The following is a 142,854-nucleotide window of genomic DNA, read 5'->3' as shown; positions in this document are numbered from 1 at the left end:
ATATACAATAAACTAGTGTTTTTCCTACCTTGTAGCTGTCATAATATGGCAATGTTATGCTTTGCATTGTTAATGACAATGTATTACTGATCTAGCACGTGACAAAATGTTTAACATCAAATTTGATTGTTAAAATTGAATTAGGTTCCCTAATATACAGTAATGAAGTATTTTTCCAATCTTGGAGCTGGCACAGTATGGGCATGTTATGCTTTGCCATGTTAATAACAATGGATTATTGATCTACTAGTGGTACACATAAAAAAAATACAAATCTACCAGCTATTTTTACAGGTGTATTTATTACATAGGGGTCAAAATTCACTGTAATATAAACTTTAAAAAATGTGGGGATAGACAAAGAAAATGTTGTTAAACACTATTTATAATCTCTCTTTAATGAAATAGAAAAAAAAACATCAAGCTCATTAGATCTTGCCGTGAAGCTGTGTGTGTCTGTATGTACTGTGTTCTTCTGTCATGACTGTAAACACATCTTGCTTAAACAATTTAACATTTGCTCAACAGCACCACTGTTATGCTACTGCAGCCTCTCTCTACCTGTGATATCAGTTATTTTTTATAAGGCGCGAAAATGAAATAAACGATTAGGTATCATTTTCATTCTGGAAGATTGAATATGTGTGCTTTAAACTGTTTGCTTGGAATGATTTGAAGCTATCGTCTCTATCTGTGCATGAGCGTGCATCCGACTCGGCGTGACAATTGCATGGATCCTGGTTGCAGTTTGAGCTATTGTGTTCTCCTATTAAAAAATGTGGAAACTAGGAGTGCTCCTGAGTCGTATGGACCCCCCCCCCCCCCCCCCCCGGTTACTGCGACACAATGTACAGGAAATTATTTTATGCGGAATATATACAGTGCCTTGCGAAAGTATTCGGCCCCCTTGAACTTTGCGACCTTTTGCCACATTTCAGGCTTCAAACATAAAGATATAAAACTATATTTTTTTGTGAAGAATCAACAACAAGTGGGACACAATCATGAAGTGGAACGACATTTATTGGATATTTCAAACTTTTTGAACAAATCAAAAACTGAAAAATTGGGCGTGCAAAATTATTCAGCCCCCTTAAGTTAATACTTTGTAGCGCCACCTTTTGCTGCGATTACAGCTGTAAGTCGCTTGGGGTATGTCTCTATCAGTTTTGCACATCGAGAGACTACATTTTTTCCCATTCCTCCTTGCAAAACAGCTCGAGCTCAGTGAGGTTGGATGGAGAGCATTTGTGAACAGCAGTTTTCAGTTCTTTCCACAGATTCTCGATTGGATTCAGGTCTGGACTTTGACTTGGCCATTCTAACACCTGGATATGTTTATTTTTTAACCATTCCATTGTAGATTTTGCTTTATGTTTTGGATCATTGTCTTGTTGGAAGACAAATCTCCGTCCCAGTCTCAGGTCTTTTGCAGACTCCATCAGGTTTTCTTCCAGAATGGTCCTGTATTTGGCTCCATCCATCTTCCCATCAATTTTAACCATCTTCCCTGTCCCTGCTGAAGAAAAGCAGGCCCAAACCATGATGCTGCCACCACCATGTTTGACAGTGGGGATGGTGTGTTCAGGGTGATGAGCTGTGTTGCTTTTACGCCAAACATAACGTTTTGCATTGTTGCCAAAAAGTAACATTTTGGTTTCATCTGACCAGAGCACCTTCTTCCACATGTTTGGTGTGTCTCCCAGGTGGCTTGTGGCAAACTTTAAACAACACTTTTTATGGATATCTTTAAGAAATGGCTTTCTTCTTGCCACTCTTCCATAAAGGCCAGATTTGTGCAATATACGACTGATTGTTGTCCTATGGACAGAGTCTCCCACCTCAGCTGTAGATCTCTGCAGTTCATCCAGAGTGATCATGGGCCTCTTGGCTGCATCTCTGATCAGTCTTCTCCTTGTATGAGCTGAAAGTTTAGAGGGACGGCCAGATCTTGGTAGATTTGCAGTGGTCTGATACTCCTTCCATTTCAATATTATCGCTTGCACAGTGCTCCTTGGGATGTTTAAAGCTTGGGAAATCTTTTTGTATCCAAATCCGGCTTTAAACTTCTTCACAACAGTATCTCGGACCTGCCTGGTGTGTTCCTTGTTCTTCATGATGCTCTCTGCGCTTTTAACGGACCTCTGAGACTATCACAGTGCAGGTGCATTTATACGGAGACTTGATTACACACAGGTGGATTGTATTTATCATCATTAGTCATTTAGGTCAACATTGGATCATTCAGAGATCCTCACTGAACTTCTGGAGAGAGTTTGCTGCACTGAAAGTAAAGGGGCTGAATAATTTTGCACGCCCAATTTTTCAGTTTTTGATTTGTTAAAAAAGTTTCAAATATCCAATAAAGGTCGTTCCACTTCATGATTGTGTCCCACTTGTTGTTGATTCTTCACAAAAAAATACAGTTTTATATCTTTATGTTTGAAGCCTGAAATGTGGCAAAAGGTCGCAAAGTTCAAGGGGGCCGAATACTTTCGCAAGGTACTGTATGTGTCAATTATGAAAGTACAAGTGCTCCTGAGTAGAATGGACCCCTTCTTTTAATGTGACACAATGCATAGGAAAATGTGTATTGTGCAGTATGTACAGTGCATTCAGAAAGTATTCAGACCCCTTCCCCTTTTCCACATTTTGTTACGTTACAGCCTTTTACTAAAATGTATTAAAAAATGTTTTATCTACACACAGTACCCCATAATGACAGAGCGAAAACAGGTTTTTTGAAATGTTTGCAAATTAAATAAAAAATAAAAATAAAACATACCTTATTTAAAATAGTATTCAGACCCATTGCTATGAGACTCGAAATTGAGCTCAGGTGCATCCTGAGACCATTGACCATCCTTGAGATGTTTTTTACAACTTGATTGGAGTCCACCTGTAGTAAATTCAATTGATTGGACATGATTTGGAAAGGTGCACGTCTGTCTATATAAGGTACCACAGTTGACAGTACATGTCAGAGCAAAAACCAAGCTATGAGGACAAAGGAATTGTCCGTTGAGCTCCGAGACAGGATTGTGTCGAGGCACAGATCTGCGGAAGGGTACCAACAAATGTCTGCAGCATTGAAGGTCCCCAAGAACATAGTGGCCTCCATCATTCTTAATTGGTCCGGTCTGATGAAACCAAGATGGAACACTTTGGACTGAATGCCAAGTGTCACGTCTGGAGGAACCCTGCACCATCCCTACGGTGAAGCATGGTGGTGGCATCATCATGCTGTGGGAGTGTTTTTCAGCGGCAGGGACTGGGAGACTAGTAAGGATTGAGGGAAAGATGAACGGAGCAAAGGACAGAGAGATCCTGCTCCAGAGTGTTCAGGACCTCAAATACAATCAAATGTATTTGTCACATACACATGGTTAGCAGATGTTAATGCGAGTATAGCGAAATGCTTGTGCTTCTAGTTCCGACAATGCAGTAATAACCAACTAGTAATCTAACTTAACAATTCCAAAACTACTACCTTATACACACAAGTGTAAAGGGATAAAGAATATGTACATAAAGATATGAATGAGTGATGGTACAGAACGGCATAGGCAAGATGCAGTAGATGGTATCGAGTACAGTATATACATATGAGATGAGTAATGTAGGGTATGTAAACAAAGTGGCATAGTTAAAGTGGCTAGTGATACATGTATTACATAAAGATGCAGTAGATGATATAGAGTACAGTATATACATATACATATGAGATGAGTAATGTAGGGTATGTAAACATTATATTAAGTAGCATTGTTTAAAGTGGCTAGTGATATATTTTACATCAATTTCCATGATTAAAGTGGCTGGAGTTGAGTCAGTGTGTTGGCAGCAGCTACTCAATGTTAGTGGTGGCTGTTTAACAGTCTGATGGCCTTGAGATAGAAACTGTTTTTCAGTCTCTTGGTCCCTGCTTTGATGCACCTGTACTGACCTCGCCTTCTGGATGATAGCGGGGTGAACAGGCAGTGGCTCGGGTGGTTGTTGTCCTTGATGATCTTTATGGCCTTCCTGTGACATCGGGTGGTGTAGGTGTCCTGGAGGGCAGGTAGTTTGCCCCCGGTGATGCGTTGTGCAGACCTCACTACCCTCTGGAGAGCCTTACGGTTGTGGGCGGAGCAGCTGCCGTACCAGGCGGTGATACAGCCCGACAGGATGCTCTCGATTGTGCATCTGTAGATGTTTGTGAGTGCTTTTGATGACAAGCTGAATTTCTTCAGCCTCCTGAGGTTGAAGAGGCGCTGCTGCGCCTTCTTCTGACGCTGTCTGTGTTTTGGTGGAACAATTCAGTTTGTCCGTGATGTGGATAGGGGGTGCTCCCTCTGCTGTTTCCTGAAGTCCACAATCATCTCCTTTGTCTTGTTGACGCTGAGTGTGAGGTTTTTCACCACACTCCGAGGGCCCTCACCTCCTCCCTGTAGGCCGTCTGGTCGTTGTTGGTAATCAAGCCTACCACTGTAGTGTCGTCCGCAAACTTGACGATTGAGTTGGAGGCGTGCGTGGCCACGCAGTCGTGGGTGAACAGGGAGTACAGGACAGGGCTCAGAACGCACCCTTGTGGGGCCCCAGTGTTGAGGATCAGCGGGATGGAGATGTTGTTACCTACCCTCACCACCCGGGGGCGGCCCGTCAGGAAGTTCAGTGCCCAGTTGCACAGGGTGGGGTCGAGACCCAGGGTCAGACTGGGGCGAAGGTTCACCTTCCAACAGGACAATCAACCTAAGCACACAGCCAAGACCATGCTAAAGTGGCTTCGAGACAAGTCTCTGAATGTCCTTGAGCGGCCCAGCAAGAGCCCGGACTTGAACACGATCAAACATCTCTGGAGAGACTGTGAAATAGCTATGCAGCAACGCTCATCATCCAACATGACAGAGCTTGAGAGGATCTGCAGAAAAGAATGGGAGAAACTCCCCAAATAGAGGTGTGTCAAGCTTGTTGCATCATACCCATGAAGACTCGAGGCTGTAATCTCTGCCAACGGTGCTTCATCAAAGTACTGAGTAAAGGGTCTGACTACTTAGACAGGTGTGTGCCTTTCCAAATCATGCCCAATCAATTGAATTTAATGGGTGGACTCCAATCAAGTTGTAGAAACATCTTAAGGATGATCGGTGGAAACAGGATGCACCTGAGCTCAAATTCAAGTCTCAAAGCAAAGGGTCTGACTGGTTACAGTTGAAGTCGGAAGTTTACATCCTCCTTAGCCAAATACATTTAAACTCAGTTTTTCACCATTTCTGTCATTTAATCCTAGTATAAATTCCCTGTCTTAAGTCAGTTAGGATCACCACTTTATTTTAAGAATGTGAAATGTCAGAATAATAGTAGAGAGAAGTATTTATTTCAGTTTGGATTTCTTTCATCACATTCCCAGTAGGTCAGAAGTTGACATACACTCAATTAGTATTTGGTAGCATTGCCTTTAAATTGTTTAACTTGGGTCAAATGTTTTACGTAGCCTTCCACAAGCTTCCCACAATAAGTTGGTGGAATTTTGGCCCATTCCTCCTGACTCACACATGCTTTTTCAGTTCTGCCCACACATTTTCTATAGGATTGAGGTCAGGGCTTTGTGATGGTCACTCCAATACCTTGACTTTGTTGTCCTCAAGCCATTTTGCCACAACTTAGGAAGTATATTTGTGGTCCTTGTGGAAGACCCATTTGCGACCAAGCTTTAACTTCCTGGTGTCTGTCTCGAGATGTTGCTTCAATATATCCACATAATTATCCATCCTCATGACGCCATCTATTTTGTGAAGTGCACCAGTCCCTCCTGCAGCAAAGCATCCCCACAATATGATGCTGCTTCACGGTTGGGATGGTGTCCTTCGGCTTGCAAGCCTCCCCCTTTTTCCTCCAAACATAACAATGGTCGTTATGGCCAAACAGTTCAATTTTTGTCAAATCAGTGGGGCAGTGTTATGGGATTTTTATTAATAATGACTAAATGATGTATACATTTAATGTAGAATTATAACTAACAATTTTACCCTGTCTTTCTAGTAGTGTTAAATAATGTTTGTTCATTAGGAAGGGGTTATGTAGCATAGATCTAGGAAGAAAGGAATGTTTGTGGGTGTAGAAAGAGAATGAAGACGAGCATTAACCTATGTTTGAACTGACCTGGCTGTAACTCTGGGGAGATAAAATAGGACAGGGAGAGCCCCTCCAGAGCTCCAGTATCTGGGTGAGCCTGGAACTGTCAGCTGAGTGGTTATAAACTGTGGTGAGACTCGTGAGAAAATCCCTATGTTGGTGTATATGTATGTGCGTAGGTTAGGATGGTATAAAAGAGATGAGAATCTGTTTTTCAACACATTGCTTCAAGGCAGAATGTTTTGTTTTGTTTTATTGTGTTAAGACACTTAATGGTCAGTCTTTTACAGATCAGTTTATTAAAATATTGCCAATTCATGGAATTATTTAAAATACACTTCAGTATGACGGATGCATATTTTGCATATATTTACACATAAAATGACACTTAAAATCAGAATGATACAAGATATATATAAAAAAAAAAGCCCCTGTAAAAGTCTGACTATAAGACCTAAGAACTTGTGTGTGGAGTAATGGGAATGTACGTCCTTTTGAAGACTGAGAAAAAAGAATTTGCGCACAGGGAACATGTCATTTTGAGAAAATGGCCGATAAAGACGCTAATGCAATTAGAATGTACTTTCCAAAAATATGACAATTTGTCACATTAATTAAACTCTTATTCATATATCACTTCTAAACTGAAAAGTAAACATCAAATATACATTTTACAAATATATTAGCACGTTTAATACATTTGTTTCAAGCAATAGAGCATTTGCTTTGAATACTCGTCTGTTGGGCAAATATGCAGTTTTAGGGCAAATTCTCATATCGCTTTGCTCAATTTGTCACATACAAGGATTCTGTATGGCTGTTGAAATGTGCAGAACATGAATCAGCTATGCCTGCCCCATATGTAAGGCCCTCTTTGAGTTATTGCTGGTGACGCTTTACTTTTTTGACTGTGTCATGGGACCTACGCCTACTCATGGCACACTCCATTGAAGCAGCATCAGCTCTCACAACTCCTCTCTGATTGCTCCAGTGTCACCAAAGTGCTTTCAAGTCACAATTTGTTCATCAACTTTGTTATAGCAGTGGCTCCCTCATTGAACGTGGGTTTTGTCGTACTGGCTGTTCCGTCAATGCGGCTTTTGCCCACGAAGACAGTTTTGGGGCATCGCGACCATATTTACAGAGTTCAGACATTCATTTGCATTCTGGGTTCCTCCGTGCTACATTATTTTGAGGACGTTATCATTTGACATCATATGATATACAGGTGCCATTTTCTGCGCAACATCTCTATTAAAAATGTATGGCCTCCAAGTTTTTTTTTGTCAGGGTCGATCTTCACCATTTTCTATGGCTCGCTGGTACCAGCACCAATGCACACACCTATCCCGTAGTTGGAAGTGAATCATCTCTTGTTCCAAGTGCCATCGAAGGATACATTAATGTCTATGATGGCATCCTCATTCAGAAACTTTGCTGTGTCCTATATCTGCGTATGCTCTTCTAATTATCTTTGTAGCACTCTCCATTGACTAGTAGCCCTCTGTGAATCTCTGCAACTAAAGTAGGGGGAAAAGTACTTATTATGTCTGTCGACATTACAGACAGAACTGCAGGACTAAATATTAGCATATCAGCATGTATTTACTTTATGTTAAGCTAATTTCTCACCAATCACATTAGGCTACAGCCCTATGACACTGTAGGCCTATGTGACAGTCTCGTTGGATAGTTATGTCTTCCTATTACTCTGTTTTCTTAACTTTGAATACATTTGTTGGAGCAAGGAAATAAATATTATGTATACACAGCAAGTCACCTGACAATAATGGCCTACTCTCCCTTTTTATTTACCTGTCATGTCTCTGATATGAACTGAGAAGCAAGGAAGCAAGGAAGGACTTTGCTTATTTTCTTTGGAGCTGCATAACCAAGTCCAAGTTCGTGGGCTAGAAGAACCATCCTCATATTTATATCAAATGCCACATCTCCCGTGGAGCACTCCTGCAGCCTGTCAAGAAATGACTCATCTTTGCGTTAGTAAGAATACAGTAGAAAATAATACAATACAATTACTTTATTCCATCTACGTCAACCTCAGTACGGTAAATATTCAACTGTCCATGTTCTAGACTAGGTTTAGGCTATTGTCTCTCTAAAAACAGGTATTTACAAAGTTAACAAAGGGTTTTAAGGAGAGGTATGTGATTAATTAACCTCTTGCCCCAAGACATTTCACATGATAATTATATTATGTCAGCTAAAAAATGGTTCTCAGATATCCCCTTTTGTACATCTCAAGCCACAATGCTACAATTTATTCCCATTGTGGACACTCTTATGTCTGATAAGGTTACTCAAGAAGGCAAAGCTCTTGTAACACAATTTACACTTGAAGGGCCTCTCCTTGGTGTGAACAGTCTGGTGCCTCTTCACATAGTTCGCCTCAGTGAAACGCTTCCCACATGTGGGACATGCATGCGGCTTGTCTGCGTCCGACCTAACGCTTGGCCTCCCACGTTGTGAGCCAATGACACCGGAGGTAAAAGCAGGAGCCACCACCCTCAGTTGGTTAGTCTTTGAGCTCCTTCCTTGACCTCTAGCCATTGTATGGGTGTTGTTGGGATTGTGTTCTGTGTTATGGGCTAGGTACCTCTTGTGGTGAATGCCCATCCTGACCATGTCTGTATTGGTGTGGTAAACCTGAGGTAGCCGAGGAAGGCTAGACCCAGGTCTTCTATGATGAGATCCTGAAGGGGAAGAGAGACTTCCTATTAGACTACCACCAGAGGGGTCTCCCACCACTCTCTGTGAAGGCTGAAGCCCAGGGTGACCTGCTCTGTTCATCATGGATACTGTGATGTTTGTATCATAGGAACAGGAGTGTCTATCTCTGTCTCTATCAGCTCCAGGCCCTGCTTCATCCCTGCACTGAGACTGTGAAGAGAAGGGTCTGGGCTGCAGACTGGATCCCTGACTGGAGCCTCTGTCTCTCTGATGACCACCAGGACTGAGGTTGTTCAGTCCACCTGTCCACTGGTTGTGTTCTGTGGGGTGGAGTCTCTGTCCCTCATGGTTCGGTCCTAGTTCCAAATCGGGAAGGAAGCGCGATGGTTCCTGATCCAGGGTTCTGATCCAGGGCCAGGGTTTGTGACCAGCCGCCTCAAAGTTCCAGTCTCTCCCGCCAGCAACACCTGATATCAGCAGGTCCTCATGGACTGCAGACTGTAAAAACTAATTGCACAGAAGAGCATAAAGGTTTATATAAGAAACTCCTTGCTGTACACACAGAAGCATGATATTATAAAATGTTAACCAGTCAAGCCCATCTCTAACATTGTGATTCAAGTACGTAACAATATGGAGCCATTGGATTTTATGATAAAAAAATGTCAATTTGTGTTGATTCAAGAATTAAGTATAATGTTTTGGTTCGACTGAGTTAAGGGAAACTCAGTCCCTGCAATGATGCAAAAATAACCAAGTCAGTCAGCACAGAGTTGAATATGTATTTAATTTCAACAAAATAGTCATACACTAACATAACTTTGAAGTACAGTACTTTTATTGCACAAAACAATGTGACAAGTAGAATAACTTCTCACTATGGTAACACTTGACCTTTTATTGTAAATCTGGTACCCTCACTTTGATAAAATACATTTTAGAATACTTTGGAAAAGGTTCAACGTTACATTGCACACATCTTCATCACTTCATGTTAAGTAAACATTAATTAAGACACTATCCTTACCTCACTATAAAAGCTAAAGCAGGGATGGGCAACTCCAGTCCTCGAGGGCCTGATTGGTGTCACACTTTTTCTCCATCCCTAGCAAAGACAGCTGATTAATCAAATTGCATTCTAAAATTAAGATCATGATTAGGTGATTATTGGAGTTAGCTGTGTTAGCTGGGGCAAAACTGTGACACCAAACAGGTCCTCGAGGACTGTAATTGCCCACCCCTGAGCTAAAGGGACATAGTTGTCACTTTTCATCAGTGAAGCATTTTTACAGACAGCATAACACCAACCATATAATATATTCTGCCTCATCATACTTATTCTTTCCTCAGTTCACCTCATCTAGTTCCCCACTACATCCGAAACCAACAGAATTAACTACAAAGACTAAGGTAGCTCCTCTCTGAGAACCTCTTCCTGCAGTGCATACAGGCGCATCTTCAGTTGGTGCTGGTGGGAGAAGCTCTTCTCACTGTAGGGTTTCTGTAGGGTTTCTCACCTGTGTGGTGCCTGTTCAGCTTGGACGAGTGAGAGAAACTTGCTTGGAACAGATGGCAACCAAACAGATTTTCCCCCGTGTGTATCCTCTGGTGGATCTACACCTGTTTGGGGAAACTGAAGGCTTTCCCACAGAACAAACACAGGAAGTGCTTATTATGGCCACTGGATCTACTGATAGCGTTACTACTACTGTCACTTGTCAATAGGCTTGTGTAGCCATTTAGTGTTGAGGCACTGGCATTGTCTGAGGTCTGGTTTAACATTAGGAAAGTGTGAGGAGGATGAAGGTCAGGGAGTGTCTGTGTTGTCGCAGGGTCCATGTTCCAGTTGATAGATCCTATATAAAGGCAGGCTGAAGGCGGCACCTGTTAGGGCAGTGGTAACCAACTGGTCGATCGGCAAACATTTCTGTAAAAACCCAATGATAAAGCTTTGCGTTCCTATTTATTTGTATTCGTCTCGCGCTGTTGGTGGTAGGTGCAACTGATTCAGCTGTGTTCCCACTGTACCTTAAGACACATGAAATGGGTCAACTCTGCTATCCCGGCAGGCCCGGAGAGCAAATCCAGAGCACTATAGGCCTACCTCCAGCCAATCAGACGGCTCAGATTACTGTGTCTACAGTAACGTAGCAAGCTTAAAAGAAAGCTACAGCCAAGTTGATACTGTGAGATTTCAAAACGTTTAAAACCATGACTAGAGAAAGACTGTCAACGAATACAGCAAAGAGCTGCTGTTTATATGAGTGAGTTCATGTTTAAGTTCTTACTCAGAACTGTCAACACTTTGTATTCAACACTTTTATAAGCCATAAAATGCACATTCGTCCTACTTCCACTGGCACTACAACCAGCACTGTAGTTGTAATGAATGAGTAGGAAAGTGTGGTAGGCTTGCGTTGTTGTTGTTATTGCGTTGTTGTTGTTTTTTTATTTTTTATATCGAAGAATATTTAACCTTCTCTGCTCATAGGAGTAACAACATGTGCATGAGGCAGACATAATGGGGTACGACTCCAGACCTTTTTAGTCAGTGACAGCAGCGGAAAGAGTGAGTGGCAGGACACTGGGAGGCAGAGCCCATCTGCTGCTCTCTCCCTCAGCTGAGACTGACCATCAGATGCAGGCACCATCAGCCCAGTAAAATAATTTAAATGTATGCTCACTCAGCTGTGCCTCACAAGTAATACAACAACTGATCTATTACCGGTGTGATCATATAGCCTATCTCAAATGTTGAAATATAATTTTTTACAAATTGTCCAAACAATGTATTGGCAGGGAAAGTCAAGCAATGCCAATATGCGGTGATAATGTATTGGGCCTATAGCCTACTTCACAAACCTCATTGCTACTGTACCGTTTTTAATAGGTTCATGTTGCATAAGCTTGCATTTTGACTCAGAAAGTGATCTTTACTCAGAAAAGGTTAGTGATCACTGTGTTAGGGGGTTAACCTGAGGCGCCATCAGTCTCTCTGAATCACAACTATAGGAGCAGCGCCTGTTCTCTCCCGCCGCATACGGACACCTCCCTGTCCTGGATGGAATCTACGCCTTGTCCTGGTCTCAGCCAGTCTGTTGTCATGGAGACTAAGTTCGGATGTTGTTTTGTGATCAACTGTCTGTTTCTGGTTAACAGTGTTGTTCCCCAGCCCAGAGTTGAGGACGCTGTTCCATCCACTGACCTCCACTATATCGCCGCTGGTCCTGTCTTGCTCAGTGATGTTGTCCCCTGGGTCCTTGGCTGCACCGGTCTGGGAATCCAAGATGACTGCCCAGTCTCCTCTGTTAGCCTCCAGCCACCCACCTACAAGAAGAGGTCAGAAATTAGACTAAAAACATGGCAGAGAAAACTCTACATATGGAGTTTTTTTTGTCAATTACCTGGTCAAGTTCATACATTATGTGTATGTAAACATAAGTTGTGTTGATTTCATTTAATGAATGAAGAAAATTCAGACAAGAAAATTGTCAGGCGCATCAGTTTTCCCATTGAAGATCTATTACTGTATGGAGGCTATATGTATTTCTCTCTTAACTTGCTCCCCCATCTTAGGTCCACTCAGCAGATCAATGCTCTCTGGTCCGTCTTCTATTGTCTCCACTTTGACCAGCAGCAGATGAGGCTTCCCATCCTCCATGTCTACTGACTGTAAGAGATACAGAGTGAGAGGATGTTGGATCAAGACATCTGATATCAGCACCCTGCTATGGAGCATCTTCTGATTGGGCAATGAAGGATTGCTATGAGTACTATGTAACATGTAAGTTAATTTGCTACTGGTTAGATAACTCAAAGACATTGTCCCACACTTTTGACAAAATATATCAAGACCTGGGCCCGTATCCACAAAGTCTAAGGATCAGGTCCCCACCTAATATCATTCAGACAGTAGTTCAGTGGGCTCACCTCAGTGAGACTGTGTGTGGTCCTGTGTTGCGCAGCTGGGTCCTCTGTGGGTTCAGGAGGAGGTGTAGGCTGGTTGTCCTCCATGACCATGGTCCCCTCAGGGTTCCCCAGACCCTCCTCACACCCCTCCTCCTGGAAGAGACAGGTGATACAGATTACACAGACATACACTCCCTCAGGTACGTACACACAAACATGGATAATAACACACTTGGGAGTGTTTACCCATCCCCACTACGTTTGAGTCCTATACTGTAGTCACAGAATGACTTCATTGTTATTAAACCCATCATGGTTGATGTAAATATGATGATGTGGGTAAATATAAGTCAGCTATGTCATCATCAGACAAACCTGACTAAACTATTTTGACATGTACAGTAGGTGTTTGTTAGTGTGTGGATATGTGTAAGTATATTTATTATATTTAAGTCTATATTGATTATAAAGCGCTTCCTTAATGAAAGTCTAAGAATGAAAAGTCCAATTTTATGTTTATTAAACATGAACAAGTGTCAAATACACCATATGAATACCACATAAAAATCTGCATGAACTTTTTTTATTAAAAGTGTCTTGGGAAAAAATGTATTGAGGATGGAAGTAATGAAACATGCATTTGCGGACATCATATATCCTACACAGTACAAACACAATATGTAACAGACTTTTTAGGCGTATATATATATATATATATATATATATCACACAATGTCTGGATGCAATATTCTACCCAGGAATATTAAACACTGAAATCGGTTACTCTCGTTATTCCAAATGCATCTGCGGATCTTTTCTGTTGACAACAATCAAAATGAATCTTTGTCTTTAATGCAGGGTTTGATCTAAATGTCAGAAGATATGGAGTGGAGTGGTTTTTCTGCTGGTGTATCCTGAGGTAGCTCCTTTCCGAGAACCTCTTCCTGCAGTGCGTACAGGAAAATGGCCTCCTCATGTGTGGACCTTCAGGTGCCTTTTCAGGTCACCTGCCTGGGCGAAGCGCATTGGACACTGGGTACAGCTGTAGGGTTTCTCCCCTGTGTGCACCCTCTGGTGCCGCTTCAGGTCACCAGCCTGGGCGAAGCACATGTGACACTGGGTACAGCTGAAGGGTTTCACCCCTGTGTGGACCCTCTGGTGCCTCTTCAGGTTGCCCGCATGGGCAAAGCGCATGTGACACTGGATACAGGTGAAGGGTTTCACCCCTGTGTGGACCCTCTGATGGATCTCCACCTTCTGGGAACAGCTGAAACCTTTGTTACAGAACATGCAGAGAAACCGCTTCTCTTTACCACCCGTTGTTGTTGCCCCTTCCCGCTCCTTGGCCTTTTGATCATTTGAGTTCGATACCTGTTCGAAAAGGATGCTGCCTTGTGAATTGGAAGGTGCCATCCACATGGTCACTCGGTGTAAAGGGGAGTGGGTTGCGACATTTAGATTGGTCTCTAAACTTTCCCTGTAGTCTAAGAAGTCACTTGTGTTGCCCTGCGAGTGTCCTTTTCCTAAGTGAGTCTCGTCTGCATTCCATGTCAGAGGAGCGTCATCCTCCACTTTCACAGTCACCTCATCTACGACCAGACCCTCCCCTTTCTTATCTAGGAACCCTTCAGAGTTTACACTACTACTGTACTGGTTCCAGTCCCCTCTCATTGGATTAGTCTGTGTATCTAATCCCACAGGCAAGTCACCAGACATCATCTGTGTCCCTGTAGCATATGAACAGGACGGATCATTGTGAGTCTGTAACGAGTCCTGATGGGACAAAACCGTCCTCGAGCTACCGTAAAGTATATACTCTGTGCAGGGAGCAGGGGGACAGCCCAGTCGCCCCAGGCCCGTTAAAGTCTTTGTGTCTGACTTGAGGACGGCGTTCGGCGTTCCACTGACCTCCGTGCCGCTTCGTTGGGTCCTGGGCTGCACTGGGGCAGTGGTGGGTTCATCCGTGGCTACAGGGGGCTCTCTAGCCGCACCAGTCTGGATGTCTCTGCTATGCTGTGGGTCCTCCTCTCCTTCAGACCTCTCCTGCTTGACCCCAGGACCTGCAGCCTCTGCATCTGCAGACTGACATAAGAAGAGAGGAGGTTATTACCGATACATGAGTTGAGTTGGATAACAATGTCGTAGGGAAGATAACAATGCCTCTATGGCAGATTAATTAGGATGTACATGTAAGCAAGTGAATAGCCACGTTTGATTTACAAATAACACCATTTTTATGCAACACTATTACACTAACCTCTATCATGATAATGTGCTGGATCGAGGTTCCATTCCCCTCATCAACAGTGATTGGTTGGTCATCTCTCCATGTATTGTGTCCCACAGGCTTCACAAAGCTCCTGTGGCCTCCAGTGAGATGTCCTTCACCTGAGAGCGTTTGGGGGAAAGAGGTGGTTAGGTTAACTACTGTCAATGTTCAACGGTATATTGTACATTATTGACAATGTCTAGAAATGGCAAGGACATAAGGTAATTTATCTTGATATACAGGGCGGTAGGTAGCCTAGCGGTTAGAGCGTTGGGCCAGTAACCAGATGGTTGCTGGTTTGAATACCCAAGCCAACAGGGTTTTTACTATCTATGTATTATGTTCCATGTATTACATTGTTTTCATTGATTAAATCATAGGCAATGCTGTAAATTAATAATCAGGTTAGAATATATTGTTTCTTTGCTAAATAATCTGCGGAATTATTGCATACTATCCAAAAACGGACCAAGACCCAATTCTGGGTAATACCTATGAACACATGTGCAGCTGAGAACGGGGCGACAACCCATGCCTTCTGTAAAATGTAACGTTACCTCTTGACATTCCTCTGTATTTGTCGAGGATCTTGACACTACTGGGTCGAATGGCGAGGACGCGCTCCCGTGACACCTTCAGTTCCAGTAGCTGTAGTCTCCTCCGCAATGACCTGTTTTCTTTCTGGCTTTGAGTTATTTCCAAACGAAACACTGCATAGTCGTCGTCTACGAGTTTACAGATCTCTGCCACGGCTGCATTCGCTAACACCTCCATGATGGAGGCTATTTGAGTTTGAAAAACCATACAGTTAGCCATTGTTAGCAGCTAGCTAGCGTTACCTAGATAACACCTATCAACCAAGTCCTGTCTCCAAAGCGAATTAAAGACTACATGTCGTAAGTATGTGATGCTGTGCAGTTAAATTATTCCTATTTTGTATTCCAGGGTGTTAATAATGAATAAAATCTAAATAACAACAAAAACGCTAACGTGGAAAATGTTCTTAGTGTTCACTTCCGTTTACACTCTTCTTCGTGTGGCTTTCCCGGCAGACTAGACGCTTAGTTGCGTATTGCTGTCTTTCACAGGTCGTAGTGTGAAATGTAAAGTAAATTGGGGGGATTTAATTGCACCCCCATCTTACCCTACATACACGCCACTATTCCCAACAAACCCACCACCTCTTCCCACTATTTTGGCCCTAAAAGTTATCTGCTACTACTACCAAATCAATCTTCTGGAATTTCTGTTCCATCTGTGCAATGCAATTTTAGACAATGGGATGATTCTGTTCAACATGAATGGAGATCAGGGCTTTATTGTGGGAATTTAGGTCATCAAAGTATTATTACATTTCACTTGTTTTTCTTACAATGTACTCATATATACATTTTATTATTGTATCGGGTATTTTTTTAAATATATTTTGTGTTAAAATAAAGCAAATGTTATGTCTTTTTTTGCATAAATAAACATTGTTCTTGAATATATTAATACATTAACATAAAAGGGAGGAACAAGGCTGCAACCACCAATCACTTGCTCCGTCTACCCAACCTGTACTCACCTAGACTGTCTAGACTGACTCAATAATTACTGTTGTTGTCATGTTCTCTTGCATAATTCAACGAGCGAGTTAAAAATCAACATGCTTAGCTCTAGATTACACCTATCAAACATACATTACATTGCGAGATCAGACGTAATATCACTATGCAGAAAAATGTATCCATGCTTTTGTTACTTCTAGGTTAGACTACTTGCAATGCTCTACTTTCCGGCTACCCGGATAAAGCACTAAATAAACTTCAGTAAGTGTTAAATACGGCTGCTAGAATCCTGACTAGAACCAAAAAAATGTATCATATTACTCCAGTGCTAGCCTCCCTACACTGGCTTTACTGCTAACCTACAAAGCATTACATGGGCTTGCTCCTACCTATCTCTCTGATTTGGTCCTGCCGTACATACCTACACGTACGCTACGGTCACAAGACGCAGGCCTGCCAATTGTCCCTAGAATTTCTAAGCAAACAGCTGGAGCCAGGGCTTTCTCCTATAGAGCTACATTTTTATGGAATGGTCTGCCTACCCATGTGAGAGACGCAAACTCGGTCTCAACCTTTAAGTCTTTACTGAAGACTCATCTCTTCAGTGGGTCATATGATTGAGTGTAGTCTGGCCCAGGAGTGTGAAGGTGAACAGAAAGGAGCCTGAGTAGGCCCCATCACCAGCAGCAGGACCCAGAAATGATTCATGTGAAGAAAGTGGATTTTGTGGATGGGAGTAAATGGCACTGCACAAGTTGAAAAGAAGTCAAGAAAGATAGACTTCACTTCTGCAACGGAACACTTTCTGGGATGAAAATATTTGACGAGGCTCTACATGGAGTACTGTCTCATGCAGTCCCACCCTCTCAGGCCCCAGAGACTGAACATGGTATTTTGTTTTTCATGACTGAAGGAAATGTGAATGTAGTTTTGTAAATGTTTTGTAAAATGTTATTTTCCCATCCCCATAATGGAATTCACATTTATTTTATGATTTTTTTCCCCCCACCCCCGTCCAGTTGGTGGCGGCAGTACACACCATTTGCGTGTAGTTCGCCATAAAACCTCACAGAAGAAGAAGTTAACGGAAGTAAGCGTTGACCAAGATCAATTTTCACGTTAGTGTTTTTGTTAGATTCATTAACACAATGGAACTCAAACTATGACTAATTTAACTGCACACCATCACATATTTGCCCCAGGTAGTCTTTAATTTGCGTTGGAGACAAGACTTGGTTGATAGATGTTAGGTAACGCTAGCTAGTAGCTGTTAACAATGGATAACGGTATGGTTTTTCACACTCAAATAGCCTCCATCGTGGAGGTGCTAGCGAATGCAGCCGTGGCAGAGATCTGTAAACTCGTAGACGACGACTATGCAGTGTTTCGTTTGGAAATTTCCCAAAGCCAGAAAGAAAACAGGGGATTGCGGAAGAAACTACAGCAACTGGAACTGAAGGTGGCACGGGAGCGCGCAGAGAGGACAACGCGAGAGCGGGTCCTCGCCAGTCGTCCCAGTAGTGTCAAGATCCTCGACCGATACAGAGGAATGGCAAGAGGTACATTTAGCAGAAGGTCGAGCTGCGCGGCCTTTCTCCCCACTGCACTTGTGTAACTTTAGATGTGTTAACCAGAATTGGGTCTTGGTCAGTTTTTGGATAGTATGCAATAATTCCTCTGATTACTTAACTATCTTGCACAAACACACCATATCATATTCTAACCAGGTTCTTGATTTACTGCATTTCCTATTATTTATGCATTGAAAACAATATGATGCCTAGAACATCATCAATTGATCTATAAATAGTATATCAAGAAGTTATGCAAAGTGTTAAGTTACATCCTTGCCAATTCTAGACCGTGTCAATAGGTTATAATATACCGTTGAGCATTGACAGTAACTAACCTAACCACTTATTTAATTAAGCAATAAGCCCAAGGGGATGTGGTATATGGCCAATATACCATGGTGCTTGGGCTGTTCTTATGGACAATGCAACACGGAGTGTCTGGATACAGCCCGTAGCCGTGGTATATTGGCCATATACCACAAACCCCTAGAGGTGCCTTATTGCAATTATAAACTGGTTACAAATGTAATTATAGAAGTAAAAGTAAATGTTTTGCCATACCTGTGGTATACAGTCTGACATGGCTGTCAGCCAATCAGCATTCAGGGCTCGAACCACCCAGCTTATAACCCCTAATAATTCTCTAAGGTGAAGGACATCTCACTGGAGGCCACAGGAACTTTGTGAAGCCAGCGGGACACAATACATGGAGAGATGACCAACCAATCACTGTTGACGAGGGAAGTGGAACCTCAACCCAGCACGTTATCATGATAGAGGTTAGTGTAATAGTGTTGCATTAAAAATTAGTTACTTTGTGAATAAAATGTGGTCTGTTTATTTCAGAAAGGCTCCCCTCAGCTATTCACTAGTTTCCATTTACATCGTAATTTAACTGCCATTGGGGAGTTTGTTAGACTTCCCTATGACATTGTTATCCAATTCAACTCATGTACCAGTAATAACTTCCTTTCTTCTTGTCAGTCTGCAGAGGCAGCAGGTCCTGCGGTCAAGCTGGAGAGGTCTGAAGGAGAAGAGGATCCATGGCACAGTAGAAACATCCAGACTGGAACGGCTGGCGTGCACCCTGTAGCCACAGTGCAGCCCAGGACCCAACACAGCATCACGGAGGTCAGTGGAACGCCGGAGGTTAGTGGAACGCAGAACGTCTTCCTCAAGTCAGAAACAGATATCGAGACTTTAACGGTGCTGGACCAACTGGGCTGTCCTCCTGCTCCCCACTCAGAGCATTTACTTTATGGTAACACGAGCCCGAGGACAGTTTTGTCTCATCAGGACCCAAGTGACTCGTTACAGACTGGCAATGATCCATCCTGTTCATACTCTACAGGGACAGAGATGATACCTGGTGACATGCCTGTGGGCTTAGATACACAGACTAATCCAATGAGAGGGAACTGGAACCCGTACAGTAGTAGTGTATATTCTGAAGGGTGCCTAGATAAGAAAGGGGAGGGTCTGGTCGTAGATGAGGTAAAAGTGGAGGGCGACACTCCTCTGACATGGAATGCAGATGAGACTCAGTTAGAAGGACACTCGCAGGGCAACACTAGTGACTTCTTAAACAACAGGGAGAGCTTAGAGACAAATCTAAATGTCGCAACCAACTCCCCTTTACATGCGTTCAGGGATCGCGACCCAGTGTCTAAGTCGATGGCACCTTCCGATTCACACGGCCGCATTCTTTTCGATCAGGTATTGAACTCAAACAACAGGGCTCAGGCTCAGGCAGGGGGAGCCACATCAGGCAATAGTAAAGAGAAACGGTTCCTCTGCATGTTCTGTAACAAAGGCTTCAGCTGCCTCCAGAAGGTGGAGGTCCACCAGAGGATCCACACTGGGGTGAAACCCTTCAGCTGTACCCAGTGTCACATGTGCTTCAGCCAAGCTGGCACCCTGAAGAGGCATCATAGGGTCCACACAGGGGAGAAACCATTCAGCTGTACCCAGTGTCACATGCGCTTCGCCCAGGCTGGTGACCTGAAGAGGCACCAGAGGGTCCACACGGGAGAGAGGCCCTTCGCCTGTATGCACTGCAGGATGAGGTTCTCAGAGAGGAGTTGCCTCAGGACACACCAGCAGAAAAACCATTCCACTGTATAACATAGAAAGTAAAAATTCCACCCAACCGCTTCTGACTTTTAGATCAAACCCTACATTAAAGACAAAGATGTATTGTCATTGTCAGCAGAAAAGATCCACAGATGAATTTGGACTAATGAGAGTAACATATTTCAGTGTTCAATATTACTGGGTAGAATATTGCATCCAGACATTGTGTGATATATAAGCCTAAAGTCTGATACATATTGTATTTGTACTGTGTAGGCTATATGATTTTCACAAATGCCTTTTTCATTGCTTCCATTCAACAACTTATTTTTTTCCCCCCAAGACACTTGAATGAATACAGTTGTTTTTGTTGATGTGTATGTGTATGTGTGGTTTTCATATGATATATTTAACACTTGTTTATGTTTAATAAACACAAAATGTGACTTTTCATTCTAAGACTTTCATTGAGACTCTCTTTAGTATACATCACATCTGATCTCACCCTATTCTGCATACATACAACAGTGCTTTATAACCAATATACACTTACTAAATATACCCACACACTAACAATCACCTACTGTACACGTCATTATAGTTTAGTCAGGTTTGTCTGATGACTTTTGACTTATCATAGCTGACTTGTTTTTACCCACATTATCATATTTATGTCCACCATGATGGGTTTAACAACAATGAAGTCATTATATAACTACAGTATAGGACTCAAAAATAGTGGGGATGGGTAAACACTCCATGTTGAAAGTGTGTTTATTATCTGTGTGTATGTACCTGAGGGAGTGTATGTCTGTGTGATCTGCATCACGTCTCTCTTCCAGGAGGAGGAGGGTCCAGAGGTGCTGCGTATGAAGGAGGAGGGGTGTGAGGAGGGTCTGTGGAACCCTGAGGGGAACATGGTCATGGGGGACAACCAAACTACACCTCCTCCTGACCCCACAGAGGAACTAGCTGAGCAGCACAGGGCCACATACCGTCTCACTGAGGTGAGCCCACTGTGAACTACAGTCTGTATGGTATTAGGTCAGGACCCATATCCACAAAATGTGTCAGAGTAGATTTGCAGATCTAGGAGCAGTTTTGCCTTTTCTATTTGGAAAAATCCTTGATTATCACTTGTACTCTGAGACTAGGTGCCCAGGTCTTGATTATTTTTGTTTTAAGTGTGGGACGATGCCTTTGAATTATTCGTTGATTTTATTACTTGACACTCTTAAAGTTACATGCTAGCTGTACCTGAAGACTTCCAGTCTTTGCGCTAAGCTGGCTCGCGAAATTGCCTCTAACTTCTTGCATACTGGATGCAGAGACGTAAAAATGGTATCCACAGGTTAATCTGACTGAAGAAGTAGATAGTTGCCAAAATCACAAACTATCCCTTTAAAGAGTGTCAAGTAATCAAATCAACTAACACGTTTGCATAGTATTAATAGCAATCCCTCATTGTCCAATCAGAAGATGCTCCATAGCACAGTGCTCATATCAGATTTATTGATCTAACATCCTCTCACTCTGTATCTCTTACAGTCAGTAAACATGGAGGATGGGATGCCTGATCTTCTGCTAGTCAAAGAGGAGACAATAGAAGACGGACCAGAGAGCATTGATCTGCTGAGTGGACTAAAGATGGGGGAGCAAGGTAAGGGAGAAATACATATAGCCCACATACTGTAATAGATCTTCAATGGGAATACTAATGTGCCTGGCTATTAATTTTCTATTAAACTCATATGAAACAATATGAGTACTTTATTTATTAAACAATATCAATTCAATTTGTATAAAATACAAAACTGAAATGTGTACACCAAGTGTACAAATCATTAGGAACACCTGCTCTATCCATGATATAGATTGACCATGTGAAAATTAGGATCCCTTATTGATGTCACCTGTTATATCCACTTTAATCCTTGTAGATAAAGGGAGGAGACAGGTTAAAGAAGGGTTCTTTAAGCCTTGAGACAATTGAGACATGAATTGTGTATGTGTGCCATTCAGAGGGTGGGTAAGACCAAATTTTTAAGTGCCTTTGAACAGGTTATGGTAGTAGGTGCCAGGTGCACCGGTTTGAGTGTGTCAAGAACTGCAACGCTGCTGGGTTTTTCATGCTCAACGGTTTCCTGAGCGTATCAAGAATGGTCCACCACTCACAGGACATCCAGCCAACTTGACACAACATTGGCGTCAACATGGGCCAGCATCCCTGTGGAACACTTTCGACACCTTGTAGAGTCCATGCCTCAACAAATTGTGGCTGTTCTGAAAGGAAATGGGGGTGTCACTCAATATTAGGAAGATATTCCTAATGTTTTGTACACTCGGTGTATCTTAACATAAGTCAGACATCACCAGGAAAATACACAAAAAATCCATGTCTAAAAATCTATCCATGCGTCATGTTTGTTAAGTCTTGACAGTAACATTTTCCTGTAGATGGTTGGCTGGAAGCGAACAGAGGAGACTGGGAGGCCATCTTGGATTCCCAGACAGGTGCAGCCAATGGCCCAGGGGACAACATAACCGAGCAGGCCAGGACCAGAGGCGACATAGTGGAGGTCAGTGGATGGGACAGTGTAATCAACTCTGGGCCGGGGAACAACACTGTTTACCACAACCAGAAACAGACAATCGAACAGAAATCAACATCCGAACTTACTCTCCATGATAACAGACTGGCTGAGACCAGGGCGAGGCGTAGACAAGGAAGGAAGTGTCCGTATGCAGCGGGTGAGAACAGACACAGACTCGGCTAGCGATGCTCCATCCTGCTCCTATAATTGTGTTTCAGACAGAGTGATGGCGCATGAGGTTGACCCCCTAACAGGTGCTGCCTTCAGCCTGCCTTCTGTAGGATCTATCAACTGGAACATGGACCCTGTGACAACACAGACACTCCCTGGCCTTCGACCTCCTCACACTCTCCTAATGTTTAACCAGACCTCAGAAAATGCCAGTGCATCAACACTAAATGGTTAGACAAGCCCATTGACAAATGACAGTAATACAGATGGAATAAGTAAAGGTGGTGGCGCTTACCGTTTTCATTCTGTGGGAAAGCCTTCAGTTTCCCCAAACAGGTAGAGATCCACCAGAGGATGCACAAAGGGGAGAAATCGTTCAGCTGCCACCTGTGCCAGGCTAGTTTCTCAGACTCAACCAACCTGAAGAGGGTCCACCCAGGGGAGAAATCCTACACCTTCCCCAGATTCCCCACCTGAAGATCTACACAGGAGAGGGGCCATTTGCCTGTGTTCTCAGAGAGGAGCTACCTCAGGATACACTAGCAGAAAATGCACACGGCCCATGTATAGTGAAATGTAATGTAGTGCTAGTTATACTGAACAAAAATATAAATGCATCATGCAACAATTGGGTGAGTTAAAGTTTATATAAGGAAATCAGTCAATTGAAATGAATTCATCAGGCCCTAATCTATGGATTTCACATGACTGGGCAGGGGTGCAGCCATGGGTGGGCCTGGGAGGGCATAGGCCTCCCCACCTGGGAGCCAATGCTAATCCTCTGGGGTGCCAGGCCCAGCCAATCAGAAGGAGTTTATCCTCACAAAAGGGCTTTATTACAGACAGTAATACTCCGTTTCATCAGCTGTCCGGGTGGCTCGTCTCAGACGATCCCGCAGGTGGAGAAGCTGGATGTGGAGGGCTGGCGTGGTTACACGTGGTCTGGTTGAGGCCAGTTGGATACAGCCAAATTCTCTAAAACGACATTGGAAGCAGCTTATGGTAGAGAAATTAACATTAAGTTCTCTGGCAACATCTCTGGTGGACATTCCTGCAGTCAGCATGCCAATTGTATCTTCCCTCAAAACGTGAGATATCTGTGGCTTTGTGTTGTGAGACAAAACTGCACATTTTAGAGTGGCCTTTTATTGTCCCCAGCAAAAGGTGTACCTGTGTAATGATCATGCTGTTTAATCAGCTTCTTGAAATGCCACACCTGTCAGATGGATGGATTATGTTGGCAAAGCAGGAATGCTCACTAACAGGGATGTAAACAAATTTGTGCACAACATTTGAGAGAAATAAGCTTTTTGTGCATATGGAACATTTCTGGGATCTTTTATTTCAGCTCATGAAACATGGGACCAACACTTTACATGTGTGTTTATATTTTTGTTCAGTATAGTTTGTTGGTAGTTAATTATTTTGGTTTTTGATATCGTAGGGAACTTGTTGAGGTAACATGAGGAAAGAATTAGTGTGATAAGGTGATGGTTGTTGTGATGGTGTCTGTAAAAATGCTTCACTGATGAAGTGACAACTAATTCTCTTTAGGTTGATGGTGTTTCATAGTGAGATAAAGATAGTGCCTTATTTCATGTTTACTTGACATGAAGTAGTGAAGATGTGTGTAGTGTTGAACCTTTTCCAAAGTATTCTAATAAATTATTTATGTAGTAGTGAAGATGTGTCAAAGTCCCGTGTGAGAGTGCATGACAGTTTTGCTCAAATTAAAGACTAAATTGACTGTGTGTGACTGATTTGTAAAAAATAAATAATTTACCCCCTAAAAAATAAAAATTTACCCCCTAAACTGTGACTGAGTTTCCCTCATCTCAGTCGAACCAAAACATCATACAGTGCATTCAGAAAGTATTTACTTTTTCCACATTTTAAGTTAAAGCCTTATTCTAAAATGAATGAAGTAGTTTTTTCCCCTTATCAATCTACACACAATACCCCATAATGACAAAGCGAGAACAGGTTTAGTCATTTTTGCACATTTATAAAAAAAAATGTTCAAAACAGAATTACCTTATTTACATAAGTATTCAGACCATTTGCTGTTAGACTTGAAATCGAGGTCAGGTGCATCCTGTTTCCATTGATCATCCTTGATGTTTCTACAACTTCCACCTGTGGTAAATTCAATTGATTGGACATGATTTGGAAAGGCACACACCTGTCTATATAAGGTCCCACAATTGACAGTGCATGTCAGCGCAAGATTCAAGCTATGAGGTCGAAGGAATTGTCCGTAGAGCTCCGAGACAGAATTGTGTCAAGGCACAGATCTGGGGAAGGGTACCAAAAAATATCTGCAGCATTGAAGGTAACCAAGAACACAGTGGCCTCAATAATTTTTAAATGGAAGGCGTTTGGAACCACCAAGACTTCCTAGAGCTGGCCACCCGGCCAAATTGAGCAATCAGGGGAGAAGAGCCGTGGTCAGGGAGGTGACCAAGAACCCAATGGTCTTCCAGAAGGACAGCCATCTCTGCAGCACTCCACCAATCAGGCCGTTATGGTAGTGGCCAGACAGAAGCCAGACCTCAGTAAAAGGCACATGACAGCCCGCTTGGAGTTTGCCAAAAGGCACCTAAAGGACTCTCAGACCACGAGAAACAAGATTCTCTGGTCTGATGAAACCAGATTGAACTCTTTGGCCTGAATGCCAAGTGTCACGTCTGGAGGAAATCTGGCACCATCCCTACGGCGAAGCATGGTGGTGGCAGCATCATGCTGTGGGGATGTTTTTCAGTGGCAGGGAGTGGGAGACTAGTCAGGATCGAGGGAAAGATGAATGGAGCAAAGTACAGAGAGATCCTTGATGAAAACCTGCTCCAGAGTGCCCAGGACCTCAGACTGGGGCGAAGGTTCACCTTCCAACAGGACAACGATCCTAAGCACACAGCCAAGACCATGCAGGAGTCGCTTCGGGACAAGTCTCAATGTCGTTGAGTGGCCTAGCCAGAGCCCGTATTTGAACCTGATCTAACATCTTTGGAGAGACCTGTAAATAGCTGTGCAGGGACGCTCCCCATCCAATATGACAGAGCGTGAGAGGATCTGCAGAGAACAATGGGAGAAACTCTCCAAATACAGGTGTGACAAGTTTGTAGCATCATACCCAAGAAGACTCAAGGCTGTAATTGCTGCCAAAGGTGCTTCAACAAAGTACTAGTCTGAATGCTTATGTAAATGTGATATTTCAGTTATGTTTTTTATTTAAAAAATAAAACAAATGTTTTTGCTGTGTCTTTATGGGGTACTGTGTGTAGATTGCTGTGGAAGAAAAAAAAACGTAATCAATTTTAGAATAAGGCTGTAACGTAACTGTGTAAAAAATTAAGGGGTCTGAATACTTTCCAGATTCACTGTATGGTGCATTTTATTTTTTATAATTTCCAATGGCTCCATATTGTTAGGTACTTGAATCACAGTGTTATAGTTTGGCTTGACTGTGGTTAATATTTTATAATATAGTGTCATGTTTCTGTGTGTACAGCAAAGAGTTTCTTATATAAACCTTTGTACAGAAAAGTATCATCTTTATTTGCAGTCTGCAGTCCACGAAGTCCTGCTGATATCCGGTGTTGCTGGCGGGAGAGACTGGACTTCTGAAGCTGCTGATCACAAATCCTGGTCCCGGACTGGACCCTGGGCTAGGAGCCGTTTCTCTTCCTTCCCAAGTCGGAACCAGGTCCCAATCGTCAGGGACAGAGACTCCACAACAACCACTACACAGAACACAACCAGTGGACAGGTGGACTGAACAACCTCAGTCCTGGTGGTCATCAGAGAGACAGAGGCTCCAGTCAGGGATCCAGTCTGCTGCCCAGACCCTTCTCTTTACAGTCTCAGTGCAGGGCCTGGAGCTGATAGACATAGACCCTCCTGTTCCTATGATACAAACACCACAGTATCCATGATGAACAGAGCAGGTCACCCTGGGCTTCAGCCTTCACAGAGAGTAGTGGGAAACCCCCCTGGTGGGAGTCTAATAGGAAGTCTGTCTTCTCCTTCAGGATCCCGCCTAATGCCTGGTGACTGGGTTCATAGAAAGCCTGGACCTGGGTCTAGCCTTCCTCAGTTACCTCATGGTTACTCCACAAACAGACAGACAGAGTCAGGATGGGCGTTCGTCACAAGAGGTACCTAGCCTATAACACAGCACACAATCCCAACAACACCCAAACAATGACTAGAGGTCAAGGAGGGAGCTCAAAACTAACCACCAGTGGGCGGTGGCTCCTGTTTCTACCTCTGGTGCCACTGGGTCAGAGCGTGTGAGACCGAGCATTAGAACGGACGCCGACATGCCGTACGCCTGCCCCACCTGTGAGAAGCGATTCGCTCATGCAAACCATGTGAAGAGGCACCAGGCCGTTCCCACCAAGGAGAGGCCCTTCAAGTGCAAATTATGTTACAAGAGATTCTCCTTCCTGACTAACCTGATCAGACATAGGAGTGTCCACAACGGGGAGAAATCGTAGCAGTGTGGCATGTTAAGTGTCTTAGGGTAAGAGGGTAATTAACCACATACCTCTCATTAACCCTTTGTTAACTTGCTATTTGAAATTGGATTGTGAATACCTATTTTTATGAGAGTTGCTAACACACTTTTCTTTCTAAACGAGTGTGCTCTCAGCTTTAAAGACAGTGATAACACATAATTTGATGTGTAATGTTATATGCAGTATCTTATTTCAAAGAACAGCGCGAGTACGTTTTTCATTGAAAAGTGACCATGAACAATTTCCACATTAGCGTTGTTATTTATGAACACCCTGGAACTCAAAATATGACTAATTTAACTGCACAGCATCACATACTTACCCCAGTTAGCGTTTAATGCGTTCCGGTAACTCAGAGCTCACCAGGTCACCCACCTCTCGTGCATATTTTTTGTTCCGGCACCTCCCGATTTACAAAGTAATCACTGATTACGTGATTAAATAACCATAGTTATTCTACAACATTGCCTGATTTTTTGCATCTTGTTTTTGTTATATTGTAAGGCCTAAATGAAATGTACAAAACATGTTTGTATGTAATAATTCTTGAAAACACTTATGGCCATTTAAAAATTAAAAATAAACTCCAATGGCTCCATATTGTTAGGTACATGGATCACAGTGTTAGAGATGGGCTTGACTGTGATTAACATTTTATAATATTACGTAATGTTTCTGTGTGTACAGCAAAACGTTTTTTCGGGTAGCCTAGCGGTTAAGAGAGTTGGGCCAGTAACCGAAAGATCGGTGGTTTGAATACCCGAGCTGACTAGGTGGGAAAAACCTGTTGATGTGCCCATGAGCAAGACACTTAACCCTAGTCGCTTCTGTATCAAAGCGTCTGCTAAATTACTAAAGCGCAAATGTAATAAACCTTTATACTTTTCTGCACAATCTTTGTTTGCAGTCTGCAGTCCATGAAGAGCTGCTGATATCCAGTGTTACTGGTGGGAGAGAGTGGACCTCTGAGATGGCTGGTCACACAGACTTTCCCCGGATCACGAACATGGATCAGAAGCCATCACTCTTCCTTCCAGAGTCAGAACCAGGACCGAGCCACACAGAACACATCTGGCGGCATCAACATCTCAGGTGCCACCTACCACTGATGTTCCCTTGAGCAAGGAACTTAACCCCCTAAACTGCTCATTGGATGGTGCACTGCGGCTGCTCTCTGCTCCAGCCTCTACAACTTAATGTGTTTGTGTGTGTGTGTGTGTGTGTGTATATCAGGTGTTGGATAAAAGCAGAAGACAAATTTCCATCACACAATCCCAATAACAATGGCTAGAGTTCAATGAGGGAGCTCTAAGACTGGCTCCAGCTTCTATCACCTCACAACCTGGGAGGCAAATTATTGGGATTGACGTCGACAAGCCGTGCACGTGGGAATCCTTCACTGAGGCGAAGTATGTGAAAAGGCGTTCACACCAAGGAAAGGCCCTTCAAGTGCAAACTATGTTAAGAGCTTCTTCCTGACTATCCTTATCAGACTGTGTCCAAAACGGGGAGAAATCGTAGCAGTGTGACTTGAGATATACACAGTGGATATCTGGGAACCTTATTATAGTTATCATGTGAAGTGTATTGGGGGCAAGAGTTCTTTTGTATTTCTAAGTCCCTCAGTTGTGCATCGGAGGGGTATACTATGATTGAAGCTAGATCAATTCAAGGTTTTCTAAAGCTAGCCTGCTTCAGTTAGCTTCACACTTCAGCTCAGGCTTCATCCATACTATGACAGTTGATATTGCTCGTCCGCCTGCGGCTGACTCTAGCAGACTTGCAACTGCGCGTGCATGTCGTACATTTTCATGTGTGCCTAAATCAGTTATCTTGCAAATTCAACAGGCCACGGTGCGAAATAGGCTTGTTGATGTGCCGTCTTTATTTTATTACTTAATCGTTCATTTAAAAAACATGTATATTTCACCTTTATTGAGCCAGTTGAGAACAAGTTCTCATTTACAACTGCGACCTTTTCACTTCTATCAATACAAATAATTGTATTAAATCAAACACAAGTTTTACTGTGCGTGAAGTTTCAAATACATTGTCATTACTATATGTGTAATATGATTGGTATTATAACATAACATTTTTTTATTAATAAAATATTTAATCTGTCATATTCCTCAAATGAAGGGGATGTGACGCAATCTTTGTGAGAGGTAGGAAATAAAAGTGAATTGGTGCTCAACTCGCAGCTCATTCATCACAAATGGAGTTAGCCCTGAGTTAGCCTGCCCGGGAACAGGTTAATTCTGAAGGAGTCGTTGCATAGAAATGTACATGGCTTAAAGGTGAGCCACTTTCGTTGTACCTGTTATCCCGAATGGAACTCAAGAGTTGACCAGTTACCTCGCTAACTCCTCAAACCATCTAGTATAGGGCTCAAGGTACGCTTACGTTCTCACATGATACACAGACCTGTTGTTTGGTGTGTTGGCATGGCCAAAACACTGTAATTGAAGTGTAACACAACATTTCTCCGAATTTGGTTTCGCTTATGTTCTATTCATAAGAAATATGTCCCCCTCTTTTTATAACAACCTTTAAACAGTGGTACCTGTTCCTTTACTACGGTGATACAATCTGTTAAATGGTGCTGTCCGTTTGATATGTTTACTTTTATTTGCTTGTTTATTTTTTAAAATTAAAATCGGTCTTCGTTTCTTTGGCTTCCTTGAAACCTATAGGTTTCTTTCCTTGCCACCGATGGGATAGAGCGAGACATTATTTTAGATAATTTACGGTATTTTTTCTTAACAAGGCTGAGCTTCCAAGAAAATGAACATGAATGGTCATTGCTATCTAGAATCTTTGGAACGTCCCTTCCCCATTGAAGTTGAAAATTAAAATGGGTAAGGGAAGGGTGACCGACGTCCCAAGGATTCCAGATAGCAACGACAAATCATGACTCGTTGGTTTGATGTAGCATTACCCGTTTCCTTTTCCTTTAGCCACACCCTATGAGCTATGACGCCAAAAACGTCCTTTCTCTTCAGTGTAAACGGAAGTTAGCAATGACAATTGACCATTTCTACGTTAGCTTTTTCTATTGCTGTTATTTATACGTTTATTAACACGATGTAACTCTAAATATGACTAATTAACTTAACAGCATCACATACGAATTGGAGACGGGACTTGGTTGATAGATGTTATCTAGGTATAGTTAGCTAACAATGGCTAACTGTATGGTTTTTCACAATCAAATAGCCTCCATCATGGAGGTGCTAGCGAATTCAGCCGTGGCAGAGATCTGTAAACTCGTAGACGACGACTATGCAGTGTTTCGTTTGGAAATGACTCAAAGCCAGAAAGACAACAGGGGATTGCGGAGGAAACTACAACTACTGGAATTGAAGGTGGCACGGGAGCGCGCAGAGAGAACTTTGCGACAGCACGTCGTCGCCAGTCGTACCAATAGTGTCAAGATCCTGGACAGATACAGAGGAATGGCAAGAGGTACATTTAGCAGAAGGCAGAGACTGCGGGGCCTGTCGCCCCGTTCCCGTTGCGCATGTGTTCAGATGTGTTATCCAGAGTTGAGTCTTGGTCAGTTTTTTAGATAGAATACAATACTTTACCTCATTAATTAGGTGTTATATTTATTTGACCTTTATTTTACCAGGCAGGTAAATTAAGAACCAATTATTCTTGCACAAAGACACAATATTCTAACCAGATTCTTGATTTACTGAATGTCCTATTATCATAGTCAATAAAAAAAGAATGTGATGCATGGAACATCAATCAATCAATCAATAAATAGTATATCAAGAAGTTGTGATACATTTTACTTTGCCAATTGTAGACAGTGTCAAGAGTGTACAATATAGTGTTGAGCATTGAAAGTACCTGACTTTACCACCCCTTTTGCCCCCAATCACTCTCTTAGATGGAGGACATCTCACTGGAGGCCACAGGAGCTTTGTGAAGCCAGCGGGACACAACGTGTGGAGAGATGACCAACCCATAGCTATAGATGAGAGGAGTGGAACCTCAACCCAGCATGTTATCGTGATAGAGGTTAGTGTCATAGTGTAACATAAATTACAGTATGTGAAATGTGACACGTTTATTTCAGAAAGGCTCCCCCAGCTATTAATTTGCTTACATGTACATCCTTATTGATCTGCCATAGGGGAGCTTGTGAGAATTCTCTACAATATTGTTATCCAATTCAACTCAAGTACCGGTAATAACCTCCTCTCTGCTTATCAGTCTGCAAATGCAGATGCTGTAGGTCCTGGGGTCAAGCAGGAGAGGAATGAAGGAGAGGAGGACCCACAGCACAGCAGAGACATCCAGTCTGGAGCAGCGGCTGGAGTGGCCCACCCTGTAGTCACGGAGGACCTTGCCGCTTACGCTGCGCCCCAGGCCAGGACCGGACGCAGCATCACGGAGGTCAGTGGAATGCTGAACGACGTCCTCAAGTCAGAGACTTTAACTGTAACACAGAGGCTCTTACACACAGGATCTGACCACAGATCAGACCCAGAGAGACTGGGGTTGGGGCCACTGGCTCCCGGCTCAGAGTACTTACCAGTATTTCACCAGAGCCAGAGGACAGTTAATTCCCATGGAGATGGTGATGCGTTCTACACTGGCATTGATGATCTGTCTTGTTCTTACGCTACAGAGATGGACCCTGGCCACATATCCTTGGGTTTAGAGACACAGACTGATCTGTTTAGAGGGGACTGGAACCGGTACAGTAGTAGTGTATACTCTGAAGGGTGCCTAGATAAGAAAGGGGAGGTTATAGTGGTAGATGAGGTGACTGTGAAAGTGGAGGGCGATACTCCTCCTACATGGAATGAAGATAGTCACCTAGGAGATGGACAGTCACATGGCAGAGATTTCTTAGATTGCAGGGGAAGCTTAGAGACAAATCTAAATGTCGACACTCACTCCCCTTTACACGTGTTCAGGGATCGTGACCCAGTGTCCACGTCATTGGGACCTTTCGATTCACATGGCTCCGTCCTTTTCGATCAGGTATTGAACTCAAAAGACCAAAGTGCCAAGACGCAGGGAGGGGGAGCCACATCGGGCAAAAATAAAGACAAACCGTTCCTCTGCATGTTCTGTAACAAAGGCTTCAGCTGCTCCCAGAAGGTGGAGATCCATCAGAGGATCCACACAGGGGTGAAACCCTTCAGCTGTACCCAGTGTCACATGCGCTTCGCCCAGGCTTGCAACCTGAAGAGGCACCAGAGGGTCCACACAGGGGAGAAACCCTACAGCTGCCCCCAGTGTGAGAAGAGGTTTTCCCGCCAGCACCAGCTGAAGATGCACCTGAAGGCCCACACGGAAGAAAGGTCATTCACCTGTACGCACTGCGGAAAGAGGTTCTCGGAGAGCTGCTACCTCAGGACGCACCAGCAGAAAAACCATTCCACTCTGTAACGTAGAAAGTAACCATTCCACTTGATAGTTTCTGACATTTTTGATCAAACCCTGCATTAAAGACAAATGGGAATTGTTTTCAACAGAAAATACCCATAGATTAATGAAACCCATTACACAACAATGCACAACAATGCCTCTTATTCTCTGGCTATATGCAAAAATCTATACGTCTCCGAATGGGTCCAATAATTGATAATGCAGTTAAAGTGTGGAGACAGGCCAACAGACATCTCATGATCTCATTCCCTTTTCAGAGCCATTCTCCATTATGGACAATAACCTAAACTTATCGGGCTCAAAACCCTTTGTTTTTCATCAATTGTCTAGTAGAAATATTTTCATCCTCAGTGACATCTTTGACAATTCAGGTCTTCATACTTTTCAAGACTTCAAAGAATCATATAATCTCCCAGGGACTCCCCCCCCCCCCCCCCCCCCCTTATGCTCCACTTGGCTTTCAAAGAATACGGAGTATCCTGGGATTCCCTTATTGCCACCCATCCCCTAGTTTAGACTCTTTTGAATACTCCCAAATCTGTTGGCCTGGTCTCCACTTTCTACTCCAAACTTATCTTGAACGACAAGTGTTCACCTGCGGTCACTTCCATCTGGAACAGAGAACTAATAGGTTTTGGAGAACAGTTGAACTGGAAGGTGATATGGAACAATGTTTTCTCATAAAACATCTCAACAGTTGATTAATTTAAAATGTATTCACAAATGTTTTTCTACACCATATCGCCACTTCCAGATAAAACTCTCTGGCGATAATCTTTGTAAACGGTTGCCCTCTTGGATCAGTCGGGATCTATATACATATGTTTTGGGAATGCCCAGTGAATCTGTGCTTGAAATTCACTGTTCGACTGAGAGACCTTACAGATAATTGTATGTGTGGGGTACAGAGATGGGGTAGTCATTCAAAAATCATGTGAAACACCTTTATTGCACACAGAGTGAGTCCATGCAACTTATTATGTGACTTGTTAAGCCCATTTGTACTCCTGAAGTTATTTAGGATTGCCATAACAAAATACTTATTGACCCAAGACATTTCAGCGTTTCATGTTTAATTAAGTTGTAAAAATGTCAAATAACATAATTCCATTTTGACATTATTGGGTATTGTGTGTAGGCCAGTGAAACAAAATCTAAATTTAATACATTTTAAATTCAGGCTGTAACAACAAAATGTGTAATAAGTCAAGGGGTGTGAATACTTTCTGAAGGCTCTGTAATAGTCGACGGAGGTTATCCGAGGATAAACGATTTTTAACAAACCCACTTCTATCATTAAATGAAGTTCTGTCTTGACTTTGGAAATAGTAATCGCTACCTGGTCTGAAAATAGTTTGTGTTGAGAACGCTCTAATGCAGTTAACATTTCCAATTCGGATGTTTTTTTTCTTCATTGTGATTTATTCAAGCCAGATGCAAATGCAGCTGCATCAAAGGTTTTCTTTAAAAAATGATGTCCATTCCATAGAATCGGTGGTCAGAATCAGTGAATTTGTTTTGATCATTATTAATTAATTTGGTTCCATTTCAAATTGATCACAGAATGTAGGATAACCAGATGGAATTCAGTTATATCTGACAATATACTGTTCAGGCAATCAAAAAAACGTTAGATCTTATGAATTTGGAGCATATGCATTAATATTTTTTGGGGGGGAGTGTACACATTAATAAATTGTTTCTTTCCATTATGGATACATTTATGGAAAGTGATTCTGCCTTCTTAAGTCTGCGTCTTTACCCAAGATGGTGATTTTGAGTTTGTGTTATTATGATTACACCTTTAGATTTGTTTGGGGCTGATGAAAAAGCAGACAAGTTGGTACAAATGGTTCTGCATTCTATGTGAGTCCTTATAGAGCAGGTGTGTTTATGGGAGCGTTGCTATATCAATATGGTTTCTTGCTAGAATATCAAGACGACGAGACCGTTTGATAGGAAAATGTATCGGTTTCAAATTCCATGAGAGAATAGCTAGGGTTGACATTTGTTTTTCAGAAAGGAATGTTTTATTGATGATAAAATGGTTCTTTAGTGTTGATAAGCCCTTGGATGTGTAACAAAAAAGCAGGATCCACAGGGACCCCCCCCCCCCCCCCCCCCCCCCTGGAATAAAGACGAATAGCAGCAAACGCGTGTGGGTGTGCCCGCAGCATATAGCAAGCAGCACGTTCGATTTAAATAGTTTAATCCATTCTCCATTTCATACATTTATTCACAGGTAAATAGTCATATGCTCTAAACCGCCCTGGTGACAAACAAACATTGCTGCCCTGTTTCCAATCGTCCACATGGCTAGGGGAATCTATTCAAGTAAAGGCATTTCGAAAAGGTAAAAAAAATAAAGATGTATTTTTAGCTAGCCAGCTACAGTGTGGGCTAACTGAAATGAGCTGCTAACGTAGCTAGCTATCTACCTAGCCAACTTTACATACTGTATATGCAAATAGTCCAGGTGGCCATTTGATGAATTGTTCAGCAGTCTTATGGCTTGAGGGTAGAAGCTGTTAAGGAGCCTTTTGGACCTAGACTTGGCGCTCCTGTACCGCTTGCAGAGAGAACAGTCTATGACTTGGATAACTGGAGTATTTGACAATTTTTTTGGGCCTTCCTCTGACACCGCCTGGTATATATGTCCTGGATGGCAGGAAGCTTGGCCCAGTGTTGTACGCACTTCCCTCTGTAGTACCTTACGGTCTGATGCTGAGCAGTTGCCATACCAGGCGGTGATGCAACCGGTCAGGGTGCTCTTGATGGTGCAGCTGTAGAACCTTTTGAGGATCTGGGGACCCATGCCAAATCTTTTTAGTCTCCTGAGGGGGAAAAGGTGTTGTCGTGCCCTCTTCACAACTTTCTTGGTGTGTTTAGACCATGAAAGTTTGTAGAGGATCAGTGTGGCAGATATGTTGTTGCCTACCCTTACCATCCGACTGACAGCCAGGAGCCAATATTATTATCCCTTACGACATGCATTTGTCAGCTAAATTGCACTTTCATTCTGTGCCACTCAACTCCCATTTATAATGAGTCTCATTTGTAATAAGAGGGATATAGCTGGATATTGGCCTATGTATTGTTGATGTGTTGCTATAGTCGTGGATGGATCAGTGATAGAGATACAACATGCGCAATGTCAAAGTGGACAACATTAATGAAAAATAAAACACTAATATTAGGGATGTCCCGATATGACATTTTGGGCCCATATCCAATATTTTCCGTGCCCAAAAAAACAATACCTATAACCAATATTTTTTAAGCATTCTAGTACAATTAAATAGTTAACACACACATGGACCCAGCGGTCTAAGGCACTGCATCTCAGTGCAAGAGGTGTCTCTACAGTCCCTGGTTCGAATCCAGGCTGTATCACATCCGGCCATGATTGGGAGTCCCATAGGGCGGCGCATAATTGGCCCAGTGTCTTCCAGGTTTAGCCGGGTTAGGCCGTCATTGTACATAAGAATTTGTTCTTAACTGAATTGCCTAGTTAAGCAAAGGATACACACACACACAACACCACTCTGACCAAAAAGTTATTTTGTTGGTATTTACATTAGAGGTCGACCGATTAATCGAAATGGCCCATTAATTAGGGCCGATTTCAAGTTTTCATAACGATCGGAAATCGGTATTTTTGGATGCCGATTTTAGCCAATTATTTTTGTATTTAATTTTTTTAAATAAAAATATATATATTTTAACACCTTTTATTTAACTAGGCAAGTCGGTTAAGAACACATTCTTATTTTCAGTGACGGCCTAGGAACGGTGGGTTAACTGCCTTGTTCAGGGGCAGAACGACAGATTTTTACCTTGTCAGCTCGGGGATTCAATCTTGCAACCTTACAGTTAACTAGTCCAACGCTCTAACCACCTGCCTCATGAGGAGCCTGCCTGTTACACGAATGCAGTAAGAAGCCAAGGTAAGTTGCTAGCTAGCATTAAACTTATCTTATAAAAAAACAATAAATCATTCATAATCACTAGTTATAACTACACATGGTTGATGATATTACTAGTTTATCTAGCGTGTCCTGCGTTGCATATAATCGATGCGGTGCGCATTTGTGAAAAAGGACTGTCGTTGCTCCAACGTGTACCTAACCATAAACATCAATGCCTTTCTTAAAATCAATACACAGAAGTGTATTTTTTTTAAACCTGCATATTTAGCTAAAATAAATCCAGGTTAGCAGGCAATATTAACCAGGTGAAATTGTGTCACTTCTCTTGCGTTCATTGCACACAGAGTCAGGGTATATGCAACAGTTTGGGCCGCCTGGCTCTTTGCGAACTAATTTGCCAGAATTTTACGTAATTATGACATAACATTGAAAGTTGTGCAATGTAACAGGAATATTTAGACTTACGGATGCCACCCATTAGATAAATTACGGAACAGTTCTGTATTTGACTGAAAAAATAAAGGTTTTGTTTTCGAGATGATAGTTTCGTGATTCGACCATATTAATGACCTAAGGCTCGTATTTCTGTGTATTATGTTATAATTAAGTCTATGATTCGAGAGAGCAGTCTGACTGAGCGATGGTAGGCACCAGCAGGCTTGTAAGCATTCATTCAAACAGTACTTTTGTGCGTTCTGTCAGCAGCTCTCCGCAATGCTTGAGCTGTTTATGACTTCAAGCCTATCAACCCCCGAGATTAGGCTGGTGTAACCGATGTGAAATGGCTAGCTAGTTAGCGGGGTGCGCACTAATAGCGTTTCAAACGTCACTCGCTCTGAGACTTGGAGTAGCTGTTCCCCTTGCTCTGCATGGGTAATGCTGCTTCGAGGGTGGCTGTTGTCGATGTGTTCCTGGTCCGAGCCCAGGTAGGAGTGAGGAGAGGGATGGAAGCAATACTGTTACACTGGCAATACTAAAGTGCCTATAAGAACATCCAATAGTCAAAGGTATATGAAATACAAATCGTATAGAGAGAAATAGTCCTATAATAACTACAACCTAAAACTTCTTACATGGGAATATATATCTTCACCAATTTTGGGTGAAGACTCATGTTAAAAGGATCCACCGAGCAAGGAACTTAAATGTTAGCTTTCTTACATGGCACATATTGCACTTTTACTTTCTTCTCCGACACTTTGTTTTTGCATTATTTAAACCAAATTGAACATGTTTTATAATTTATTTGAGGCTAAATTGATTTTATTGGTGTATTATATTAAGTTAAAATAAGTGTTCATTCAGTATTGTTGTAATTGTCATTATTACAAATAAATAAAAGAAATCGGACGATTAATCGGTATCGGTCAACCACATTTTGACAGATTGGACCCTATAGGAACTACTGATGCATCATGGGTGAATAAACTTTATTTTAAAACTGATTGGAGATTTTACAGGAACTTGAAACATTTTTACAGTAATGAGAAATGTGTTTTTCCGTGATAAATATAATGGTTTTATGTCGACTTCAAATAATATATAATTTTTATGATTTAGGGTGAATTCATAATAAGTGGGACACTTTTTGCATTTCCATCTTCTGTAACCTCTTTCGACATCTATCCAACATATTAGCCCAACACATGATACATTTCTGAAATCCTCAATATGTTTTCTAATCACACAAAAATGACAAATGTTGATATCATATTCACAGGAGGCATGACACACCCATTTGTGTACACTGAGCCAAAACCATATTTTCAGTTTGCATTTGGTAAGCTAGGACAGCAGGTTAGATAAACTGGGATAGTTGTAATTGTACCCCAATGACAATTCATTTCAATTTTGTGTGAATAGGAAACATCTTGAGGATTTCAGAAATCTATCGAAAGAGGTGACAGAAGCCTGAGCCAAAACCGGGTATGAAAAAAAGTCACTGAGACCCTTAATCTATTTCCCCAGAGTCAGATGAACACGTGGATGCCATTTTTATGTCTCTGTCCAGTATGAAGGAAGTTGAAAGTACTTTCACAAGCCAACTAGCATTAGTGCAACGACTGGAAGTCTATGGGTATCTGCTAGCATGCTAGAAGATACCTGACTTGACCAAAGGGATCTGCTCAAACGTGCACATTAGTTTTGATTTTCACTTGTCAGAACAAGAAATATTCTTCAGGATTAACCCTTTAAAGCCCAATGTTATATATCTGTAACATTGTCTTTAAACACCTGGTTACGCGTCTGTACATGATTAATACATAAAAGGAAACCACTATCTTCAAGAAGACATCCCCATAAACACCTTTGGCACCCGCTGGTGGCCAATCGTTGTAATTACACTATCAGAGATTTGCGCTAAAAATCGCAATTCCTCCTCCGAATGGTCTCGGACATTGTCAAAAAGTTGAGTTTCTGAAATTCAATGCATGCAAAATGCTTATACAATGTCCAGAGACGGCTGAGTACATTTTCTAAGAATAATGTTAATTTTTAGGTAAGTTAAGCCACTTGAAAGTGTGTTACCTATGTGTAACATCGGGGTTTAAGTGATGCAAACCAAACCCCACAGAAATATGTTATTTGGGGTCTCCTTGAGCATTCCTATCACTCTTCGATTTTTTATTTTTTGCAAGGAAACTGGATCTGGGTACTGAAATGTTAAACTGTCGCAGTTTATATGATGCCCCATGTTTTTTTTCAAGTAACATTGAATAAAATGACTTAATTTGAACGCATTTCGGTAAGAATTTTGGGTGAAAATGTACAACATTCTGGTTAAAATGTAGACACAGTGCCATAAACTAGGCATCTTAGACTTCAGAATGACAGTTGATTTTTGCAGATGCATCATGGTTTTGTAACACAATTTGCTACCATGATTAAAACTGGGCTGCGTTCAGTATTTTTGATGGATAATTGCTGTACTGAATGACCAATTGAAAACGTGGAGGGGGTGATGTTGTGGTTTGGTGAACACTGTCAGCATGGCCACTGCCCTTTAAATACAGTACCTCGCTTATTGCTTTAAGGCACACCTTGTCACACCCACCAAACCGGAGCAAACGTATCTCAAAGTCTGTTCAAGAACGTTTTGGGGAAACGTGTTGTTCAGTACAAACCCTTCCGCAACGTAGCAAACGTGCAGCAAACTGAACGCTCCTCTGGTTTCATGAGCATCACCAGCGCAACCCCTTTTAATTTAGCCACAACCTTTGAACTATGACGCCAATCATCCATGTAAACGGAAGTAAACGACCAAGAACAATTTTCACGTTAGCGTTTTTATTTAGACGTTTATTAACACCATGGATCTAAGATTATGACTAATTTAACTGCACAGCATCACATATTTACCCCACGTAGTATTTAATTCGCGTTGGATACCAGTCTTGGTTGATATACGTTATCTAGGTAATGCTAGTTAGCTGCTAACGTTAGCTACAATGGCTAACTCTAACTGTATGGTTTTTCACACTCAAATAGCCTCCATCATGGAGGTGCTAGCGAATGCAGCCGTGGCAGAAATCTGTAAACTCGTAGACGACGACTATGCAGTGTTTCGATTGGAAATCGCTCAAAGCCAGAAAGAAAACAGGGGATTGCGGAGGAAACTACAACTACTGGAACTGAAGGTAGCACGGGAGCGCGTCGTTGCTAGTCGTCCCAGTAGTGTCAAGATCCTCGACCGATACAGAGGAATGGCAAGAGGTACATTTTGCAGTAGGCCCGAGGTGCGCGGCCTGCCGCGGTTCATAGATGGCTCAGTGCCTCTCGCCCCATTCCCCTCTGCACATGTGTGACTGTAGATGTGTTTACCACATATGGACTTGGTCAGTTTTTAGGATAGTATGCAATAATTTCTTGCACAAAGACACAATATCATATTCTAACTAGATTCATGTTTAATGCATTTCATATGATTTAATCATTTAATACAATGAGGCATGATATATGAAGTTATGCGAAGTGTTACTTTACATCCTTGCCAATTCTAGATGTGTCAATAGTGTACAATATATAGTTGAGCATTGACAGTCCCTAACCTAAACACTTCTCCCCCCCCCCCCCCCCCCCCCCCCCCCCAATTTACTCTCGCAGGTGAAGGACATTTCACTGGAGGCCACAGGAGCTTTGTGAAGCCAGCGGGACACAATACACGGGGAGATAACCAACCAATCACTGATGAGGGGAGTGGAACCACAACCCAGCATGTTATCGTGATAGAGGTTAGTATAATAGTATTTAGATCAAAATTACATCAAATGTACATCCAATGTAGCCTCTTTATTTCACAATGGCTCCCCTCAGCTATTCATGAACATCTTTATTTATATGCCATGGGAGCTTGTGAGACTTCCTGACAACATTGTTATCCAATTAAACTCCTGTACCAGTAATAACCTCTTCTCTTCTTGTGTCAGTCTACAGATGCAGAGGCTGCAGGTCCTGGGGTTAAGCAGGAGAGGTCTGAAGGAGAGGATGATCTACGGCACAGCAGAGACATCCAGACTGGAGAGGCGGCTGTAGCCATGGAGGACACTGCCCCAGCGCAGCCCAGGACCCGGCGCAGTATCACGGAGGTCAGTGGAACGCGGAATGCCATCCTCAAGTCACAGACTGACACCAAGACATTAACTGTAACACACAGACACACAGGATCTGACCACAGATCAGACCCAGAGAGGCATATGTGCTTTGCTCCTGCTCCCGGCTCAGAGTACTTACCAGTATTTCACCAGAGACAGGGGGCGGTTAATTCTTCTTGTGTGGATGGTGATGGTGACGCGTTAGACACTGAAGGTGATGATCCACCTTGTTCTTACACTATAGAGATGGACCCTGGCAACATGTCCTTTGGTTTAGACACACAGACTGACCTGTCTAGAGGGGACTGGAACCAGTACAGTAGTAGTGTGTACCCTGAAGGGTGCCTAGATGAGAAAGGGGAGGTTATAATGATGAGGTGACTGAAAGTGGAGGGTGATGCTCCTCCTGCATGGAATGCAGATAGTCACCTAGGAGACAGACAGTCACAGGGCACAGATTTCTTAGATTACAAGGGAAGCTTAGAGACAAATCTAAATGTCACTACCCTCTTCCCTTTATACACGCTCAGGGATCACGACCCAGTGTCCACGTCGATGGGGACTTCCGATTCACACGGCCGCGTCCTTTTCGATCAGGTATTGAACTCAAACGACATGGCTAGAGCTCAGTCTCAGGGAGGGGTTAGCCACATCAGGCAATAGTAAAGAGAAAAAGTTCCTCTGCATGTTCTGTAAGAAAGGCTTCAGCTGCCCCAAAAAGGTGGAGATTCACCAGAGGGTTCACACAGGGGTGAAACCCTTTATCTGTACCCAGTGGCATATGTGCTTTGCCCAGGCTGGCGACATGAAAAAGCACCAGAGGGTACACACAGGGGAGAAACCCCACAGCTGTACACAGTGTGAGAAGAGGTTCTCCCGCCAGGACCACATGAATGTCCACACAGGAGAAAGGCCGTTCGCCTGTACGCACTGCAGAAAAAGGTTCTTTGAGAGGAGATATCTCAGGATACACCAGCAGAAAAACCATTCCACTCTATAACATAGAAAGTAACCATTCCACTCGACAGCTTAGATCTAACCCTGAGACAAAGATTCATTTTCATTGCCAGTAGAGAAGATCCACAGATGCATTTGGAATAACGAGAGTAACAAATTTCAGTGTTGAATATTCCTGGGTAGAAATTGCATCCAGACATTGTGTGATATATATATATATATATATATATATATATATATATATATATATATATATATATATATATATATAAGCCTAAAAAGTCTGTTACATATTGTGTTTGTACTGTGTAGTATATATTATGTTTTCATATGGTTTATTTAACACTTGTTTGTGTTTAATAAACATAAAATGGGACTTTTCATTCCAAGACTGTAATTAACAAGGTTTCAATCCAATCTTTTTATGTTAGAAAAGTACATGTCGGATAAAAAAATGTAACGACAGGCCTGATGGAAACACACATTTTCGGTAAACTTTCCAAATGTCGACAAAACAATGTACGCTAGACAAGATGGGATCTTTTTGTGACGGATTAAAGTTAATTATGCGAGAAATGTCGGTGGAAACATTTATGTTGTGTGGTCCTCCCACTACAACTTGTCAGAAACAGTTTAGGCAAAATATGAAATAAATAATGATGGATTTCACAGGGTGGTGAAAGTGCATGGTGATGAACTAGATAGTCCTTTCCGATAAATATTGAGGGTCTTATTCTGGTGACATGATGATGGATGCTTGGTTGCTGTTTGACAAATACAAATAATATCGCTCTTTTGTCCATAATAATAATCTCATCGTGTAGGCTATATGTGCGATCTAGCCAACAGTGTGCAAAGCACTGTTGGCTAGAGCGCACTGCCAATACCAGAGTGTGCATACTGCCTACATTCTTTTTTGAGAAAAACATCAATAGAGTTGAAAATGTTATGGAAACCCATTTAACTTGTATTTTTTATTCGGAACATGGAATTTAACTGTAAAAGGTATTTTTATGTGCGCTACATCATCACACAGCTTTCATCCGCAACAAGTCAATTTGATGGAAACACATCTCTGGTGGGAAAATGCGCATTTTGTTTTTCGAATATTCACATGAAAATGTGTCTGCAGTTGGATGGAAACATGGCTACGGAGACACTATTTAATATCTGATCTCACCCTATTCTGCATACACCTGACAAGGCTTTATAACCAATTTACACTTACTAAATATACCTACACATACCCACACACTAACGTATACCTACTGTACACCTAAAAATAGTTTAATCAGGTTTGTCTGATGACTTTTGACTGATCATAGCTGACTTGATTTTACCCACATCATATTAATGTCCCCCATGATTGGTTTAACAACAATGAAGTCATTCTGTAACTACGGTATATGACTCAAAAATAGTGGGGATGGGTAAACACTCCATGTTGAAAGTGTGTGTATGTAAATGAGGGAGTGTATGTCTGTGCAATCTGTATCACCTCTCTCTTCCCGAGGAGGGTCCAGAGGTACTGCTGGGGAAGGAGGGGGGTCTGGGGAACCCTGAGGAGAACATGGTCATGGAGGACAACCAGACTACACCTCCTCCTGAACCCACAGAGGAACCAGCTGAGAAGCACAGGACCACACACAGTCTCACTGAGGTGAGCCCACTGTGAACTGCTGTCTGAATGGTATTAGGTCAGGGCCTGTATCCACAAATCCCCTCAGAGTAGGAGTGCTTATCTAAGATCAGTTGTGCCTTTTAGATAATAATGAATAAGACTATATAGACAGGTGGGGACCTGATACACGATCAGCAATCTTACTATTTTACGCTTTGTGGATACGAGCCCAGGTCTTGATCATGCATTTGAATTATAAAACTATTAAAGAGTGTAAGTAATCAAAACAAGTGACATGTTTGCATAGTATCAAATCAACTAATATGTTTGCATAGTACTCATAGCAATCCCTCATTGCCCAATCAGAAGATGCTCTATAGCAGGGTGCTCATATCAGATTTCTTGATCCAACATCCTCTCACTCTGTATCTCTTACAGTCAGTAGACATGGAGGATGGGAAGCCTGATCTGCTGCTGGTCAAAGAGGAAACAATAGAAGATGAACCAGAGAGCATTGATCTGCTGAGTGGACTAAAGGTGGGGGAACAAGGTAAGGGATACATACATGGGTCTTTCTATAAATAATGGGGCCAATGTGTGACATTAGGATCAACATTTCTAAATGGTTTGAAGCTAAATGAAAATTATTTTCATGCAGTTCCACATACCTGTACTTAGAGGAATATATGCAAATTGTCCCTTAACACCACCTATACAACATAGGCCCAAGACTATACATCCTTTAAGCAGGGTTCATACAGACATTGGCAAGCCAAATTGAAGGGATATTTTCATGCACGTAATTGTAATTTTCAAGGACCCCATTACCACTTTAAGAATAATGGTTTTTAGGCCTTGTCAATGCATTGATATACAAATTATTATTACCTTCTGACTCAGCCACACATAATAAAGCAATGAATAGCAGTAGCATTAATCTCACCAGCTCTGTTTTTATGAAGAGAAAGCCACCAAAAACCAGGTTCCTTTTGTACTGGAAGGATTTGTATGGAAAGACAAGTTGAAGCCAACATTAGATGTTGTCGTCCTCATAATAACCACACGTTGTTTTACAGATTTTTTATTTATTTTACCTTTATTTAACTAGGCAAGTCAGTTAAGAACAAATTCTTATTTTCAATGACGGCCTAGGAACAGTGGGTTAACTGCCTGTTCAGGGGCAGAACGACAGATTTGTACCTTGCCAGCTCGGGGGTTTGAACTTGCAACCTTCCGGCTATTAGTCCAACGCTCTAACCACTAGGCTACGCTGCAGAGTAGCACAACACCCTTCAATTGAAGCAGTGGGAAACAAATCAAAGTGGCCACATTTCTCACAAAAACAGATCAAAAAAGAAATCAGGGATAAATTAATAATAAGGGAGCATGAACTTATAGATTGGTTACAATAATTACAAGGACATTAGTGCCAAGATGTAGCACCAAATTCAGGAAATGTCTGATTTTCAAGGTAGGCCAATTCCACGTAGGCTAAACTTTAAGCCTGTTGTATTGTTTAAAACTGCAGGAGTAACATGGAAACTAAAATGTATTTTTCATTACCAGATCAAGTTGTAACGCGTTGTCATTATATCCAGAATAATTCATAGGAATAGCATTGGGTGTTGCGCAATAGTCTATCCTTCACAGTAGACTCAGTGTCGAATCCGAGGCATGAAAACATTAACTCATTACCTTGATGGGTTCTCTGTTAAATCTAACTTGACCTTGCTGTAAATAAAGCAGAAAACAACTTATGATCAACATCAATTTGGCAAAGATATTGGATCCAACTTGGATCCAGGCACAACTGTATTCACCGGCGCATTGAATGAGACATTCTTCGCAAACACCTTTTTTCCAGCACTTGTGTTGTTGTTGCATCGCATGTGCTATTACAACAGCTGTTTCTCACTTGACTGTCATTCAGAAAATTTCTCCCTGGATCAGATGATGATGTGTGAAAATATCACAGTGTAATTAAACAACTCGACACCAAAGGCACATCCAAAAAGTATTATTTCATTATTGAAGAACCACGTTAAAGACAGTATCGACTTTAAGTATCAAGATGACTCATTCGGTAGGAAGCATTCGATTTTGCAATAGCATACATTTTTGGGAATTTATGTGCCCATGAAAATGGGTTTCACCCCGTAACATACACTGAGTGTACAAAACATTAGGAACACCTTCCTAATATTGAGTTGCACCCCCTTTTGCCTCAATTCGGGAGAGCATGGACTCTCTAAGTTGTTGAAAGCATTACACAGGGATGCTGGCCCATGTTGACTCCAATGCTTCCCACAGTTGTGTCAAGTTGGCTGGATTACCTTTGGGTCGTGGGATCACTGTTGATACACACGGGAAACTTGCAGTTCTTGACACACACAAACCAGTGTTCCTGGCTAGGGCTGTTACGGTGACCGTATTACCGAGTCATGACCACAGTCAAATTCCATGTGACGGTAACTAGGCTTCTCCAAAACTGCGCTTTGTCGCTGATGGTCATTAGTAGCATACCAAACTTTCTAACTGCCAGTCGCCTATGGCCTGGTACTTAGCGCTCTATTATCACTCTATTCCAAGGGGTCTCCTGTTCCTGGAGAGCTACCGTCCTGTAGGTTTTTGCGCCAACCCCAGTTAACTAAACTGGTTCAGTTTATCAACCAGCTAATTATTAGAATCAGTTGTGGTAGTAGCTCTCCAGGAACTGGGTTGGAGTGCCCTGCTCTAATCACTCTGACATCAATGCAATCAAAAATCAAGAGTTTTGATGGCCTCTATTAAAAAGAGGATCCCATCAGCTTTTCTATAGGCTAAACCTACCATATTTATTTGTCAACTTTCATAATATTAAGCACATTACTTTGCTTTACAACAGGAGGAGCCTACCTGGCTGGCATGAAAATTAACCCCAGGAAAAGTGTCTTCCATTTTCTATTTAAGTGAATACGATGACATGTATTTCTTTCTCCTCTTGTTCCAACAGGTGCATGATAGTGGTCCATTCTAAATAAAAACTAATTTCACACATATATATTATTTAGTATATGTAAAGACGAGGTTAAATTGAGAATAGTCCAATGGGTTACAATATTATAACTTGCGAATTATATATTATCACTTGTGAATGAGGCTCAATGTGTGCAGCCTCAAAGTCGTACACATCATGTAGCCTAGCCCATAGCCTATGCCATGTTTTGATATGGTAAACTGTCCAAATAACTCCAAATGTAGTCTATACACCTAGGGCCCCTGGAACACAGTTGGAGAGCACATAGCCTACAGAGCCTAGTGACAGATGTGTTTTTATAAGCCCAGTCAAAATCAAATCAAAATACATTTTTGTCACGTGTGCCGAATTCAACAGATGTAGGCCTTACCGTTAACTGCTTTCTTACAAGCCCTTAACCCACAATGCCGTTTTAAGAAAATAGAGTTAACATACATTTGAAGTCGGAAGTTTACATATACTTAGGTTGGAGTCATTAAAACTAGTTTTTCAACAACTCCACAAATTCTGTTAACAAACTACAGTTTTGGCAAGTCGGTTAGAACATCTACTTTGTGCATGACACAAGTCATTTTTCCAACAATTGTTTACAGACAGATTATTTCACTTAACTCACTGTATCACAATTCCAGTGGGTCAGAAGTTTACATACACTAAGTTGAGACAGTGCCTTTATACAGCTTGGAAAATTCCAGAAAATGATGTGGTCTGTCCTCTGGTCTGATGAAACAAAAATAGAACTGTTTGGCCATAATGACCATCGTTATGTTTGGAGGAAAAGGGGAAGGCTTGCAAGCCAAAGAACACCATCCCAACCGTGAAGCACGGGGGTGGAAGCATCATGTTGTGGGGGTTCTTTGCTGCAGGAGGGACTGGTGCACTTCACAAAATACATGGCATCATGAGGGAGGAAAAATATGTGAATATATTGAAGCAACATCTCAAGACATCAGTAAGGAAGTTAAAGCTTGGTCGCAAATGGGTCTTCCAAATGGAAAATGACCTCAAGCATACTTTTAAAGTTGTGGCAAAATGGCTTAAGGACAACAAAGTCAAGGTATTGGAATGGCCATCACAAAGCCCTGACCTCAATCCTATAGAAAATGTGTTGGCAGAACTTAAAAAGTGTGTGCGAGCAAGGAGTCCTACAAAACTGACTCAGTTACACCAGCTCTGTAAGGAGGAATGGGCCAAAATTCACCCAACTTATTGTGGGAAGCTTGTGGAAGGCTATCTGAAACGTTTGACCCAAGTTAAACAATTTAAAGGCTATGCTACCAAATACAAATTGATTGTATGTAAACTTCTGTCCCACTGGGAATGTGATGAAAGAAATAAAAGCTGAAATGAATCATTCTCTCTACTATTACATTTCACATTCTTAAAACAAAGTGGTGATCCTAACTGACCTAAGACAGTGAATTTTTACGAGGATTAAATGTCAGGAATTGTGAAAAACTGAGTTTAAATGTATTTGGCTATGGTGTATGTAAACTTCCGACTTCAACCGTAGGTGTTCTTTTTGTCCAGGTGGGTAAGGGCAGTGTGGAGTGCGATTTGCATCATCTGTGGATCTGTTGGGGCGGTATGCGAATTGGAATGGGTCTAGGGTGATGATGGTGTTAATGCCATGACCAGCCTTTCAAAGCACTTCAAAGCACTTCATGGCTACTGACGTGAGTGCTACGGGTCGGTAGTCATTTAGGCAGGTTACCTTTGCTTTCTTGGGCACAGGGACTATGGTGGTCTGCTTGAAACATGTAAGTATTATAGACTCGATCAGGGAGAGGTTGAAAATGTCGGTGAAGACACTTGACAGTTGGTCCGCGCATGCTCTGAGTACATGTCCTGGTAATCCGTCTGGCCCTGTTGCCTTGTGAATGTTGACCTGTTTAAAGGTCTTGCTCACATCGGCTGTGGAGAGAGCGTGATCACACAGTCGCCCGGAACAGCTGGTGCTCTCATGCATGCTTCAGTGTTGCTAGCCTTGAAGCAAGTGTAAAAGGCATTAAGCCTGTCTGGTAGGCTTTACATCACTGGGCAGCTCGCGGCTGGGTTTCCCTTTGTTGTCCGTAATAGTTTTAAAGCCCTGCCGCATCCGACGAGCGTCAGAGCCGGTGTAGTAGAATTCAATCTTAGTCCTTTATTCATGCTTTGCCTGTTTGATGGTTCGTCTGAGGGCATAGCGGGATTTCTTATAAGCATCCGGATTAGTGTTCCGCTCCTTGAAAGTGGCAGCTCTACCCTTTAGCTCAGTGTGAATGTTTCCTGTAATCCATGGCTTCTGGTTGGGATATGTATGTACAGTCACTATGGGGATGACGTCGTCAATGCACTTATTGATGAAGCCAGTGACTGAGGTGGCATACTCCTCAATGCCATTGGATGAGTCCCAGAACATATTCCAGTCTGTGCTGGCAAAACAGTCTTGTAGCATTTGCGTCACCTGACCACTTCCGTATTGAGTGAGTCACTGGTACTTCCTGCTTTAGTTTTTTCTTGTAAGAAGGAATCAGGAGGATAGCATTATGGTCAAGTTTGCCAAATGGAGGGCATGAGAGAGCTTTGTATGCATCTCTGTGTGTGGAGTAAAGGTGGTCTACAGTTTTTTTCCCTCTGGTTGCACATGCTGTTAGAAATAAAAACAGATTTAAGTTTACCTGCATCAAAGTCCCCAGACACTAGGAGCGCCACTTCTGGATGAGCATTTTCTTGTTTGCTTATGGCATACAGCTCCTTGAGTGCAGTCTTCATGCCAAAATCGGTTTGTGGTTGGAAAATAGATGGCTACAGAAGATATAGATAGTGTGGACTACAGCTTATCATGAGGTACTCTACCTCAGGTGAGCAATACCTAGAGACTTCCTTAATATTAGACATCACGCACTAGCTAGCTGTTATTGACAAATAGACACACACCAAAACCCCTCCTCTTACCGGATGTAGCTGTTCTGTCCTGCCGATGCACGGAAAACCCAGCCAACTGTATATTATCCGTGTGGTCGTTCAGCCACGACTCTGTGAATCATAAGATATTACAGTTTTTAATGTCCCGTTGGTAGGATAGTCTCAAACGGAGCTCATCCAGTTTATTCTCCAGTGATTGCACGTTGGCCAATAGAATGGATGTTAGAGGCGGGTTACCCACTCGCCGACGAATTCTCACAAGGCACCCGGATCTGCTCCCCGCTGTATCTCCGTCTTTTCTTCATGTAAATAATGGGATTTGGGCCTGGTCCGGGAGGACTAGTCATTGCGCAATCACTTGTGAAAACAGAGTTTTGACTGGCAACTATTCAAAAGAGGATCTCAGCTTTCTTGTGCTGCTAGATTTATTGCTAAATTCTTAAAGTTAAGCACATTAATCCTCTTTACAACTGGTGTAGCCTACCTAGCACACAAAGGCGGTGCGTGAGTGTCAAGTTTGGGAAAGCTAATTTTCACCAAAATAATGCAATCCATGCATCATCGCATTTGCAGACTTATGTGAGAGAGCCTGCTATTTGTTATGTGATGAGTAGATTGGATAGTCATAATTTAGGTTAACAATATAACTAGTTACACTGAATTTCTGAGATCTCTGTACAAAAAAAACTGTCCGACAGCTAGATCAAGGTAGATCTTACAGGGTTCAAGTTTAAAGTATAATTGAACTGATTAATGCTTATTATATGATACAACAACTTACACAGCCATAAATGCAAGGACAGAAAAGTAATGTCCCCCGATTTTGGACAAATCCATTAAGACACCCACCATGAGAATGGTTAAACAGGTTTTAAATTAACTTGTGAATTGTATTGAATATAGAGCTATGTTCCCCCCTTATCTTAATGTAATGACATGGTCTGATTATTATCAGGGACTTATCAACAGCTGTAACAAGTAGTTAATAGAAAGACCCACATATAGCCTACATACAGTGTTAGATCTTTAATGAAATCAATATAACTTATGTTTACATACAAAAACACATTGTAATTGACAACAACAAAAACTCCATATGTAGAGTTCTCTCTGCCGTATTTGTAAAGTCTATTTTCTAAACTCTTCCTGTAGGTGGTTGGCTGGAGGCTAACAGAGGAGAATGGGTGGCCATTTTGGATTCCCAGACCCAGACGGGTGCAGCCAATGGCCCAGTGAACAACATCACCGAGCAGGCCTGGCCCAGAGGTGACATAGTGGAGGTCAGGGGATGGGACAGCGTCCTCAACTCTGGGCTGGGGAACAACACTGTTAACCACAACCAGAAACAGACAGTCGAACCCAAAACAACATCTGAACATAGTCTCCATGATAACAGACTGGCTGAGACCAGGGCGAGGCGTAGATTTGGTCTGCGGGGACAGGAAAGGGAACGTATGCGGCGGGAGAGTACAGACTTGGCTTACGATGCTCCGTCCTGCTCCTATAATTGTGATTCAGAGAGACGGATCGCGCCTCATGTTGACCCCCTAACAGGTGCTTCCTTCAGTCTGCCTTCTATAGGATCTATCAACTGTAATATGGATCCTGCGATAACACAGACACTCCCTGGCCTTAATCCTCCTCACACTCTCCTTATGTTAAACCAGACCTCAGACAATGCCAATGCCTCAACACTAAATAGCTACACCAGCCCATTGACAAATGACAGTAGTGGAGATAGAATCAGTAAAGGTGGTGGCGCCAAAGAGAAGCGCTTCCCGTGTTCGTTTTGTGGGAAAGCCTTCAGTTTCCCCCAACAGGTGGAGATTCACCAGAGGGTGCACACGGGGGAGAAACAATTCAGCTGCCACCTATGCCAGGCCAGTTTCTCTCACTCCTTCAGCCTGAAGAGGCACCTGAGAGTCCACACAGGGGTGAAACCCTTCAGCTGTACCCAGTGTCACATGCGCTTCGCCCAGGCTGGGCACCTGAAGAGGCACCAGAGGGTCCACACAGGGGAGAAACCCTACAGCTGTACGCAGTGTGAGAAGAGGTTCTCCCGCCAGGACCAGCTGAAGATGCACCTGAAGGTCCACACAGGAGAGCGTCCCTTCGCCAGTACTCACTGCGGGAAGAGGTTATCAGAGAGGAGCTACCTCAGGATACACCAGCAGAAAAAACATTCCACTCTAACATAATAGTAACCATTCCCCTGGATAGCTTCTGATATTTAGATCAAACCCAGCATTAAAGTCAAATATACATTTTCATTGTTGTCAGCAGAAAAGACCTACAGATGACCCACAGATTTCAGTGTTTAATATTCCTGGGTAGAATATTTCATCCAGACATTGTGTGACATATATGCCTTAAGTCTAAAAAGTATGTTATATATTGACAGTTTAGGACTATAATGTTCTATCTGCAAAAAGATGATTCTGAGATAATTGGCTTTATATTTCTGAACCCTCATTGGTTTGAATGGTGTCATCTATTTTTATCTTGTATTCTTTTTAACTAAACATGAATTGGGTTATTAAGAGTACTAAATAGGTAGATAACAGAACAAGGCTATATCAATAACACAATTTTGAAAAAACATTCAGATAGAACCAAAGCTCGTGATTTTGTTTGTATCCGGGGCAAATCTGGTGCTTTTAGATAGAATGCAAGCTATATTAGATCAAATCCAGCCAGGAACTTTTTTTAGGGCAGGTGACCAAAAATACAAGTTCGATAAGATTAACAGACATAGTAATAAAGAGGCTGGAATGAGTCATCACTACAAATAATTTACAGTACACCTAGAGATTACTATTCCCAACTAAGACTTACTTTTTTTTCTCAAAGTAAGAAAAGCTATTCAAGAATTGACCATTTTTATTCCCAAAAATGCACTATATAGTGATATCGGATCGTTGTCCGGTATCATGCCTAATTACACCAACAGAAAATACACTTAGCGACAGAATCTGTAGAATGAACATCTTGAGTGCATCTTCTGGACCCGGAATGTATTAAATACCTAAATGAAACCATTAAAAAAACATTACCAATTTAGAAATAGCAGACAAAGAAAAGCCGACCCCCAATATATTTTGGGATGCCTTTAAGGCGTACATTAGGGGAATGATAATCTCATACTCTGCAAAAGTTAAATCTGATTTAGTGTCTTATTTTTCTTTCATCTTAATTTCTATCTTAGAAAAAGACCATAGAAGTCTTTACAAGTTAAACAAGAAAGACGTTTCTGAACTTAATTAGGAATACGATCATTTACTTTTGAAGAGAGCCAACAACTACAGGTTAAACTCAAATAAAGCATACTACTTAATGGCAAATAAATATGGTAACTATCTGGCAGCTCTCACAAAACACTACATTTATGTTTTAAAAGATACAAATGCGGTAATTAGTGCGATTAATGACAATTTTAAAAGCTTATATGAAAATGTATATAAATCCGAATTAAAAAATAGTTGGACGGATCTTCTGGCCTTAGACTCAAGAACCCTGAAGCAATTATCAGCAGTCAAAACAATCACTAAAAACAGAACACCCAAAAATAAATATAGGATACTATTAAAACATTAGCATGGAGAAAAGCACAATTTTAGGGCAAAGTACACCTATTTACACAAATGACAACACTCGTCGCTCAGTACGTCCTAGTTCTATGTATCAAACTGTTATTTCAGATATAGTAAAACCAGGAAAATCTGGAGAGTCCCCTGCTGATTATAGACCCAAAAGCTTAATAAATTGTGACAATACAATAAGTGAAAATGCTTATAAGCATTAGCATGGCAAAAGTCTTACCAGACTTGATACATATCAAACAGGGTTTATTAAAAATAGACAAACAAATACAAGGACATGTTTAATGCAATACGCAAAAAAACTAGATCAATATTTATCAATAATGGCTGTTGAAGCCGAAAAGGCTTTCGACCGTCTTAAATTGCATATTCTATTCAAAACTTTGAAAGCTTTCAATTTTCCAGCTGAGATAATACATTTAAATAAATTATATCAATGTCATGAATCGAAAATACATTACCTGATGAAATTGCTTTAGAAAGGGGCACAATACCCAGATCAGACTGGCTTCATAATTAATAGATTGTCCTCCAATAATCTCAGAAGGTTCTTTGATATAATTCACCTGGCTAACAAAAACAAAATACCTAGTGTCGCAGTCTCCTTCGACGCTGAAAAGGCCTTTGATAGGGTTGAATGGACATACCTCTTTCGCGTCTTGGAAAAGTTCGGTTCATGTACCGTGTTTGTAAATTTGATAAAATCACTCTACAAATCTCCTAAAGCTAGGATTGCTACCAATGGGATTACTTCCTCCTCTTTCCCTCTTTTTATAGGGGGAACAGACAAGGTTGCCCAATTAGCCCCCACCTCTTTGCCCTCGTCATCGAACCGTTGGCTGAGGCTATTAGAACGTGCCCTGATATACATGGCTTTGAGGTGGGCCCCCATACCCATAAATTATCACTCTTTGTGGACGACCTTATCTTATTTCTAACAAACCCAGAACACTCCCTCTCTCACTTGCAGATCCTACTACAGTGTTCTAGTTCTTTCTCTGGATATAAGGTCAATTTTGATAAAAGCGAAATCTTACCATTGTCTGTCTTTGACCATCATACCATCAAGCACAAGTTTCCTTTTAGATGGTCGCCTATGGGCTTCACATATTTGGGCATAATGGTGGATGGCAATCTGAACAACCTCTATAAACTAAATCTGGCCAGTTTGTTGCAAAAGGTGGAGGGTGACCTTTGTAAATGGATGGACTTACCTCTCACTCTACTGGGTAGAATCAATGTAATTAAAATGAATGTCCTGCCCAGATTTCTATATCTGTTTCAATCTCTCCCTATCCCTGTTCCCGCAGCATGACCAGATGGTTTTTCTGGCACGGCAAAACCCCTAGGGTTGGCCTGGATAAACTGACCCTTAATTACATTCAAGGGGCCTTAAACCTCCCCAATTTTAGAATGTACTACTGGGCTGCACAGTCTAGGTTTCTGGCTCAAAGGTTTGACAATGGTCCCTCTCCCTCATGGGTGAACATTGAAAAGATTGAGGTAAATGATGACACTGGGGCAGAATTGTTTTACTAATGGGACAGAAAATCTATAAAAACCATCACAGACAACCCTTTAATCATACATTCTGTCCTGGCATGGTGCAAACTGCATGAGCTGTTCGGACGAGGGGGATTCCTTTCCCCTAAAAAACCCTTTTATGGAACAATAGATTGATTCCTATGTTTTTCCAGAATAGTAACTTTAGACCATGGTCTGATAAGGGGATCACTCTTTCTGGAACATTGTTACGAGGAGGGAGTTCTTATATCTTTTGATCAGCTGAAAGAAATACCACTTGCCTAACAGGGACTTCTTTAGCTACCTACAACTACGAAACTTTATTAGGGTGACTCTCAAGGGACAATGGAACCTACCTAAGATGTCATCTATTGAACAACTCTGCCATGCAGACCAACCACTGTTCAAGACCATTTCCCGTGTATACGATGCTCTTATGTCAGGACTAACACTGCCTGGGCTAGATAAACCCCGACTTAGATGGGAAAAAGATCTGGGTATTGATCTTGATGAGGGTCTATGGAGTGACCTATGCAGGGATGGTGTTACATCCACATTGAACTCCAGATACAGACTGATCCAGTTTAATTTCCTCCTCCAGCTCTATATCACCCCATCTAGACTGCACAAGTTCAACCCAGATATCTCCTCCCTATGTTTTAGATGTGGCTCAGATGAAGGAACATTCCTCCATTCCACTTGGCAGTGTTCAAAACGACACGGTTTCTGGCAGGGGGTATGCGATACCATATCCTCAATTCACGGGGTTGTATTCGCTTTAGACCCGGAGGTCTGTCTACTGGGTAACTTTACTAACACCAATCTTAGGCAAAGCCATACTATAAAGCAAACATAAATATTGCTAGCGATTGCCAATAAATGTATTGCCAAGAAATGGAAATTGGATTCCTCCCTGGCAGTTGCAATGTGGCTATCTGAAGTTAATAGTTGTATGCCTTTGGAGAAAATCACTTACTGCTTGAGGAATAAGTTAAAGACATTTTACAGAATTTGGCAACCTTTTATTGACTATATGGAGAATCTCCCCCCACATCTCATTGATTGAATCTCTATATAATCCTCACGTAATGTTTCACACATAATATGTAGCCTACGGCAGGTGATCCAATGTCTCATTATTATTTTTTTCTTATTGTATGTTTGTATATATATATATATATATAAAAAAAAAATTGTTACGCTCGTCTGTTACTGTCACTTTGTCCTATCGTTGTCTAATATCTTTTCACTTTTATTTTGAATGTTCTTAATTGGAAAATGCAAAAATAAAATATATACAAATATTTAAAAAAGAAAGGGGCACTATATCTCCCCCATCCTGTTGACGGAATTAAAAATAAACTTAAGTTACATATCACAATAATGTTTGGGACATCAGAGAAACCTTGGGGGAATCTTATTTGAGTCAGAAAAGGGTGTTCATATGATAAGATACACAACCTTGCAGAGAGCATATCCAGCTGACAATCTCTTAGAAACAAATATAAACTATGGGAACCAAGACTTAAAAATAACTGATGTTGGCACAAAATGGAGGGAATGTTGGTGCATAACTAATTAAATTACAGTTAACAAATGTACATTTAATCCAGTATAAACTAATGGATAAAATGTACTATGCAAGAGACAAAATTCACAAATGACTCAATAATCCATGCTTTCTGGGAATGCTATGACGTCCAAAAGTTATGGGCTGAGTTAGAAAGTTGGCCGTCAGAAGTATTACAATGGTAATTAAATTTGTATCTGTCAAATTTCAAGACATGGGATATGGGGGTGTAGTGAGAGACCCAATGGGCTGGACGATTCTCCTCTCATCACTCATCTTGAAAAAATATATACGAAAAAAAACCTGGAAATCAATCAATCCGCCATCATTACACATTGAAATAGCATGGGTGACCTAGAAAAAAAAAATGGTACAATTTAAGGCGAATGTAGCAAACAACAATGCCGGCACTAGGGATGGGGGTGTGAGCATGTGCGTCTCGGCAGATGAGCTGTAGTCATTTTTGGGTGCGTCTGTAAGTTGTTGTTAATACGTGTATGTTTGTATTTGGTGTTGGGGAAAATACACAAATATACAGTGCCCTCAAAGTATTCACACCCCTTGACTTTTCCACATTTTTATTGTGTTAAAGCATGAATTAAAAATGGATTACATTGAGATGTTTTTGTCACTGGCCTACACACACAATATGCCATAATGTTATGTTTTTTTAAATGTTACAAATTAATAAAAAATGAAAAGCTAAAATGTTGAGTCAATACGTATTCAAACCCTTTATGGCAAGCCTTTAATAAGTTCAGGAGTAAAAATGTGCTTGAGTAACAATACATCGCATGGACTCTGTTGTGCAATAATACTATTTAACGTGTTTTTTATGACTGCCTCATCTCTGTATCCCACACATACAATTATCTGTAAGTTCCCTCAATTTTCAAACACAGATTCAACCAGGGAGGTTTTCCAATGCCTCGTAAAGAAGGGCACCTATTTTACCCATCTATTGGTAGATAGGTAATCATATAAATTAAAGCTGACATTAAATATCCCTTTTAGCATGGTAAAGTTATTATACTTTTGATGGTGTATCAATACACCCAGTCAACCTTCTTAACTCAGTTGCCAGAGAGGAAGGAACCGCTCAGGAATTTCACCATGAGGCCAATGATGACTTTGAAAGAGTTTAATGGCTGTGATAGAAGAAAACTGAGGATGGATCAACACCATTGTAGTTATTCCACAATACAAACCTAATTGACAGAGTGAAAAGACAGAATTTAACACTGGAATACAAATATCCTAAAACATTCATCCTGTTTGCAACAAGGCACTAAAGTAATTCTACAAAAATGTTGCAAAAACACTTTTTGTCCTAAATACAACATGTCATGTTTGGGGCAAATACAACACATTACTGAGTACCATTTTCCATATTTTTTGTCATCGTGGTAACTTCATCATGTTATGGGTATTCTTGTAATCGTTAAGGACTGGGGAGTGGAATGGAGCACAGGCAAAATCCTAGAGGGAAAAACCTGGTTCAGTCTGCTTTCCACCAGACACTGGGAGATGGGCGACTGGGAGACCCCCATCCCACCTTTCAGCAGGACAATAACCTGAAACACAAGGCCAAATCTACACGGGAGTTACTTACCAAGAAGACTGAATGTTCCTGAGTGGCCGAGTTACAGTTTTAACTTTCATTTGCTTGAAAATCAATTCGAAGACCTGAAAATGGTTGTCAAGCAATGATCAACAACCAATTTGACAGAGCTTGAAGAATTTTGAGAAGAATAATGGGCAAATGTTGCACAATCCAGGTGTGGAAAACTCTTAGAGACTTACCCAGAAAGACTCACAGCTGTAATCACTGCCAAAGGTGATCGTAACGTATAGTCTCTGGGTTCAATTTTCCACATTCTGTTACGTTACAGCCTTGTTCTAAAATTGATTAAATATTTTTTTCCCCTCAATCTACACACAATACCCCACAATGACAAAGCAAAAACAGGTTTTAATTTTTTTTTTTTTGCTAATTTATTAAAAATACACTACTGTTCAAAAGTTTGGGGTCACTTAGAAATGTCCTTGTTTTGAAAGAAAAACACATTTTTGTGTCTGGGAGCAAGACGTTGGTGTCCGCGACGTGGCTGGTTTTCCCTTTGTAATCCGTGATTGTCTGTAGAACCTGTCACATATGTCTCGTGTCTGTGAAGGTTCTTATGAGAAATTCTTTGCTGTAAACACAGAAACATGACCACAGTCAAGCCAATCTATCACAGTGATTTAAGTACCTAACATTATGGAGCCATTGGAGTTTATTTTCAAGTTAGTATTTTTAAACTCGGGAGAGGCAAAGGGCATTCGTCCTCTGAAACACAACCCAGCCAAGCCACACCGCTTCTTGACACAATGCCCGCTTAACCAGTCGCACCAATGTGTCCGAGGAAACACCGTACACCTGGCGGGCCGGGCGCACCTGTGGCGGGCCGGGCGCATGTCAGCGTGCATGCACCCGGCCCGCCACAGGAGTCACTAGTGTGCGATGGGACAAGAACGTCCCTGCCGGCCAAACCCTCCCCTAACCCGGAAGACGCTGGGCTAATTGTGCGCCGCCCCATGGGTCTCCCGGTCGCGGACGGCTGCGACAGAGCCTGGACTTGAACCAGGATCTCTAGTGGCACACTGCGCCATAACCAGGATCTCTTAGACCACTGTGCCACTCAGGAGACCTATTTTTAAGTTTTGATTCAAGAATTAAGTATAATGTTTTGTTTCGACTGTAATCAAATCAAATCCAATCAAATGTTATTTGTCACATACACATGGTTAGCAGATGTTAGTGCGAGTGTAGCGAAATGCTTGTGCTTCTAGTTCCGACAATGCAGTAATAACCAACAAGTAATCTAGCTAACAATTCCAAAACTACTACCTTATAGACAGAAGTGTAAGGGGATAAAGAATATGTACATAAAGATATATGAATGAGTGATGGTACAGAGCGGCATAGGCAAGATACAGTAGATGGTATTGAGTGCAGTATATACATATGAGATGAGTATGTAAACACAGTGGCATAGTTAAAGTGGCTAGTGATACATGTATTACATAAGGATGCAGTATATGATATAGAGTACAGTATATACATATACATATGAGATGAATAATGTAGGGAACATTATATTAGGTAGCATTGTTTAAAGTGGCTAGTGATATATTTTACATAATTTCCCATCAATTCCCATTATTAAAGTGGCTGGAGTTAAGTCAGTGTGTTGGCAGCAGCCACTCAATGTTAGTGGTGGCTGTTTAACAGTCTGATGGCCTTGAGATATAAGCTGTTTTTCAGTCTCTCGGTCCCAGCTTTGATGCACCTGTACTGACCTCGCCTTCTGGATGATAGCGGGGTGAACAGGCAGTGGCTCGGGTGGTTGCTGTCCTTGATGATCTTTATGGCCTTCCTGTGACATCGGGTGGTGTAGGTGTCCTGGAGGGCAGGTAGTTTGCCCCCGGTGATGCGTTGTGCAGACCTCACTACCCTCTGGAGAGCCTTACGGTTGTGGGCGGAGCAGTTGCCGTACCAGGCGGTGATACAGCCCGACAGGATGCTCTCGATTGTGCATCTGTAGAAGTTTGTGAGTGCTTTTGGTGATAAGCCGAATTTCTTCAGCCTCCTGAGGTTGAAGAGGCGCTGCTGCGCCTTCTTCACGATGCTGTCTGTGTGGGTGGACCAATTCAGTTTGTCTGTGATGTGTACGCCGAGGAACTTAAAACTTACTACCCTCTCCACTACTGTTCCATCGATGTGGATAGGGGGGTGTTCCCTCTGCTGTTTCCTGAAGTCCACAATCATCTCCTTAGTTTTGTTGACGTTGAGTGTGAGGTTATTTTCCTGACACCACACTCCGAGGGCCCTCACCTCCTCCCTGTAGGCCGTCTCGTCGTTGTTGGTAATCAAGCCTACCACTGTTGTGTCGTCCGCAAACTTGATGATTGAGTTGGAGGCGTGCGTGGCCATGCAGTCGTGGGTGAACAGGGAGTACAGGAGAGGGCTCAGAACGCACCCTTGTGGGGCCCCAGTGTTGAGGATCAGCGGGGTGGAGATGTTGTTGCCTACCCTCACCACCTGGGGGCGGCCCATCAGGAAGTCCAGTACCCAGTTGCACAGGGCGGGGTCGAGACCCAGGGTCTCGAGCTTGATGACGAGCATGGAGGGCACTATGGTGTTAAATGCCGAGCTGTAGTCGATGAACAGCATTCTCACATAGGTATTCCTCTTGTCCAGATGGGTTAGGGCAGTGTGCAGTGTGGTTGAGATTGCATCGTCTGTGGACCTATTTGGGCGGTAAGCAAATTGGAGTGGGTCTTGGGTGTCAGGTAGGGTGGAGGTGATATGGTCCTTGACTAGTCTCTCAAAGCACTTCATGATGACGGAAGTGAGTGCTACGGGGCGGTAGTCGTTTAGCTCAGTTACCTTCGCTTTCTTGGGAACAGGAACAATGGTGGCCCTCTTGAAGCATATGGGAACAACAGACTGGGATAGGGATTGATTGAATATGTCCGTAAACACACCAGCCAGCTGGTCTGCGCATGCTCTGAGGGCGCGGCTGGGGAGGGAGCTTCTTGTTTTAGTTTCTGTCTGTAGGCAGGGATCAACAAAATGGAGTTGTGGTCAGCTTTTCCGAAAGGAGGGCAATGCCAGTGCCTCAACACTAATAAGTCAAACTCAGTCCCTGCAAAGACAAACAAAAGACTAGTCAGTTAGTACAGTCAATTTTGTATTTAATTTAAACAAAATGGTCAAAGAGTCAACTGTAAACTACATTACTTTTATTGCACAAAACGATAAATGAAAACATTCATTTTAGAATACTTTGGAAAAGGTTCAACATTACATTACACACAGCTTCAAGACATCACGTCAAGTAAACATTAATTAAGGCACTGTCATTATCTCACTATAAAACAGTATCAACCTAAAGGGACAAAGCATTTTTACAGACACCATCACACCAATCATCACCATAATCATCTACTCTGCCTCATCATCCTCAGTTCACCTCATCCACTTTCCTATACATCCAAATCCAACAGAATTCATTACAATCTAACTAGTTCTACATTATACACGCACTGTATGTATTTTCTGCATTTTCAGTGCGTACAGGCAAACGGCCTCTCTCTCGTGTGGACCTTCTGGTGCCTCTTCAGGTGGTGCTGGTGGGAGAACCTCTTATCACACTGGGGGCAGCTGTATGGTTTCTCCCCTGTGTGGACTCTCTGGTGCCTCTTCAGCTTGGAGGAGTGGGAGAAATTGGCCCGACACAGGTGGCAGCCGAAAGGTTTCTCCCCTGTGTGTATCATCTGGTGGATCTCCACCTGTTGGGGAAAACTGAAGGCTTTCCCACAGAACGAACACAGGAAGCGTTTCTCTTTGCCACAAGATCTGTTGATAGCATTACTACTACTGTCATTTGTCAATAGGCTTGTGTAGCCATTTAGTGTTGAGGCACTGGCATTGTCTGAGGTTTGGTTTAACATTAGGAGAGTGTGAGGAGGATGAAGGCCAGGGAGTGTCTGTGTTGTTGCAGGGTCCATGTTCCAATTGATAGATCCTATAGAAGGCAGGCTGAAGGCAGCATCTGTTAGGGGGTTAACCTGAGGTGCCATCAGTCTCTCTGAATCACAACTATAGGAGCAGGACAGAGCATCGCTAGCCGAGTCTGTGTCTGTTCTCTCCAGCTGCATATGAACACTTCCCCGCAGACCAAATCTAAGTCTCGCCCTCGTCTCAGCCAGTCTGTTGTCATGGAGACTAAGTTCAGCTGTTGTTTTGTGTTCAACTGTCTGTTTCTGGTAGTGGTCAACAATGTTGTTCCCCAGCCCAGAGTTGAGGACGCTGTCCCATCCGCTGACCTCCACTATGTCACCTCTGGTCCTTGCCTGCACAGTGATGTTGTCCACTGGGCCCTTGGCTGCACCAGTCTGGGTCTGGGAATCCAAGATGGCCCCCCAGTCTCCTCTGTTAGCCTCCAGCCAACCACCTGCAGGAAGAGTTTAGAAAAATACTTTACAAACATGGCAGAGAACTCGACATATGAAGTATTTGGTCAATTACCTGCTGAAATTAATACATTATGTTCGTGTGTTTTTTTTGTATGTAAACACAAGTTGTTTCATTTTATGAATGAAGAAAAAAGTATAGCCAGGCGCATCACTATTCCCATTGAAAATCTATTACTGTATGTAGGCTATATGTATTTCTCCCTTACTTTGCTCCCCCATCTTTAGTCCACTCAGCAGATTAATGCTTTCTGGTCCGTCTTCTACTGTCTCCTCTTTTACCAGCAGCAGATCAGGCTTCCCATCCTCCATGTCTACTGACTGTAAGAGATACAGAGTGAGAGGATGTTGGATCAAGAAATCTGATATGAGCACCCTGCTATGGAGCATCTTCTGATTGGGCAATGAAGGATTGCTATGAGTATTATTAGTTGATTTGATCATTCAAATACATGTTCCCACACTTAAAAAATCAATCAAGACCTTCAAATCATTTTTTTGGGGTTGAGTACACATATTTTGCAGATGTTATCGCAGGTGCAGCGAAATGCTTATGTTTCTAGCTCCAACAATACCTAACAATACACACAAGAAAAATAAAAAAAATTAAGAAGGATCAGAACGTGTAATGTCAGAATCCGGAAAACAGTGTGATGGTTTTGGGATGTTTTGCAGCCTCAGGACCTGGACGGCTTGCCTTAATAGAAAGGAACCATGAATTCTGCTCTGTATCAGAGAATTCTACAGGAGAATGTCAGGCTATCCGTCTGTGAGCTGAAGCTGAAAAACAGCTGGGTCATGCAGCAAGACAGTGATCCAAGACACGCAATCAAGCCTCGATGAAAATGTTTAAAAAGCAACAAATATTAAGTTTTGGAATGGCCTAGTCAAAGTCCAGACCTAATCCCAATTGAGATGTTGTGGTCGGACTTGAAACGAGCAGTACATGTTTGAAAACCCACAAATGTTGCTGAGTAAAAGCAGTTCTGCATGCAAGAGTGGGCAAAAATTCCTCCACAGCGACATGAGAGACTGATCAACAACTACAGGAAACATTTATTGAGTGTAATGGAGCAATTACTTTTTCACACAGTGGAATTGGGTGTTGCATAACTTTGTTCATTAAATAAAATATATATTTTGGGGGGTTATTTGTAAACTCAGGTTCCCTTTATCTACTATTAGTTTTGGTTGAAGATCTGATGACATTAATTATCAAACATATGTGGAAATAGAAAATCCAAAAAGGGGCACATACTTTTTCACGGCACAAAAATATGTAAAACATTTTTATTTTATTTTATGAAAACAGATGTTTTTTTTTAAATATTAAAATATATATATATATATATATATATATATATATATATCAGAACGAGCCTATCAGAATTTCCCTTGTTTCATTAGCTGTTATAAAAGTTCCCAGAAATGCTCCATACACACAAAATGTTTATTTCTCTAAAATGTGCAGTTTTGTCACACAACGTCCAACCGGCCTCACAAATGCAGACCATGTGTAACCACGCCAGCCCAGGACCTCCACATCCGGCTTCTTCACCTGCCGGATCGTCTGAGCCACACAGACAGCTGATGAAACTGGGGGTTTGCACAACCAAAGAATTTCTGCTCAAACTGTCAGAAACCACCTTGTCGCCCTCAACAGGGTCTTGACCTGCCTGCAGTTTGTCGTTGTAACCGACTTCAGTGGGCAAATGCTCACCTTGGATGGCCACTGGCCCGCTTGGGAAGTGTGCTCTTCACAAATGAATTCCAGTTTCAACTGTACCGGGTAGATGGCAGACAGTGTGTATGGCGTCTTGTCTGCAAGCGGTTTGCTGACGTCAACGTTGTGGAGTTATGGTATGGGCAGGCATAAGCTATAGATAACGAACACAATTGCATTTTATTGATGGCAATTTGAATGCACAAAGATACCGTGACGAGATCCTGGGTCCCATTGTTGTGCCATTCATCCGCCACCATCACCTCATGTTTCAGCATGATAATGCATAGCCCCATGTCACAAGGATCTGTACACGATTCCTGGAAGCTGAACATTTCCCACTTCTTCCATGGCCTGCATACTCACCAGACACCATTGAGCATGTTTGGGATGCTCTGGATTGATGTGTAAGACCGCGTGTTACAGTTCCCGCCAATATCCAGAAACTTTGCACAGCCATTGAAGAGGAGTGGGACAACATTCCACAGGCCACAATCAACAGCCTGATCAACTCTATACGAAGGTGTCGTACTGCATGTGTCGTACTGCATGAGGCAAATGGTGGTTCTCATCCACGCGCATACTTTAAAAAAAAGGTATCTGTGACCAACATATCCCCGAGCTGACAAGGTACAAATCTTTCGGTCAGCCCCTGAACAGGCAGTTAACCCACTGTTCCTAGGCCGCCATTGAAAATAAGAATTTGTTCTTAACTGACTTGCCTAGTTAAATAAAGGTAAAATAAAAAAATAAAAATAACAGCCTCAATTCGTCGGGGCATGGACTCTACAGGGTTTCGAAAGCATTCCACAGGGATGCTGGCCCATGTTGACTCCAAGGCTTCCCACAGTTGTCTCAAGTTGGCTGGATGTAATTTGGGTGGTGGACCATTCTTCATACACACAGGAAAATGTTGAGCGTGAAAAACCCAGCAGCATTGCAGTTCTTGATACACACAAACCTGTGCGCCTGGCACCTACTACCATACCCCTTTCAAAGGCACTTAAATATTTTGTCTTGCCCAGTCACCCTCCAAATGGCACACATACAGTATCCATGTCTCATTTTTTTCAAGGCTTAAAAATCCTTCTTTAACCTGTCTCCTCCCCTTCATCTACACTGATTGAAGTGGATTTAATAAGTGACATCAATAAGGGATCATAGAATTCACCTGGTTAGTCTATTTAATGGAAAGAGCCATGTAAATGGGAGTGGGTTGCGACATTTGGATGTCCCTAAGCTTCCCTGAAGTCTAAGAAGTCACTAGTGTTGCCCTGCGAGTGTCCTTTTCCTAAGTGAGTCTCGTCTGAATTCCATGTCAGAGAAACGTCACCCTCCACTTTCACAGTCACCTCATCTACGACCAGACCCTCCCTACGACCAGGGCCCTTTCTTTCCCCGGTACAGTAGTATACACTACTACTGTACCGGTTCCAGTCCCCTCTCAATGGATTAGACTACAGTGCCTTCAGAAAGTATTCATACTCCTTGACTTATTCCACATGTTGTTGTGTTACTACCTGAATTCAAAATGTATAAAACATAAATGCTTACCCATCCACACGCAATACCCCATAATGACAAAGTGAAAACATGTATTTTTTATTTTTTTTATTGAAAATAAAGTACAGAACTGTCTTATTTAAAAAAGTATTCACACCCGAGACAATACTTTGTAGAAACACTTTTGGCAGTGATTAAACCTGTGAATGTTTCTGGGTAAGTCTCCAAGAGCTTTCTAAACCTGCATGTAAACTGCATCAAGCTCGGTCAAATGGTTTGTTAATCAATGCTAGATAACCATTTTCAGGTCTTGCCATAGATTCTCAAGTAGATGTAGGTCAAAACTGTAACTCGGCCACTCAGGAAAATTCACTGTCTTCTTGGTAAGGAACTCTAGTGTAGATTTGGCCTTGTGTTTTAGGTTACTGTCCTGCAAAGGTGAATTCATCTCCCAGTGTCTGGTGGAAAGCAGACTGAACCAGGTTTTATGCTAGGATTTTGCTTAGCTCCATTCCGTTTCTTTTTTATCCTAAAAAACACTGCAATCCTTAACGATTACAAGCATACCCATAACATGATGCAGCCACCACTATGCTTGAACATGTGGAGAGTTGTACTCAGTAATGTCTTGTATTGTTTTTGCTCCAAACATAACACTTTATATTCTGGACAAAAAGTTAATTGCGTTGCTACATTTCTTGCAGTATTACTTTAGTGTATTGATACACCATCCAAAGTGTAATTTAATAACTTTACCATGCTCAAAGGGATATTCAATGTCTGCTTTTTTTTTACCCATCTACCAACAGGTGCCCTTCTTTACAAGGCATTGTAAAACCTCCCTGGTCTTTGTGGTTGAAATTCATCGCTCACATGCGGGACTCTTACAGATAATTGTTTGTGTGGGGTATTCATTCATAAATCATGTTAAACACTATTGTTGCACACAGAGTGAGTCCATGCAACTTATTATGTGACTTGTTAAGCTCATTTTTACTCCTGAACGTATTTAGGGCTTGAATACTTATTGTCTGCTTTTAATTTTTTTGAAAACATTTCTAAAAACATTATTCCACTTTGACATTATGGGGCATTGTGTGTAGGCCAGTGACCAAAAAAATGAAATTTTAAATTCAGTCAGGAACACAACAAAATTAGGAAAAAGTCAAGAGGTGTGAATACTTTCTGAAGGCACTGTATATGCCTGACATATTACTGTCTGGATACAATATAGACTATTCAGGAATATTCAACACATCTGTTACTCTCGTAATTCCAAATGCATCTGTGTAACACTCACCACTGCATAAAAATGTTGGCTGATCCTCATTAACGTCCCTTTTTGTTTACAAAGCTTTACTACACAAGTTTCCAACTTACCTAACTTTGTTGGTTAACTCAAGGTTCCTCGGGTCTCCACCAAACTAGGTAAATCCACTTTTAGTTATAAATGCACCTCATTGCTGGAACCAACTACATAATACATTACAATTGGATGTTCTGGTGCCATTCATGCAATTCTTACTGAGGAATGTAACTGTTTATCTTGGATATTTGTGTTGTGCTGTATTTCTTTGTTTTACATTGTCCTATTCATTGTATATGCAGAGCTCCCTTGTGAAAGAGACCCTGGTCTCATTGTTAACTCCCTGTTTAAATAAAAGTCAAATCAAAAATATATTTTCTGCTGACAATAATGACCATTCATGTTTGTCTTTAATGCAGGGTTTAATCTAAACCGCAGACGCTATTAAGTGGAATGGTTACTTTCTATGTTATAGAGTGGAATGTTTTTTCTGCAGGTGTATCCTAAGGTAGCTCCTTTCTGAGAACCTCCTCCTGCATTGCGAACCACCTCTCTCCAGTGTGGACCTTCAGCTGGTTCTAGCAGGAGAATCTTTTCTCACTCTGGGGTCAGTTGTATTGTTTCTCCCCTGTGTGGACCCTCTGGTGTCTCTTCAGGTTGCCAGCATGGGCAAAGCGCATGTTACACTGGGTACAGCTGAAGGGTTTCTCCCCTGTGTGGACTCTTTGGTGCCTATTCAGGCTGGACGATTGGGAGAAAGTGGCACGGCACAGGTGGCAGCCGTATGGTTTCTCCCCCGTGTGCATCCTCTGGTGGATCTCCACCTGTTGGGGGAAACTGAAGGCTTTCCCACAGAACGAACAAGTGAAGCGCTTCTCTATGGCGCTGCCACCTTTACTGATTCTGTCATTTGTCAATGGTCTTGTGTAGCCATTTAGTGTTGATGAACTGGCATTGTCTGAGGTTTGGTTTAACATAAGGAGATTGTGAGGAGGACGAAGGCCAGGGAGGGTCTGTGATGTCACAGGGTCAATGTTCCAGTTGATAGATCCTATAGAAGGCAAGCTGAAGGCAGCATCTGTTAGGGGGGTAACCTGAGGCGCTATCAGTCTCTCTGAATCACAACTATAGGAGCAGGACGGAGCATCACTAGCCGAGTCTGTGTGTGTTCTCTCCCGCGGCATACCGACACCTCCCCGTCCCCGCAGACCAAAGCTATGCCTCGCCCTGGTCGTAGCCAGTCTGTTGTCATGGAGACTATGTTCAGATGTTGTTTTGGGTTCAACTGTCTGTTTCTGGTTGTGGTTAACAGTGTTGTTCCCCGGCCCAGAGTTGAGGACGCTGTCCCATCCACTGACCTCCACTATGTCACCTCTGGTCCTGGCCTGCTCAGTGATGTTGTCCCTTAGGCCCTTGGCTGCACCCGCCTGGGTCTGGTAATCCAAGATGGTTGCCCAGTCTTCTCTGTTAGCCTCCAGCCAACTAACTGCAGGAAGAGGTTAGAAAATAAACGTTAAAAAAAATTTTGAGTCAAGTTCAGACATTATAATGTCTGTTTTTCTATGCAAACATAAGTTCTATTGATTTCATTTGATGTATTGAATGAAGAAAAAAAATAAGTACATCACTTCAATGTGCTGTATGTATTACTATTCCCATTGAAGATCTATTACTGTATGGATGCTATATGTATTTCTACCTTACCTTGCTCCCCCATCTTTAATCCAGTCAGCAGGTCAATGCTCTCTGGTCCGTCTTCTATTGTCTCCTCTTTGACCAGCTGCAGATCAGGCTTCCCATCCTCCATGTCTACTGACTGTAAGAGATACAGAGTGAGAGGATGTTGGATCAAGAAATCTGATATGAGCATCCTGCTATGGAGCATCTTCTGATTGGGCAATGAGGGATTGCTATGAGTACTATGCAAACATGTTAGTTGATTTGATCACTTCATACTATTTAATGGTTTGATAATTCAAAGGCATGGTCCCACACAAAATTAATCAAGACCTGGACCTGTATCCACAAAGACTATTAGAGTTGAAGTGCTGAAGCGAAGATCAGGTCCCCATATGTCTGCATAGTCATTCATTATTATCTAAAAGGAAAACTGATCCTAAATCAGCACTCCTACTCTGAGGCTTTGTGGCTATAGACCATGATCTAATACCATACAGACAGTAGTTTACAGTGGGCTCACCTCAGTGAGACTGTGTGTGGTCCTGTGCTGCTCAGCTGGTTCCTCTGTGGATTCAGGAGGAGGTGTAGTCTGGTTGTCCTCCATGAACATGGTCCCCTCCAGTTTCCCTAAACCCTCCTCACACCCCTCCTCCTTCACCAGCAGCACCTCTAGACCCTCCTCCTGGAAGAGACAAGTGATACAGATTACAAAGACATACACTCCGTCAGGTACGTACACACAGATAATAAACACACTTTCAACATGGAGTGTTTACCCATCTCCACTACGTTTGAGGCCTATACTGTAGTTACAGAATTACTGTTGTTGTTAAGCCCATCATGGTGGACATAAATATGTTGTTGGTAAATATGAGTCACCTATTATAGTTCAAAAGTCATCATCAGCCAAACCCAGCTAAACTATACTAAACAAAAATAAACGCAACACGCAACATTTTCAAGGATTTCACAGAGCTACAGTTCATTTAAGGAAATCAATCAATTAAAATAAATTCATTAGGCCCTAATCTACGGATTTCAAATGACTGGACAGGGGTGGAGCCATGGGTGGGCCTTGGAGGGCATAGGCCCACCCACTTGGCAGCCAGGCCCATCCAATCATAATGAGGTTTTTTTCCCACAAAAGGGCTTTATTACAGACAGAAACACTCCTGGGCTGATGTGGTCTATAGTTGTAAGGCCAATTGGACATACTACCAAGTTCTCTAAAACGAAGTTGGAGTCGGTTTATGGTAAAGAAATTAACATTAGATTCTCTAGCAACAGCTATGGTGGACATTCCTGCAGTCAGCATGCCAATTGCACGCTCCCTCAAAACTTGAGACATCTGTGGCATTGTGTTGTGACAAAACAGCACATTTTATAGTGGCCTTTTGTTGTCCCCAGCACAAGGTGCACCTGTGTAATGACCATGCTGTTTATTCACCTTCTTGATATGCCACACCTTTCAGGTGGATGGATTATCTTGGCAAATTAGAAATGTTCACGAACAGGGATGTAAACAAATTTGTGCATATGGAAAACATCTGGGATTTTTTTTCAGCTCATGAAACATGGGACCAACACTTTATATTATATTTTTGTTCAGTGTGTTTTGACTTGTACAGTAGGTGTTTATGACTGTGTGGGTTTGTGTAGGTATATTTAGTAAGTCTATAATGGTTATAAAGCACTGTTGTGTGTATGCAGAACAGGGTGAGATCAGATGTGATGTGAACTAAAGAAAGTCTCAATGAAAGTCTTAAAAACAAAAAGGGACTCTTTGTTCTATTAAACATAAACAAGTTTTAAAGCTGCAATATGTAACATTTTGGGCAACCTGACCAAATACCCATCGAAATGTGAGCTATAGGTCTGTCTAGAAGTCTAAAAAGTGGTAGATCTGTTCTATGTGTGGTAGATCTGTTCCATGCTTCCCCTTCTTAAGTTACATTTTTGTGTCTTTTACTTTTGGTTTTGTACACTAGCTTTAAACAGCTGAAAATACAACATTTGTAAAACACATTTCACAGCGGTTTAGATGGTACAATGATTCTCTACACAATGACTGCTTGTTTTGTCACAAACTGAAAATAGGCTTTTAAAATAGAATTTTAGCAACCAGGAAATAGCAGTGATTTCTGCATATTGCATCTTTAAAATACACCATAAGAAAACCACACATACAAAAATCTGCATGAACTTGATCAACTGCATTAACTTTATTTTTAAAAGTGTCTTAGAAAAAATGTTAAGCAGTTGAACGGAAGTAATGAAAATAGGCATTTGGGAACATCATATAGCTTACACAGTACAAACGCAATAGGTAACAGTATTATTAGGCTTATATATAAAGTGCCTGCTGAAAGTCTACACACCTCTTGCACAGTGTATACACACAGTATTAAATTGAACGTTTTCCCTAGCGATCTACACAAGCTACTTCACATTTTCAAAGTGAATGAAAGATTATAGATCATAGTGTGACAGCGTTATGTTATGGGTATGCTTGTCACTGGCAGGGACTTTGTCAGGATCAAAATAAATATGAAAGGAGTAAAGCCCAGCTAAAAAGTTAAAGGAAATCTCCCCCCAGTCTTCTAAAAATGCTGGGATAGTGTTTTATTTTTCAGCATTACAATTACACACATGTAATGCCAAAGACACACCAGAATAGGTTTCCAAGAGGAGTTGAGTATTTGAGTAGTCCAGTCTTGAAAATCAGAGATAAGGTTTGAATATTGCTCACCATCAATGATTCCCAACCATATTTACTGAGCTAGAGCAATTTTGACAAAAACAATGGATATATGTTGCCCTAAGAGTTGTACAAAGTTGGTAGAATCTTATTCAAAATTATTCGGAAGGTTGCATTAACCGGAAGGTTGCAAGTTCCTTGTCAGCTGGGGGGTTTGAACTTGCAACCTTCCGGTTACTAGTCCAACACTCTAACCACTAGGCCACCCTGCCGCCCCATACTTGGCAGAAGCACTTTTGGCAGCCAGTACAGCTGTGAATAATTTTGAATAAGATTCTACCAACTTTGTACAACTCTTAGGGCAACATATATCCATTGTTTTTGTCAAAATTGCTCTACTGCCCCTGAACAGGCAGTTAACCCACTGTTCCTAGGCCATGATTGAAAATAAGAATTTGTTCTTAACTGACTTGCCTAGTTAAATAAATAAAAATTTACTCTGGTTTGTGAAGACATAGGCAATCAAGACATTTTTTGATCTATAATTTTTCTTTCACTGTGGAGTAGGTTGTGTAGATTGGTAGGAAAGAAACTAATTTAATCCCTTTTTAGATTTAATTTGAAGGCAGCAAAATGTGAAGACTGTGCAAGGAGTGTATAGACTTTCATTAGAGACTGCATATCTCACAATGTCTGGATGCAATATTCCACCCAGGAATATTCAACAATGAAATCTGTTAAACTCAGTTCAGATACATAAAATGAGACATGACGGTCATATCAGCTATTTTGCTGATATTTATCTGACAAGTTTCTAAGGCCGCGATTTAAGCGTGCGTAAATGGAACGTAAATTCACTTTTTATGCGCTTTTCTCTCTATTCGTATTCTGACCTTGAACTTAAGCATTTGAATATCATACTATTCATCCACTATTTGTTTTAGAATAAATGAAGGTGTGGCGGACCGGTGTCCAGACACGCCGTATTCTAACCTTGACTTAATTCCCATCATAATTCCAACACCTTTACGCGCGAGGAAACCATGCACAAGGTCGAGGAAACGATGCACAAGGTCGAGGAAACGATGCACAAGGTCGAGGAAACGATGCACAAGGTCGAGCCAACCTGCCATATTCCAAGTGGAAAAAGGATCTACTTTATTTTTACTGATCGAAATCACAGCATTCTCCCTGCACTGTGATTTATAAATTGATAAGAGCTATGTAAATTAGTCATCCGTTTGGAAAAGGGGATTGTTAATACACATGGCAATTGTTTTAGATGATTTTTCCCTTAGGATCCCTGGAGGCGAATGTGAAACCAGCCATATGGAAGCAAACTGAAAATTATATCAACATGACATGTATTGCCGCCCCTTTTCCACAGTGAAATAAGATGTAAATAGCTCTGCCGTTATTCCGAATTTTAATTGTGTGCCCTCATAATTTGCGTGGATGAAATTTGGAGACCCAAACTATAGGCTTCTGTGGGGCTGAACCTGCCGAGTTGATGTATGTACTTTAGAATGTTTTGATTATATGCCCGGGCTTTTCTACATTTTATTTTTAAAATTTTATCATGTTAAATATTAGTCAATATCGAGAGCCAACGTCAGTAATACCCACATACATTTATTTTGCATCATTCCATTCTGTTTACCTTTCTTTCCTCTCAGATCTGTCACACACTTGTTGTATTCGGCGCATGTGACAAATAAATTTTGATTTTGATTTGTAAATTGTTCCTGAGGGTCGCTAGCATTAGTGGCTCATAACAGCCTAACGTGGTGCAATAATTTGGGACATGTAGCCTAATTGAATCATTATGGAACTCAGGCCCCACGTAGCAGTTTATCATTTATCATAGTTTATTTAGCAGTTTGTCATACAGCTCCACGATTAGTAAGACATTTGGGTACATTTATAGGATTACTGTTCAATCCCTATTGTACACTTTTTTCCCCACCTTCCAATATTTTATAGATTGAACCTGAATATGACAACTTTCAGGATTAATCGAACCACCGTTTTTTATTTATCAATATATTTTGCCCGTAAAGGCTGTCCAAAACGTTTATTTTTTATTTATACATACTTTCCTAACCCAAAAATGTGCCTAAATAATCTACAAGGGTATTTTTAAATCTACCAGTTGGTGCTGAAACAGAAACGAATAGGCATAGATGGCTTTCTTTCAATGATCCCGTTCTCTCGATGTATTCTATTGAGTCTGTCGAAATAATAATAATTCAAAAGGTGCACCGTATTTAAATGGATGGTTTACGCGGAATAAAGTCCTGTGTGGCTCAGTTGGTAAAGCATGGCACTTGCAACGCCAGGGTTGTGAATTCGATTCCCGTGGGGGACCAGTAAGAAAAAGTATCAAAATGTATGCACTCACTACTCACTGTAATGTCGCTCTGGGTAAGAGTGTCTGCTAAATGACATGTAAGATGAATGTGCTGAAAACACCATTGAATGAAAACTCCACGAGAAAATTTGTTGGGCAGCAAGTGGGAAGGTTTTCAGCAGTTGAATTACATTTATTCAGAGCGTGCAAGGTAGCCACGCCTGCAGAGAGCATTATGCGACTGAATAAGGTAAGTCTGAATACCAAATACTGAGAAGTGCGTCGGAAAGGCATACATTCCTAAGTCGGGATCAGGCCCAAAGTGTACCCTGTTTCTGGTGCATGTACAGTTGAAGTCTGAAGTTTACATACACCTTATCCAAATACATTTAAACTCAGTTTTTCACAATTCCTGCCATTTAATCCTAGTAAAAAGGAGGTCAGTTAGGATCACCACTTTATTTTAAGAATGTGAAATGTCAGAATAATAGAGGGAATTATTTATTTCAGCTTTTATTTCTTTCATCACATTCCCAGTGGGTCAGAAGTTTACATACACTCAATTAGTATTTGGTAGCATTGCCTTTAAATGGTTTAACCTGGGTCAAACGTTTCAGGTAGCCTTCCACAAGCTTCCCACAATAAGTTGGGTGATTTTTGGTCCATTCCTCCTGAGAGCTGGTGTAACTGAGTCAGGTTTGTAGGACTCCTTGCTCGCACACACTTTCAGTTCTGCCCACAAATGTTCTATAGGATTGAGGTCAGGGCTTTGTGATGACCACTCCAATACCTTGACTTTGTTGTCCTTAAGCCATTTTGCCACAACTTTGGAAGTATGCTTGGGGTCATTGTCCATTTGGAAGACCCATTTTCGATCAAGCATTAACTTCCTGACTGATGTCTTGAGATGTTGCTTCAATATATCCATAATTTTCCATCCTCATGATGCCATCTATTTTGTGAGATGGCATCAGACCTCTACCAGTCCCTCCTGCAGCAAAGCACCCCCACAAAATGATGCTGCCACGTGGAAATGGTCTCAACTGCTCGTCTCGTCTTCTTGATCTGAATACCCCGTCTTTGGTCAGCTGTTGTACAACATAACATTCTAAAACTAGAGTTTTATATTGTCTCATGTTGGCTGTTGTATCTGAATTGGGCTTAACTCTCGTTATTCCAAATGCATCTGTGGATCTTTTCTGATAACAACAATACAAAAACAATCTTTGTCTTTAATGCAGGGTTTTGTTCTATAAGCTATCCAGTGGAATGGTTCATTTCTATGTTATAGAGTGGAATGGTTTTTCTGCTGGTGTATCCTGAGGTACCTCCTCTCTGAGAACCTCTTCCCGCAGTGCGTACAGGCGAACGGCCTCTCTCCTGTGTGGACCTTCAGGTGCATTTTCAGATGGTCCTGGCGGGAGAACCTCTTCTCACACTGGGGGCAGCTGTAGGGTTTCACCCCTGTGTGGACCCTCTGGTGCCTCTTCAGGTCACGAGCCTGAGCAAAGCGCATATGACACTGGGTACAGCTGAAGGGTTTTCCCCCTGTGTGGACCCTCTGGTGGATCTCCACCTTCTGTGGGCAGCTGAAGCCTTTGTTACAGAACATGCAGAGGAACCATTTATCTTTACTACCACCTGATGTGGCTCCCCCTCCCTGAGACTGGGCTCTAGCCCTGTCGTTTGAATTCAATACCTGACTGAAAAGGACGCGGCCGTGTGAATCGGAAGGTGCCATAGATTTGGACACTGGGTCAAGATCCCTGAACACGTGCAAAGGGGAGTGGGTCGCAACATTTACATTTGTCTCTATACTTTCCCTGTAGTCTAAAAAGTCACTGGTGTTGCCCTGAGAGTGTCCTTCCCCTACGTGAGTCTCGTCTGCATCCCATGTCAGAGGAGCATCGCTCTCCACTTTCACAGTCACCTCATCTACGACTATAACCTCCCCTTTCTTATCTAGGGACCCTTCAGCGTATAGACTACTACTGTACCGGTTCCAGTCCCCTTTAGACAGATCAGTCTGTGTCTCTAAACCCAAGGGCATGTTGCCAGGGTCCATCTCTGTAGTGTAAGAGCAAGATGGCTCATCACCGCCAGCGTCTAACGCGTCACCATAGCCACCCCCACCAGAATGAACCATCCTCTGGCTCTGGTGAAATACCGGTAAATACTCTGAGCCAGGAGCAGGAGGACAGACCAGTCTTCCCAGCACTAGTCTCGCTGGGTCTGATCTGGGCTCTGATCCTGTGTGTAAGAGCCTGTGTGTTAAAGTTAAAGTCTTGGTGTCTGTCTCTGACTTGAGGACGGAGTCGGGCCTTCCACTGACCTCCGTGACGCTACGTCGGGTCCTTGTCTGGGGCGCAGAGGTGGTGGGGTCCTCCATGGCTTCATAGGGCGCTCCAGCCACTCCAGTCTGGATGTCTCCGCTTTGCCTCAGGCCCTCCTCTCCTTCAGACCTGTGCTGCTTGACCCCAAGACCTGCAGCCTCTGCATCTGCAGACTGACACAAGCATTGGATAACAATGTTGTAGGGAAGTCTCACAAGCTCCCCTACGGCAGATCAATTAGGATTTAAGCAAATTAATAGCGGAGCCTTTCTGAAATAAACTGGTCACATTTGATGTACTGTAATTTTAATGTAACACTTTTACACTAACCTCTATCACGATAACATGCTGGGTTGACTCTCCATTCCCCTCATCAACAGTATCTGGTTGGTCATCTCTCCATGTATTGTGTCCCACTGGCTTCACAAAGCTCCTATTGCCTCCAGTGAGCTGTCCTTCACCCGAGAGAGTAATTGGGGTAAAAGAGGTGTTTATGTTAGCTACTGTGAATGCTCAAAGCTATACTGTACACTATTTACAGTTGGAAAAAAGTATAGAATTGACAAGGATGTAAGGTAACAATTTGCATAACTTCTTGATATACTATTTACAGACTGATTGATTATGTTCCTGGGCATCACATTGTTTTTACTGAGTAAATAATAGGACATGCAGTAAATCAATAACATGGTTAGAATATGATAGCTATATTGCACAATGACACTAAGTAATTAGGGGAATTATTGAATATTATCCAAAAACTGACCATGACTCAATTCTGGGTAACACATCAGAACACATGTGCAGAAGGGGCGACAGGCACTTAGCTATATATGAACAGCCACAGGCCGCTCAGCCTCGGCCTTCTGCTAAATGTACCTCTTGCCATTCCTCTGTATCGGTCGAGGATCTTGACACTACTGGGACGACTGGTGAGGACGCGCTCCCGTGCCATCTTCAGTTCGAATAGCTGTAGTTTCCTTCGCAATGCCCTGTTTTCTTTCTGGCTTTGAGAAATTTCCAAACGAAACACTGCATAGTCGTCGTCTACGAGTTTACAGATGTCTGCCACGGCTGCATTCGCTAGCACCTCCATAATGGAGGCTATTTGAGTGTGAAAAACCATACAGTTAGCCATTGTTAGCAACTAGCTAGCGCTACCTAGATAACATCTATCAAACATGCCCTGTCTTCAACGCGAATTAAACACTACCTTGTAAGTATGTGATGCTGTGCAGTTAAATTAGTCATAGTTTGAGTTCCAGGGTTTTAATAAACGTCTAAATAACAACACTAACGTGGTAATTGTTCTAGGTCACTTTTCATTTCCGTTAACACTGAAGAGAAAGGATGTTATTGGGTGGAGTCATAGGTTGTGGTTAAATAAAAAACTGTATGTGCGCTGTTTTTTTTATTTTAAATACGGTACTATCAGTCAGTATTTTTTAAATCTGAGAGCAGACTTGTTTAGAAATAAGTGTGATAGCAAGAACAGAGTAGAATCAAATACAATACAATTCCATCTACATCAACTCAGTAAGGTAAATAGTCAAAGGTCTTAGCTTTATATTTTCCCAAAATTGCTACATTCCTACACAATCTAATATGACCCTTTTGGTGCCACATATTGTAAATAAGAATAGACTGTTTCTAAACACGTCTATATGAATGTGGATGCTACCATGATTACGGATAATCCTGAATGAATCGACTATGTACAAAAAGTGCTGTAATTTCTAAATGGTTTACCCAGTATGAATGAAAATACACTCAAATTAAAGCTGACAGTGCACTTTGACTTTATCAATCATTGTTTGATTTCAAATCCACACTGAGTACAGTGCCAAAAGAAGAAAAACATGCTTCACTGTCCAAATAATTATGGAGGTCACTGTAATTCATATTATAGGCATAATAGTACTGTAGACCTCTCTTTACTTGCACACAATAAGGCTGGATCTCCCCATCCTGCCCCTAAGGGTCTAGAACCCAACACACCCCACTCAGCTTTAGGATCTTAGTGAAACATTCATTATTGGTTTCAGGTGTGTTAGGCAAACGCCAGAGTGACTAACAACAGTAAGGCAGACCCCCAGGGCCAGGACTGAGCAGCCCAGCATCTAGGGATTGCATAAATATGTATCTCCCCTGACTTGGGCATGTTTTCAATACAGACTCATTTTATCGTGCTGTATTCCATATAAGGCATCCAGACATTATAAAAGTTGCAGTATACCTTTCAATTTCTAATAAATCAAATCAAGTGATGCATAACTTGACATTTCTGCCATCATTGTGACATTGTGTGAGGATAACCAACCTTCCAAATAATGGCAATGGATTTCTTAGCCGCCATTAATGCTAGGTTACACAGTTTCTTATGATAAGTCTCTAGTATCTACAAAACAGGGAAAAGGGAGAATCTGTAGGCATGCTGAGATAAAAGAACATACTCCTTGCCAGAATTCGGCCGGCCTTCACAAGATCATAACATATGCAAATATGTCCCCTTTTGTGTTTTACATGTCTGAGTGCATGATATTCAGTTTCTCTGGCATATAGAACGTTCTATGGAAGGTCTTAAACTGCAGAAGTTTGTCTGGGATTATCTGAACATGACTGGGCATTCTAACATATCTGTATCCACTCATCCTCAATAGTCTCCCAGGTCTTCCTCACATTGTTGTTTACATGTTTTGTGTCATCGGGAAAAGCCAATATCAACCCTTGATACAGTTTGGAAATCAACTAAGGTTTGTCAGCCTGCCTTAAAATATAGTGAACAAAAATAAAAGTAAAAGTGCAATATGTGCCATGTAAAAAATCGAACGTTTAAGTTCCTTGCTCAGAACAAGAGAACATATGAAAGCTGGTGGTTCCTTTTAACATGAATCTTCAATATTCCCAGTTAACAAGTTTTAGGTTGTCATTAATATTGGCATTATGACGCGTCGACTATTTCGCTCTATACCATTTGTATTTCACATACCTTGGATAGGAATGGGTGTTCTTATAGGCACTTTAGTATTGCCAGCCTAATCTCGGGAGTTGATAGGCTTGAAGTCATAAACAGCGCTGTGCTTCAAGCATTGCTAAGAGCTCTTGGCAAACAGAGTAAAGTGCTGTTGGTGCCTACCACTGCTCAGTCAGACCGCTCTATCAAATATTAAATCATAGACTTAATTATAATAAACACACAGAAATACGAGCCTTTGGTCATTTACAGTGGGGAGAACAAGTATTTAATACACTGCCGATTTTGCATGTTTTCCTACTTACAAAGCATGTAGAGGTCTGTCATTTATATCATAGGTACATTTCAACTGTGAGAGACAGAATCTAAAACAAAACTCCAGAAAATCACATTGTATGATTTTTAAGTAATTGCATTTTATTGCATGACATAAGTATTTGAAACATCAGAAAAGCAGAACTTAATATTTGGTACAGAAACCTTTGTTTGCAATTACAGAGATCATATGTTTCCTTTAGTTCTTGACCAGGTTTGCACACACTGCAGCAGGGATTTTGGCCCACTCCTCCATACAGACCTTCTCCAGATCCTTCAGGTTTCGGGGCTGTCGCTGGGCAATATGGACTTTCAGCTCCCTCCAAAGATTTTCCATTGAGTTCAGGTCTGGAGACTGGCTAGGACCTTGAGATGCTTCTTACGGAGCCGCTCCTTAGTTGCCCTGGCTGTGCGTTTTGGGTCGTTGTCATACTGGAAGACCCAGCCACGACCCATCTTCAATCCTCTTACTGAGGGAAGGAGGTTGTTGGCCAAAATCTTGCGATACATGGCCCCATCCATCCTCCCCTCAATACGGTGCAGTCGTCCTGTCCCCTTTGCAGAAAAGCATCCCCAAAGAATGATATTTCCACCTCCATGCTTCACGGTTGGGATGGTGTTCTTGGGGTTGTACTCATCCTTCTTCTTCCTCCAAACACGGCGAGTGGAGTTTAGACCAAAAAGCTCTATTTTTGTCTCATCAGACCACATGACCATCTCCCATTCCTCCTCTGGATTATCCAGATGGTCATTGGCAAACTTCAGACGGGCCTGGACATGCCCTGGCTTGAGCAGGGGGACCTTGCGTGCGCTGCAGGATTTTAATCCATGACGGCGTGGTGTGTTACTAATGGTTTTCTTTGAGACTGTGGTCCCAGCTCTCTTCAGGTCATTGACCAGGTCCTGCCATGTAGTTCTGGGCTGATCCCTCACCTTCCTCATGATCATTGATGCCCCACGAGGTGAGATCTTGCATGGAGCCCCAGACTGAGGTTGATTGACCGTCATCTTGAACTTCTTCAATTTTCTAATAATTGTGCCAACAGTTGTTGCCTTCTCACCAAGCTGCTTGCCTATTGTTCTGTAGCCCATCCCAGCCTTGTGCAGGTCTACAATTTTATCCCTGATGTCCTTACACAGCTCTCTGTGTAAGGACATCAGATTGAGTATGTGGACAGGTGTCTTTTATACAGGTAACGAGTTCAAAACAGGTGCAGTGAATTCAGGTAATGAGTGGAGAACAGGAGGGCTTCTTTAAGAAAAACTAACAGGTCTGTGAGAGACGGAATTCTTACTGGTTGGTAGGTGATCAAATACTTATGTCATGCAATAAAATGCAAATTAATTACTTAAAAATCATACAATGTGATTTTCTGGATTTTTGTTTCAGATTCCATCTCTCACAGTTGAAGTGTACCTATGATAAAAATTACAGACCTCTACATGCTTTGTAAGTTGGAAAACCTGCAAAATCATCAGTGTATCAAATACTTGGTTCTCCCCACTGGTCAAATCCGGAAACTAGCATTCCGGAAACGAACCGTTCCGTATTTTACCTAACGGGTTTCAACCCAAAGTCTAAATATTGCTGTTACATTGCACAACCTTCAATGTTATGTCATAATTATGTAAAATTCTGGCAAATTAATTACAGTCTTTGTTAAGAGGAAATGGTCTTCACACAGTTCGCAACAACCCAGTTGGCCAAACTGCTGTATATATCCTGACTCTGCTTGCACTGAATGCAAGAGAAGTGACATCTCTAGTTAATATTGCCTGCTAGCATGCATTTCTTTTAACTAAATAGGGGAGGTAAAAAAATATATACTTCTGTGTATTGATTTTTAAGGCATTGATGTTTATGGTTAGCTACATTTGTGCAACGATTGTTCTTTTTTTGCAAATGCGCTTTTGTTAAATCATCATGGCGAAGTTGAAGTAAGCTGTGATTTGTTGATAAATTAACAGGCACCGCATTGACTATATGCAATGCAGGACAAGCTAGTTTACCTAGTAATATCATCAACCATGTGAGGTTAACTAGGGTTTATGTTAAGATTTGTTTTTTATACGTTTAATGCTAGCTAGCAACTAACCTTGGCTCCTTGCAGCCACAGGTCCTTTTAATGCTGCACTCGCGTAACAGGTGGTCAAGCTTGCCACGCAGTCTCCTCGTGGATTTCAATGTAATCGGCCATAAGCGGCATCCAATTACCAATTGTTATGAAAACATGCCGATTAATTGGTCGACCTCTACTGCAGTGGAGCAGGTTGAGAGCTTCAAGTTCCTTGGTAACCACATCACCAACAAACTAACATGGTCCAAGCACACCAAGACAGTTGTGAAGAGGGCACGACGAAACCTATTCCCCCTCAGGAGACTGAAAATATTTGGCATGGGTCCTCAGATCCTCAAAAGGTTCTACAGCTGCACCATTGAGAGCATCCTGACTGATTGCGTCATTGCCTGGAATGGCAACTACTCAGCCTCCGACCGCAAGGCACTACAGAGGGTAGTGCAAATGGCCCAGTACATCCAGGACCTCTATACCAGGCGGACTCCAGGCACCCACAGATGAAGCAATCTCAATCGCATTCCACACTGCCTTCCACCTGAACAAAAGGATCCCCTATGTAAGAATGCTGTTCATTGACTATATCTTAGCGTTCAACACCATAGCACCCACAAAGCTCATCACTAAGCTAAGGACCATGGGACTAAACACCTCCCTCTGCAACTGGATCCTGGACTTCCTGACAGGCTGCCCCCGGGTGGTAAGGGTAGGCAACAACACATCTGCCACGCTGATCCTCAACATGGGGGCCCCACAGGGGTTTGTGCTTAGTCCCCTCCTGTACTCCCTGTTCACCCATAACTGCGTCGCCAAGCACGACTCCAACACCCTTGTTAAGTTTGCTGACGACACAACAGTAGGCCTGATCACCGACAAGAATGAGACCGCTGTAGGTAGGAGGTCAGAGACCTGGCATAGTGCATAGTCACTTTACCCCCACCTACATGTACAAATTACCTCGACTAACCTGTACCCCCGCACATTGACACGGTACCGTTACCCCCCTTATATAGCCTCAGTAGCCTTTTCTTAGCTGCATTGTTGGTTAAGGGTTTGTATGTAAGTATTTCAAGGAAAGGTTGTTGTATTTGGCGCATGTGACAAATAAAATTTGATTCGATTTGAACAGGTCAGGTAGGCATTCCTGCAGTCAGCATGCCACTTGCACGCTCCCTAAAAAATAAAAACTTGAGACATCTGTGGCATTGTGTTGTGACAAAACTGCACAATTTAGAGTGGCTTTTTATTGTCACCAGCACAAGGTTTACCTGTGTAATGATCATGCTGTTTAATCAGCTTCTTGATATGCCACCTGTCAGGTGGATGGATTATTGCCAAAGGAGAAATGCTCACTAATAGGGATGTAAACAAATTTGTGCACAAAAGTTGTGAGAAATACACTTTTTGTGCATATGGAAAATTTCTGGGATTTTTATTTCAGCTCATGAAGCCAACACTTTACATGTTGTGTTTATATTTTTGTTCAGTATAGTTTCAATTTTTTAAGCTTCTGGCTAGTCTAGTGTTTGCTGCACAGAGAGAAGTGTTGCATCAGCAAAAGTTCACCTTAGTACCATCACAGACTGGTCTTCACTGGCTCTCTGACCCTACTGGGATGCCTGTCACCAACTTATCCTGCTAAGAGACATGATGAGCATAGTGTTGTGTACTGACTGTGCACCATGACAGTGAAGCCTGTAGAGCTGTTTATACTGTGTCCGTGTGAAAAGTATGGAATTAGTTAGGGAAACTGACAGATCAATAACGTTACATTGCTATACTGACTAATAAAAACACATTACACTTGAGAAACGTCAGAAGATATCGGTCTTTAATCATTTGATTCAGGTCTAGTGTGATTGAGGCAAAAATAATAGCTAATGTTAGCCATCTTTTGGCTAGCTCTAGCTTATGGTACAGTGGTACATCAAATTTACTTATTTTGAAATGGGACAAAACAACAGCTTGAAAACATTTCCATACACACAACAGCCATTAAATATTGCTATCTGACAGCTACTGTAGAGGCTAGCTAGAGCTGAACTGGCTATTAGCTAGCTAACTAGGTGCTAGTAGTTCATTTATTTCAGTCGAGTGGGGATGGAAAGTGTAACATGTCAGTTACATTGCTAGCTCAGCACTGAGTAAATACTTTCCCCCTGTCAAACAGCATACCTTGCCAGCTAGGTCCGTCAACTAAAGAGTAGCCAGTTTTTGCTCTGCTTGCTTTTACAACAGACAGCAGCTGCCTCTGATCATCTCTCCCATCCTGGTCCTGTCCGCATGCTCTGAGGTGTCCGTGTGCCCTAAATCCAGCCGGCTTAAACTGAAAAACATCCTGCACGACCGCTCTGAGGTGTCCACATGGTCCTAAAACACACTGGTGCTGCATTTTGTATAACAGTGCGATTATAAAACTGGGGGTGGGGGACAAAAATGCAATGTCAGAATGTGGGGGGTCCCCAGTGAAAGTTGCACCCCTGGTCCTACCCTAGGTTTACTGTCTCTCTAAAAAGGTATTTACAAGACTTTTTCAAATGACATGTTAAAGGGTCAATGAGGGGTACAGTTGAAGTTGGAGGTTGGAGTCATTAAAACTTGTTTTTCAACCACTCCACAAATTTCTTGTTAATAAACTACAGTTTTGGGAAGTCGGTTAGGACATCTACTTTGTGCATGACAAGTAATTTTTCCAACAATTGTTTTCAGATTATTTCACTTATATTTTACTGTATCACAATTCCAGTGGGTCAGAAGTTTACATACACTAAGTTGGCTGTGCCTTTAAACAGTCATGGCTTTAGAAGCTTCTGATAGGCTAATTGGCATCATGAGTCAATTGGAGGTTGTACCTGTGGATGTATTTCAAGGCCTACCTTCAAACTCAGTGCCTCTTTATTTGACATCATGGGAAAGTCAAAATAAATCTGCCAAGATCTCCACAAGTCTGGTTCATCCTTGGGAGCAATTTCCAAACGCCTGAAGGTACCACGTTCATCTGTACAAACAATAGTCCGCAAGTATAAACACCATGGGACCACACAGCCGTCATACTGCTCAGGAAGGAGACGCGTTCTGACTCCTAGAGATGAACATACTTTGGTGTGAAAAGTGCAAATCAATCCCAGAACAACAGCAAAGGGCCTTGTGACAATGCTGGAGGAAACAGGTACAAAAGTATCTATATCCACAGTAAAACTAGTCCTATATTTACATAACCTGAAAGGATGCTCAGCAAGGAAGAAGCCACTGCTCCAAAACCTCTATAACAAAGTCAGACTACGGTTTGCAACTGCACACGGGGACAAAGATTGTACTTTTTGGAGAAATGTCCTCTGGTCTGATGAAACAAAAATAGAACTGTTTGGCCGTAATGACCATCGTTATGTTTGGAGGAAAAAGGGGGAGGCTTGCAAGCCAAAGAACAACATCCCAACAGTGAAGCACGGGGGTGGCAGCATCATGTTGTGGGGGTGCTTTGCTGCCGGAGGAATTGGTGCACTTCACAATATAGATGGCGTCATGAGGAAGGAAAATTATGTGGATATATTGAAGCAACATCTCAAGACATCAGTATGGGCGCAAATGGGTCTTCCAAATGGACAATGACCCCAAGCATACTTCCAAAGTTGTGGCAAAATAGCTTAAGGACAACAAAGTCAAGGTATTGGAATGGCCATCACAAAGCCCTGACCTCAATCCTATAGAAGATTTGTGGTCAGAACTGAAAAAGCGTGTGCGAGTAGGGAGTCCTACAAACCTGACTCAGTTACACCAGCTCTGTCAGAAGGAATGGGCCAAAATTCACCCAACTTATTGTGGGAAGCTTGTGGAAGGCTACCCAAAACATTTGACCCAGGTTAAACAATTTAAAGGCAATGCTACCAGATACTAATTGAGTGTATGTAAACTTCTGACCCACTGGGAATGTGATGAAAGAAATAAAAGCTGAAATAAATAATTCCCTCTACTATTATTCTGACATTTCACAATCTTAAAATAAAGTGGTGATCCTAACTGACCTAAGACAGGACATTTTTTACGAGAAGTAAATGTCAAGATTTGTGGAAAAACTGAGTTTAATTGTATTTGGCTAACGTGTATGTAAACTTCTGACTTCAACTGTATTTCATAAACAAAGTTATGCAACATACAATGCTTCTGTGTAAAAAAGTAATTGCCCCCATACACTCTAACTGGTTGTGGCACCTTTAGCTGCAAAGACTGCAACCAAACGCTTCGTGTAGTTGTTGATCAGTCTCTCATGTCGCTGTAGAGGAATGTTGTCTCATTCTTGCATGTAGAACTACTGTAACTCAGCAACATTTGTGGGTTTTCAAGCATGAACTGCTCGTTTCAAGTCCTGCCTCAACATCTCAGTTGGGATTAGGTCAGGACATTGACTTGGCCATTCCAAAACTTCACATTTGTTGCTTTTTAACCATTTCCATATAGACTTGATTGGGTGTTTTGGGATCATTGTCTTGCTGCATGACTCAGCTGCGCTTCAGCTCACAGACAGATGCCCTGACATTCTTCTGTAGAATTCTCTGATACAGAGCAGAATGCATGGTTCCTTCTATTATGGCAAGTCGTCCAGATCCTGAGGCAGCAAAGCATCCCCAAACCATCACACTTCCACCACCATGCTTGACCGTTGGTATGAGGTTCTTACTGTGGAATGCAGTGTTTGGTTTTCGCAAGGCATAATGGGACATATTTAGTCCAAAAAATAATACTTTTGAATCATCTGTCTATTAAACATTCTTCCAAAAGTCTTGATGATCACATTCAGGTGCTTTTTGGCAAACTTGAGTACAGTTTTGTCCTGAAAACAAAGTTATGTTTGGGGCAAACCCAACACAATACGTCACTGAGTACCACTCTCCACATTTTCAAACATAGTGGTGGCTGCATCATATTATAGGTACGCTTGTAATCGCTAAGGACTGGGGAGTTTTTCAGGATAAAAAAGAAACGGAATGGAGCTAAGCACAAGCAAAATCCTAGATGGAAACCTGGTTCAGACTGCTTTTCACCAGACACTGGGAGATTAATTCACCTTTCAGCAGGTCAATAACCTAAAAAACAAGGCCAAATCTACACCGGAGTTGCTGAACAAGATAACAGTGAATGTTTCTGAGTGGACGAGTTACAGTTTTGACTTAAATCTACGGCAAGACCTGAAAATGGTTGTCTAGCAATGATCAACAACCAATTTGACAGAACTTGAAGAATTTTGAAAATAACAATGGACAAATGTTGAACAATACAGGTGTGAAAAGCTCTTACAGGCTTACCCAGAAAGACTCACAGCTGTAATTGCGGCCAAAGGTGCTGCTACTAAGTATTGACGTTATTTAGATTTTGTGTATTTAATTTTCAATACATTTGCAAACATTTCTAAAAACATGTTTTCACTTTGTCGTTATGGGCTATTGTGTGTAGATGGGTGAAGAAGGGGGTAGCTGCATCCCAGTATGGCGACTGGAGTATGGGCGAGTGGGTGTGTTGAGATTGGGGTCCTTAGTGGTAATTTCCACGACAAAGTCAAGCTTAAATTAACTTGTTTATTCATGCCAGCAAAGCGATTACAGACAAACAGCACTTCACAGTACAAGTTCGTCAGAAGCTCTGAGGGGGTTCTTCCCCCTCAGCATATTTATACTATCAGTACGGAACACACAAAGATAGCCAAGTGAATTCTATCTCAGCAAAGGCTGAGCTTTGATTGAGCAGTGTTTTTTTCTCCTTCTGTTTCTTACCATGCAACTACCGTATAATGAGCTACTGTACCACGAGAGTTTAGTCTTCTGTTTTGAAGCCAGGGAATGAGTTGTATTTCACTGTTTTACACAAATAATTTTTTTATGTTAAGTTATAAAACTGACGATTGATGGGTATACTGTTGCTTCATGCATTGTATGCGTGTACTACTATTTAGCTACTTCCCACACAGTTTCCGGACAGTAGTGCTTGTCAAGCAGGAGAGAAGGGCATTGTGTCCCGGTGTTGTTGCAGTTCAAGATTAGGAAGGACAATTTTCTTGTATGACCGTGGCCTTATTTCTATTACAGCATATTGGATGACTGTCATTCATCTTCCATTCACCCAGCTCAATCCAACATGGATAGGTTTAGGCTACTACATGAAACTAGAAATATTCCCTATACCCATCATGGAGGTTGCTACAACCTAGCCTACAAATAAAAGTTTATAACGTAGTTGCACAGTTCGAGAGACAAATTGGAGTAATCAAGGTGACACAGTGCCACATTCAATACCACCTTGCACACACTTTCCTGCATCTAGCTGATCTAGGTTGTAATCATCAACCATTTTGTTTCTTCTTTTCTTCATTAGTCCAAACAGTTGCAAACAAGAGTTTCTATTGGACAAATTCAGGTAGGTTTATCCCTGTTTCGTTCTGTTTAAGAAATGTTTTTCAACAAAAATCGACAGAATGAATACACCCCTGATCACTTGCACACACAGTTCACCTTCATAGCAGCCACATACAAACAGCATAATCATTTTGGTCATTGTATAATTCCTTCTCACATCTACACGCTCTCCTCCTCTCACCTTTTCCCTTCACTTGTGGACTTCAGTGCACACAACACAACAGCTGTCTGTGACCAGATTAAAAAACCTTTCCAAGCCAAACAATCATACCATAACCGCTACACACAGCCCACATCGTTGTCAATGTCACAATATTGGCTAACGTCATAGTCAACATAGCTACTAGAACTAACGTGTAAGTAAACCCGCAACAATCCCGCAGTACAGTGTACAGCAAGCAGTTTAGCAGTTTCACAGACGGGCCGCATGGCAATAAATTACTTAAACCGAAGCTTACCTTGACTTGGAAGAGTTCTGTTGGATAGCCTTAGCCAGCTAGCTAACATAATAGCATTCTTCTCTGTTTGAGTCAGGTGTTTGAGTAGGCTAAATTAGCTAGCTGCATTAGCAGGCTAAGTTAGTGAAAGTGAAAAAAAAGACAACGAAATATAGCCAGCTCTCGCTCTGCTGCTTCTCCTTAATTTAAGAGATTTATTTGTTCAAAACTGTTCAACTACTGTTTTTGAGTCAACTACTCACCACATTTTATGCACTGCAGCACTAGATTAATTCTCTGATCCTTTGATTGGGTCGACAACATGCAAAAGCTCTGATAGGTTGGAGGACGTCCTCCAGAAGTCGTCATAATTACTGTGTAAGTCTATGGAAAGGGGTGAGAACCATGAGCCTCCAAGGTTTTGTATTGAAGTCAATGCACCCAAAGGGCGAAAAATAGTTGTCCTCCGGCTACACCATGGTGCTACCCCAGAGTGTGCTGTTGAGGTTACCGTAGACCTTCAGTACAAAATTGTTTTAATCGGTTATTTGGTGACGTTAATATATTTAGCATAGTTTTATCTAAAAATGACAACTTTTGAAATGTTTCCCTATTTTTTTAATGAAATTGACTGAGTAGGATGGTCCTCCCCTGAGGAGCCCCCACTGGACTGTACGTATGTATGTATCTCGGTGACATCTAGATGGTTATCCTTATTGGTTATTTATTTTGTAGGCTGCAATCCTACGTTGATAGAAAGTAATGGGAGGGATATTGAGCATTAGCATTACATACAGTGGGGCAAAAAAGTATTTAGTCAGCCACCAATTGTGCAAGTTCTCCCACTTAAAAAGATGAGAGGCCTGTAATTTTCATCATAGGTACATTGGAAGGTGAATCTTCACCCCAGTCTGAGGTCCTGTGCCATCTGGAGCAGGATTTCATCGATCTCACCGTACTTTGCTTCGTTCATCTTTACCTCGATCCTGACTAGTCGTCTTCCAGTCCCTGCTGCTGAAAAACAGCAGCAGCATGCTGCTGCCACCACCATGCTTCACTGTAGGTGAAATTTCCTCCAGATGTGACACATGGTATTTAGGCTAAAGAGTTCAATCTTGGTTTCATCAGACCAGAGACCATCTTGTTTCTCATGGTCTGAGAGTCTTTAGGTGCCTTTGTAGAAACATCAAGGATGATCAATTGAAACAGGATTTATCTGAGCTCAATTTCTAGTTCCATGGGAAAGGGTCTGAATATTTATGTAAATAAGTTGTTTTTTTATTTGTAATAAATTAGCAAAAATGTCCAAATACCTGTTTTCACTTCGTCATTATTGGGTATTGTGTGTAGATTGCTGAGGAATTTGTTTTATTTAATCAATTTTAGAATAAGGCTGTAACGTAACAAAATGTGGAAAAAGTCAAAGGGTCTGAGAATACTTTCCAAATGCACTGAATTTGCCCATTTTAAGCACATATTAAATCCGCAAGGGATTCCTGCATAGCTATAAAGTTTGACCGTAGTTTTGACACAGCCAGATCGACAGTTGGGGCAATAGCATAAACAGTATCATCTGCATGTAGATGAAGTTGACCATTTTTAACAGATTAACCAATGGTGTTTATATAAATAGTGAAGAATACAGGTCCCAAAATCGACTCCTGTGGTACACCTTATGTACCTCAAGAAATGCAGACTTAACCCCATCAATCATGATGGCCTGAGTTCTGTCACTAAGATAACCAGGCCTATCGATGACAACTTATTCAATAAAATGACATGATCAACAGTATCAAAAGCGTTTGACAGGTCCACAAAGCAACACATTCATTTTAGTGTCTAAAGCATTGACAAGATCCATAACTAAAGTGGTTGCTGTAATAGTGCTCTGCCCAGGCCTAAAACCTGATTGGTTTACATTCAAAATACATTTCTCAGATAGAAAATAGCAAAGTTGTACATTTACCAACGATTCAAGAAGCTTGAAATGGGGTGATATTAAGATAACTACTATCCTGGCCTTATGGAGAGGCAGCACAAGAGCTGATTTCCATAATTGTGTAATATTTTCTGATAAATGATAAATAAAAACGGTGGGTTATCGAGCCAACAATGATGGGTGCTGCAAACCTAAGTAGACCTGGATCCAATTGGTTGGCCCCTGTGGATTTCTTGTTGTCGATTGCCAGCAAAGCATCCAGGACTTATTTTTCTGTAAATAGTCACAAAAAAAAAGCTTTGAATCTCCTTTTTTTTGATCATTCAGCAAGTTTCCCCTATCAGCATTCAGACCAATATTATTGTGAATAGGCTGAGAAGTTATTTCAAAGAGATACCCCACTGAAATAAAATTGTGATTAAATGCAACAAAGGCACTTTTTACTCCATACATTTTCCTTGACACCTAAAGGTACTCGTTACCTTTTGAATGCTTAGCAGGACAGGAACATTGTCGGTCAAATTCACGCACTTATCAACTGAACATCCCTACTGCCTCTGATCTGGCGGACTCACTAAACACACATGGTTTGTTTGTAAACGAGTGTTCCCGTGGCTTTCCGTAAATTAAAAAAGCAAGAAAATGGTGCCATCTGTTTAGCTTAATATAAGGAATTTTAAATGATTTATACTTAAGTATATTTTAAACCAAATACCTTTATACTTTCACTCAAGTAGAATTTTACTGTGTGCCTTTTACTTGAGTCATGTTCTATTAAGGTATCTTTACTTTTACTCAAGTATGACAACTGGGTACTTTTCCCACCACTGATTACACACAAAATCTCCTATGATCAGTATCTTTGAAGCTGAGAGCAGATTTGTTTAGAACAAATAGTGTGTTAGCAAGAATAGAGTAGAATGACTATTCCATCTACATCACCTCACTAAGGTAAATATGTAACTGTCCTTGTTCTAGCCTAGGTTTACAGTCACTAAAAACAGGTATTTACACAAGCACGTTTCATATTTTTAAAATGATAATTTATTGAACTAGGCAAGTCAGTTAAGAACAAATTATTATTTACAATGACGGCCTACCCCAGCCAACGCTGGGCCAATTGTGCACCGCCCTAGGGGACTCCCAATCACGGCCGGATGTGAAACAGCCTGGATATGTCCTATGTTCCAAGAAGAACCCCAAGAGGCTGGACCGTCCCCCTAAGAACAGAGACGCTGGACACGGAGGGGCAGGGGTGAGCACCAATCCAATAGGTCCCCCTCAGCTGGCCCTCGTCTCCCCCTCGGCAGAGGAAAATACCCCGCAGCTCCAGCTCCGAGAGCGAGTAACATCAACGATCTCCTCCCGAGCCTGCCCATTGGTCCTCTCATGCATGCAACTAACACTTCCTGCTAGTCTTTCAGAGTTGACTTCAGGCACCTTCAACACGTTGCTCCAGAACATGACATGTTAATAAAGGGTTAATGAGGGGTATGTGGTTAATTACCTTCTTATCCCAAGAGACTTCACATGATAACTATAATATGTCAGGTGAAGAATAATTCCCAGACATCCCCTGTGTACATCTCAAACCACACTGCTACAAATTTTTCCCGTTGTGGACACTCTTATGTCTGGTAAGGTTAGTCAGGAAGGAGAAGCTCTTGTAACATAGTTTGCACTTGAAGGGCTTCTCCTTGGTGTGAACGGTCTGGTGCTCCTTCAAATAGTTTGCCCTAGCGAAGCACTTCCCACACGTGGGGCAGGAGTAGGGCTTGTCGGCGTCGGTACTAATGCTCGGCCTCTCACGTTGTGACCCAATGACACCAGAGGAGATAGAAGCAGGAGCCACCGTCCTCAGGTGGTTAGTCTTTGAGCTCCCTCCTTGACCTCTAGCCATTGTTTGGGTGTTGTTGGGATTGTTTGCCATGTTATAGGCTAGGTACCTCTTGTGAGGTACGCCCATCCTGACCCTGTCTGTATTTGTGGGGTAACCATCACCAGGAAGGCTAGACCCAGGTCCAGGCTGTCTATGAACCCAGTCACAAGGCATTAGACGAGAACCTGAAGGAGAAGACAGACTTGCTGATAGACTACCACCAGGGGGGTCTCCCACCACTCTCTGTGAAGGTTGAAGCCCAGAGTAGCCTGATCTGTTCATCATGGATACAGTGGTGTTTGTTTCATAGGAACAGGAGGGTCCATCTCTATCAGGCCCAGGTCCTGCTCCATCCCTGCACTGAGACTGTGAAGAGAAGGGTCTGGGCTGCTGACTGGAGCCTCTATCGCTCTGATGACCACCAGGATTTAGGCTGTTCAGTCCACCTGTCCACTGGTTGTGTTCTGTGTGATGGTGGAGTCTCTGTCCCTCGCGGTTGGGACCTGGTTCCGATTCAAGAAGGAACCGTGACGGCTCCTGATCCAGTGGCCTGATCCGCGGCCAGGGTTTGTGACCAGCCACCTCAGAGATCCAGTCTCTCCTTCCAGCAACACCAGACATCAGCAGGTCCTCATGGACTGCAGACTGTAAACACAAATTGAACAGAATAGCATATAAAGATATATAACAAACTCCTTGCTGTACACACAGGAACATGACATATATAATATGCTAACCACAGTCAAGCCCATCTTTAACACTGTGATTCAAGTACCTAACAAAATGGAGTTTATTATGTGTTGATTTGGTATTTTATTAGGATCCCCATTAGCTGTTGCAAAAGCAGCAGCTACTCTTCCTGGGGTCCACACAACATGTAAAAATGACTTGTTTTTTAAAATATTTTTTTTACAAAAGGCACATATAAGCCTACATATCAATACAGGAGAGGCGTTGTGCCACGAGGTGTTGCTTTATCTGTTTTTTGAAACCAGGTTTGCTGTTCACTTGAGCAATATGAGATGGAACGGAGTTCCATGAAATAATGGCTCTATATAATACTGTACACTTTCTTGAATTTGTTCTGGATTTGGGGACTGTGAAAAGCCCATTTTGGCATGTCTGGTGTGGTATGGGTGTGTGTCAGAGTTGTGTGTAAGTTGACTATGCAAACTATTTGAGATTTAACACATTGTTTCTTATAAAAAAAAGTGATTGCAGTCAGTCTCTCCTCAACTCTTAACCACTGACATCCATAGTAGTTATATCAGTCCTCTGATTACAATGAAGAGCAAGAAGTGCCACTCTGTTCTGGGTCAGCTGCAGCTTAACTTGGTCTTTCCTTGCAGTACACGACCACACAAATGGACAATAATCAAGATAAGACATAACTAGAGCCTGCAGGACTTGCTTTTTGAATTGTGTCAAAAAAGCAGAGCATCTCTTTATTACAGACAGACCTCTCCCCATCTTTACAACCATTGAATCATGACAGTTTACAAATCTAAGGTGGCGCCAAGTAATTTAGTCTCCTGAACTTGTTTAACAGCCATACCATTCATTACCAGATTCAGCTGAGGACTATAACTTATGGAATGATTTGTACCAAATACAATGCTCTTAGTTTTAGAGATGTTCAGGACCAGTTTATTACTGGCCACCCATCCAAAACAGACTGCAACTCTTTGTTATGGGTTTCATTAGCTGTGGTTGCTGATACATATATGGTTGAATCATCAGAATACATGGACACGCATGCTTTGTTTAATGCCAGTGGCAGATCATTGGTGAAAATAAAAAAGAGTAGAGGGCCTAGAGAGCTGACCTGCAGTACACCACACTTTACATGTTTGACATTAGAGAAGCTTTCATTAAAGAAAAACCTTCGATTTCTATTAGATAGATAGCTTTGAATCCACAATATGGCAGCGGTTGAAAAGCCATAACACATACATTTTTCAACAACAGCTTTTGGTCAATAATATCAAAGGCTGCACTGAAATCTAACAGTACAGTTCCCACAATCTTCTTCTAATTTATTTATTTTAACCAATCATCAGTCATTTGTGTCAGTGCAGGACATGTTGAGTGCCCTCCTCTATAAGCATGCTGAAAGTCTGTTTTTAATTTGTTTAAAGATAAATAGCATTGTATTTGGTCAAACATGTCTTCCAACAGTTTTCTAAGAGCTGGCAGAAAGCTTATAGGTCTGCTGTTAGAACCAGTAAAGGCCGCTTTACCACTCTTGGGTAGCGGAATTATTTTGGCTTCCCTCCAGGCCTGAGGACAAAGACTTTCCTCTACGCTTAAAGATATGACAGATAACTGACTCAATAGCCACTCCTACCATCCTCAGTAGCTTTACATCTAAGTTGTCAATGCCAGGAGGTTTGTCATTAATGATCGATAACAATATTTTTTCCACCTCTCCCACACTATCTATACAACATTCAAACTTGCAATGCTTTTTTTATTATTTGTTTTTTGATTTTGATGCATGAATACGATGGCTCACTGTTTGTTCGTTGTTACACCACTTTGCCAAATAAGTAATCCAGAGCCAGAACACACGTGGGTAAAGTGGAGGTTTGACAATTATTCATTGGCTTTGATACTCTAAACCCTAAACTTCAACTAAATATTGTAATAAATAATGTGGAAAGTTGAGGTGAATAAACTGCTTGGAGTAACACTGGATTGTAACTGTCATGGTCAAAACATGTTGATGCAACAGTAGCTAAGATGGGGAGAAGTCTGTCCATAATAAAACGCTGCTCTGCCTTCTTAACAACACTATCAACAAGGCAGGTCCTACAGGCCATAGTTTTCTCACACCTGGACTACGTTCCAGGTGCCACAAATAGGAAAATTGCAATTGGCTCACAACAGGGTAGCACGGCTGGCCCTTAAATGTACATGGTGAGCTAACATTAATAATATGCATGTCAATCTCTCATGGCTCAAAGTAGAGCAGGGATTGACTTCATCACTACTTGTTTTTGTAAGAAGTGTTGACATGTGGAACGCACCGAGCTGTCTGTTTCAACCAATAGCAAACAGCTCGGACACCCATTCATACCCCACAAGACATGCAACCAGGTCTCGTCACAATCCCCAAGTCAAGAACAGACTATGGGAGGCGCACAGTAATCCACTCTGAGGCACATTAATCTGCAGGTTGAACATGGTGAGATTGATTCTGCAGTTTGTTTCGGTGATTTTACAGCTAACTAGCTACTTTACATACTGATATTGTATTTGGTATTATTGTGTGCAGCTATGTTTGCAAGCTAGCCAGCCAGCCAATAGAAAGAGCATTGCATTGCGTAGCCGACTTGAGCGGCAACAGATTTCCACAACGATTTCCTTCATAAATACAAATACAAAATACTTTGATTGGTTAGAGTCGATACAATCGCCGATGACTTTGTGTTGTACAACGCCCCTCGTCACCACAAATGACTTCAACTATGGCAGTCTCAGACTAAAGTATGTAGCGAATGACAAAGAATCTAAATCATCAGGCTAATCATCAGGTTAATAGAACGCAGGCTAAAGGCAGCACCTGTTAGGGGGTTAACCTGATGCCCCATCAGTCTCTGTGAATCACAACTATAGGAGCATCACTAGCCAAAAGTCTGTGTCTGTTCTTTCCATCCCCGTAGACCAAATCTACACCTCGCCCTGGTCTCAGCCAGTCTGTTGTCATGGAGATGTTGTTTTGACTGTGTTTCTGGTTGTGGTTAACAGTGTTGTTTTACCTTTTTTTATATATATATTTTTTTTTCTTCTTTGTGATATCCAAATTGGTAGTTACAGTCCTGTCCCATATCTGGCGAAGGTCGAGAGCCGTGCGTCCTCCAAAACACGACCCCACCAAGCCACACTGCTTGCTTAACCCAGAAGCACCAATGTATTGGAGGAAACACCATACACCTGGCGACCATATCAACGTGCATTGCTCCCAGCCCGCCACAGGAGTCGCTAGAGCGACTAACTAGAGCCCCCCCCCCCCCAGAGTTGAGGACACTTTCCCATCCACTGACCTCCACCAAGTCACCTCTGGTTGTGGCCTGCTCAGTGATGATGTCCCCTGGTGCCTTGGCTGCATCCGTCTGGGAATCCAAGATGGTCGCCCAGTCTCCTCTATTAGCCTCTAGCCAACCACCTGCAGGAAGAGGTTACAAAATAGACTTTCCAAACATGGCAGAAAACTCTCCATATTGAGTTATTTTTTTGTCTATTACCTGGTGAAGTTCATACATTGTGTGTTTTTGTATGTAAACCCAAGTTGTAATGTTTTAATTTTATGAATGAAGAAAAAACAAAAGCCAGGAATATCACTATTACCACTTAAGATGTATTACTGTATGGAGGCTATATGTATTACTATTCCCATTGAAGATGTATTACTGTATGGAGGCTATATATATTACTATTCCCATTGAAGATGTATTACTGTATGGAGGCTATATGTATTACTATTCCCATTGAAGATCTATTACTGTATGTAGGCTATATGTATTTCTTTCTTACCTTGCTCCCCCATCTTTAGACCACTCAGCAGGTCAATGCTCTCTGGTTCGTCTTCTATCGTCTCTTCTTTGACCAGCAGCAGATCAGGCTTCCCATCCTCCATGTCTACTGACTGTAAGAGATACACAGTGAGAGGATGTTGGATCAAGAAATCTGATATGAGGACCCTGCAATGGCGCACCTTCTGATGTATTGCTATGAGTACTATGCAAACATGTTATTTGATACTATGCACATGTTAGTTGATTTGATTGACACTTGACACTTTAATGGTTTGATAATTTAAAGGCATGGTCCCACACTTAATACAAAATGTACCAAGACCTGGGCCCGTATCCATGAAGAGTCTCCGAGTAAAAGTGCTGATCGCTATATAGTCTTATTCATTATGATCTAAAAGGCAAAACTGATCCTAGATCAGCACTCCTACTCAGAGAGGCTTTGTGGATACGGCCCCTAATACCACAGTAGTTTACATTGTGCTCACCTCATTGAGACTGTGTGTGGTCCTGTGCTGCTCAGCTGGTTCCTCTGTGAGTTCAGGAGGAGGTGTAGTCTGGTTGTCCTCCATGTCCATGGGCCCCTCAGGGTTCCCCAGACTCTCCTCACACCCCTCCTCCTTCACCAGCAGCACCTCTGGACCCTCCTCCTCTTGGAAGAGACAGGTGATACAGATCACACAGACATAAACTCAGAGTGTTTACCCATCCTCACTACATTTGAGTCCTATACTGTAGTTACAGAATGATTTAATCGTTGCAAATGCAAATTAATTACTTAAAAATCATACAATGTGATTTTCGTTTTAGATTCCGTCTCTCACAGTGAAAGTGTACCTATGATAAAAATGACAGACCTCTACATGCTTTGTAAGTAGGAAAACCTGCAAAATCGGCAGTGTATCAAATACTTGTTCTCCCCACTGTATATGTATATAAAAATATAAATTAAACAGATTTTGGTTTATTATTTTTTTTCTCGGAAATATCACATTTACAGTGCCTTGCAAAAGTATTCGGCCCCCTTGAACTTTGCGACCTTTTGCCACATTTCAGGCTTCAAAACATAAAGATATAAAACTGTATTTTTTTGTGAAGAATCAACAACAAGTGGGACACAATCATGAAGTGGAAAGACATTTATTGGATATTTCAAACTTTAACAAATCAAAAACAGAAAAATTGTAGCGCCACCTTTTGCTGCGATTACAGCTGTAAGTCGCTTGGGGTATGTCTCTATCAGTTTTGCACATCGAGAGACTGACATTTTTTCCCATTCCTCCTTGCAAAACAGCTCGAGCTCAGTGAGGTTGGATGGAGAGCATTTGTGAACAGCAGTTTTCAGTTCTTTCCACAGATTCTCGATTGGATTCAGGTCTGGACTTTGACTTGGCCATTCTAACACCTGGATATGTTTATTTTTGAACCATTCCATTGTAGATTTTGCTTTATGTTTTGGATCATTGTCTTGTTGGAAGACAAATCTCCGTCCCAGTCTCAACCTGATTGAGTCTGCAAAAGACCTTTCTTCCAGAATGGTCCTGTATTTGGCTCCATCCATCTTCCCATACATTTTAACCATCTTCCCTGTCCCTGCTGAAGAAAAGCAGGCCCAAACCATGATGCTGCCACCACCATGTTTGACAGTGGGGATGGTGTGTTCAGGGTGATGAGCTGTGTTGCTTTTACGCCAAACATAACGTTTTGCATTGTTGCCAAAAAGTTCAATTTTGGTTTCATCTGACCAGAGCACCTTCTTCCACATGTTTGGTGTGTCTCCCAGGTGGCTTGTGGCAAACTTTAAACAACACTTTTTATGGATATCTTTAAGAAATGGCTTTCTTCTTGCCACTCTTCCATAAAGGCCAGATTTGTGCAATATACGACTGATTGTTGTCCTATGGACAGAGTCTCCCACCTCAGCTGTAGATCTCTGCAGTTCATCCAGAGTGATCATGGGCCTCTTGGCTGCATCTCTGATCAGTCTTCTCCTTGTATGAGCTGAAAGTTTAGAGGGACGGCCAGGTCTTGGTAGATTTGCAGTGGTCTGATACTCCTTCCATTTCAATATTATCGCTTGCACAGTGCTCCTTGGGATGTTTAAAGCTTGGGAAATCTTTTTGTATCCAAATCCGGCTTTAAACTTCTTCACAACAGTATCTCGGACCTGCCTGGTGTGTTCCTTGTTCTTCATGATGCCCTCTGCGCTTTTAACGGACCTCTGAGACTATCACAGTGCAGGTGCATTTATACGGAGACTTGATTACACACAGGTGGATTGTATTTATCATCATTAGTCATTTAGGTCAACATTGGATCATTCAGAGATCCTCACTGAACTTCTGGAGAGAGTTTGCTGAATTTTGCACGCCCAATTTTTCTGTTTTTGATTTGTTAAAAAGGTCTGAAATATCCAATAAATGTCGTTCCACTTCATGATTGTGTCCCACTTGTTGTTGATTCTTCACAAAAAAATACAGTTTTATATCTTTATGTTTTGAAGCCTGAAATGTGGCAAAAGGTCGCAAAGTTCAAGGGGGGCGAATACTTTCGCAAGGCACTGTACTTAAGTATTCAGACCCTTTACGCAGTCAAAGCACCTTTGGCAGCGATTACAGCCTGGAGTCTTCTTGGTGCTACAAGCTTGGCACACTTGTATGTGGGGAGTTTCTCCTATTTTCTCTGCAGATCCTCTCAAGCTCTGTCAGGTTGGATGGGGAGCATTGCTGCACAGCTAATTTCATGTCCGATCGGGTACAAGTCCGGGCTCTGGCTGGGCCACTCAAGGACATTCAGAGACTTGTCCCAAAGCTACTCCTGCGTTGTCTTGGCTCTGTGCTTAGGACCATTGTCCTGTTGGAAGGTGAACCCCAGTCTGAGGTCCTGAGCCATCTGGAGGTTTTCATCTCTCTGTATTTTGCTCCGTTCATCTTTCCCTCGATCCTGACAAGTTTCCCAATCCTTGCCGCTTAACAACATCATCACAGCATGTTGCCACCACCATGCTTCACCGTAGGGACGGTACCAAGTTTCCTCCAGACGTGACGCTTGGCATTCAGGCCTGTTCTTGGGGACCTTCAATGGTTGGGTTCCATGGATGAGCAGCCGCACACAAGCCTAAGATCACTATGTGCAATGCCAAGCGTCGGCTGGAGTGGTGTAAAGCTCGCAGCCATTGGACTCTGGAGCAGCGGAAATGGTCTGGGGCACAGAGCCCTGACCTCAACCCCATTGAACACCTTTGGGATGAATTGGAATGCCGAATGCAAGCCAGGCCTAATCGCACCAACATCAGTGCAAGACCTCACTAACGCTCGTGGCTGAATGGAAGCAAGTCCCTGCAGCAATGTTCTAACATCTAGTGGAAAGCCTTCCCAGAATAGCAGAAGATGAATAGCAGCAAAGTTGGGACTAACTCCATATTAATGCCCATGATTGTGGAATGAGATGTTCGACGAGCAGGTGTCCACATACACTGCATAGCCAAAAGTAAGTCTCAACAAAATATCTCCATGATAAACTACACTGTACAAAAATATAAAAGCAACATGTAACGTGTTGGTCCCATTTTTCATGAGCTGAAATAAAGGATCACAGTGCAGACACAGATACGCACAAACAGCTTTTTTCCCAAATATTTTGAGCACAAATTTGTTTTCATCACTGTTAGTGAGCATTTCTCCTTTGCCAAGATAATCCATCCAACTGACAGGTGTGGCATATTGCATAGGTGCACCTTGTGCTGGTGACAATCAAAGGCCACTCTAAAATGTGCAGTTGTCAGACAACACAATGCCACACGTTTTGTGGGAGCATGCAATTGGCATGCTGACTGCAAGCATGTCCACCAGAGCTGTTGCCAGATAATTGAATGTTAATTTCTCTACCATAAGCCGCCTCCAACGTCACTTTAGAGAATTTGGCAGTATGTCCAACCGGCATCATAACCGCAGACCACATGTAACCATGCCAGCCCAGGACCTCCACATCCGGCTTCTTCACCTTCAGCATCATCTAAGACCAGCCAACCGGACAGCTACTGAAACTTTGGGTTTGCACAAATGAAGAATTTATGCACAAACTGTCTCCGGGAAGCTCATCTGCGTGCTCATCGTCCTCACCAGGGTCTGGACCTGACTGCATGTTGCGTTTATATTTTTATTCAGTGTACAATGCTTTTCTCATAAAAAGTGTTTTGAGGAACAAAATTAAGTAGTTGAATGGAAGTAATGAAATAGGCATTTCTGAACATCATATAGCCGTGTGAATCGGAAGGTGCCATAGTCATGGACACTGTGTCGCGATCCCTAAGCATGTGTAAAGCGACATTTCTATTTGTCTCTAAGCTTTCCCTGTAATCCCAGAAGTCCCTGGTGTTGACCTGCGAGTGTCCTAAATTAAACTCTGCATTCCATGTCCGAGGCCCTCCACTTTCACAGTCACCTTATCGACAACCAGGCCCTCTCCTTTCTTATCTAGGCACCCTTCAGAATATACACTAGTACTGTACCGGTTCCAGTCCCCTCTCAATGGATTTGTCTGTGTATCTAAACCCACAGGCAGGTCACCATGTATCATCTCGGTCTTTGTAGCACATCAACAGGACGGATCATTTACAATCAGTAATGAGTCACCTAAATCCCAATGGGACAGAACCGCGCTCGGGTTACTGTAAAGTAAATACTCTGAGAAGGGAGGATAGCCCAGTTGCCTCAGCCCCGTTATAGTCTCTGTCTTGAGGACGGCGTTCAGCGTTCCACTGACCTCTGTGATGCTGTGTCGAGTTCTGGGCAGTGCTGGGGTGGTGACGGGGTCTTCTGTGGATACAGGGGGCACTCCAGTCTGGATATCTCTGCAGTACCTTGGGTCCTCCTCTCCTGCAGACTTCTCCTGCTTGACCCCAGGACCTGCAGCCTCTGCATCTGCAGACTGACACAAGAAGAGAGGTTATTATCAGTACATGAGTTGAATTGGATAACAAAACAAGTTCCACTATGGCAGATACACAAGGATGTACAAGTAAGCTGAGGGGAGACTTCCTGAAATAAACAAGCCACATTAGATGTACTGTAATTCATATGTTACACTATGACACTAACCTCTATCACCATAACATGCTGGGATGAGGTTCCACTTCCCTCAACAACCGTGATTGGTTGGTCATCTCTCCATGTATTATGTCCCGCTGGCTTCACAAAACCTCTGTGGCCTCCAGTGAGATGTCCTTCACCTGAGAGAGTGGTTGGGGGAAAATAGGTGGTTAGGTTAGGTACTGTGTTGTCAATGCTCAACACTATATTGTCATGTAAAGTATTTGACACTGTCTTCAATTGGCAAGGATATAAGGTAACATATCACACAAATATTCATACATAGATTGTTTTCAATGAGTAAGTAATAGGAAATGTAGTAAGTTAAGAATATGAGTGTCTTTGTGCAAGACTGCTAAGTAATCAGGGGAATTATTGCATACAATCCAAAAACTGACCAAGACCCAACTCTGGTTAACCATACAATATGTGCTTAACACATGCGCAGAGGTGAACGGGCCTTCTGCAAAATGTACCTCTTGCCATTCCTCTGTATCGGTCGAGGATCTTGACACTACTGGCGAGTGCGCGCTCCCGTGATACCTTCAGTTCCAGTAGCTGTAGTTTCCTTCGCAATCCCCTGTTTTCTTTCTGTCTTTGAGAAATTTCCAAACGAAACACTGCATAGTCGTCGTCTACGAGTTTACAGATCTCTTCCACGGCTGTATTCGCTAGCACCTCCATTATGGAGGCTATTTGAGTGTGAGAAACCATTACGTTACAGTTAGCCATTCTTAGCGGCTAGCTAGTTAGCATTACCTAGATAACATCTATCAACCAAGTCTTGTCTCCAACGCGAGTTAGCATTACCTAGATAACATCCACCAACTAAGTCTTGTCTCCAACGCGAATTAAACACTACATGGAGGAAGTATGTGATAGTTTGAGTTCCAGGGTTTTAATTTACGTCTAAATAAAAACGCAAACGTTGTAACTGTTATTGGTCACGGTTCACTTCCGTTTACTACTTTGTGAATTTCCGGCAGACGAGACGATGTGTTGCCCATTGCTGCCTTTCACAGGTCGGAATGCGGATTGCACATTTTGGTCACAAAAAAAAAGTGAAATAGTAATGGACCAACCCCGGGACCTATATACTATCTCCCAAAACCACCACCCCATCCCACTACTTTGGCCCTGAACGATCCTACACCAGGCCTGGGAGGATTGAACCCCTTCTCTCAAAACTCCCCATCGATCTACAGCACTAAAATCTCTCACACACAAATATTTATCTGCTGCTGCGACTATCACATCTATCTAATGTGATTTCGGCTCCATCGGTGCAGTTGAACACCATGGCCATAAACACAAGAAATCCAACCTTATTAAAACTCATCCTCTCTGGATCTCTCTCTTCAGGCCTACTCACTTGAGGGGCTCCCAGTCGAATCCCTCACCCGTGGGCTATTGAAGTGTCATGGGTTCTAGGTGCACAACGATTAGCCGCTCAGATCAGAGAGAAGGCAGAGCGCCGATTAAGTTTGAATAACTGGGCCTGCTTGGATAACTGGCATTGAAGAGGAGGCATGTTTCACCAGCGCTGCTCTCCACATCACTCAAGTGTTGTCAGTCTGCACCGGCAAAGTGATGGCTGTGTTGGTCATGACGCAGACACACCTCTGGCTCTCTATGACTTCCATCAAGGAGACAAACAAGACACCTTTGCTCAATGCACCCATCTCTAAAAAGGGCCTCTATTCGGAGACACCATGAGAAAGACAGCGGGGCATCTCGTGAAGTTAGGGGAGGAAAAGAAGCAGCTGCCTCTTTCCTGTGGTGCGTCGGCTCCCAAACAGCCGACCTCTGCCTTCTTCATGCCGGCTGGGAGCAGCAGCTCGTGGCCGAAAGCGTGGCGAGCAGGTCCAAGAAGCTCTTAGCTCCCCTGTGGAAGCCCCGGTCGTCGCAACAGTGCCACCGGCCGCCCAGCAGCCTCTCTTGAAGCCTAGATGGGTGACTGCGCCAACTTGTCAGAACGCTCTTGGAAGCGCCGCCAAACCTGATTGGCGGAAAAGTGACCTGATTACAAACCTTTTAAAAGAGAGAAACAGACAACTTGTATATCTCCCTGTTGTGGACACTCCTATGTCTAAGGCTACTCAGGAAGGAAAAGCTTGTAACATAGTTTGGACTTAAATGGCCTTTCCTTGGTATGAACGGTCTGGTGTTCCTTCAAATTGTTTGCGTTGGCGAACCGGTTCCCACACGTAGGGCAAGAGTACGACTTGTCGCCATCCGTCCTAACACTCGCCCTCCCACGTTGTGACCCAATGACACTAGAGGAGGTAGAAGCAGGAGCCACCAGCCTCAGGTGGTTAGTCTTTGAACTCCCTCCTTGACCTCTAGCCGTTGTTGGGTTGTAGGCTAGGCACCTCCCAAGGTGAAAGCCCATCCTGACCCATATGTATTGGTGGGGTAACCATGAGGTAACTGAGGAAGGCTAGACCCAGGTCCAGGCCTTCTATGAACCCAGTCACCAGGCATTAGACAAGACCCTGAAGGAGAAGACAGACTTCCTGTTAGACTCCCACCAGGGGGGTCTCCCACTACTCTCTGTGAAGGCTGAAGCCCAGTGTGACCTGCTCTGTTCATCATGGATACTGTGGTGTTTGTATCATAGGAATAGGAGGGTCTATCTCTATCAGCTCCAGGCCCTGCTTCATCCCTGCACTGAGACTGTGAAGGGAAGGGTCTGGGCTGCAGACTGGATCACTGACTGGAGCCTCTGTCTCTCTGATGACCACCAGGACTGAGGTTTTTCAGTCCACTGGTTGTGTTCTGTGTGGTGGTGGAGTCTCTGTCCCTCCAGGTTCAATCCAGGTTCCGATTCGGGAAGGAAAAGTGATGGCTACTGATCCATGGTCCTGATCCGGGATAGGATATGTGACCAGCCATCTCAGAGGTCGTCTCTACCATCTAACACTGGATATCAGCAGGCCTTGATGGACTGCAGACTGCAAACAAAGATTGTACAGAAAAGCATAAAGGTTTATTTAAGAAACGCTTTGCTGTTCACACAAAAACATGACTTTATAAAATGTTAACCAGTCAAGCCCATCTCTAACACTGTGATGCAAGTACCTAACAATATGGAGCCATTGGAGTTTTTTTTATTTTTTAAATCCATGTTGGTTGATTCAAGAATTAAGTATAATGTTTTGGTTTGACTGAGATAAGAGAAACTCAGTCCCTTGCAACAACAATAACCAAGTCAGTCAGCACAGACTCAATTTTATATTTAATTTTAATAAAATGGTCAAACACTCACATAGTGAAGTACTGAACCTTTATTGCACAAAATGATACATGACAAGTAGAATAACTTTGGTAACACTTGACCTTTTCTGTACATCTGACACATATAAATTATTTTAGAATACTTTGGAAAAGGTTCATTACATTACAAACAGCTTCACTGTTTTATATCAAGTAAACATGAATCAAGGCACTATCCTCACCTCACTATAAAACACCAGCATCAACCTAAAGGGACTAAGTTGGTCACTCTTCATCAGTGAAGCATGTTTACAGACACCATCACACCAACCATCACCATATCATCTACTCTGCCTCATCATACTTATTCTTTTGTCAGTTTCCTTTACATCCAAAACCAACAGAATTAACTACAAACTAACTAGTACTACATTACATGTCACTATACTCTATGCATGGGCCGTGTGCATTTTCTGCTGGTGTATCCTGAGGTAGCTCCTCTCTGAGAACCTCTTCCCACAGTGTGTACAGGCGAATGGCCTCTCTCCCGTGTGCATCTTCAGGTGCATCTTCAGCTGGTGCTTGTGGGAGAACCTCTTCTCACACTGGGGGCAGTTGTAGGGTTTCTCTCCTGTGTGGACCCTCTGGTGCCTCTTCAGCTTGGACGAGTGTGAGAAACTGGCCCGGCACAGGTGGCAGCCGAATAGTTTCTCCTCCGTGTGTATCCTCTGGTGGATCTCCACCTGTTTGGGGAAACTGAAGGCTTTCCCACAGAATGAACACAGGAAGTGCTTCTCTTTGCCACCGGAGCTACTGACAGCGTTACTACTACTGTCATTTGTCAATGGGCTTGTGTAGCCATTTAGTGTTGAGGCACTGCCATTGTCTGATGTCTGGTTTAATATTAGTAGAGTGTGAGGAGGATGAAGGCCAGGGAGTGTCTGTGTTGTCGCAGGGTCCATGTTCCAGTTGATAGATCCTATAGAAGGCAGGCTAAAGGAAGCATCTGTTAGGGGGTTAACCTGAGGCGCCATCAGTCTCTCTGAATCACAACTATAGGAGCAGGATGGAGCCTCGCTAGCGGAGACTATGCCTGTTCGTTCCTGCTGCATATGAACCTGGCCTCCCCGTCCCCGCAGACCAAATCTACACCTCGCCCTGGTCTCAGCCATCCTGTTGTCTTGGAGACTAAATTCAGTTGTTGTTTTGTGTTCCACTGTCTGTTTCTGGTTGTGGTTAACATTGTTGTTCCCCAGCCCAGAGTTGAGGATGCTGTCCCATCCACTGACCTCCACTCTGTCACCTCTGGTCCTGACCTGCTCAGTGATGTTGTCCCCTGGGCCCTTGTCTGCACCCAAGATGGCCACCCAGTCTCCACTGTTAGCCTCCAGCCAACAACCTGCAGGAAGACTTTAGACTTTAAAAACACGACAGAAAACTCTACATATGGAGTTTTTTTGTCCATTACCTGGTGAAGTTTTTGTATGTAAACATAAGTTGCTGTAGGCTATATGTATTGCTCCCTTACCTTGCTCCCCCATCTTTAGTCCACTCAGCAGATCAATGCTCTCTGGTCCATCTTCTATTGTCTCCTCTTTGACTAGCAGCAGATCAGGCTTCCCATCCTCCATGTCTACTGACTGTAAGAGACACAGAGTGAGAGGATGTTGGATCTGATATGAGCACCCTTCTATGGAGAATCTTCTGATTGGGCAATGAGAGATTGCTATGAGTACTATACACTATTTAATGGTGTGATAATTGAAAAGCATGGTCCCACACTTGTGATAAAATTCATCAAGGCCTGGGCCCGTATCCACAAAGAGTAGAAGTGCTGATAGAGGATCAGGTCCCCACCCGTCTACATGGTCTCATTATTATATAAATCTTAGATCAGCACTCCTACTTAGGAGAGACTTTGTGGATAGGGGCTCTGACCGAATACCATTCAACCAATAGTTTACAGTGGGCTCACCTCAGTGAGACTGTGTGTAGTCCTGTGCTGCTCAGATGGTCCCTCTGTGGGTTCAGGAGGTGTAGTCTGGTTGTCCTCCATGACCATGTTCCCCTTACGGTTCCCCAGACCCTCCTCCTCCTTCACCAGCAGCACCTCCAGACCCTCCTCCTCCTTGAAAAGAGAGATGTTACAGATTCCACAGACATATACTCCCTCAGGTATGTACACACAGATAAACACACTTTCAAAGTCTTCAAACGAAGTGAGTCTTTACCCATCCCCACTCCGTTTGAGTCCTATACTGTAGTTACAGAATGACTTCATTGTTGTTAAACCCATCATGGCGGACATAAATTTGATGTGGGTAAAAGATGTGTCAGCTATGAAAAATCAAGTCATCAGACAAACCTGACTAAATGAGTTTGACGTAAACTATAATGACGTGTACAGTAGGTGTTTGTTAGTGTGTGGGTTTGTGTACGTATATATATATATATAGTAAGTGTATAATGGTTATAATGTGCTTTAAGGTGTATGCAGAATAGGGTGAGATCAGATGCTGTATACTAAAGAGAGTCTCAATGAAAGTCTTAGAATGAAAAGTCAAAGTCTTAGAATGAAAAGTAAAATGGTGGTGTTTATTGAACATAAACAAGTTTTAAATACTCCATATGAAAACCACACATCCATGTCTCAACTAAAAATCTGCATAAACTTGATAAACTGCAATAATATTCTCTGGAAAAATGTCTTTGGGGGGGGGGGGGAATTAAGAAGTTTAATGGAAGTAATGAAATAGGAATTTGTGAACATCATATATCCTACACAGTACAAACACAATATGTGACAGACTTTAGGCTTATATATGCCTTTTATATCACACGTCTGGATGGAATTTTTTTACCCAGGAATATTCAACACAGAAATCTGTTACTCTCATTATTCCAAATTCATCTGTGGATATTTTCTACTGACAACAATGAAAATGAATCTTTGTCTTTAATGCAGGGTTTGTCTAAACGTCAGAAGCGATCGAGTGCAATGTTTACTTCCTATGTTATAGAGTGGAATGGTTTTTCTGCAGGTGTATCCTGAGGTAGCTCCTTTCTGAGAACCTCTTCCTGCAGTGTGTACAGGTGAACGGCCTCTCTCCCGTGTGGACCTTCATGTGCATCTTCAGGTTGCCAGACTGGGCGAAACGCATGTGACACTGTGGGCAGCTGTAGGGTTTCTCACCTGTGTGGACCCTCTGGTGCCTCTTCAAGTTGCCAGCCTCAGCGAATCGCATGTGACACTGGGAGCAGCTGAATGGTTTCTCCCCTGTGTGGACCCTCTGGTGGATCTCCACCTTCTGGATGCAGCTGAAGCCTTTGTTACAGAACATGCAGAGGAACCGTTTCACTTTACTACCGCCTGACTTTGGTCCCCCTCCCTGAACCTTTGCCCTTTGGTCGTTTGAGTTCAATACCTGATCGGTAGGCCCAATCGACGTGTTCACTGGTTTGTGATCCCTGAGCGTGTGTAAAGGGGAGTGGGTCATGACATCTGGATTAGTCTCTAAGCTTTCCCTGTAATCTAAGAAATGTCCCCCTTGTGAGTGTCCTTCTCCTAAGTGAGTTTCATTCCATATCAGAGGAGCATCGCCCTCCAATTTCACAGTCACCTCATCTACGACAATAACCTCCTCTTTCTTATCTAGGCACCCTTCAGCGTATAGACTACTACTGTACTGGTTCCAGTCCCCTCTCGACAGATCAGTCTGTGTCTCTAAATCCAATGGAATGTTGCCAGGGTCCATCTCTGTAGTGTAAGAACAAGACGGATAATTGACCGTCTCTAACACGTCACCTGAGTCCCGATGGGAATGAACCGTCCTCGGGCTACCATAAAGAAAATACTCTGAGCCGGGAGCAGGAGGACAGCCCAGTCTCTCTGGGTCTGACCTATGGTCAGATCCTGTGTGCAAGAGCCTTTGTGTTACAGTTAAAGTCTCTGACTTGAGGACGGCGTTCGACATTCCACTGACCTCCGTGATGCTGCATCGGGTCCTATGCTGGGGCGCCGTGGCGTTGACGAGGTCTGCTGTGGCTACAGGGAGTGCCACTCCAGCCGCTGCTCCAGTCTGGATGTTTCTGCTGTGTTGTGGGTCGTCTCCTTCAGTCCTCTCCTGCTTGACCAGAGACGATCCTCCAGGACCTGCCGCCTCTGCAGACTGACAAGAAGACACTAGGTTATTATCAGTACATTCGTTTAATTGGATAACAATCATGGAATATAATAACAATGTCGTAGGGAAGTCTCACGAGCTCTCATATGGCAGATAATTAAGAATGACCATGTAAGGAAATGAATGGCTAAGGGGAGCCTTTCTGAAATAAATGAGACACATTCTACATACTTTCATTTTGAATGTTACACTATGACACTAACCTCTATCACAATAACATGCTGGGTTGAGGTTCCACTCCCCTCATCTACAGCTATGGGTTGGTCATCTCTCCACGCATTGTGTCCCGCTGGCTTCACAAAGCTCCTGTGGCCTCCAGTGAAATGTCCTTCACCTGAGAGAGTGATTGGGGAAAAAGTGGTGGTTAAGTAAGTTACGGTCAATGCTATATTGTACACTATTGACACTGTCTACAATTGGCAAGATGTAAGGTAACACTTATTAAATTCTAGATATACCATTTATTGATCAATGTCTTGTATTCACATTGTTTTCATTGAGTAGATAATAGGAAATTCAGTTAATAAAGAATCTGGTTAGAATATGATAGTGTCTTTGCACAAGTGCTTGCTATCCTAAAATTGACCAAGACCCAATTCTGGTTAAAACATCTGAAGACATGTGCAGAAGGTAACTGAGCGACAGGCACTGAGCTATTAAATTAACCGCGACAGTTCGTGCAGCCTCAGCCGCCTACAAAATGTACCTCTTGCCATTCCTCTGTATCGGTCGAGGATCTTGACACTACTGGGACGACTGGCGGGGACGCGCTCTCGTATTGTCCTCTCTGCGCGCTCTCGTGCCACCTTCAAGTCCATTAGTTGTAGTTTCCTCCGCAACCCCCTGTTTTCTTTCTGGCTTTGAGAAATTTCCAAACGAAACACTGCATAGTCGTTGTCAACGACTTTACATATCTCTGCCACGGCTGCATTCGCTAGCACCTCCATAATGGAGGCTATTTGTGTGTGGAAAACCATACAGTTAGCCATTGTTAGCAATTAGCTAGAGTTACGTAGCTCTATCAACCAATTCCTTTCTCCAACGTGAATTAAAGACCCCCTGCGGTAAGTATTTGATGCTGTACAGTTAAATTCGTCATATTTTGAGTTCCATGGTGTTAATAAACGTCTAAATTACAACAATAAAACCGCTAACGTTGAAATTGAAAAAATGCACGATTACTGTTCACTTCCGTTTTCTACTTCTTCTTTGGTATCATGGTGTACGTACATTTTGTTCGTGCATGCCGCCACCTACTGTGTGATCGGCCACGTTACATTTACAAAAAGAAAAAACGGGCAAAAGGGAGAAAAAACACCACCAACTAACCCAACACCTATAGAACACGATTTCACCACCCAATTCCACTACTTTAACTGTTTGGGTTGATGGGGCTCTTTCGTTCAGCAGACCTTGTAACTCTTCAATATCTCTATATAACAATATATCTCTCATCATCACTCAATACCTAGGTTTACCTCCACTGTATTTACATCCTACCATACCTTTGTCTGTACATTATACCTTGAAGCTATTTCATCGCCCCCAGAAACCTCCTTTTACTCTCTGTTCCAGATGTTCTAGACGACCAATTCTCATTGCTTTTAGCTGTACCCTTATCCTACTCCTCCTCTTTTTCTCTGGTGATGTAGAGGTGAATCCAGGCCCTGCAGTGCCAGGTGCTCTCTTTTGATTACTTCTGTAACCGTAATAGCCTTGGCATGTTAACATTAGAAGCCTCCTCCCTAAGTTTGTTTTATTCACTGCTTTAGCACACTCTGCCAACCCGGATGTTCTAGCTGTGTCTGAATCCTGGCTTAGGAAGACCACCAAAATTTCTGAAATGTTCATCCCTAACTACAACATTTTCAGACAAGATAGAACTGCCAAAAGGGGCGGTGTTGCAATCTACGGCAAAGATATCATGCAGAGTTCTGTCCTACTATCCAGGTTTGTACCCAAACAATTTGAACTTCTACTTTTAAAAATCCACCTCTCTAAAAACAAGTCTCTCACCGTTGCCGCCTGCTATAGACCACCCTCTGCCCCCAGCTGTACTCTGGACACCATATGTGAACTGATTGCCGCCCATCTATCTTCAGAGCTCGTGCTGCACCCCAGCCATTCTACAATCTATTCTACAGCCATTCTACAATCTAAACTTGATGCCCTCAATCTCACACAAATGATCAATGAACCTACCAGGTACCTTCCCAAAGCCGTAAACACGGGCACCCTCATAGATATCATCCTAACCAACTTGCCCTCTAAATACACCTCTGCTGTCTTCAACCAAGATCTCAGCGATCACTGCCTCATTGCCTGCATCCGTAATGGGTCAGCGGTCAAATGACCTCGACTCATCACTGTCAAACGCTCCCTGAAACACTTCAGCGAGCAGGCCTTTCTAATCGACCTGGCCAGGGTATCCTGGAAGGATATTGATTTCATCCCGTCAGTAGAGGATGCCTGGTTACTTTTTTGAAATGCCTTCCTAACCATCTTAAATAAGCATGCCCCATTCAAGAAATTTAGAACCAGGAACTCGCCCAAGCCTTCCCCATTTCTCCTTCTCCCAAATCCAGTCAGCTGATGTTCTGAAAAAGCTGCAAAATCTGGACCCCTACAAATCAGCCGGGCTAGAAAATCTAGACCCTTTCTTTCAAAAAAATTATCTGCTGAAATTGTTGCCACCCCTATTACTAGCCTGTTCAACCTCCTTTCGTGTCGTCTGAGATTCCCAAAGATTGGAAAGCAGCTGCGGTCATCCCCCTCTTCAAAGGGGGGGGCACTCTTGACCCAAACTGCTACAGACCTATATCTATCCTACCCTGCCTTTCTAAGGTCTTCGAAAGCCAAGTCAACAAACAGATTACCGACCATTTCGAATCTCACCATACCCTCTCTGCTATGCAATCTGGTTTCAGAGCTGGTCATGGGTGCACCTCAGCCACGCTCAAGGTCCTAAACAATATCTTAACCGCCATCGCTAAGAAACATTACTGTGCAGCCGTATTCATTGATCTGGCCAAGGCTTTCGACTCTGTCAATCACCACATCCTCATCAGCAGACTCGACAGCCTTGGTTTCTCAAATGATTGCCTCGCCTGGTTCACCAACTACTTCTCTGATAGAGTTCAGTGTGTCAAATCGGAGGGTCTGTTGTCCGGACCTCTGGCTGTCTCTATGGGGGTGCAACAGGGTTCAATTCTTGGACCGACTCTCTTCTCTGTATACATCAATGATGTCGCTCTTGCTGCTGGTGAGTCTCTGATCCATCTCTACGCAGATGACACCATTCTGTATACTTCTGGCCCTTCTTTGGACACTGTTAACAACCCTCCAGGCAAGTTTCAATGCCATACAACTCTCCTTCCGTGGCCTCCAATTGCTCTTAAATACAAGTAAAACTAAATGCATGCTCTTCAACCGATCACTGCCTGCACCTGCCCGCCTGTCCAACATCACTACTCTGGACGGCTCTGACTTAGAATACGTGGACAACTACAAATACCTAGGTGTCTGGTTAGACTGTAAACTCTCCTTCCAGACCAACATCAAACATCTCCAATCCAAAGTTAAATCTAGAATTGGCTTCCTATTTCGCAACAAAGCATCCTTCACTCATGCTGCCAAACATACCCTTGTAAAACTGACCATCCTACCAATCCACGACTTCGGCGATGTCATTTACAAAATAGCCTCCAATACCCTACTCAGCAAATTGGATGCAGTCTATCACAGTGCCATCCGTTTTGTCACCAAAGCACCATATACTACACACCATTGCGACCTGTACGCTCTCGTTGGCTGGCCCTCGCTTCATACTAGTCGCCAAACCTACTGTCTCCAGGTCATCTACAAGACCCTGCAAGGTAAAGTCCCCCCTTTTCTCAGCTCGCTGGTCACCATAGCATCACCCACCTGTAGCACGCGCTCCAGCAGGTATATCTCTGGTCACCCCAAAAACCAATTCTTTCTTTGGCCGCCTCTCCTTCCAGTTCTCTGTTGCCAATGACTGGAACATACTACAAAAATCTCTGAAACTGGAAGCACATCTCCCTCACTAGCTTTAAGCACCAGCTGTCAGAGCAGCTCACAGATTACTGCACCTGTACATAGCCCATCTATAATTTAGACCAAACAACTACCTCTTTCCCTACTGTATTTATTTTATTTTATTTATTTATTTTATTTTGCACCCCATTATTTCCTTTGCACATTCTTCCACTGCAAATCTACCATTCCAGTGTTTTACTTGCTAAATTGTATTTACTTTGCCACCATGGCCTTTTTTTTCTCCCTTATCTCACCTCATTTGCTCACATTGTATGTCGACTTGTTTCTACTGTATTATTGACTGTATGTTTGTTTTACTCCATGTGTAACTGTGTTGTTGTATGTGTCGAACTGCTTTGCTTTATCTTGGCCAGGTCGCAATTGTAAATGAGAACGTGTTCTCAACTTGCCTACCTGGTTAAATAAAGGTGAAATAAAATAAAAAAATAAAATTCTCCAGTAAAACCTGGTAAATCCAAGTACTTACCGTAGCAGCTGCCACCACAACATATATTTTCTGTGATTTACATTCTATTTCTGCGGTACAGTTGATAAGCATGGCAATGAATGCTAAGAAGCCAATATTACTGAAGATCACATTCGTATCACTCTATTGGCCAAGGCCCTTGACCCATCATCCTCTGCTCTCCCTGGCAACCTCAACCTGTCTCTTGCACCGGGCACTTCTGATCTCCAGCAACATGGGCACCCCCACAATTTACACAATGTTTTTTCCCACCTATACTACACATTCCTTTGTCCCATGCCCTCCTGCACACTTTTCACATTTTGAAATCTCCCTCCTACAATATTACCATAAGCTTGGCATCTGAAACACCTTAGTGGGTTCGGCACAAAAGCTCTCACGGGATAACTGACATATCCTAACATGACTATCAGGAAAAGACTGCTTAAAAACTCAAAAAGGACAGACCGTTTCTAATCAGTTTCACCACGCTCGCCACTGGGTCTGCTTCAAATCCAAAACAGCGGGCGTCACAGACACAGGGAATATTCTATTTTAGTTTCTCAACCTGATAAGAGAATTATGTTCTCCAGGTCTGCAAACCAGAATTTGTAAGATCCTGGTCGAATGAAACAGACGGAGGCCCAGCTAAATAGTCAAAAAGGTTTATTCACGGGAACGTTCTAAAGTCAAGAATACAAATCAATTCATTTTATACTGACTTCTCACGCCCACACATTCACACAGCCATACGCGCACACACACACAAAAACAGACACACACATGTCCTGCTACGTACACACTGTGTCTCATTACCCAGCCGAAAGAGATAGTGACCTTGTCCTTGAGACGTACTCCCCGTTCTCTCCCAAATCTCTAGTCAGGTCGGCACCAAGCTCAGACTGTGTTTAAAATACCATAAAGACATATTGTTTTACCCTAATTCTGACTAGGACTACACATTTATTGATTATGATTTTATACATTCTAATCAATTCCATACAATTATATGTTTCAGGGCGGAATATTCAAATCATTCAATTAACAGACATATCTCACCTATCACAACCTCAACACTTAACAGCAACCCAGTAATCACTCCTTTCAAAGGCAAGCCACAGGTCTTTTCCCTAGGCACATAACGCAAAGAAACACAGACAGAAGAAACACAGAAAATCATCACAAGTCCATTTCGAGGTACCTACACCAATTTATTTTCTACCCAGCCTGAGACTACCTATGAATCAGCCAAAAGGCAGGGATCCACTTTCTCCAAAAATGTCACCACCACTGCACCCAAATCATCCTTTGCTTGGACTTGGAGGTCTTCACCACACCTGCCACCAGAGGTAATTCCTCCTCACTCTCGTTAGGTAAAATTCCTGAGCCATCAGACAGCAGAATACGGTTTGTACTTGGAGCCATTCTTCCTCAACACACATCTTCCCATTGCACTTCTCTCTTCTACTTCTTCCTTGCTATCCATGACCAAGTCTTTCCGTTTTACCATGCTCATGCCGCGCCTAAATCTGCTGTACTGCTTGCAGTAGACACACTGATGTTCTTTGTCCAATACCCACGTTCTGTTCCTTATCCCAATTTATCTCCGGCCTCTCCATACTCCCAAAACTTGCCACAGTTGTCAGTCAGGTTTCCTCCTCCTCATCCATCTTAACTTCTTCTTCTACTGTGGGTTTTATGGCAGATTACATCCCAAAAAGGTGTATTGCCGCCACCAACAGGACGGGGTTGAAAAAAATAATTTAAATAGTAAATTAATGTGGTGTCGACAAACTTAATCCACACAACTAAAAATAATAAATTTACAATACTCCCAATTCTTCTGTCCTTCAAAGCTCCATATCTCCCTTCTTAGGCTCTGGGGCCGGGGGCCGAGGGTGGAACGGCTCGTGACAATACTCGCTGCAACTCCTCCGCTGAGAAGTCTTCCAGTCCCAGGAACCAAAATACAAGTCTGTATCATGTGAGAATGTGAGCATACCGCATACCTAGATGCGCAACTGAGGGACTTAGTAATACATTGAAAAAAAACTCTTACCCCAGGACACTTCACAGGATGATAATAAAATAATCAGCTAAAGATTTGTTCCCCTGTGTACATCTCAACCCACAATTTCTCCCTGTTGTGGACACTCATATGTCTGATAAGGTTACTCAGGAAAGAGAAGCTCTTGTAACACAGCTTACACTTGAAGGGCCTCTCCTTGATGTGAATGGTCTGGTGCTTCGTCACATAGTTCACCTGGGAAAAGTGCTTTCCACACGTGGGGCAGTTGTTCACCACTTCTTGTGGTGACACCCATCTGTATTGGTGGGGTAACCCTGAGGTAACTGAGGAAGGCTAGAGCCAGGTCCAGGCCTTCTATGAACCCAGTCACCAGGCATTAGACAAGACCCTGAAGGAGAAGACAGACTTCCTGATAGACTACCACCAGGGGGATCTTCCACCACGATCTGAAGGCTGAAGCCCAGGGTGACCTGCTCTGTTCGTCATGGATACTGAGGTGTTTGTTTGTTCGTATCATAGGAACGGGAGGGACTATCTCTATCAGCTCCGGGACCTGCTCCATCCCTGCACTGAGACTGTGAAGAGAAGGGTCTGTTCTGCAGACTGGATCCCTGACTGGAACCTCTGTCTCTCTGATGACGACCAAGACTGAAGATGTTCAGTCTACCTGTCCACTGGTTGTGTTCTGTGTGGTGGTGATGGAGAGTGTCTGTATCTCGTAGTTCGGTCCTGGTTCCGACTCCGGAAGGAACAGCGACGACTCCTGATCCGGGGCCATTGTTTGTCACCAGCCGCTTCAGGGATCCTGTCACTGCCCTAAAAACGAATTGTACCGAAGAGCATATAAAGGTTTCTAAGTCTTTGCTGAACATGACCTATTATAAAATGTCAAGCCCATCTCTAACAATGTGATTAAAGTACCTAACAATATGGAGTCATTGGAGTGTATTATAAAAAATGTCCATATGTGTTGATTCAGGAATTAAGTATAATGTTTTGGTTAGACTGATAGAAGGGAAATTCACTATCTACAATGATACAAAAATAACCAAGTCAGACAGCACAGAGTCAATTATGTATTTCATTTGAACAAAATGGTCATATATTCACATAACCTGGTGTACAGTACTTTTATTGTACAAAACAATACATAACAAGTAGTAACTTTTCTCAATATGGTAACACTTGACCTTTTAAGTAAATGAAAAACATTTTAGAATAGTTTTTGAAAAGATTCAACATTACACACATCTTCACTACTTTATGTCAAGTAAACATGAATTAAGGCACTATAATTTCTTCATAAAACACCAATGTCAAACAACATGACAGGTTGTCACTTTTCATCAGTGAAGCATTTTTACAGACATCATCACCACCATATCATCTACTCTGCCTTATCATACTCATTCTTTCCTCAGTTCACCTCATCCAGTTCCATACTACAACCCAAACCAGCAGAATTAACTACAAACTAAATAGTACTACAGTGCATTCAGAAAGTATTCACATACCTTGAATTTTTCCACATTGTTGTGTTACAAAGTGGGATAAATTGGATTTGTAATTTTTTTGTCAATGATCTTACTAAAAATACTATCAAACATCAGTAAAAAAGTAAATAATTAGAAAACACAAATATACTGTTTCTACATCATATAAGTATTCAACCCCCCAATACATGTTAGAATCACTTTTGGCAGCGATTGCAGCTGTGAGTTTTTCTGGGTAAGTCTCTAAGAGCTTTCCACACCTGGATTGTTCAACATTTGCACATTATTCTTAAAACAAAATTCTTCAAGCTCTGTCAAATTGATTGTTGACCATTGCTAGACAACCATTTTCAGGTCTTGCCATGGATTTAAGCAGATTTAAGTCAAAACTGTAACTCGGCCACTCAAGAACATTTATTTTCTTCTTGGTAAGCAGCTCCAGTGTAGATTTGGCCTTGTGTTTTAGGTTATTGTCCTAGTGAAAGGTGAATTAATCTCCCAGTGTCTGGTGGAAAGCAGACTGAACCAGGTTTTCCTCTAGGATTTTGCCTGTGCTGAGCTCCATTCCGTTTCTTTTTTTATCCTGAAAAACGTCCCATTCCTTAACAATTCCAAGCATACACATAACATGATGTAGCCAGCACTATGCTTGAAAATATAGAGAGTGGTACTCAGTAATGTGTTTTATTGGATTTGCCCCAAACATAACACTTCGGTTTCAAGACAAAAAGTGCATTTCTTTGTCAATTTTTTGGAAAACAGGATGTATGTTTTGGAATGTTTAGGCTTCCTTCTTTTCACACTGTCAATTAGGTTAGTATTATGGAGTAACTACAATGTTGTTGATCCATCCTCAGTTCTCACATCACAACCATTAAACTCAAACTATTTTAAAGTCACCATTGTCCTCATGGTGAAATCCCAGAGTGGTTTCCTTCCTCTCCGGAAACTGAGTTAGGAAGGACGCCTGGATCTTTGTAGTGACTGGGTGTATTGATACTTCATTCAAAGTGTAATTCATAACTTCACCATTCTCAGAAGGATATTCAATGTCTGCTTTTTTTTATTTATTTGTACCCATCTACAAATAGGTGCCCTTCTTTGCGGAGCATTGGAAAACCTCCCTGGTCTTTGTGGTTGAATCTGTTTGAAATTCACTGCTCGATTGAAGGACTTTAAAGATAATTGTATGTGTGGGGTACAGAGATGAGGTAGTCATAAAAAAATTATGTTAAACACTATCATTGCACACAGAGTGAGTCCATGAAACTTATTACGAGACTTGTTAAGCACATGTTTACTCCTGACCTTATTTAGGCTTGCCATAACAAAGGGGTTTCAGCTTTTCATTTTTTATTAATTCGTAAACATTTCTAAAAACATAATTACACTTTGAAATTGTGGGATATTGTGTGTAGGCCAGTGACCAAAAAATCTAAATGTAATCCATTTTAAATTCAGGCTGTAACAACAAAATGTGGAAAAATCAAGGGGTGTGAAAACCTTGTGAAGGCACTACATATTACTATACATGCGCTGTGTGCATTTTCTGTTGTGTCCTCAGGAAGCTCCTCTCTGAGAACCCCTTCCTGCAGTGCGTACAGGCGAACGACATCTATCCCGTGTGGACCTTCAGGTGCATCTTCATATTGTGCTGGCGGGAGAACCTCTTCTCACACTGGGGGCAGCTGTACGGTTTCTCCCCTGTGTGGACCCTCAGGTGCCTCTTCAGGTTAGACGAGTCTGAAAAACTGACCCGGCACAGGTGGCAGCCGAAAGGTTTCCCCCCTGTGTGCATCCTCTGGTGGAGCTCCACCTGTTCGGGGAAACTGAAGACTTTCCCACAGAATGAAGACGGGAAGCGCTTTTCTTTGGTGCTGACACCTTTACTGATTCCGTCTCTATTACCATCATTTGTCAATGGGCTTGTGTAGCCATTTAGTGTTTTGGCATTGTCCGAGGTCTGGTTTAACATTAGGAGAGTGTGAGGAGGATGAAGGCCAGGGAGTGTCTGTGTTGTCTCAGGGTCCATGTTCCAGTTGATAGATCCTATAGAAGGCAGGCTGAAGGCAGCACCTGTTAGGGGGTTAACCTGAGGCGCCGTCAGTCTCTCTGAATCACAACTATAGGAGCAGGCCGGAGCATCACTCGAGGAGTCTGTGTCTGTTCTCTCCCGCTGCATACCGACACCTCCCCGTCCCCGCAGACAAAATCTACGCCTCGCCCTGGTCTCAGCCAGTCTGTTGTCATGGAGACTATGTTCAGTTGTTGTTTTGTGTTCGACTGTCTGTTTCTGGTTGTGGTAAACAGTGTTGTTCCCCAGTCCAGAGTTGAAGATGCTGTCCCATCCACTGACCTCCACTATGTCGCCTCTGGTCCTGGCCTGCTCAGTGATGTTATCCACTGGGCCCTTGGCACCCGTCTGGGTCTGGGAATCCAAGATGGCTGACCAGTCTTCTCTGTTATCCTCCAGCCAACCACCTGCAGGATGCGTTTAGAAAACAGACTTTAAAAACATGGCAGAGAACTTTACATGTAGAGTTTTTTTTTGTTAGTTACCTGGGCCCGGTTTCCCAAGAGCATCTTAAGGCTATGTTCATCGTTAGAACCTTCGTATGAGCATCGTTAATCGGTTTCCCAAAACCATCATTACTAAAGTTGCTCTTGAAAACGCTTGTTGTTTAACGACTGCCTCAGACCACATGTAGAACATCTAAATACGTCGTTAGATGCTTTTTTGCCCATCCGCATCACTTTATACACACAATCAAGATGTCCGCTAAACACAAAATCAAGATGTTTACCGGTCTTTCTGTGACAGCCGACAACTTCAGAACGAATGTGACAGTGACTACAAAACTACAAATACAAAGTTTCTCATTTCTTTGCATAACAAGCAAAGGATATAAAGATGCTTCAAATGAAAACCTAGATGACTGTATTAAAATAAATATAGTAGGCCTATAGGCTACAGAGACCTGTATTTTGAATGTTAATTCAATGGAGCTTTATTTAGCTCTTTGTATGCTACTGTCTGTAATTTTGGCCTCAATATATGTCATGATGTGTAACATGTGCGCAACGATGTTCCAAACCTTGATCTAGTGCATTATTATCAATATTTGTAGCCATAGGTGATACTATCTCTAGGAGCTGATCCGTCGTCAGTATCGTGGAATAATTCAAATGTTAAAGGTAAGATTGGAAAGGGAGAACGCTGATCTGAGAGCAGGGCTGCCGTTCTTTCGATCCTATCAGTATCGACACATGCCTCAACAACGCACTTAACGAACGTTCTCTCTGCTTGGTGTTTTGGGAAACGCATGTTACATTTTAGGACGTTGTAAGAAAGACGCATCTGTAAAAGAACTTGTATGCCTAAGTTCCATCACTATAGGGAAATCAGGCCCTGGTCATGTTCATACGTTATTATGTGTGTTTTTGTATGTAAACATGTTGTATTAACTTAATTTGATGAAAAAAACGTTTTTTCAAAATTATAATAGCCAGGCGCATCACTATTCCCATTGAAGATATATTACTGTATGTAGGCTATATGTATTTCTCTCTTACCTTGCTCCCCCATCTTTAGTCCACTCAGCAGGTCAATGCTCTCTGGTCCATCTTCTATTGTCTCCTCTTTGACCAGCAACAGATCAGGCTTCCCATCCTCCATGTCTACTGGCTGTAAGAGATACAGAGGGAGAGGATGTTGGATCAAGAAATCTTATATGAGCACCCTGCTATGAGCATCTTCTGATTGGGCAATGAGGGATTGCTATGAGTACTATACAAACATGCTAGTTGATATGACACTATGCAAACATGTTAGTTGATTTGATACTATACAAATGTACACTGAACAAAAACACAAAAATGCTACATGGAGCAATTTCAAAGATTTTACATTGTTACAGTTCCTATAAGGAAATCAGTCAATTGAAATAAATTAATTTGGCCCTAATCTATGGATTTCACATGACTGGAAATACAGATATGCATCTGTTGGTCACAGATACCTTAAAAACAAGTAGGGGCGTGGATCAGAAAGCCAGTCAGTATCTGGTGTGACCACCATTTGCCTCGTCCAGCGCGACACATCTCCTTCACATAGAGTTGATCAGGCTGTTGACTGTGGCCTGTGGAATGTTGTCCCACTCTTCTTCAATGGCTGTGCAAAGTTGTTGGATATTGGCGGGAACTGGAACACTTTCGTACACGACGATCCAGAGCATCACAAACATGCTCTATGGGTGACATGTCTGGTAAGTATGCAGGCCATGGAAGAACTGGGAAAGAACAGGAACTGTGTACAGATCCTTGAGACATGGGGCCGTGCATTATCATGCTGAAACATGAGGTGATGGAGGCGGATGAATGGCACGACAATGGCCCTCAGGATCTTGTCACGGCAACTCTGTGCATTCAAATTGCCATTGATAAAATGCAATTGTGTTCATTGTATGTAGCTTATGCCTGCCCATACCATAACCCCATCGCCATCATGAGGCACTCCGTTCAGAACGTTGACATCAGCAAACTGCTCGCCCACACGACGCCATCTGCCCAGTACAGTGGAAACCGGGATTCATGCATGAAGAGCAAACTTCTCCAGCGTGCCAGTGGCCATCAAAGGTGAACATTTGCCCACTGAAGTTGGTTATGATGCCGAACTGCAGTCAGGTCAAGACCCTGGTGATGACGATGAGCATGCAGATGAGCTTCCCTAAAACAGTTTGACAGTTTTTGCAGAAACACTGATGCAAACCCAGTTTCATCAGTTGTCCAGGTGGCTGGTCTCAGACGATCCCTCAGGTGAAGAAGCCAGATGTGGAGGTCCTTGGCTGGCATGGTTACACATGGTCTGCGGTTGTGAGGCCAGTTGGACGTAATGCCAAATTTTCTAAAATGGAGGTGGCTGATAGTAAATGAATGAACATTCAATTCTCTGGCAACAGCTCTAATGGACTATCCTGCAATCACATTTAAGAGTGGCCTTTTGTCCCCAGCACAAGGTGCACCTGTGTAATGAGCATGCTGTTTAATCATTTTCTTGATATGCCACACCTGTTAGGTGGATGGATTATCTTGGCAAAGGAGAAATGCTCACTAACAGGGATGTAAAGAAATGTATGGACAACATTTGAGAGAATCACGTTTTGTTGTGCCTATGGAAAATTTCAGGGATCTTTTATTTCAGCTCATGAAACATGGCATCAACACGAAGCTTACTTAGGTCCCCAGCACAGTTGAGCCAGTCACGTGTTTGTTTGTAAATAGCACTACAGGGGAAAGCGGGAGCAGTTAAATCCAGCTGTGTATTGACAGGGGTCGCGTTTTATATTTAAAGTCAACTGGGAGTTTTTTTTTCTTCAATAGAGTGATCAAGGACGTGCAACTATAGTTTTTCTTAACAGAAAATACATTAGTGCAACACAGGCAGAAAATAGCTTAATTTTCATAAGATGACAACAGAAGTGCAACGCAATTTGGCTGGCAGCCACACAAGTAAATTAACTTACAATGAAAAAGCTGTCTTTTCTTTTCTACCAAAAACGATGGATGGCCAATATCTTTCTAATGTTTAGACCTACCATAGAAAGAAGGTAGCGAGCTACTTGTCCTAATATTTTGCTTAAAGTGAATCTAGCACTTTACCATCGAAAATAGGCCGGCTACACCAAGAAATGTACCGGAGAAAAAAAGCTACACATCACTCAAGAGTACTGTCTGCCTGTTAGTGAATTCTCATTCGAGATGAGTTTCAACTGAAGTACAAAATTGCTCTGATGCCGAGCAGAATTTACAATAAGAAGCATTTTAGATCTGCGTTTACAAAACGCAGCAAGATATATATTTTTTCCTGCGTAAAAAAACACTGAATTATGCGTTAACACGAACCCTAGTTGAATTTGCTAAGTCAGTGTCTGTTTTAATAAGGTGGTGGGGCATCATATTGTGTCAGCTTTCTGTCGTGTTTGAGAAGTCAAAGCCATTTGGATTAGTTATTTGAACAGCTGCCACTTATCTTGATTTCATTGCATTTCTCTCTTCTAGTAGCAGGCAGGCCCGTTGCACTAGCGACTACAGACTCCACACATACACAGTTGTAGACATGCTGCTTGAGAGCCAGTACTGTATGTATCAAAACTTTGTTCATTTGCACAATGTCTGTCATTCACATTTGTTTGTAAATGTCCAAACTCACCAAAAAATTACATTTGGTAGCTCCTACCTATATATACAGTGGGGCAAAAAAGTATTAAGTCAGCCACCAATTGTGCAAGTTCCCCCACTTAATAAGATGAGGCCTGTAATTTTCATCATAGGTACACTTCAACTATGACAGACAAAATGAGAAGGAAAAAAATCCAGAAAATCACATTGTAGGATTTTTAATGAATTTATTTGCAAATTATGGTGGAAAATAAGTATTTGGTCAATAACAAAAGTTTATTTCAATACTTTGTTATATACCCTTTGTTGGCAATGAGAGGTCAAATGTTTTCTGTAAGTCTTCACAAGGTTCACACACACTGTTGCTGCTATTTTGGCCCATTCCTCCATGCAGATCTCCTCTAGAGCAGTGATGTTTTGGGGCTGTTGCTGGGCAACACGGACTTTCAACTCCCTCCAAAGATTTTCTATGGGGTTGAGATCTGGAGACTGGCTAGGCCACTCCAGGACCTTGAAATGCTTCTTACGAAGCCACTCCTTCGTTGCCCGGGTGGTGTGTTTGGGATCATTGTCATGCTGAAAGACCCAGCCACGTTTCATCTTCAATGCCCTTGCTGATGGAAGGAGGTTTTCACTCAAAATTTCACGATACATGGCCCCATTCATTCTTTCCTTTACACGGATCAGTCGTCCTGGTCCCTTTGCAGAAAAACAGCCCCAAAGCATGATGTTTCCACCCTCATGCTTCACAGTAGGTATGGTGTTCTTTGGATGCAACTCGGCATTCTTTGTCCTCCAAACACGACGAGTTGAGTTTTTACCAAAAAGTTATATTTTGGTTTCATCTGACCATATGACATTCTCCCAATCTTCTTCTGGATCATCCAAATGCTCTCTAGCAAACTTCAGACGGGCCTGGACATGTACTGGCTTAAGCATGGGGACACGTCTGGCACTGCAGGATTTGAGTCTCTGGCGGCGTAGTGTGTTACTGATGGTACTTTGTTACTTTGGTCCCAGCTCTCTGCAGGTCATTCACTAGGTCCCCCCGTGTGGTTCTGGGATTTTTGCTCACCGTTCTTGTGATCTTTTTGACCCCACGGGGTGAGATCTTGCGTGGAGCCCCAGATCGAGGGAGATTATCAGTGGTCTTGTATGTCTTCCATTTCCTAATAATTGCTCCCACAGTTGATTTCTTCAAACCAAGCTGCTTACCTATTGCAGATTCAGTCTTCCCAGCCTGGTGCAGGTCTACAATTTTGTTTCTGGTGTCCTTTGACAGCTCTTTGGTCTTGGCCATAGTGGAGTTTGGAGTGTGACTGTTTGAGGTTGTGGACAGGTTTCTTTTATACTGATAACAAGTTCAAACAGGTGCCATTAATACAGGTAACGAGTGGAGGACAGAGGAGCCTCTTAAAGAAGAAGTTACAGGTCTGTGAGAGCGAGAAAACTTGCTTGTTTGTAGGTGACCAAATACTTATTTTCCACCATAATTTGCAAATAAATTCATAAAAATCCTACAATGTGATTTTCTGGATGTTTTTTCCTCATTTTGTCTGTCATAGTTGAAATGTACCTATGATGAAAATGACAGGCCTCTCTCATCTTTTTAAGTTGCTATATTGTATTTACTTTGCCATCTTGGCCTTTTTTGCCTTTACCTCCCTTCTCACCTCATTTGCTCACATTGTATATAGACTTGTTTATACTGCATTATTGACTGTATGTTTGTTTTTACTCCATGTGTAACTCTGTGTCGTTTTATCTGTCGAACTGCTTTGCTTTATCTTGGCCAGGTCGCAATTGTAAATGAGAACTTGTTCTCAACTTGCCTACCTGGTTAAATAAAGGCAAAATAAAAATAAAATAAATAAATAAGTGGGATAACTTGCACAACTGGTGGCTGACTAAATACTTTTTTGCCCCACTGTATGTTTAACTTCATGAGCTGGATTGCCTGTCTTTGCAATTTGTTTATTTTAGTTTGCGCTTGTTAACATATTTAGCTATCAGCCTCCATGGAAATTTGCTATTAATTGTGACAATTTTGTGAGAATTCTGGTAATAGACACCCAATGGGCTTTTATTTGTTTGTTTCCTGGGTTGAGAGGACAGTATGACAATCTGGATACTGCCCAACCCTATCTAAGTGTAGAGAATCGTTGTACCATCTAAACCGCTGTGAAATATCTTGTCAATAACCAAAAAGTATTTCCAGCTGGTGTACAAAACCGGAAGTTAAAGACGCAAAAATTAAACTTACGAACGCAAAGCATAAAAATAGTGCACATAGAACAGATCTACCGCTTATTAGACTTGCTTTCAATAAGAATGACAGATCTACAACTGTCATTTCTATGTGAATTTGGTGGGGTCGCCCAAAAAGGTACATAATGCAGCATTGATGGTTTGATGATTGAAAGGCATGGACTTTCAACGTGGTGTGTTTACCCATCCCCACTGTAGTTACAGAATGACTTCATTGTTGTTAAACCCATCATGGTGGACATAAATATGTGGGTAAAAACAAGTCAGCTATGATAAGTTAAAAAAACATAAAAATAAAAAAAATCTGACATACCTGACTAAACTATAATGACGTGTACAGTAGGTGTTTGTTAGTGTGTGGGTATGTGTAGGTATATTTAGTAAGTGTATATTGGTTATAAAGTGCTGTTGTATGTATGCAGAATAGGGTGAGATTAGATGTGATGTATACTAAAGAGAGTCTCAATGAAAGTCTTAGAATGAAAAGTCCCATTTTGTGTATATTAACCCTTTCCACTCACACCCCGTCATTCTGTGTACGGGTTGAAAATACAAGATTTTGTCATTGATAAGCGCCTAAATTGGAATGCAGTGGCTGTACATCACTATATGAGATTTGACTGATAGCCGTTATAGACTTGAGCACTGCGCAACAAGATGTCCCCATCCCACCTGTTAATTGGGTTACTTTAGCACATTTGTTGTCTGAGTGAGGGGAATGCTGGAAATTGAGTCAATGCGTTCTGAAAGATGAGACGTTGAGGATTATAATAACTACCACTGATGTAATACAAGCAAACCACACACCTGTGAGTCCAAATGTGCACTTCACATTTCCATATTGGAAAACATGTAATTTAGAGTATCAACATTTATGATCGCTATGTTTGATCCACAGTTACAAGGATGACATGCGTTAAACCCCGGGTTGTCCTGAACACAATGAGCCTGTGTTTGTCGTATTGTGCAGAACCTTAGCCGCGGAACACGCACTTGAATACACTCATGACTCCATTCTATGTGCACCAAAATTACAGTCTGTTTGTCTGAAGTACTTTTTGAAAGCCTACCACTGTATTAGCTAGTCATGTTGACAATAGGATACGCTGTCAAATGATGCCCACCTGACCCGGATTGCGATTTCTAATAGAAAAATGTGAGATTACGTAAACAGCAACAGTAATTCGTGACAGTGGGAGTTTAAAGTTCTATCTGCGCAAAGCATAGTTTGAGATATTGAGCATCAAAGTTCTCATCCCAGACCTCAGAACTGTTTTGTAATGAATTCTTCTTTCATAACCCAATAAGGTCCTAATTTTAAAAGGTACCTGAAGTGCAGGGTATAGAATCTTGAGACATTTGCAAATCTGTTTTTTTGGGGGGGGGGGGGGGGGGGGGGGTCAATTCACAGATAGAACCTTATGGCTCTGAAATGTCAACCTGGGTTTCAAAGATGTTTGTGAAGATATCACTTTTTCTTTTACCATCGTAAGTTGTCTTTATCACAAATCTGACATCACACATGTGTAGGACCAACTAAAGAGCAACTATGTGAATAACACATTTTTGACCAAAATGTGAGAGCCTTTATAGTCCCAAGGTCTCGAATTGTGTGATGCTGGGGACGCAGGGTTGTGTTCCAAACAAAAAACTGCAAGTGTGCTTGCTTCAGTTCCTCGATGGCAATGCAAGCAGAGCTCAAATAAGCCATAAAGTCATAAAAGTGCACTGAAATTACTTCGGAACAATGCACACTTCTTTAACCAGTTAGACCTCTCACTGGGTTGGCGCCCCCCATTGGGTTGTGCCGTGGCGGAGATCTTTGTGGGCTATACTCAGCCTTGTCTCAGGATGGTAAGTTGGTGGTTGAAGATATCCCTCTAGTGGTATGGGGGCTGTGCTTTGGAAAAGAGGGTGGGGTTATATCCTGCCTGTTTGGCCCTGTCCGGGGGTATCATTGGATGGGGCAGCAGTGTCTCCTGACCGCTGCGGTCTCAGCCTCCAGTATTTATGCTGCAGTAGTTTATGTGTCGGGGGGCTAGGGTCAGTCTGTTATATCTGGAGTATTCCTTCGGTCTTATCCCGTGTCCTGTGTGAATTTAAGTATGCTCTCTCTCTAATCCTCTCTTTCTCTCGGAGGACCTGAGCCCTAGGACCATGCCTCAGGACTACCTGGCATGATGACTCCTTGCTGTCCCCAGTCCACCTGGCCGTGCTGCTGCTCCAGTTTCAACTGTTCTGCCTGCGGCTATGGAACCCTGAGCTGTTCATCGGACGTGCTACCTGTCACAGACCTGCTGTTTTCAACTCTCTAGAGACAGCAGGAGCAGTAGAGATACTCTTAATGATCGGCTATGAAAAGCCAACTGACATTTACTCCTGAGGTGCTGACTTGTTGCACCCTCAACAACTACTGTGATTATTATTATGTGACCATGCTGGTCATTTATGAGCATTTGAACATCTTGGCCATGTTCTGTTATAATCTCCACCCGGCACAGCCAGAAGAGGACTGGCCACCCCTCATAGCCTTGTTCCTCTCTAGGTTTCTTCCTAGGTTTTGGCCTTTCTAGGGAGTTTTCCTAGCCAACGTGCTTCTACACCTGCATTGCTTGCTGTTTGGGGTTTTAGGCTGGGTTTCTGTACAGCACTTTGATATATCAGCTGATGTAAGAAGGGCTATATAAATACATTTGACTCAAACCATTTTTTACTTATCTTGCTCCCACTCCAAAATTACAATGAATATTCATATTTTGTTACTGAATGTTTCCAGAGTATTTCCAGATTTTGTTATTGACAAATGCCATGAAAAGTACAGTAAATGTCCAATGCACATAAAATCAACCGTGTAATGTTTGGATTCAGTCTTGTGTCAGGTGAACTGTTGTCTTCACCTTTGGTCAAATCATTTCCCCATCAACTCTAAAGTGTTCTCCTTCAATTTCTACCATGGTAATGCATATGCTTTTAATAGTTAATCTGTTAGAAATGTCAATTTGGCCCAATCCATATTGACCAATTTCCACAAGTGGAAGGGGCTAAACATAAACAAGTATTAAATATACCATATGAAAACCACACATACACATCAAAGAAATCTGCATGATCTTCATAAACTATTCATTTTCTCATTAAAAGTGTTTTGGGTTCATTTGTGAACATCATATATCCTACACAGCACAAACACAATATGAAACAGATTTCTCAGGTGTGAATGTGCCTTATACACTGAGTGTACAAAACACAAGGAACACCTTCCTAATACTGAGTTGCACCCCCTTTTGCCCTCAGAACAGCCTTAATTCGTCAGGACATGGACTCAACAAGATGTCGAAAGCATTCCACAGAGATGCTGGCCCATGTTGACTCCAATGCTTCCAAAGTTGTGTTAAGTTGGCTGGATGTCCTTTGGGTGGTGGACCATTCTTGATACACACAGGGAAATGTTGAGTGAAACACCCAGCAGCATTGCGGTTCTTGACACACTCAAACCAGTACGTACGCCTGGCACCTACAATCATACCCCATTCAAAGGCACTTTAGTCTGTCTTGCCCAGTCACCCTCTAAATGGCACACACACACTATCCATGTCTCAAGGCTTTAAAATCCTTCTTTAACCTGCCTCCTCCCCTTCATTTACAGACTGAAGTTGATTTAACAGGTGACATCAATAAGGGATCATAGCTTTCACCTGGATCCACCTGGTCAGTCTGTCATAGAAAGAGAAGGTGTTCCTAATGTTTTATACATTCAGTGTATATCACAATGTCTGGATGCAATATTCTGCCCAGGAATATTCAACACTGAAATCTGTTCCTCTGCTTATTCCAAATGCATAATTTCTGTTGACAACAATGTAAATTAGTCTTTGTCTTTAATGCAGGGTTTGATCTAAACGCCAGAAGCTATTGAATGGAATGGTTACTTTCTATGTTAGAGTGGAATGGTTTTTCTGCTGGTGTATCCTGAGGTATCTCCTCTCTGAGAACTTCTTCCCGCAGTGCGTACAGGCGAATGGCCTCTCTCCCGTGTGGACCTTCAGGTGCATCTTCAGGTTGCCAGCCTGGGTAAAGCGCATGTGACACTGGGGGCAGCTGTATGGTTTCTCCCCTGTGTGGACCTTCTGGTGCAACTTCAAGTGATCCTGGCGGGAGAACCTTTTCTCACACTGGGGGCAGCTGTAGGGTTTCTCACCTGTGTGGATCCTCTGGTGCCTCTCCACCTTCTGGGGGCAGCTGAAGCCTTTGTTACAGAACATGCAGAGGAACCGTTTCTCTTTAGTATTGCCTGTTTCTCCACCTCCCCGAGCCTTTGCCCTTTGGTCGTTTGAGTTCAAGACCTGATCGAAAAGGACGGGGCCCTGTGAATCAGAAAGCCCCATCGATGCGGACACTGGGTCGCGATCCCTGAATGCGTGTAAAGGGGAGTGGGTTGCGACATTTGGATTAGTCTCTAAGCTTCCTCTGTAATCTAAGAATTCTCTGCCCTGTGAGTGTCGGTCTCCTAGGTGACTATCTGCATTCCATGTGGGAGGAGCATCGCACTCCACTTTCACATCTACGACCAGACCCTCCCCTTTCTTATCTAGGCACCCTTCAGAGTATACACTACTACTGTACTGGTTCCAGTACCCTCTAGACAGATCAGTCTGTGTCTCTAAACCCAAGGATATGTTGCCAGGTTCCATCTCTGCGTAAGAGGAAGACAGATCATCACTGCCAGTGTCTAATGTGTCACCTTCACCATCTCCACGGGAATGAACCGTCCTCTGGGTCTGGTGAAATACTGGTAAGTACTCTGAGCTGGGAGCAGGAGGACAGCCCAGTCTCCCCAGCCCCAGTCTCTCTGGGTCTGATCTGTGGTCAAATCCTGTGTGTAAGAGCCTGCGTGTTACAGTTAAAGTCTTTGTGTCTGTCTCGGACTTGAGGACGGCGTTCGGCGTTCCACTGACCTCCGTGATGCTGCGTTGGGTCCTGGGCTGCGCTGGAGCGGTGGTGTTGTCCTCCATGAATATAGGGGGCACTCCAGCCACTGCTCCAGTTTGGATATCTCTGTTGTGCCGTGGGTCCTCCTCTCCTTCAGACTTCTCCTGCTTGACCAGAGGCGATCCTCCGGGCCCTGCAGCATCTGCATCTACAGACTGACAAGAAGAGAGGAGCTTATTATTGGTACATGACTTGAATTGGATAACAACACCGTGGAGAAGTCTCACAAGCTCCCCTATCCTCCTGAGACTCAGCAATTCATTTGCCCTCTCAAATGGACATTCCTTTATGATCCGTATCTCTAATTAAGGCCATACATGCCACTGTGTCAGGTCCTGTTGTACCTTTGAGAAGACAGTCTGGGCTTTTCAATTATATTACGTGTGGTGGTATCACCGTCATAATTCTTTTTTTTCTTCCTGGTTTTCCAAATGGCTACAATCACAATTACCATCACAATTAGTAATTGTATAATTATCATTTTTGTGAGTTTGATATTCAAATTGTTTCTAATTGGTAAATCTCAGTTGTAGTTTGGTCATAATTTATTCAGATTAAATAAGAGCTTGTTGTGATGCTGAGTTATTTACCGAAATGTTGGTTTGTAAATAACTAATTGATGGACTCAATTATTTGAATTCCATTTAGTTTGTTGTTGGTTTGTTGTTGCTCTCAACGCGTTGTTTGCGCAGTTTTTCTAGAGAGATCTCTCTCTGGGATATGTTGCCCAACTCATCATAGTTAAGCACAGAACATGTGGTAATTAACTACAATGACCAGAATCAATTGCATCTTCATCTGCCTGTTCTCATTGGTTCTTGCCAGTGGGGCTGGCAGACAGACATGGAGAGGAAGAGCGATAGAGAGATGCAGTTGCTTAGGTATCTCTACATGACAATACATTAATTGATTTAATGTTTTTATTTAGCAGTCTTAAAAGTATGGCTTATCTACTTTGATGAACGACTGAAATTGTGATTTCGTCAAACATCTAGGCTAACCTACATGCCTGGAGGGTGACTCTTTGGGGAGCACAGATCGATGGCTGCAGTGTTCATTTTCTCACCTATTTTAGATTGAGTTTTTATGACTAAAATACCCATTTTAGTCATTTCATCCTTCTTAGTTTTAGTTATTATCAGTTGACTACAACTCTGGACATTTTTTGTCTAGTTATAGTCACAATCATTTTAATCATTGTAGTTATTTTTGTTTTACTGAAGAGTTCATACAAACCTCCAACTTAATTTCCATCATGCACATAATAGCTTCCACTTCCTTATTCACAGCCATTTTAGTCACGTAAGTCAGTGCATTATTTTCTATTAAATAATAAAATATTTAGGCGACGTCTAACTTACATCATGTGCCCATTCAGATACCCTTGTACATCTAGTTCTACTATCCCCTCTTATACCTTAGCTGGCAACATTGATATTGTGGCAGATTGTAACCAATGCCAGGCATACTTAACCATATACTAATAAAGCCTTGGCTACAGGTTAAACAATTTATAGCTCTGATTTTTCTCCCCATCATAACTGTCAAGGGGATAAATAAGTGTTTTCCTTAAAAAGGGGAGAATGAGCTTTCCAGAAATGCCAGAAGTATTACTGTACTCCTAATAATCAACAAATAGCAACTCACAATAATCAACAAACCGCAACTCAGATTAATGAATAACAGCACACATGGGAAAATAGAGCTGCTGATGAAATCAAAGCAAAAATAGCCTACATGAAAGTAAGGGAGAGAGAGTAAACAATATTGTTTAACGAGTGACTGAAGAGACTGTTTTTTATGCAATACTATTGAGCTCGCCAGCTTGTAGTCCAAAAAATATATGAAATGAGTTAGCATTTTTTACCTCTGGTTCGTTGGTCATTCCTCTGGGGGGAAATCATCAGGTAGGGGTATAAATGGGGTGGCAGGGTAGCCTAGTGTTTAGAGCATTGGACTAGTAACTGGAAGGTTGCAAGTTCAAATCCCCGTGCTGACATGGTACAAATATGTTGTTCTGCCCCTGAACAGGCAGTTAACCCACTGTTCCTAGTCTGTCATTGAAAATAAGAATTTGTTCTTAACTGACTTGCCTAGTTAAATAAAGGTAAAACATTATTATTATTTTTTTAAGTAAGACCCGAGGTTAACACACAAGGCTTCGGAGATCTTGTATAGGTTTTGTTCTATGAGATAAATGTAATGTTAACTGACTGATATTATGAAGCCTTTATGTGCTCAAAATATGTAAGTTGCTAACGAGTCCCTAACGGTCATACAAATTGAACTACAACATAAATCCGATTTGTTTTTCTTTACATCTCTACGCCGACTACGTAATCTAGTCTAGCGTACAGTCCGCCAACATTCTAGTTAGCTTTTTTTTTTTTTTTGCTTTCTACGTAGCTCTACGTACATTTGTGCGGCTGAATTTTTGGAATGCAACTCAAAAACGACCTACATGTTACAAAAATCTTTATCAACCTGGCCAGATTGTATAATAGGGATCATTTCTGTCGTCACATTCTGCGACTGCAGCCATGTATCTGATCTACGCATGTGCCAGCACCAGCAGCGCAAGTCTCACTCTATGCTTATGTAAGAGTGAAGTGAGTTCGGAAAAACTGAAAACTATGCATCTTAGAAATAGTTTTCACATACAAAATGTATATGTCTGAACTCAGAATCAAATAGGCTTACCCAAAATAACATGGATGCTGTGGTAGAATGTTTATTTTGATTGGGGATTTTGATAAATACACATTATCGCCTGATTTCAGATGTGTCATGAAAAAGATTATTAGGGAAATAGTTATTCTTGCAAAGCATGTAACCGTTTAAATCAAACTATTATATTGTGTTCTTATGGGCCAGTCCCCCGGATCAGCTCTTAACACCAGCCACTGTCTACGATAAAGGCTAAACATTTCTAAACCTGACAAAGTCAGAGTCTACGAACGCACGTAGTGGTACTTAATCGGCCGACCTAGACGGTCACACTGAACAGGCCAAGGCTTCCTATAAATCGTTTACGACCTAAGAATTTGCCCATGTAAGACGGCTAAAATCATACAGTCTGTGGAGGCCTTTACCAGATCGAACGAAAACTCAAGGATGGTATATTGTTTTGCTTCAGGCTGCAACCATATCTATACAGCGGGAAGGTTATCGTTTTGAGAACGATGTTGTAATCAAGAAACTTTGGGTCCGTTTGATAAGGTAAGCTAAATCTGTTAGCGAGACTTCAATGGCAGATGTAGTTTAATTTTTTTGTGTTAGCACATCTTTTCACTTGTTTTGATTACATAAATGCTTCAAAATTCACAGTTATGTTATCTGATGATTTTCATATTTACACAACGTATAAGATCTAAGCTTGTGTTTACCAGACCTTATTTTCAGCATTTATAAAAAACAAATAATAATTTCCCCATAAGCTTTGGCCAACGAGCCATGGCGTTGTACGCCTCCGTTAGTGCCTACAAAAAGATGCCTTTAATATTGCTCTCTATTACACTAACCTCTATCACAATAATGTTCTGAATTGAGGTTCGAGTGCCCTCGTCAACAGTGATTGGTTGGTCATCGCTCCATGTATTGTGACCCGCTGGCTTCACAAAGCTCCTGTGGCCTCCAGTGAGATGTCCACCTGAGTGTGAGATTGGGAGAAAATAGGCGTAGGTTAGCTACTGTCAATGCTCAGCGGTATATTTATCAAACACGGTCTAGAATTGACAAGGATGTAAGATAACTAATCAAATTCTTGATATACTATTTACTGATCGATGTATTATTATGTAACATGCTCAATTGCTTTCATTGGGTAGATAATAGGAAATGCAGTAAATCAAATCTTGTTAGTATATGATAGTGTCTTCGCGCAAGTGTTACTATCCTGCTTAACAAGACCCAATTCTAACACACGTGCAGAAGGGAACAGGACGACAGACACTGAGATATGAACGTCGACAGGCCGCGCATCCTCAGCCTTATGCAAAATATACCTCTTGTCATTCCTTTGTATCGGTCGAGGACCTTGACACTACTGGGACGACTGGCGAGGACGCGCTCTCGTATTGTCCTCTCTGCGCGCTCCCGTGCCACCTTTAGTTCCAATAGCTGTAGTTTCCTCCGCAAGGCCCCGTTTTCTTTCTGGCTTTGAGTTATTTCCAAACGAAACACTGCATAGTCGTCGTCTACGAGTTTACAGATTTCTGCCACGGCTGCATTCGCTAGCACCTCCATGACGGAGGCTATTTGAGTGTGAAAAACCATACAGTTAGCCATTGTTAGCTAAGCAGCTAGCTAGCGTTACCTAGATAACATCTATCAACCAAGTCCCGTCTCCAACGCGAATTAAACACTACCTGAGGTAAGTATGTAATGCGGTGTAGTTCAATTAGTTTTTTTTTTCTTCAGTCTAGGGTGTCGTTACACGTCTAAACAATAACGCTAACGTGGAATTTGTATTTGGTCGCTTGACTTCCGTTTACTTCTTCTTCTATAATATTATGTCGGTCCTCAAACGTTAGAGGTGCATGCCGCCTCTACTGTACTGGAGTGTGTAGTCAAAGCACAGCTAAATGAATAGACTAAACGAATAAAGAAACAAACATTAAGAGAAACTAAACCTTCCTATCGAATCCTGTATTACTAAGAAAATAAAAAGAGCCCTGTACTTACAACAATCCATCGACACATGCATCACTGTTTCATCAACCATACACTCTGTACACAAACCATTTGCATACTTGCCAACCAGACATAATGACGGGTTCGACGTACAATGTCCTAAACGCAACCACCACCTCTTCCTTCATAATCAGACCCTTGAATCTTGGTCCACCACCTTTCTTTGGCGGGCATGTAAATGCTGGCCTTTGGGTTCTGAGTCCCACCTCTTCTGCCGCACATCTATCATAATTGCTCTAATCTTACATTTGGCCTCACCTCGTGGAGCATGAATATCAATTAAATATCTTTTTAAATACCCTTTTAAAGCCCATAACACAGCACACAATCCCAACAGCACCCAAACAATGGCTAGAGGTCCAGGATGGAACTCATAGACCAACCACCTGAGGGTTGTGGCTCCTGCATCTACCGCTTGTTACAAGAGCCGTTCTACGTTGCAGAATGGCTCTTGTAACATAGTTTACACTTGAAGGGCCTCTCCTTGGTGTGAACGGTCTGGTGCTCCTTCACATAGTTTGCTTCAGCGAAACACTTCCCACATGTAGGGCAGGCGTACGGCTTGTCAGCGTCAGCCCTAATGCTCAGCCTCCCACATTGTGACCCAATGACAGAGGCGGTAGAAGCAGGAGCCACAATCCTCAGGTGGTTAGTCTTTGAGCTCCCTCTTTGACCTATAGCCATTGTTTGGGTGTTGTTGGGATTGTGTGCTGTGTTAAAGGCTAGATACCCTGATGAAGACAGCTTGCCTGTCGAAACATTGGACATAAATATTTTTGCATCTGAGCTACTAGAGTGTGCGGCTCTCCTTTATTTTTTTATAGGCTAGGTACCTCTCATGGTGAACCCCCATCGTGACCATGTCTGTATTCGTGGGGTAACCATGAGGTAACTAAGGAAGGCTACACCCAGGTCCAGGCCTTCTATGAACCCAGTCACCAGGCATTAGATGAGACCATGAAGGAGAAGACAGATTACCACCAGGGTTGTCTTCTGTCACTCCCTGTGAAGGCTGAAGCCCAGGGTGATCATGGATACGGTGGTGGTTGTATCATAGGAACAGCAGGGTCTATCTCTATCATCCCCAGGCCCTGCTCCATCCCTGCACTGAGACTGTGAAGAAAAGGGTCTGGGCTGCCGACTGGAGCCTCTGTCTCTCTGATGACCACCAGGACTGTTGTTCAGTCCACCTGTCCACTGGTTGTGTTCTGTTTGGTGGTTGTGGTGGAGTCTCTGTCCCTAGTGGATCATTCCTGGTTCCGACTCGGGAAGGAACAGCGACAGCTCCTGATTCAGGGTCCTGATCCGGGGCCATAATTTGTGGCCAGCTGTTTCAGAGGTTCAGTCTCTCCCTCCACCAACTCCTGAGGTGCATTCAGTTCACTTGAACATTTCCTACGTTGCAGAACGGTTTGTACTGAACAACACGTTTCCTCAAAACATTCTTGTAAGTTCTTGAATAGACTTTGAGGTACGTTTGCTCCCATTTGGTGGGTGTGGCTTGAAACAATAAGTGACATACTGCCATGCTGACAGCGTTCCCCAACCAACAAGCCCTCCCCGTTTTGTAACTGGTTGAGTACAGCACCATCTGGTCAATTGAACATTCCAGAATGTTCAAATGTGCTGAACGCAGCCCTGATATTACCAGGTCCTCAGACTGCAGACTGTAAAGGGCAATTCTACAGTAACATAATAACGCTGAGACTCAGACTTTTCACTTTAGAATGTATGCCAAGTAAAAAAAATAATAATAATAAAGATACCTCTATGCACAAGGACTACGTTTAACAATTGACACAGACAATTTGACCAAAAACACATTTACTTGATGAACATTGTTCTTCAAGTAAATTCTTGTGTGTAGAGTTGTATGGTTCGACTGAGATAAGGGAAGCTCAGTCCCTGCAATGAATAAAAAATAACCAAGCCAGTCAGCACAGAGTCGATTTTGTGTATTTAATTTCATAACGTTAATGTACAGTAATTTTATTGCACAAAACATTACATTTTACAAGTAGAATAACTTTGATTACTATGGTAACCCTTCAGCTTTTCTATAAATCTGGAACCCTCACTATTGTAACATTTATTTTAGAATACTTTGGAAAAAGTTCAACATAACATTACAGACATCTTCATTTCATCATTATAAAACACATGCGTGAAACAACAGGACAAGGCTGTCACTTTTCATCAGTAACAATGTTTCCAACCACAGTTTTTATGAAAGTAAAGTCATACAATATTTAAAAAAAGGTTACGACAGCTGTGATGGAAACAGGATGTTTTGATACAATTGTATAAATGCCGACAGATAATTTGTTCGTTCGACATGATGGGATCTTTTTGTGTCTGTAAAATTAATGATACGAGAAATTGCGGTGGAAACGCATTTATGAACACATATTGATATAATAACCATCATATCGAAGTAAACTTGGAGTCACGCGATGATATGGTGTGTGGCCATCCCACTACAACTTGGGAAAACATGCAGTTTATTAGGCTACAGATAAAATAAGTTATGATGAACTTCACAGGGTGGTAAAAATGCACGGTATGAGCTTGATGCTCCAGTCCAATAAATAGGTCTTATTCTAGTTACATAATAATCGATGCTTGACTGCTGTCATGCCTTTATCCTTAATGTGATGACGATTATTTTATCAAATTGATGAACTATGTTTAATTATTATGATGATTACATTAATCCTGTAACAGTTAACTCATTAGGAATCTTGAGCCACCACGGAAAAAGTTTTTAACAAGTAATCGTTTTACGAATGAACTCTTAAAGATATAAAGATCTCTTACATTTCAGTCATCAATCAGTCATTCATTATTTGTTACCTTCTATCAGTCTCATTCTGAATGTTGAAAAATCCTTGGATATCTGCACGAACCCTAGCATAAATGATGAATCAGCGATATACAAATTGGCTTAAATATTTATTTAAATGCAATGAAAAGGCCCTAGTGGACTAAACCAATATGACGGCTTGGTAGACAATGGAAATGGGTGTGGACAGAGAGTGGGAAAGACAGAATTGACCCACTACATACAGATGATAACTATGCTCTTGGAAATGCTAATACTTTGCACATGAACGGCCGCTCATTCGAAAATAATTGCAATGTACATATTTACGCTTGTATGTCTTGTCGTCTCTCTCTGTTGAAGTTGCTCCGTCCATTTTCTGTGGAGAGTAATTTGTCAGAAGTCTCTGGTTGTGTTCCCCAAAAGTCTGCGAGACAGGTACAGGATGGCAACAACAATTGCCGACTAACACCACCACCACTAACACTAGCACAATCCCTCAATCAGTGCTGTCATGAAGTTGGCCTGGTGGGTAGGTTTATGACAGTCATAAATACCTCTTCCCCCCTTTTTCCTCTCTCTACCCTACTGAGGTAACATTTGCAAAACCCTTGGTTAACATAGAGATTCAGGGAACATCAGAAGGTGGGGGGAAATTAACTATATTCTGGTAATCCGAACAATTGAACATATGCGATGGTACTTAATGAATATGATGCCATATAAGATGACATAAACTCTACAGTGGAAAGTCTTCACATCAGAGTTATCGGATTCACATGGAATTGTTGTTCAATTTAAATGTATGAATATGAAATTATTTGTGATGGGATGAAATGTGATTTTAGCTCCTAAAATTTGACATTTGGCTTTTCATAAGATAGGGCTGCTCAATCAGTGGCCCTCCCCTGTGAAGGAACAAGGGCTATAAAACTTTTCAGACAGGACTGGCGGCGAGTGCTCTTCACTGACGAGTCAAGGTTTTGTCTCACCAGGGGTGATGGTCGGATTCTCGTTTATCGTCGAAGGAATGAGCGTTACACCGAGGCCGGTACTCTGGAGCGGGATTGATTTGGAGGTAGAGGGTCCGTCATGGTCTGGGGCGATGTGTCACAGCATCATCAGACTGAGCTTGTTGTCATTGCAGGCAATCTCAACAATGTACGTTACAGGGAAGACATCCTCCTCCCTCATGTGGTACCCTTCCGGCGCCGACAGAGATGGCCGCCTCGCTTCGCGTTCCTAGGAAACTATGCAGTTTTTTTGTTTTTTTGACGTGTTATTTCTTACATTGGTACCCCAGGTCATCTTAGGTTTCATTACATACAGTCGAGAAGAACTACTGAACATAAGAGCAGCGTCAACTCACCATCAGTACGACCAAGAATATGACTTTCGCGAAGCAGATCCTGTGTTCTGCCTTTCACCCAGGACAACGGAATGGATCCCAGCCGGCGACCCAAAAAAACGACTTCGTAAAAGGGGGAAACGAAGCGGTCTTCTGGTCAGACTCCGGAGACGGGCACATCGTGTACCACTCCCTAGCATTCTTCTCGCCAATGTCCAGTCTCTTGACAACAAGGTTGATGAAATCCGAGCAAGGGTAGCATTCCAGAGGGACATCAGAGACTGTAACGTTCTTTGCTTCACGGAAACATGGCTCACTGGAGAGACGCTATCGGAGTCGGTGCAGCCAGCTGGTTTCTCCACGCATCGCGCCGACAGAAACAAACATCTTTCTGGTAAGAACAGGTGGCGGGGGCTTATGCTTCATGGTTAACGTATTCGCTATTAGCTGCATTCATTGTAGCTGGGGATTTTAACAAGGCTAATCTGAAAACAAGACTCCGTAAATTGTATCAGCATATTGATTGCGCAACCAGGGCTGGAAAAACCTTGGATCATTGCTATTCTAACTTCCGCGACGCATATAAGGCCCTGCCCCGCTCTCCTTTCGGAAAAGCTGACCACGACTCCATTTTGTTGATCCCTGCCTACAGACAGAAACTAAAACAAGAAGCTCCCGCGCTGAGGTCTGTTCAACGCTGGTCCGACCAATCTGATTCCACACTCCAAGACTGCTTCCATCACGTGGACTGGGATAAGTTTCGTATTGCGTCAGACAACAACATTGACGAATACGCTGATTCGGTGAGCGAGTTCATTAGAACGTGCGTTGAAGATGTCGTTCCCATAGCAACGATTTAAAACATTCCCAAACCAGAAACCGTGGATTGATGGCAGCATTCGCGTGAAACTGAAAGCGCGAACCACAGCTTTTAATCAGGGCAAGGTGACCGGAAACATGACCGAATACAAACAGTGTAACTATTCCCTCCGCAAGGCAATCAAACAAGCTAAGCGTCAGTATAGAGACAAAGTAGAATCTCAATTCAACGGCTCAGACACAAGAGGTATGTGGCAGGGTCTACAGTCAATCACGGATTACAAAAAGAAAACCAGCCCCGTCACGGACCAGGATGTCTTGCTCCCAGGCAGACTAAATAACTTTTTTGCCCGCTTTGAGGACAATACAGTGCCACTGACACGGCCCGCAACTAAAACATGCGGACTCTCCTTCACTGCAGCCGACGTGAGGAAAACATTTAAACGTGTCAACCCTCGCAAGGCTGCAGGCCCAGACGGCATCCCCAGCCGCGCCCTCGGAGCATGCGCAGACCAGCTGGCTGGTGTGTTTACGGACATATTCAATCAATCCCTATCCCAGTCTGTTGTTCCCACATGCTTCAAGAGGGCCACCATTGTTCCTGTTCCCAAGAAAGCTAAGGTAACTGAGCTAAACGACTACCGCCCCGTAGCACTCACTTCCGTCATCATGAAGTGCTTTGAGAGACTAGTCAAGGACCATATCACCTCCACCCTACCTGACACCCTAGACCCACTCCAATTTGCTTACCGCCCAAATAGGTCCACAGACGATGCAATCTCAACCACACTGCACACTGCCCTAACCCATCTGGACAAGAGGAATACCTATGTGAGAATGCTGTTAATCGACTACAGCTCGGCATTTAACACCATAGTGCCCTCCAAGCTCATCATGAAGCTCAAGACCCTGGGTCTCGATCCCGCCCTGTGCAACTGGGTACTGGACTTCCTGACGGGCCGCCCCCAGGTGGTGAGGGTAGGCAACAACATCTCCACCCCGCTGATCCTCAACACTGGGGCCCCACAAGGGTGCGTTCTGAGCCCTCTCCTGTACTCCCTGTTCACCCACGACTGCGTGGCCACGCACGCCTCCAACTCAATCATCAAGTTTGCGGACGACACAACAGTGGTAGGCTTGATTACCAACAACGACGAGACGGCCTACAGGGAGGAGGTGAGGGCCCTCGGAGGGTGGTGTCAGGAAAATAATCTCACACTCAACGTCAACAAAACTAAGGAGATGATTGTGGACTTCAGGAAACAGCAGAGGGAACACCCCCCTATCCACATCGATGGAACAGTAGTGGAGAGGGTAGTAAGTTTTAAGTTCCTCGGCGTACACATCACAGACAAACTGAATTGGTCCACCCACACAGGCAGCATCGTGAAGAAGGCGCAGCAGCACCTCTTCAACCTCAGGAGGCTGAAGAAATTCGGCTTGTATCCAAAAGCACTCACAAACTTCTACAGATGCACAATTGAGAGCATCCTGTCGGGCTGTATCACCGCCTGGTACGGCAACTGCTCTGCCCACAACCGTAAGGCTCTCCAGAGGGTAGTGAGGTCTGCACAACGCATCACCGGGGGCAAACTACCTGCCTTCCAGGACACCTACACCACCCGATGTCACAGGAAGGCCATAAAGATCATCAAGGACAACAACCACCCGAGCCACTGCCTGTTCACCCCGCTATCATCCAGAAGGCGAGGTCAGTACAGGTGCATCAAAGCTGGGACCGAGAGACTGAAAAACAGCTTCTATCTCAAGGCCATCAGACTGCCAACACACTGACTCAACTCCAGCCACTTTAATAATGGGAATTGATGGGAAATGATGTAAAATATATCACTAGCCACTTTAAACAATGCTACCTAATATAATGTTTACATACCCTACATTATTCATCTCATATGTATACGTATATACTGTACTCTATATCAGCTACTGCATCTTTATGTAATACATGTATCAGTAGCCACTTTAACTATGCCACTTTGTTTACATACTCATCTCATATGTATATACTGCACTCAATACCATCTACTGTATCTTGCCTATGCCGCTCTGTACCATCACTCATTCATATATCTTTATGTACATATTCTTTATCCCCTTACACTTGTGTCTATAAGGTAGTAGTTTTGGAATTGTTAGCTAGATTACTTGTTGGTTATTACTGCATTGTCGGAACTAGAAGCACAAGCATTTCGCTACACTCGCATTAACATCTGCTAACGATGTGTATGTGACAATTTTTTTTTATTTGATTTGATTTCCTGCAGGCTCATCCTGACATGACCCTCCAGCATGACAAAGCCACCAGCCATACTGCTTGTTCTGTGCGTGATTTCCTGCAAGACAGGAATGTCAGTGTTCTGCCATGGCCAGCGGAGAGCCCTTGATCTCAATCCCATTGAGCACGTCTGGGACCTGTTTGAT

The 142,854-nt window shown here is 42.4% G+C and overlaps 8 protein-coding genes and 1 long non-coding RNA gene across 17 annotated transcripts; 4 read left to right on the top strand and 5 right to left on the bottom strand.

The window, feature by feature from the left end:
- Nucleotides 1–8,137: 8,137 nt before the first annotated feature.
- LOC109894755 (transcriptional regulator prz1-like) lies at nt 8,138–16,059 on the bottom strand. 2 transcript variants are annotated; one of them, XM_031828145.1, is made up of 7 exons: nt 15,538–16,059; nt 14,969–15,099; nt 14,620–14,793; nt 12,733–12,864; nt 12,361–12,472; nt 12,008–12,129; nt 8,138–9,309 (listed from the first exon to the last, which is right to left on the bottom strand). In XM_031828145.1, the coding sequence occupies exons 1-7, from the start codon at nt 15,794–15,796 to the stop codon at nt 8,386–8,388; spliced, it is 1,854 nt and encodes a 617-aa protein (XP_031684005.1). In that variant the 5' UTR covers nt 15,797–16,059; the 3' UTR covers nt 8,138–8,385. The 2 variants fall into 2 exon arrangements, with proteins under 2 accessions (XP_031684005.1, XP_031684006.1); XM_031828146.1 differs by lacking the exon at nt 8,138–9,309 and adding an exon at nt 9,571–10,442.
- A 1,062-nt stretch (nt 16,060–17,121) lies between these two features.
- LOC109894079 (zinc finger protein 23-like) lies at nt 17,122–24,689 on the top strand. Of its 3 annotated transcripts, none has more exons than XM_031828200.1 (6): nt 17,122–18,089; nt 18,753–18,883; nt 19,089–19,235; nt 21,020–21,184; nt 21,726–21,837; nt 22,635–24,689. In XM_031828200.1, the coding sequence occupies exons 1-6, from the start codon at nt 17,807–17,809 to the stop codon at nt 22,952–22,954; spliced, it is 1,158 nt and encodes a 385-aa protein (XP_031684060.1). In that variant the 5' UTR covers nt 17,122–17,806; the 3' UTR covers nt 22,955–24,689. The 3 variants fall into 3 exon arrangements, with proteins under 3 accessions (XP_031684060.1, XP_031684059.1, XP_031684058.1); XM_031828199.1 differs by having other exon boundaries at nt 19,089–19,253; XM_031828198.1 differs by lacking the exons at nt 21,020–21,184; nt 21,726–21,837; nt 22,635–24,689 and having other exon boundaries at nt 19,089–20,630.
- Nucleotides 24,690–30,227: 5,538 nt separating this feature from the next.
- On the top strand, nt 30,228–34,622 carry LOC109894754 (zinc finger protein 34-like). Its single transcript, XM_031828193.1, has 3 exons — nt 30,228–30,927; nt 31,361–31,491; nt 31,687–34,622. The coding sequence occupies exons 1-3, from the start codon at nt 30,645–30,647 to the stop codon at nt 32,872–32,874; spliced, it is 1,602 nt and encodes a 533-aa protein (XP_031684053.1). The 5' UTR covers nt 30,228–30,644; the 3' UTR covers nt 32,875–34,622.
- On the top strand, nt 31,767–56,195 carry LOC109894060 (zinc finger protein 271-like). Of its 3 annotated transcripts, none has more exons than XM_031828144.1 (6): nt 31,767–31,869; nt 40,908–41,035; nt 41,231–41,389; nt 43,866–44,012; nt 44,412–44,523; nt 51,049–56,195. In XM_031828144.1, exons 3-6 carry the CDS (start codon nt 41,339–41,341, stop codon nt 52,092–52,094), a joined length of 1,356 nt encoding a protein of 451 aa, XP_031684004.1. In that variant the 5' UTR covers nt 31,767–31,869; nt 40,908–41,035; nt 41,231–41,338; the 3' UTR covers nt 52,095–56,195. The 3 variants fall into 3 exon arrangements, with proteins under 3 accessions (XP_031684004.1, XP_031684003.1, XP_020342866.2); XM_031828143.1 differs by lacking the exon at nt 31,767–31,869 and adding an exon at nt 40,006–40,517; XM_020487277.2 differs by lacking the exon at nt 31,767–31,869 and adding an exon at nt 40,007–40,517 and having other exon boundaries at nt 43,869–44,012.
- A 5,167-nt stretch (nt 56,196–61,362) lies between these two features.
- On the bottom strand, nt 61,363–77,566 carry LOC109894065 (Wilms tumor protein homolog A-like). 2 transcript variants are annotated; one of them, XM_020487289.2, is made up of 8 exons: nt 77,083–77,566; nt 76,534–76,658; nt 76,203–76,376; nt 69,343–69,504; nt 68,847–68,958; nt 68,501–68,628; nt 62,820–62,931; nt 61,363–62,591 (listed from the first exon to the last, which is right to left on the bottom strand). In XM_020487289.2, exons 1-8 carry the CDS (start codon nt 77,339–77,341, stop codon nt 61,702–61,704), a joined length of 1,962 nt encoding a protein of 653 aa, XP_020342878.2. In that variant the 5' UTR covers nt 77,342–77,566; the 3' UTR covers nt 61,363–61,701. The 2 variants fall into 2 exon arrangements, with proteins under 2 accessions (XP_020342878.2, XP_031683979.1); XM_031828119.1 differs by lacking the exon at nt 77,083–77,566 and adding an exon at nt 76,970–77,082.
- Nucleotides 77,567–91,368: 13,802 nt separating this feature from the next.
- On the bottom strand, nt 91,369–102,897 carry LOC109894081 (uncharacterized). Of its 2 annotated transcripts, none has more exons than XM_020487310.2 (7): nt 102,328–102,897; nt 101,861–101,991; nt 101,526–101,690; nt 97,250–97,411; nt 96,763–96,874; nt 96,273–96,394; nt 91,369–92,871 (listed from the first exon to the last, which is right to left on the bottom strand). In XM_020487310.2, the coding sequence occupies exons 1-7, from the start codon at nt 102,581–102,583 to the stop codon at nt 91,948–91,950; spliced, it is 1,872 nt and encodes a 623-aa protein (XP_020342899.2). In that variant the 5' UTR covers nt 102,584–102,897; the 3' UTR covers nt 91,369–91,947. The 2 variants fall into 2 exon arrangements, with proteins under 2 accessions (XP_020342899.2, XP_031684021.1); XM_031828161.1 differs by having other exon boundaries at nt 96,287–96,394; nt 102,328–102,896.
- Nucleotides 102,898–105,120: 2,223 nt separating this feature from the next.
- LOC109894057 (zinc finger protein 624-like) lies at nt 105,121–110,504 on the bottom strand. Its single transcript, XM_020487273.2, has 6 exons — nt 109,958–110,504; nt 109,455–109,585; nt 109,051–109,236; nt 107,043–107,195; nt 106,596–106,707; nt 105,121–106,466 (listed from the first exon to the last, which is right to left on the bottom strand). The coding sequence occupies exons 1-6, from the start codon at nt 110,238–110,240 to the stop codon at nt 105,517–105,519; spliced, it is 1,815 nt and encodes a 604-aa protein (XP_020342862.1). The 5' UTR covers nt 110,241–110,504; the 3' UTR covers nt 105,121–105,516.
- LOC116374628 (uncharacterized) lies at nt 110,203–116,735 on the top strand. Its single transcript, XR_004210520.1, has 2 exons — nt 110,203–110,315; nt 115,653–116,735. It is a non-coding gene; the product is annotated as an uncharacterized LOC116374628 (long non-coding RNA).
- Nucleotides 116,736–116,919: 184 nt separating this feature from the next.
- On the bottom strand, nt 116,920–137,179 carry LOC109894103 (zinc finger protein 347-like). Of its 2 annotated transcripts, XM_031828188.1 has the most exons (5): nt 134,737–137,179; nt 134,254–134,381; nt 130,699–130,887; nt 120,872–120,983; nt 116,920–119,779 (listed from the first exon to the last, which is right to left on the bottom strand). In XM_031828188.1, the coding sequence occupies exons 1-5, from the start codon at nt 135,017–135,019 to the stop codon at nt 118,914–118,916; spliced, it is 1,578 nt and encodes a 525-aa protein (XP_031684048.1). In that variant the 5' UTR covers nt 135,020–137,179; the 3' UTR covers nt 116,920–118,913. The 2 variants fall into 2 exon arrangements, with proteins under 2 accessions (XP_031684048.1, XP_031684047.1); XM_031828187.1 differs by lacking the exons at nt 116,920–119,779; nt 120,872–120,983 and having other exon boundaries at nt 128,376–130,887.
- Between the last annotated feature and the right edge of the window lie 5,675 nt (nt 137,180–142,854).

Source organism: Oncorhynchus kisutch, linkage group LG7 (assembly GCF_002021735.2).
Source record: "Oncorhynchus kisutch isolate 150728-3 linkage group LG7, Okis_V2, whole genome shotgun sequence".
In the NCBI taxonomy this organism is placed as follows: Eukaryota; Metazoa; Chordata; class Actinopteri; order Salmoniformes; family Salmonidae; genus Oncorhynchus; species Oncorhynchus kisutch.
This window is presented reverse-complemented; position numbering and strand designations above follow the sequence as displayed.

Excerpts from the sequence above, each read along its gene's own strand:
- LOC109894755 (XM_031828145.1), bottom strand. The coding sequence starts at position 15,796 with ATGGCTAACTGTATGGTTTTTCAAACTCAAATAGCCTCCATCATGGAG. Across the intron at positions 12,865-14,619 it reads CCCAACGAAGCGGCACGGAG|GAGGAGGGGTGTGAGGAGGG; the intron begins GTCAGTGGAACG and ends TGTCTCTTCCAG. Across the intron at positions 9,310-12,007 it reads CCAGCGGCGATATAGTGGAG|TTTTTACAGTCTGCAGTCCA; the intron begins GTCAGTGGATGG and ends CTGTGCAATTAG.
- LOC109894079 (XM_031828198.1), top strand. The coding sequence starts at position 17,807 with ATGGATAACGGTATGGTTTTTCACACTCAAATAGCCTCCATCGTGGAG. Across the intron at positions 18,090-18,752 it reads ATACAGAGGAATGGCAAGAG|GTGAAGGACATCTCACTGGA; the intron begins GTACATTTAGCA and ends TAATTCTCTAAG. Across the intron at positions 18,884-19,088 it reads AGCACGTTATCATGATAGAG|TCTGCAGAGGCAGCAGGTCC; the intron begins GTTAGTGTAATA and ends TCTTCTTGTCAG.
- LOC109894754 (XM_031828193.1), top strand. The coding sequence starts at position 30,645 with ATGGCTAACTGTATGGTTTTTCACAATCAAATAGCCTCCATCATGGAG. Across the intron at positions 30,928-31,360 it reads ATACAGAGGAATGGCAAGAG|ATGGAGGACATCTCACTGGA; the intron begins GTACATTTAGCA and ends TCACTCTCTTAG. Across the intron at positions 31,492-31,686 it reads AGCATGTTATCGTGATAGAG|TCTGCAAATGCAGATGCTGT; the intron begins GTTAGTGTCATA and ends TCTGCTTATCAG.
- LOC109894060 (XM_031828143.1), top strand. The coding sequence starts at position 40,253 with ATGGCTAACTCTAACTGTATGGTTTTTCACACTCAAATAGCCTCCATC. Across the intron at positions 41,036-41,230 it reads AGCATGTTATCGTGATAGAG|TCTACAGATGCAGAGGCTGC; the intron begins GTTAGTATAATA and ends TTCTTGTGTCAG. Across the intron at positions 44,524-51,048 it reads ACTAAAGGTGGGGGAACAAG|GTGGTTGGCTGGAGGCTAAC; the intron begins GTAAGGGATACA and ends CTCTTCCTGTAG.
- LOC109894065 (XM_020487289.2), bottom strand. The coding sequence starts at position 77,341 with ATGGCTAACTGTATGGTTTTTCACACTCAAATAGCCTCCATTATGGAG. Across the intron at positions 76,377-76,533 it reads AGCATGTTATCGTGATAGAG|TCTGCAGATGCAGAGGCTGC; the intron begins GTTAGTGTAAAA and ends TGCTTGTGTCAG. Across the intron at positions 68,629-68,846 it reads ATTAAAGATGGGGGAGCAAG|TTAGTTGGCTGGAGGCTAAC; the intron begins GTAAGGTAGAAA and ends CTCTTCCTGCAG.
- LOC109894081 (XM_020487310.2), bottom strand. The coding sequence starts at position 102,583 with ATGGCTAACTGTAACGTAATGGTTTCTCACACTCAAATAGCCTCCATA. Across the intron at positions 101,691-101,860 it reads AGCATGTTATGGTGATAGAG|TCTGCAGATGCAGAGGCTGC; the intron begins GTTAGTGTCATA and ends TTCTTGTGTCAG. Across the intron at positions 96,395-96,762 it reads TCTAAAGATGGGGGAGCAAG|GTGGTTGGCTAGAGGCTAAT; the intron begins GTAAGAAAGAAA and ends CTCTTCCTGCAG.
- LOC109894057 (XM_020487273.2), bottom strand. The coding sequence starts at position 110,240 with ATGGCTAACTGTATGGTTTTCCACACACAAATAGCCTCCATTATGGAG. Across the intron at positions 109,586-109,957 it reads ATACAGAGGAATGGCAAGAG|GTGAAGGACATTTCACTGGA; the intron begins GTACATTTTGTA and ends TCACTCTCTCAG. Across the intron at positions 106,708-107,042 it reads CTACACACAGTCTCACTGAG|TCAGTAGACATGGAGGATGG; the intron begins GTGAGCCCACTG and ends TGTCTCTTACAG.
- LOC109894103 (XM_031828187.1), bottom strand. The coding sequence starts at position 135,019 with ATGGCTAACTGTATGGTTTTTCACACTCAAATAGCCTCCGTCATGGAG. Across the intron at positions 134,382-134,736 it reads ATACAAAGGAATGACAAGAG|GTGGACATCTCACTGGAGGC; the intron begins GTATATTTTGCA and ends TCTCACACTCAG. Across the intron at positions 130,888-134,253 it reads AGAACATTATTGTGATAGAG|TCTGTAGATGCAGATGCTGC; the intron begins GTTAGTGTAATA and ends TCTTCTTGTCAG.